General features: G+C 42.7%; 6 protein-coding genes across 6 annotated transcripts; 2 read left to right on the plus strand and 4 right to left on the minus strand.

Moving 5' to 3' along the window:
• The first annotated feature begins 2,202 nt into the window (after positions 1-2,202).
• usp8 (ubiquitin specific peptidase 8) lies at positions 2,203-12,471 on the plus strand. Its single transcript, XM_079217065.1, has 19 exons — positions 2,203-2,306; positions 2,940-3,116; positions 3,294-3,438; positions 3,542-3,627; positions 3,735-3,876; positions 4,129-4,183; positions 4,350-4,521; positions 4,749-4,911; positions 5,010-5,151; positions 5,382-5,641; positions 5,756-6,253; positions 6,842-6,916; positions 7,085-7,395; positions 7,569-7,787; positions 7,880-8,090; positions 9,203-9,439; positions 9,716-9,858; positions 10,047-10,179; positions 10,803-12,471. The coding sequence occupies exons 2-19, from the start codon at positions 3,013-3,015 to the stop codon at positions 10,959-10,961; spliced, it is 3,255 nt and encodes a 1,084-aa protein (XP_079073191.1). The 5' UTR covers positions 2,203-2,306; positions 2,940-3,012; the 3' UTR covers positions 10,962-12,471.
• Positions 12,472-22,662: 10,191 nt separating this feature from the next.
• On the minus strand, positions 22,663-32,435 carry mapk6 (mitogen-activated protein kinase 6). The gene is made up of 7 exons (XM_079217348.1): positions 31,819-32,435; positions 31,378-31,695; positions 26,357-26,501; positions 25,786-25,950; positions 25,491-25,686; positions 25,153-25,270; positions 22,663-25,040 (listed from the first exon to the last, which is right to left on the minus strand). The coding sequence occupies exons 1-7, from the start codon at positions 32,053-32,055 to the stop codon at positions 23,958-23,960; spliced, it is 2,262 nt and encodes a 753-aa protein (XP_079073474.1). The 5' UTR covers positions 32,056-32,435; the 3' UTR covers positions 22,663-23,957.
• A 23,257-nt stretch (positions 32,436-55,692) lies between these two features.
• Positions 55,693-65,368, minus strand: leo1 (LEO1 homolog, Paf1/RNA polymerase II complex component; the record flags this gene model as incomplete). The annotated part of the gene is made up of 14 exons (XM_079216396.1): positions 55,693-55,854; positions 56,122-56,219; positions 56,328-56,520; positions 57,104-57,239; positions 58,615-58,749; positions 59,044-59,138; positions 59,247-59,331; positions 60,292-60,434; positions 60,664-60,758; positions 60,918-61,022; positions 61,309-61,517; positions 61,735-62,042; positions 63,390-63,547; positions 65,311-65,368. The coding sequence occupies 14 exons, from the start codon at positions 65,366-65,368 to the stop codon at positions 55,693-55,695; spliced, it is 1,980 nt and encodes a 659-aa protein (XP_079072522.1).
• A 6,581-nt stretch (positions 65,369-71,949) lies between these two features.
• Positions 71,950-98,545, minus strand: rhpn2 (rhophilin, Rho GTPase binding protein 2). The gene is made up of 15 exons (XM_079217350.1): positions 98,464-98,545; positions 93,694-93,809; positions 89,805-89,933; positions 85,013-85,088; positions 83,780-83,857; positions 83,395-83,519; positions 82,588-82,754; positions 80,684-80,871; positions 80,344-80,500; positions 78,767-78,886; positions 78,418-78,612; positions 77,964-78,040; positions 75,996-76,139; positions 74,808-74,963; positions 71,950-74,262 (listed from the first exon to the last, which is right to left on the minus strand). The coding sequence occupies exons 1-15, from the start codon at positions 98,527-98,529 to the stop codon at positions 73,999-74,001; spliced, it is 2,058 nt and encodes a 685-aa protein (XP_079073476.1). The 5' UTR covers positions 98,530-98,545; the 3' UTR covers positions 71,950-73,998.
• Positions 98,546-112,267: 13,722 nt separating this feature from the next.
• Positions 112,268-130,840, plus strand: slc7a10a (solute carrier family 7 member 10a). Its single transcript, XM_079216528.1, has 11 exons — positions 112,268-112,392; positions 118,083-118,287; positions 119,479-119,630; positions 125,826-125,951; positions 126,646-126,799; positions 126,990-127,113; positions 127,520-127,623; positions 127,737-127,833; positions 127,975-128,124; positions 128,952-129,129; positions 129,221-130,840. The coding sequence occupies exons 1-11, from the start codon at positions 112,287-112,289 to the stop codon at positions 129,319-129,321; spliced, it is 1,497 nt and encodes a 498-aa protein (XP_079072654.1). The 5' UTR covers positions 112,268-112,286; the 3' UTR covers positions 129,322-130,840.
• Positions 130,841-135,469: 4,629 nt separating this feature from the next.
• Positions 135,470-142,928, minus strand: lrp3 (low density lipoprotein receptor-related protein 3; the record flags this gene model as incomplete). Its single annotated transcript, XM_079217498.1, has 7 exons — positions 135,470-136,318; positions 136,708-136,840; positions 137,111-137,583; positions 137,835-138,451; positions 139,084-139,289; positions 139,372-139,510; positions 142,673-142,928. 7 exons carry the CDS (start codon positions 142,926-142,928, stop codon positions 135,470-135,472), a joined length of 2,673 nt encoding a protein of 890 aa, XP_079073624.1.
• Positions 142,929-144,179: the final 1,251 nt, after the last annotated feature.

Below are 144,179 nucleotides of genomic sequence, written 5' to 3' on the forward strand. Positions count from 1 at the left end.
TGTGTGTGTGTGTGTGTGTGTGTGTGTGTGTGTGTGTGTGTGGTGCAATAGTGTGTTCTGTGATATAGAGCAGAACACACTGGGACTATTGTGCTCTTTGTGTGCTTTTACGTCTAGTCTGAATCTGATGAAAGCACCTCAACCATAATTGGGCAATTGACATCAAAGTCAAAGTGCATCCTGATGGATTATATTATTTTGCTTTAAATCAAATAAAAAAATAATAACCTTTGGCTTATATTTCAAACCAGAAGTCAGAAACAATACATATAAATAGGATTGGGCCACTTAGTTTGACTTGAGTCGGAGCATAAAAGACACACTGGCTGATAATGAGACTGCCTGTGAATGAAGGGAAAAAAACTAAGTGTGGGTTGAGAAATGTTGCTTCACAGTGACAGCAATTTTGCGAAGTTATGACACACCTTACGTTTTATACTTTTTATTGTAGCAGTATAAATCTGAGAGTAGATATTGACAAAGCAACAATTGTTCTTCCCTCATTACTGAGTTAGTGAGCAAGGCCTTTGGACGGGTTGGTGGCCAGCACTAAAGCTGCCCGGGGAAGGTGGTCGTGTGTGAGAGTTAATCGTGCATTAATGAAAAAGACACCATTGCATTCTGCTTTAAAAAATGTTTTAACACGTTGAAACAACCCAATATAAAAACTCTATTGCCGAATATGGAATGGATTGTGAAACATTTATGATATTGTTTTATTTCAGCGATATTCACAATGTGTTGCACGTGTAACACGTTACATCATTTAAGTGTTCCATAGACAGGACTAGAACTGTCCTTTTTAGGAATATCATGTATATGCGCTTGTATCTGTGCTTTGATGAAGACGAGCCCCACAGGATACATCGCTCTATGGGACTGCACTGTGGGCCAGGCGTGATCACAAAAGGCTGACCTAAAACTCCAGCCTGACTTGTCATCTTTAGCCATGCAGCAGTGCAGTGGGTATTGCTCAATGGCACGTGAGATTGGTAAAGTATATGTATGAGGTGTATGGGAGTAGAAAAAGGGAAGGAAACAGAACGTTTATTAGTTTAAGTTTAACAGAAGATCATCAGTGAGCAGGGACCGGATTCACAGGAAGATAGAACATGTACCATGCAGCCAAAGAATAAAAAAGACAACATACTAGGTTGAGCAACTTGACACTGTAAACTTTAGGGGAGAGTGTAGAGCAAAGATGACATGATAAATAATAGGACATAGCACGTTGAACATGACACATCTGACCGGTTTTGTGACAGTGTAAATATCGTCACCTTCCTAAAATAATGTCCGATGTCATTTTTTGACAAAAAGGATTTTCTTGCCTAAATCATCTCCTCGTGATTCTGGCCATCTCTGGTAAACACATCCTCAGTTGAACAGAACACGCGATTACACCCCTCTAGTATAACGGCCTATGTCAAGAGTGTGACTTAGGACAATTTATTTTGCCTAAAAAAGACAATGTAACTTAGGCAATTTTACAAGCTTTTCAAGATGCCATTTTGAAGCAAGCATTTGAGCCAGCAATTTAGTTAGCATTTTTGTCAATGAAAATCTCACTCAAACATAATATTAGTAATCATAACATAGTTTGACCGGTATTACAGTATGCCTGTTGTGCAGTGTCTAGAGGCAGCTTGTGCACCCCTATTACATTTGGTCAAGTTTTTTGTGTTTTCTGAAAAACCTGAGAAAATGACTTGGGCCATTATTTTAGGAAGCTGATTCTGACTCCGGTTACACGTTGCTCTTACATACACAATATACAATGAACAAGATAAATATTTAAAAAAAGACATTAAAGACAACAGTAGTCAAAAAAGTGCAAAGTAGTGCAGATGGAGGTGTCTGATGAATTGTTCATCAGAGTGAGGGCCCAGTGGAAAGAAGCTGTTTCTGTGTACAGTGCTCCTCTGTGTGTAGCGCCTCCCAGGACAGGAGTGTGAACAGCTTGTGTCAGAGTGTGAAGGGTCTGCAGGGATCTTTCCAGAGATGGCATGTTCACTGACAAAGACCAGGGGTATGATACAGGAAGGAAAGGGATCTTGGAGGTTTGGGAGTTTGAAGTACTGAGAAGCGACAGTACAAGAGAAAGTGGTCAGCGAGGCGGAACATTAGCTCCAGCAGGTGGCAGCACGGCAACATGAAGGATAGCAGCTGCCGCAAAACGTCAGAGAAGAAGAAGAGGAAGAAGAAGTAGAAGAAGAAGAAGAAGAAGAAGAAGAGGAGGCGGAACAAGAAATCAGGAATCAGCTGTCAAAAAAGTGGCTAAAGTGTAAGCAACGCATCAGAAAGAGGTAATTGTTTAACGAGCAGTATCTCATTAACAGCCACAACGTGTTGTTATTACGACCGGACACGTCTCTTGGCTGCTGAGTGTGACTGTAGCTGAGCTGGAGCTGCTGAAACAGACGACAACTTCAGCTAACTAGCTGACAACTGCGTGTAGCTCGCTCACTAACGTAGCTAGCTATGAAGATAACACAGCTACGTAAACATGTAGCCGGCGAGCTAACGTGTGTTTGTATTAAAGCAATGCTTGGTTTAGGATCTACGGGGAATAACGCCAATGTTGTTTCCCGTGAGCTGTTCAACAGGCATCCGGTCAAAGCTAACGTCAGCCAGACACCTATTACTTGTTGTTGTTGTCGTCAATGTTGACGTGTGTTACAGCCACAAGCCCTCTATTGTTACAGTGAGATCGATAGACAGCTGACGTTAAACGCCATTATCATCGACGTTTCAGCCAGTGTGATTAACAGAAAGTGAAACTCAATGTGTTTATTAGCTGAACTGTAATCTCGACTGATCATATTGGAAGCTAACAGCAACCAATCTCTCACGCTATTCAACACATGCATGTGGACTAGCTAGCTAGTTGGCTGTTTTTGGAGACTGTGTTTATTTATTTCCACCCACATGTTGTCCAGATATGTTGGGGTCGTGTGTCCAGCACTGACCGGTTTCCTGCCTGTGAGCTCTGACTGAAAAACGACCGCCAAGATGCCTGCAGTCTCCACCGGGGTCAAAGACCTGCACCTGTCCACGTCTCTGGGGGAACTCAATAAAAAGGCTGAAATTAAGCCAGACAAGACGAGCACCAGAAGGTAACGTTAAGTTGTTTTTGTGTACTGGTATCAACCCGGCATGGCCGACAGTAAAAACACACTGGTCTTTAAGTGAGGGCAGCGAGATGGGATAACATACCAAAAAAGGCCCCCAGTTAAGTCAAGGATATTGCAATGATGGTAATAAAACATTTTTTTTTATTTGCTGTGTTGCAGCTATGTTCAAAGTGCCTGTAAAATCTTCAAGGCGGCAGAGGAGTGTCGTCTGGACAGAGATGAGGAGAAGGCTTATGTGATGTACATGAAGTATTTAACAGTATATGACATTATCAAGAAGAGACCAGACTTCATACAGCAACCGGTATAGTTGATAATTGTAACTGTATTTGTTTTGTAGCGTCTTGCTGTGGAAATGTATTAAGAATTGGTTGTTTCTATGTAATCCCTCTATTCCGTTGTCCAAGGAGTATTTCATGACCATGCTTGGGCCAAACAGCTTTAAGAAAGCCATTGAAGAAGCCGAAAAGCTCTCTGAAAGCCTTAAACTCAGGTTAGAGAATTGTCTTAGATTGTCCCCAAGTTAATAATGTATAAGCTGTAAGGTAGCATATGGGAATTTTGTTCTATTTTACTCCGCTAATCTTTACATTTTAACAGGTATGAGGAAGTTGAGGTTCGAAAAAAACTTGAGGAGAAGGAGATACAAGAGGAGAAGAAAAGGAAGGAGGAAATAACAGAGAAAGATGGCGGTCGAAGCTCTACAAAAGGTTCATCAGCAAACAAGAAGGACAGCAAAAAGGTAGAGATGTGCTGTTATGGCATATACAAACCTATTCACATGAGTTTGACACTTGATTCCAATGGAAATGATACACTGAATTTACAGTTTTACATCAGCAGTTCATTTCATACTAGTAATAACGGCGACACTACTAGTTTAATTTACACATGTATAAATGTAATTGTAAAAGTAATACTGTGTATATAATGTTATTTAATGTCAAATCAACAATCAAATATTAACCAGGTGATTGTTGTGTCTGTATGTCAGGTGAAAGGAGAACAGAATGAAAAGAAGACTGAGCTCAAGAATGCAACCTCAAAAGGTGAGCAGAATAATACAAAGTGAACACAAAGAAGTCTGATAAACCTATGTTATCCTTTCTGAGGGGAGATCATTCTAGAAACTTGCTGACATTATGTTTAGTCTTAAACCCATGGCGTTTGGTGAGAATTTGAGTCCGTTTTTGATTGAATTACTTTATCTGGTAGCTGCAGTGCCAACTGGTGGGATTTCAGCTGAGAGGCTTTTCCACATGATGAAGGACCAGACGATAACAATAATTGTCATGGATGCCCGCAGCCACAAGGACTTTGAGGAGTCTCGCATTCAGGTCCAAGGCCAGACCTGCGTCAGTGTGCCTGAGGAGGCCATCAGCCCAGGGTGAGAAAGGGCTTTTTAGACTAGGCTTTGTACCTGATTGTTTGATCTGACTGAATGTGTAATTTGTTGTCTGGTTTTAGAGGGATAATGTTCTATTTTATTTATCTTTGTTAACTTGTTATTCTATTCCCTCTGTTTTTTATCATTAATCGTCAAACAATGAGAGAGGGGGGGGAAAGTCAAATTTCTTAAACCTGACCTCCTGAACTAATGTCATGACTTTTTAGAATCATTGTGAATCAGATTGAGGCAAAGCTGCCAGAGGTGTCCAAAGAGCATTGGAGGAGGCGAGGTTTTGTGGATTATATCGTCCTACTGGACTGGTTCAGTTCTGTCACTGACCTTAAACTTGGCACCACCTTGCAGAGCCTCAAAGATGCCCTCTACAAGGTAACTTGAGTGTGTGGTTGTGGCCATTTGTGCACATGCTTATGTGTGAATAACAACAGCAGAACTTTCCTGTGATGTATAATAATGGTTTTGCACAGTGGGACAACATCACCGTCCTGCGTAGTGTGCCGCTGGTGCTGGAGGGAGGCTACGAGAACTGGCTGTTGTTTTACCCCATGTACACAACCTACGCTCACGTTCGCCCCCCTAGACAGAATGTCATCAGCGTCACCCCTCAGTGTGAGTATTACCAGCACCATGCACGTTACCGCTTTGGCTCTTTGTATTTGTCAGGCCACATGGTTTGACCTATTGTTTGTGTTCATGCAGCTGCTTTTTAAAAGAAATTATAGCAGCAAATTGATGTAAAAATATATTGTCTTACACCGCTGGCGAAGCAGGACTCTTTTAGTATACTTTTTCTATGAAAATTACTATCTTTTTATTAACTTTCTTGATGTTTTGAACAGTGAACTTTAGCTACCCATCCCTTGAGGAACCAAAGCCTCCGACCCCACCTCCACCAGAGCCTGAGGCTACACCCAAGCCTCAGGAACCCTCAGCTCCTGTGCTGGTGAACGGGTTTCCACCAGCCGAACCCCTCACATCGGAAACATCCATGGTTACCGACAGGCTGCCAGATGCTATCGATTCAATCGTCACAGGCTCCACAAATTCTGGCCAAGACCTTAGTCTGAAGGGCCCTGCAACATCCAAGGCCTTTCCCCAGGTATTGTATCTCCCCTGATAACTATAACACTTTGTGAGAGTGCAAAAAATGAAGGACTCTAGTGTGATATACTTCACTCATGCTTTGTTTAATCCTCCTATTCTCTTGTCCCAGTTTGACCGTACCAAGAAGCCCTCTGTCCGGGTGTCGAACGATCCTAAGCCCAGCCAGAACGGGTCAGCAAAGGACTCCCTGCCGAACGGCCCACTTGTCCCTGACCGCTCAGTCAAACCATCGCTCGTCCCCAACACTTCTCTGTCTAAAGAAGAACAAAGCCAGATCCACTCTGAGGCCGTGGCAGTGATGGAGAAGGCGAAGCAAGAGCAGGAGAAACGCAACCAGGAACGTCGTGTAGAGGAAGAGAAGCGGGAGAAGGACCAGAAGGAAAAGCTAGAAAGGGAGCAAAGTGAAAAGTGGAAGAAGGAAGATGAGGAGACTGGACCTCAGGAGAAAAAGAAACTGGAAAGGCAGAAGGCAGAGGAAGAGGAAGATAAAGAGAACAAAGTGTGGGATGGGAAAGAGAGGAGGGGTAAGGATCATAACTCTGACACTCCCTCAAAGAGTATGTCTCTGGACTCTCCTGCTCCCAACCACATTGTTAATGAAATTAAGGTGAGTCCTCTTTTCTTTCAGTGTTTTTATTTTTTTTGCATTTTTGCCTTTGACATTATAGACAGACTGGACATATGGGGGGGTATGACATATAAACAAAGTCCCAAGGCAACATAAAGCACAAATGCAATCAGAAAATACATTTTAAACCATGAGACCACAAGTCCAAAGGTCCATACACTTTATAAACACAAAGCCCATCAACCAATCAGATTATTTGAAGGATTGAAAGCTTTGTTTGGCTCCTGTGAAGCCAAAGTAAAGGAAGATTAGAGCCCAGAAGACAATTCTTTCTAGAGCTAAAACATTTCATAAGTTATCTGAAACGGTGGCTCCTCACACTTCTTCTAAACTATATAGTTACCCAGACCGACATTACAAACAAAAATACATGTGCAATTAGGTCTGTAGAATAATTCCTGTAGACTCAAGTTATTGTTGGTTTATTCTCAAATGTGTTTTCTTTGAAAAGAATGTTGGTCTATTGTTTGTTTTATGGTGAACAACGCTTGTCTTCACCATGAAAGTCCCTCATAATTATTTTTGTCGAGAACCTTTGGGTGAAGATGGTGTGTGTTTATCCCACAGAGGGAGCCCCTGACCCGAGCAAGGAGTGAGGAGATGGGTCGGAGTGTGCCGGGCCTTCCAGTCGGTTGGATGAAGGTACCAGATGTTTAAATCTGAAATATGTTGAGTCATTTGGAGGAGATGGAAGTAAAAAAAAAAAAAAGGTTCAAAAAGTGTATATTTGAATTGAGAAATTATGATTTCCTAGGTCTTCCCCCTAATATTCTCTTTCTTTTGATGTTCACCCCTCCATTTTTTGGCTAGTTCCTTGACACGGTGACAGGCACCTACCGATACTACCATTCCCCAACCAACCGTGTCCACCTGTACCCTCCGGAGGTCACTGTTCCCCAGACCCCCCCCTCCACACCGCCAACAGCCAAACAGAAACCACCGCAACCAGCTGAGCCAGACACCAGCCGTGAACAAGAGCGGGAACAGTCTAAGCTGAAACGCTCCTACTCCTCCCCTGATATCAGCCAGGACTTGAGAGAGGAGGCCCAGAAAAAGGCCGCCGGGATGACGACAACGACGTCCACTGCTGCTGTCATACCCACCATCAACAGAGAGACAAAGTAAGGCACACAGATGTTTTAATGAAATTCCAGGAAGTCCAGCAACTGTGATACATGGGACATTGTCCTGCATCTAGTACCTGTTGTCATAATCTCACTCCAGTGTATCCCTTTGGACTTATTGCGCAATGTATTTCCTTCAGTCTGGTACATTGTGCTCCTTTGTCTTCCAGACCTCCTAGTAAAGTCTACTCTAAAGTGGAGATTGTACGGCCATCAGCTGCCAAAATTCGCAACCTGAATCCTTCGTTTGGAGGTCTGGGTGCATCACTGACTGGCCTTCGTAACCTGGGCAACACATGCTACATGAACTCCATCTTGCAGTGTCTGTGTAACACTCCGGCCATGGCGGAGTACTTCAACAACAATTACTACATGGAGGACATCAACAGGTCAGGGCCCGGTTAGGTGGAAATACTTCCTATGAAGAATCATGCAAAGGCAAGTATTTGACATCTCTCCCTCCGCTCTCGTCCTCTGCCAGGTACAACATACTGGGCCATAAAGGGGAGGTGGCCGAGGAGTTTGGTGTGATCATGAAGGCCCTGTGGGCTGGACTGTACAAGTGCATCAGTCCACGGGACTTCAAGATCACCATAGGAAAGATCAACGACCAGTTTGCTGGCTATGAGCAGCAAGACTCCCAGGAGCTGCTGCTGTTCCTCATGGATGGGCTGCACGAGGACCTCAACAAGGTAGCACACACACTAGTTTCATGTGGCATAAATAAAGTCTGAAATAGCTTTTGATATCTGCTATAAGAAACATTTACATCTAAACGTGCTCACCCTGAATTAAATATAGTGAATAAATAATAAGTAATGTATTCATTTTAACCATGGCTTTCTATGGCTTGTCTTTTACAACCCCTGTATGTGTTGCACATATGCCTGTTAACAATTAAATTGTAGTATTTTGTCATTTTCCTCCTTTCTGTTTTTTCACCTGGTTTTCATTTTGATGGCAAATTAGAGAGTAAGTAAATAGCTGTGTGTCCTTGGTCCTCTGCAGCAGTGTGAGTGTGGCGTGTCTGCATCTGTCTGGTCTGATGCTGTCAGAACCTCTGTGCATGTAGACCCAAGACATGCCTCATTGCCTGTATCGACCGATTTTACTTCATGTGCATTTCTAAATGGGGAAATGGCTAGGTGAATTGTTAAAGATGTGTTACACTCTCTTAAACTTTAAGACCTGATTGTTTTGTTTTTTTTTAAAGACCTTTGTCCCAGTGAAGGCCACACATGCTGTCAGAGACGGTTCTTAGAAGAACAGGCAGCTTTGAGCTACTTTGGCAACTGTCTCCACCTTGGGTTTAGTTGAAGTAATGCATCACCACAATTTAATATCTATTAGGTTTCAATTAGGTTGTGAAGGCTGATGTGCATTTCTCATGAAACACTCCATTTCATCACATCCCTTTTGTGTGATGTTCAGACCCGTCTGCCATCCGGCTGGCCCCGTCTCAGTCCACTGTATCTCCAGACCAAATGATAAATCAGTCGGTCTAATTAATAAGATATTAATTAGAAAGGGTTTACCTGCCTCTCATATCTTCCTACATATCATAATTTGAGTGATTTGGCTGAGATGCATGCTAATTAAGGTGAAAAATATTAGATGGGTGTTGAATACAGAGTTTATCATTTAGATATTTAGTCTGCAGTTCTGTTCTTCTCAACACTAACTGCAATATTGTAATCATTACCAGTATATTATGTATCTGCTATGAGTCATGAAGGTAGGTTTTGCTAACATCTTAAGCAGTAGCTGTTCTTGTTTACTGATATTTCTCCGTCTCTGGTGTCAGGCGGACAACAGGAAGCGGTACAAGGAGGAGGATAACGACCACATGGATGATCAGACGGCAGCCGACTTGGCCTGGAGCCAACACAAGCTGCTCAATGAGTCCATCATTGTTGCACTGTTCCAGGGACAGTTCAAGTCCACTGTGCAGTGTCTGACCTGCCACCGCAAGTCCCGGACATTTGAGACCTTTATGTACCTGTCGCTGCCTCTGGCCTCCACCAGCAAGTGCTCCCTGCAGGTCAGTCAGACAGTAAACATCTGTATCGAAGCGTGTCAGGAGATTTCTCTTTTTTAACAGTTTGTTTTACGCTTTAAGCTTGTCCTTTTTATTGAGGCACAAGTAAAATAATGTTCTTTTAGTCTTCACACAACATTTTCATCAGTTATGGCTGTACTATTGGCAAACGCATCAGCCGTTTTCTGACTCCATCTGGCTTATAATGTTCCTGAGTTTCTATGTATAAAAAAAAAGAAGTTACATTGTTGTACTGATTTGTTTTCTGCTTCTTGGCAGGATTGTCTGAGGCTGTTCTCCAAGGAAGAGAAGCTGACCGATAACAACAAAGTGTTCTGCAGACACTGCAAGGCCCACAGAGATTCCACCAAGAAGCTGGAGATCTGGAAAGTCCCGCCCATTGTCCTGGTGCACTTAAAACGGTCGGTAGTCATGTTTGCATTCTAAATTATGTAGACAAAGTTCTTTGTCCCTGCCAACTGAGGAACTTCTAGCTTGTTTTAGTTAGTACAACTAAATACACACTTTCACTGTTTAGGAAATAGGATGAGCATTTTCTTTCTGTTCCCACTTCGACACTCTTATTCTTTAATGGGCGTAATGTTTGCAGGTTCTCCTACGAGGGTCGATGGAAGCAGAAGCTGCAGACTTCTGTAGACTTCTCTCTCGACACTCTGGACCTGAACCAGTACGTCATTGGACCAAAACAGACACTCAAGAGATACTGCCTTTATGGAGTTTCAGTAAGTAAAAGTGAATTTGGTTATGTTATGAAGTGTATTTCCAAAATATTATATGAATAATTATGTGTTTATGTAGTTTTTCTTTGGACATATATAAACGGTAAAACTAAATGACTGGAAATGTGTTACAGAAGAGGTTAAAAGACTATAGGCTGTGAAACAAAATATAAAAACAAGAATACAAACATTAAAAGGAGGATAAGAGATACAGGCAATATTACAGAGTACACTAGAGTAATGTAGTATTATTGTATAATATTATGTAGTTTTATCTCATACATCTCCCAAAATGCTGTCAGTCCTTTGATTGGTAGAGTCCATAAATAGTTGGAAAATAAGCCAATAACTAATCAGTGTACCAATGTTTATTGTACCAAGACAAATGTACATTGGGGTTTGGTGATGCTGAGAGACGAGCAAACGGATGAAAGGTAGTCAAATAGGTAGACTGACATCCAGTCGTTACATTTGGGTTGAACGGGCCGATTAGGTCCTAACAAAAAATATGTTTTTGAGGAAGATCATCTTATCTTTAAGCTCATATTCAAAACCATAGCGAGAAACAATAAAATCATCATAATGATGTGCTAGACGAGATTAACCCGCTTCTCTCCCACGACCAGAACCACTACGGGGGTCTAGACGGTGGCCACTACACCGCCTACTGCAAGAACGCCCTCAAACAGCGGTGGTACAAGTTCGATGACCACGAGGTGAACGAGATCTCCACCTCCTCCGTCAAGTCCTCCGCAGCCTACATCCTGTTTTACTCCGCCCTGTGATGGAGCCGTCAGACAAGAAGAGAGAATACTTACCAGAGCAGCGGCGCTCAAGCCTAGAGGTTGATTTTGTTTTCCTTTTTAAAATCACAGCTCTGAGGACCTGGTGCACGTAGTTGCAGGTTAGCTAGTCGTGTGTGTGTATGTGTGTGAGAACACGCGAGTGGCGAGGAGATTCCGTCTGTGGCAGATCGGAGAAGTGTGCAGACACACAGTGCTTCAGCTACTAGAGGACCTTATACCTGTTAAAACATGCCGTCTGTTCATATTGCTGATCATCTAGTGACTTAACAGATGCTCCTTTTACTCTGACTTCTTGATGGTTGTGTTGTAGGGCTGACAGCTGGTTCAGATGCTCTTCACTCTCATTTTCTGTTGCACTCGGTGTGGATGGCCGTATCGCAGAACCGATCAGCTTCGTCGTGCCGTGTCCACACCAGAATTAACCGTTAGATGGCATGTACATACTTACCAATGCTGATGTTGCACATTCAAAATGTAAATACTGGAGGGCACAGTGTTAATCTGTTAAATGACCAAATTAGACTTCTTCTTGAAAGTAGCAGCCATCATATTATCACACATTCATACATTCATAACGACAAACTGTGTTTTAGGGGTTTAACTCTATAGCCTTCTGATGTTTAACGTGATCTTAAAGGGGTTGGAAGAAACTGTGACTTTTTGCATTCTTCGATGAGGGACTTGAGATTGTTACTTGTTTATTATATTAGCCACATTGTTGCACTTACACAATATGCAATCAATTTAAGTTGTTTAAGTAGAACACTTTGTCTCACAGCAGACATTAATAGTTGACTCGGAACGCTTCAAAAACAATACTGATGCTGAGAGCTTGTCTGTGTTGCTTGGTCCAGGCAGTGAGAGGAAAACCTTCCTGCTTCTATAAAGTTTGTTGTAGAATTTGTTCTCTGTTAAACATATGTAACTCTTTACATTATTATATTCAAAGACAAAAACTATTTAGAGGAAAAATGACTGCGATATCTTGGCTTCCTTCTCGGCTTACACCAATGCTGCTGGTTGTGAACGTTTCCAGGAGGCTGTAATTTAGATTCATGTGATATATTTTATTTCTGTGTTCAGTACTGACCCAGGAGAATATGAAGACTTGAGAAAATGATCCTATCCGCTAACACAAGGGCGCTAGCGTCAACATTTTGCTGCCTGCCTGGCCGACGAGAGCAAGCACAAAGTATACTGATGTATCTTCTGAATGGACCAGAGATCTGAGGCGACAGGATTTGACTTCCTGAGTAAAGTTTTATTGCCAAGCATGAGATCATAATCTGTTTTCTTTTTACTTGTACATGTTGCTTTTGTTTCTTAATGCTCTAAAACAACCCTTTCAGATATAACAATTATATTAACCTCAAACAACTCCATGACTATTTATTAAAACTGCTTCAAATTACTGTTTGTGTCTGAATGACTCTTTGGATAAATCAGCCAACGGATTGAAACCCTCCTGTTAACGTTGTATTCTCGTCATTCCCGAGGCTATAAGAACATCACAAAACAAACAACGGTTGAGAAGGAAAAAGGAGGTTGGGACTCAGTCCCCTCATGCATTTGGCCTGCTGGTTGGAGAGCTCAGAGTCCGTGGATCTTTGGCTTTTGAAACGGCTTGCGGCTGTAGAGCAGCACGTAGGCGTTGGCAGATTGAACAAGGCTGTCCCGGACCTCTCTGACCGCAGAGTCGTCGAAACAGTGCCAGGATCTAGTCAAGGCGTTGTGGCATAGAGCGGTGTAGTGACCCGTGTTCAGATGACCTGTGTGGTTCTAGAGAAGGAGAGATTACATGAAAATTATATAAAGACAGAACTCCATTTATCCATAATGTATTATTATGCTGTGGTTTCATTGTTCACACTGCTGTCAAATAAATCCAATCAAAACCGTCCTCACACATCTGTCTTTTAAAGCGCAACATCACTCGGTAAGCCACAAATTGGAGAGGAAAAAAAGATATGACTTGGCTGCAACTACTCATTGACATACTATCTGGAAAAATGTGGGAAATTAAAGGGGAATGATGTAGCGCATGAACTGAAAACTTCACAGAACCAATACAGTCCTGTTCTAAAATACATGAAGCCTTCACCACAAAAATAATGATAAATTGTTGACAGATTTTGGCCACATTACATAAAATCGCTTCTGCCCAGTGTAAAAAGATAAGAAAGTGGCTGACTACAGCTTCCAGATTTAAATAATCAGTAGTTGTTGTCATGCAGCCTAATCTAAATTGTAATATAAAGCCTGTAGGGTTGCTCATACAGTATCTGTTTGTGTGTTTACTGACCACAACAGCATAAAGGCGGTATGAAGAATATGAGGCTTTCTGTACTGAGCCGGATAGAAACGGGGAGAGATCGAGTCTCGAGGAGAAAACCACGTTAGTCCTCAGTTTCACCTGATTCTTCCCTTTACAGCCAAACCTGCAGAGGAGATAAAGGTGATAGAAGAAGAAGAAGATCATATTGTTTAACAGTTAATAATAACCACGGCATAGTAGCCCTTCATAATTAATCATATTAGTGCATTCTTCACTAATGTACACTGTTGATTGTGAAGGGCTGTTGCTCAATATGAATGAAGGCTCCATAACTTTAGGAATAGTCACTCGTAGATAAATCTTTCAGAATTAAAATGTTGTCAACTTAGTATTTATAGCCTTTCACTCAGCTTCCACGTGTCCATCAGATCTTTGACTCATTAGCTAGATGGTTTCTGCCCACTGAACTGCTGCTTAAATTAATAGTTTTAGTTCATCCAACTCGGGGCTCCTTCAGTTATTCTAATAAAAAGCCATGCTTGCATGAGTCTGCCATGACGCTTGTGGTGATCTCAGGTTTTCTGAAGCGTGCAACAATATTTATGAATTCATAAATAAAGAGCAAATGTAGGCTACTTGAAAGCTAAATAGAAGTTAATCACTGAAAACATGACAAACCGAAGTCTCTTGGCAGAATATTCTATGTGCAGGAAGACGAGATTCATGAACTGTTCTGGTTTTAAGGAGGCTGAACCCTGCAGGCTCTGCTTCAGTGTTTAATTTAATTATCACGTCTCAACTGCCAGTCCTACAATGACTGACAATTAAATTAAGTGGTGCCGTCAAAGCTCCAGAATGAAGTTTGAAACTGAACTTATAAACCAACATGGCAACTAGGCAAAGAACATCTGCTGATGGAGATCATGCAGACCTTTGAAGGTGAGATTATTTTAGCAGTGTAAATTTTCATTCTCATGCGAGATTCATGAATTTAACTTGTGCCCTTACAATTAAGTGTAACCTTTAAATGGTGATGTTTTGGGTCTACCCACCGTTTCAGGTGCAACATGAGGATTTCTGGAGGTTTGTCCAAACAAGTGAGGACTGCCGTTTCTCTCCTCAGCACACACACCGAGCACAGCATCTGCTCTACCCCGGTCAGGAGGGTCTGCTCGAAGAACAGAGACAGGCAATCCTGCACACAGAACAATAAGGCCAAGACCACCAATATCTAAAAGTCAACATGCAGGCAGGATGTTCGGTGCAAAGTGGCTCCTGCAGGTGTTTAAAGTACCTGAATGGAGCACTTAATGATGTCTGTTGGAATCGGGAGCGACAGCACAGTGAAGGTCTGTGTCCTGTGTGTCTGGTGGTCGCAGTGCATGCAGAGGGTCATGTAGCCGAGCTGGCCCTCAAACAAACGTGAGACGATGGTGGTGGACTCCATCGCTGGTCTCGGCTGTCTTATCGAGGGGCGCACCTGCTGCTTTGCAACCTTGGAAACAAACAGACAGAGACGGATCGACTCATTCTGTGGGTGAAGGGATTTGCCACAGAGAGCTGCGTGTCGTGTACGCGATGCTGCACCTTTTTGAGGTCGTCGTGGAGTGCGTTTAGGAGAAAGAGCAGCAACTCCTGGGCGTCTTGTTGGGAATGGTTGTTGAACTGGGGGAGTATGGAGCACATCACAGACCTGGCCTCCGCTGGGGCACAGCTGGAGCTGCTTCCCAGCCACATCTCCTCCAGCAGGCGGGCAAACATCTCGGCCACACGGCACTTCGACCTGCTTAGACAGAGGTTAAAACTGCTGGGAAGATATGACGGGCAGCAAGTGAGTCACAAAGGTAAGGGGGGAGGGGGGGTCTAACCTTCCCAGCTCTTCGCGAGTGTCCTGATGAAGGAGGTGCTCCACGAGGGGCAACGTGGAACACAAACACTGCAGCACAGCATTTAAGTAGCAGGAGTTGCCCGAGTTGTCCAGACCGCACACCCCGGCTCGGTTCCACCCGTGCAGCCGCACTGCAGAGCCGCGGCCTTGTTTCTCGCTGTCCATCACCTGACCCCGGCTGAATGTATTCGTCCTGCAAGGAACCGGAACAGAAATCAAAACCTCCTCCGTAACGCTTGTATCATAATTGGATATAATCACAATAGTTGTAGATTTAATGTATTTGCACTTTGGTCCTGAAGAAATGTGAAGGTGTCACCTTTGGGATCTGGGAAATGTTTTCTGAAAATGTTACTGACTCATAATCAATTCTTTGAAAACAATAACCAGCATATTTATTATTAATGACAATCATTTTAAGTCGCCGCCCTCATATTCAAATTGTCAACTTGCTCTGATAGACTAATAGCACCAACATTGCATCTTGCTCAACCAGGCTGAGAAAATGTCAGTCCCCCATGTTCTTTGTGGTCGATGCCCTATTGAGTCATTCTGAAATGTTCAGCTGAAGTCGCACTGAAGTGAATTCAGAAGGCTTCAGACTTCCACAGCTAGCCTGGATACAAATATAATTTTACACATCAAATGATTTCAAAAATAGAAGTTATCTCTCGCTTGCCTTTTTTTTTCAAACATGTAATTCTGTGAAGGCTATTATTAGCGTGAATACAAAAACACTATAATAAAAGAGTAGGACTAACCTTTGCATGTAAGGGCTTGTGAAAGTTGCCTCTTGGCACGAGCTGCTGTTTAGTCGCGGCAGAACAGGCACAGTGACGCTGCTGTCCACGGCCAGCTCGGAGGCCAGAGATCTGGTGAACTCTGTCAGGTGGACCTGTCTGCCGGAGCCCTGCTGCCTCTGCAGAGTGTGGAGCACAAATGTGTTGATGCAGATGACGTGCAGCGTCACCCAGAGGCCTGGGAGGAACACATCGACCACCGATCCCTTCAGGTCCGACAGAGGAAACAGAGCCGGTCCAGTCCAGCCCTGCAGGTGGGTCACGAGTTGAGAAGGGGAGTCCTCAGGTGTGTGTTGGAGCTGCTGCTGCGGCAGCAGTGCTGGAGATGAAGATGATCTTTGAACAGTTGGCGCAAAGTGAACATCCACCCCTAAGGCAGAGAAGCTGTCTGTGAGTCTGCCCTCCGTCCAAGCAGAGCGGTCCAGCTGAACCAGGTGTCTGTGGCTGCAGAAGGGTCTCAGCAGGTGTCCGACCACCTGCTCCACTACAGTTTTCCTCCTCTGCGTTTGGAGTTGCTCCGGACAGTACAGATACATGTTGCAGATGAACCCGGAGCTCGTGTCACAGAGGAGGGCAAGATGGAGAGCGCAAGGACCCTGCTGGTAGGAAAGTCTGTATTTCTTCACAGCCAGGTTGTGACCAGGTGTGTATAAGGCCTGGTAGCGCCTGGTTAGGTGGCCACAGAACGCAGAGAGGGCTTCCAACTTGTCCCCATCCTCCCGCCTGGTCAGAGGCAGGAGGTTGATCTGGAAGCTGTTTCTCTTCAGGACGCCCTGCCATCCATCCAGCTTCAGGGTCAACTCGGAGCCGAAGCTGCGGTCCTCTCCTACAGTCAGGCCGCTCTGTAGGACTACAGAGAACCAGGTTACCGCCTCGGCATACTCCTCCTCAGAGAGATCTGCGCTCTGCTCTCGGCTCTGGTTGTATGACGGACGGTTCGCCCCTGGCTTCACACCAGCGGCTCTCCTGATCAGCTCCCGGACGGCTCCTCTGTCCAGCACCTCTAGCAGGAGCTCTCTGGCTGTATGGTACACCTGGTAAGTGGGTCCAGTCTGAATCCTGGTCAGCGGCTTCACCTTTTTGGACCGGAATATATTTGGCAAACAAAAGCTGTCCCTCCGCGAGTCTGCAGGCAGCTCGTCCACGAGGTGGCACTCCTCTGACGTCCAGGTGCACTCCCTCACTGACAAAGCCTTGGCCTTCATCTTAGCCTCTCTGCTTGGTCTAAGCAATCGTCTCCAAATAGCGACGGCTTCTCTCACAGCAGAGACCTCTGATCTGAAGCCACTCTGACATGTCAAAACATAAGCCACCAAAAACGTAATTGCCGAGTGCCTGAAATTCTCCCTGTAGCCCGATTTAGTTTGATGACAAAACAAGAAGATATCCAGGACACAGAACACGGTGTCTCTCTTATCCTATAGCTGTGTGTGTGTTGATCTGCTCTCAGCTGAAACGCACACTTTGTGACACTCATGAGAATCCACTGTAGCCAAACAACTGTGTCTTGGCAACCTATAAACACAACACGTGAACCTCAGTGCATCTTTCAGGACACGGTTCTTCTCCTTGATTTCAGGGTTTGTCTCGACATTTAGCAAACCGACGAGACGTTAATAAAACCCCTGGATGTTATCAATTTGCTTTGTGGTGTAACTGTCATTATTTGAGGTTGAAACAATCTGTCATACACTTCTTTCAGATGGGACTCTGTATATTTATTTGAATATACATTTTCAAGCTTACGCAATAAATTCAGCTCATGTACAGCAGCTTCTAATGACAGACTAGCAACATCCAATAGCGAATATCTGAACGTGACAAAAGAACTGTGTGAAAACTATGTTTTATCACATATAGTTTAGAAAACAGCTGAAGTCATGAATATGTTTGATGTTGTTAAAGAAACCAGTATAATATGCATGTAAATAAGATAGTAATACAGGCCTATATTTTCAATTCGGTTTAGTAAAAAAAAGCTTTAATCCAGAAGACAAACTATTAATTTATGTGTGGATAAAGCTGAATGAACCTTTTTTTATTTAATCGCTTAATTCCTTTAATTCCCTTCCAGGGGAATGCAATCATTCCATTTAAAAGGTGCGTTGTACTTGAAACCAGTTCTGCCAACATTAGTGTGTACATGAGGGATAACTAAGGTCAAGTAGTTACTGTGTACTGTGGTTACTACATTCAAACGACAGAAGGGATCATTTGAAAGCTTCATCAGTCGACTTTAATAAATGAATAACATGAAATTGCTATTTCTTCTCGACTGTAAGGAAGAATCAAACCGTTTGATACAGAGAACAATGAGTCCAAAATGTGTCATTAGTGATAAATTCATTTTGAATGTCAGTCTGCTTTCAGGCCAAATTCCAAGTATTTTTATGAAGAGGAATACGAGTGCCATTTATACCATGTTCTTGGTGTTTTCTGGATTCAAAACTAGTCTGTGATCAGAGGAATAATTGGTAGACTAAAGATGCGCCAGGGAGTGGTTATAAGTTGTAAGCCTGCGGCATATAACATTGTATCATCAACAGAAAATGGGCATTGACGTATTGACGAGGAAGAATTATACTATTTATGTATAGTGTAAACGGCTATGGATCCAGGATAATCCCCTGTGGCAAACCGCGATGGTAAGCTGTCTTGATTGAAAACCAGTGTGAGTTCTCCGTGGACAGACTAAGTGGGCACATAATCTGTAGTCAGGTTTTGGGAGCAAGTTTTTGATCTTCAAATGAAACACACCAAAGGCATGGTTTAGTTTAAAGTCTTGATATGTTTATAGTGTACCCCCCTTACGATGTAACGCATGTAACTACTGGGTTAGTTGTGCCAAAAGTAGAGCGAGATCCGCATGTGTTGGCAGAATTGGGGAACAAGATCCAAACTGGATAACAAGAAGTCAAACAATATAAACATCACTCTATACGAGTATAAAGTCAGTGCCACGCTAGTATTGTAACAATGAAAACAATAAGTCCATGTTATATTTGTAACCATGCGATCAGTTCTGATCTATTAACAGCTCACCCTGTATGTATCGCCTACTGGTGCGACGTCACAGAAAAACCTCAGTCAATGTTTCTGGCTCTAGGAGACATTTATTTCGAAGTATAGTATGCTGGAATAGATATCACTAAATCCTACACAGTGCTCCTAATAAATGTGCCATAAATCCTCAAACACTCACAAATACAAATAGCAACTTGAGAAAAGAAAACACATTGCATCAACATAATGGAACATTTGTAGAAGCTGATACTCTGCTTGAATGTTGATGGCACGGAAATGTCTGTTGTAAGCCTTTACTTTGCCTTCTGCACAATTATAATAATTCAAACTGGTTTGTCTGTGAAATGCAAGGCACAAAAACAAGAGGCCTCTCAGCATTGTTTGGTCTGATTAGCATCAAAAGTCCTCGAAGTGTCCAAGTTCATTTCAAAACGACCCTAGTCATCTATCTTTTACCCGTAAGAGAAGTAACATTTAAGAGGATGGTATGACACCAACATACATTTCTGACCTGCACACGTATGACTACACAAGTAGATAAACAAGCAACGACAGTTTCTCTGTAGCCGTCGTTGGAGTGTTTGTTCCACTGGGGCGTCGTGACAAAGCCCTCCCATCTGTCATCGCGGGTGGAAGAATCACACAATTACCTCGAGGTTTCTTTAAGCTCTTTTGCATAAATCAAATACACTTTCAAGCTCAAAATATGCTAATCCATTAATATAAAAGGCTATCTTCTTTCCTTCAGTACACCCTTTGAGCTTTCTGCGCCTTCTAATTTAAAACCCATTCATTTACACACATAAAACATATCCACTGTTACTGGATGTGCTTTACTGTGAAGTGGCCAGTTTATGATCATGTCACCCACACAATAGAAAATACACACGAGATGATTGTATTTTATATAAGAGTCTCAAGTAATACATATGCAGGTGCTATTATGCAGTGAAACACCACTCAAATGATCTTCTGAAAACACAATTCAGGCCCTAACCTCACTTTCTCTCCTCTATCCTTCCTTCCATGTTAGCTACCCAGCTCTCTATATCTCCACCGTAATTCAAATAAGCTTTATTGGTATGGATGTTCAAGTTACATTATTGCCAAAGCTAAATTACATATTCTTGAATAACTATATTTTACACGAGAAGACAAAATAGATAACTATAACAAGCATTATTAACGCTGGAGGAGCATCTTGGAGTTTCCGGTCAACAATTTGATTTGTCTGGCAACAAACATTATATATTCATATTGAGAGGTTTAAGACCTCCTGTTTACGTGGTCACTGTGATCAGTCAATGCTGCCTGTGAACTTATCCTTTAACCTGCTATAACATATTTGGCCATTTGAGGGCAGCAGAAACAAGTCGTGAACACAACATTGACAAATCATCTCCTTTTACGTAGATACGTCAAACTTCTCAGCAAGACATTTGCATATTGGCACCTGCAGCAGACACGGAGCAACGACGTCATTCATTTGGTTTCGTGTTTCTGGCCACATGCCGAATGCAAGTCCAATTTTCTCTCTTTCAACTCTTTGTTTTGGGTTTCCACCAAGTCCTGAGGGAATTACCCATCATGTTTATGCTAAACTGTGTGTTTGGTGTTGAGCAAGAAGTAGTTTGTCGAGCTTCTTTTGCAGGAAATAGCTGTCGATGCCAAAACCGCACATTAATAATCATATAAAATGATATTGATAGGCTGGAGTATCTGTGACTTTGGCAGTAAATAAAGCTCTTAAAGTGCAAGAGCCCGAGAGGTGATGCCTATTTATAAAAGGTACTTTGTGTTCTAACTTTAGTATGCAGCTCTCTGCACAACTCTGGTCTGAATATGGACACACATTCTGACACCGAGGTGCCATGATGAGCAGCCTCAAGTTGTAGCAGATAAATGTTGGAGGCTTTGTCTCCACATGAATTCAACCTCACTGCGAGACCTTTGCCAAGCTGCTCATCGCCTCTATACGTTATTTCAGTTCCCTCCATTGCAGGAAGAAGCCCTGTAGAAGTTTGAATTGGCCTTTCCAGGAAAAGAGAATAGCAACGATGACCTTGAATTAGTAGGCAACGCCATCGGATGGGTGGCGAGTAAAGCTGCTTCTCCCAGTGTTCCCTGGATTTTATTTTTAACCCGACAGGCCCCGGGGCCACAGGGGAGACCTCAGAGGGTGAGGGATGAGTGGCAGTCGGGAGGGAAAGTGAGGCATGGAGGTGCAAGACTGAGGAGAGTTGCCGTGGCAACTTGCAGAAAGAGAGGGAGGACGCCGACGGTAATGAGGAAGCCCGTGTGATGCGATGCCAGTGTTGACATCTGAGCAGGACAGCAGACAATGTAATCAGAAGCGTCGCATCGAGAGAGCAAAAGACTGAGAAGCTGCAGGAAAGAGATGAGGCATGTTTAAGGAGGACATGTGAGGTTTTCTTTTTTTTAAAAGGTGAAAATAGCACACAACATTTTGACCTACAATTATTCTTAAGGCGTTGCTCTTGTGCCGTCACTTGGCACAAATTGGGTACCTCAGCTTGCATCAGCGTTTTCCAGCCGGGTTTAATCTCTTCTGAGGATTCTATTGTTACCAAGAGAGCCAAAAAAACAACAGAGCTGGCCTCATTTTTTCCCCAGCAGGAAGAAATGGCGCTGAAAAACCCAAGGCCAGCTGTAGCTGATTATAGAGACAACCAGCTCCAACCTTTGTACCACAGCTTTCCCCTCGTTAGTCGTTTAAGCAACCGGAGTCTGGTCAGTGAATTATTCACATGATAAACCTTTTCAACCCGTTTGGCTCATGTGGACAAAAGGTTAAATTTCCCCTTTTGAGGGACTAAAAAAAAGCACCATCTTATCTAAAGACTGCTTACATGTTGATGCACAGATAGAAATATTTAAATAGTATAGCAAAGATACAGTATAAATATATTAAAATACATAGAGTATTTGTACTTTTATACTCAAGTTTTGTTTATATACAGTTTTACTTGTTGCAGCACCTTTTACTTATACTTGAGAATGTTTACAGCTTGAAATTACCTTTTGTGCTTTAACCTTTGACTTGACCTTAACATTTACCTATTATTAAAGATGCACATTATTTATTACCCACTATACACCACAGGTTGAAGAAACAATTCATGCTTTGAGCAAATAAAGACACTAAAAGCCTTTAAAAAAATAAATAAAAGTATTCCTGGAGGTGAAAAGGATTTGTCACCATTATCTGATCCTAAAACTATCAGGGGTGACTTTAACAACGTCACCACAGCCTGCAGGAACCCAATATCGCCAAACACAACCGGATCCATCACCTCTCCCTTATAGACAGTTTAAAGTTTCTACACGTTGACAAAAGAAATGCGTCACTATTGAACAACTAGGTAATGCAGCTCGTTTCTCTGCAGTGCTTTACACCCAAGAGCAGGTGGGACTCTGTGTACCAAGTCGACAGCTCTGAAATATGGTGGACTGAGCCAGAGCTACATTTAGCTGCTGATTCAAAGCTTGTGTCCCGAGCGCTTGCAGTGTAATTTAGTCTGCCTACTTTGACATTAAAATGGAGTCAGCATTTCCTCTCCACCACCAAGGCTCTCGTGGCTGTGCGGTCAACATTAAAGTGACAAAACCACCACTTAAGTGAGTTTATGAGGTCAGAGAGTCATCCATGGCCAAAAAGACGACAAGCTAAACTCTTTGCCAGTAATTTTTATTTCGATATTTTGTAGAACAGGGGAACCAATGATTACAAAAAAAGTCCTTAAGTGTTCTACATGCTACACCTTAACCTAATTTATCATGCTTGCCTGGAAAAAGTACATAGAAATTTAACAAAAAACGTACAGTTAAAACTGACATACTTTATACTCACCATTAACTTTACTTTTGATGTACCTTTCTCTTGCCTCCATGCACGCATTTTTCTTTTAAACATTACATTTAGATAAAAAATTAAGACTTTTAGGCGCTTCTTTAAACCATAAAGCAGTTTTTCCATTAAAGACAGAACGCACCTATAAATAAAAACAAAATGAACATAAAAAAATGATATCCATTTGGATAATATTGGTGGAAAATGGAAAGCCTCAACTTTGTTTAGAACATAACAGATGAAATTGCATCCTACCATAAAAACAAAACACCTATACGCCCATATAGTGCCGAAATGAAAATGGAAGTCCGTCCAACTTATCAATCTTCAATAATCACATTGAAATAACACATTTTGATAAAATAAATATCGCACATCTGCTAGAAATAAATAATGATTACTGAAACACCTCACTATGTTAAATGCTAAAGTGAGACAGATTTCATCTACGCGACCCGGATGGTCATGTGTGTAAAGCACTAGTGCGGCTTCGAGTGTCTCTCGCGGCTGTTACCTTGAGGTAGATAACACATTTACATTAACGCCTACGATAATGGTTGCTGCTGGCATCATGTGTCAGATTTACAGTATGAAAGGGTTATTTTGGAAGCTTTCTTCAGGGAAAAATTTCATTAAGTCAAACGAAAAATTAAAAAGACATCCAATCCCCCCTTTTCCTTTGCATCCCCACCCAGGAAAGGCAATGTTAGTGTCTAGCGTCTTTCCTTATGTCACACCCTAACAGCCAAACCCGCCGTCTCTCGAGTCAGAACTCGTCTCCTACCAGCCACCTTTCTTCGAGTTACTTCTCTCCTGCTTTCCGTTCTTCTACAGTACTTAAGTGTGCAAGTGACATGCCAGTTTAGCAATGAGGACGTAGACATTAACCCATGAAGGCCTGGTGACCAAGGCTCAGAGTGATGACCAAAATGTTTTAAATATAATAAATCCAACCTCTCAAATCTTTAAAAAAAAAGAAGAAAATAATTAAAAGTAACCATAATAAAAAAGGTATGAAATGATTCAAGTTCAATAATATAAAGCATTTAAAAAAAAAAAAAAAACATAAAAACAAAACTGCCTAGATTTTGCACTGTGTCGGAGGATATATTTTTCTTTAATTAAGATGCTTGAAGATGCTGCTGTACGTTTTGTGGGCAATCTGTGGGGAGCATTTGACAGCGCAGGGGGTGAGGGACGCCTGGATGGATTTTAGAGGCAAGTCATCGGTGCTGTCAAAGCCCGGCAGAGCCAGAGAGTCCAGCTGAACGTTAAGGACAATCTCTGTGTTCCTGCCGAGGAAGCTCTCGTCCACCTCTCTCCCCTCCGAGGGCTCCGTCTCCAAGCCGGCCACAGTCTCTCCGGCCGCCTCTTCCTTCCGGCTGAACAGGCGGTCCAAGTAGCTGGTGTACGTGCTCTCCTTCTGGTCCTCTTTGCGAATGTCCCAGCATGCTTCATCTATCAAACAGCCGTTCTCCCCGACTCGCTCCCCGGAGCCGAAGCTCTCCCAGGGGTGAGTTGGCCAGGCCCCGTCCCCGCCGCTGACACCCAACCCTCCTCCGCCTAACTGGGCGAGGTTTACCAGGCACTTCTCCTCCTTCTCCTGACGTATGGACTTGGACATGGAGCCTGAGCGGGGAGCCTCCAGGTGGGAAACGGAAGAGTTGAGCTCGTTCAGGAGGCCTACCTCGTTGAGGAGGGCCGCCTCCTGACAGGGCTCTGGCTGCAGGCTCAGTTGAATGGTGCTGGCTATGAAGGAGTCGAAGTCAAAGCCTTGGTTCTGCTGGCTTGGAGGCTTCTCCGTCTGGTGTTTCTCCTGCTCGCTGTCCTTCTCCACCGGACTCTGGGTCTTCTCGGCCTCCTTCAGCGCAATCTGGGCCTTCACCAGCCCGTTCTTCTCGCACTTGCTCTTGGCCTTGCCCTTCTCCTTGCTCTGCTGCTCCTTCCAGTTGGAGAGGTCGATGATGAGCTTGGGTTCGTAGTAGTGGTTGACTTCACTGTCCCTCCAGATGAGGTTGTCCAGGTAAGAGGGTGACACAGCCTTGTAGTTACAGGTGTGGCTACACTGCAAGTCACAGTATTTGTTCTCGTGGTGGTCTTCCTGCCAGGATCGCTCTGGCTGGAACAGAGTGGAGTAGTCGAAGGACGGCTCATCCAAGAACTTCTCCCGATCTCCATCAGCATATTTACGAGGATCCACCTGGAAACAGATATCTATAGCATTAAAAACTGTATTCTTAAAGTGTATAAAGTAAGCAGAAATAAACCGAAGAGAAACGACTTGTTTTAAGAGTACGAAGATTCAAACACACCTGAACCTCCTCCTCGTCTGTCACATCAGAGAGAGCCCTTGGGTCAACCTGAACTTCATCTGGGTCGTGGGTGCTGTGCAAGTGCCAGTCCGCCTCCGACAGCTGGCTCTCATGATACCTGATAAGAGTATCAAAGAGAGACTTCAGTAACCAAGCAGTCCCTGTAATAGAGCTTTTTTTCTGGTCACGTGACCTGAATATTCATATTTTTACCACTTAGCAGAAAGCAAAGAAATCCCCCCTGAAACTGAGCTCAAAATGTCAGCCCATGGAATTTGCATTTCTGAGCTAGGTCACAGAACGCAGGTATTTGAGAGGGAATAAGAGAGCGAGCATACCTGTCCCAGGTGTGGCTGTGGCTCTGGTCCATGAGCAGGACATCATCTACTTCGTCCTCAATGTGGAAAGGGTGCAGAGAGACAGGTTCATCGAGGGGGAAGGAGTAGTCAGCCATATAGGGGTGGGCCAGGGCCTCCTCCGCAGTGAGACGATCCATGGGGTTAAAGGTCAGGATCTTCTCCAGGAAATCCAGGGCTGCAGAGAGGGAGGCCATTGAGATGATCAAGTAAGAAATGTGAATTATGAGACAAGATCCTGACCACCTCTGTGCATGAATAAGTAAGTGTTGCTCACCCTGGGGACTGATGTCAGGAAGCAGCTTGGCCAGTGGTGTGTGAGGCTTGGACATGTCATTGCGGATGAAAACGGGGATGATGCTGTGGAGCTCCTGACGGTCTTCCTCACGCAGTACGGGGATGGACTCCAGGATCAGCTGCATCTGCTCCAATTCGTGGGCTCCTGAACCACCAGGCAGACAAATATTAGGCACTTTATTTGAAGGGTTACACAACATTGCATGACTGAGAGAGTTTATTCTGGGTGAGGCTGAGCGCAGCAGATCATGAGAACAGAGGTGGTATTTGTCTTGTGTTTAGCTCAAGGCAATTTTGACAAGAACAGCCAGTCTCACAGCTCCAGCTGGATATGCAAAAGAGAGCGATAGGGATATTAAAAGCAGACCGATTTTGGGCCAATCTCTTGTCTGTTCTGAACGAAGACATTAACTAGCAGGATGAACAACTGGCTCAGACGTGTGCTCCATATTTACCTCAGTTACCCAGTCTGGTTTAAAGACTACTTGCTGGTTCGTTTGTATATGATGTGCTACAGTGAGTCAGAGACAAGAAACCAAGTCAACATTTACCTGCAAAGAGGGTTTTCCCTGTGAGCATCTCGGCAAAGATGCAGCCAGCGGCCCACATGTCGATGGCTTTGGTGTAGTTGTTAGGAGACAGCAGCAGGCGAGGAGACCTGTACCACTTGGTGACGAGACCTTCAGAGAGATGGCCCTGTGTTAAAAGGGGCAAAGCATATTTAGTGAAAATAAAAAAAATTACAAGAAAGCATCCCAAGCTCTTTTTTTTTATACAAAAACCACTGGTTCATTCACAGTTAATGAGGTTCTAAAAACTAATTTCCCTCAGTAATCAAAATAAAATGTGATTAACATAACTGTTCCCTGTGCCCCACAACACTGCTGCTAGCACGAGTCCCAGAACAAACCATGCCTGCTGGCCCATGCTAAACTTGATAACCCCTGGTGCAGTCTCCTTGGCGAACCTGCTCTGGTCACGTACGCAACACAGCATGGAGACAAAGACCCCGGAGAGAAAAGACAGATGAAAAGGGGGAGATCAGACATGTCAGCAGTCTGAGAGAGCAGGATAATCCCCCGCTGCCACTCTCCACTGACACCAATCTGCGCTCCACTCACACAAAACCTGAATACTCAGAGCAGGACACTGAACACAAAGGAAACTGACCTGTGTGCGTGCGTACACACACACACACACACACACACACACACACACACACACACACACACACACACAGGGGGATGGGAGGCGGTAAAACAACACCCTCACTGCCCTCTCTCCCCCCCACATGCAGTGGTAGTCCATGAGACCAAAATGGTCGGCCCACCACCGAGCCAGGCTTTAGTTTCTGCCCTAAGTTAGCTGCAAATACTTTACACTGGAGTGCACTACTCCTGTTTTGTTGTGCCTATAAATGACTCACCATGGCGACCGTATGTGCGACTTCTTTCTTCGGGTAACCAGCTAATCTGTATGTCAGAGTCTATTTAGCAGTGCCTTTAACAATGACGTTTATGAATAGGTAGACTGGAATTACAGGGCAACAACAAAGACTGAAACTGGCAAAGCAGTCCAGCACCAATTCTGAGGTACAGACAATACATTGTCAGTTATGTGTGAATGTAGTCAGTGGAAAAAAAATCTGCAACCAGTTGAGCAGAGCATTGCAACAGTTTTAGATTAGGTTATCTTGAAAGAGTGTTGGGTCATTGCTTTAGGACAATTCTGTGTAAAATGGACTCTGAACTAAAAAAGGAGCCGATTAGAGTTTGCCTACCAGCTGAGGGCATTAAAGTGCATTAGCTGAACACTCCAGTTCACCCTTTACTTTTACTGACCTCTCAGGGAGCCACGAACCACAACGACTGCAACACAGGAATTAGCGTGTCAGTCATCTCAATACCTCTGGCAACAGTTGGTGAATAACTGAACCGCCTGATCTAGATCAGACCAGGCTGACATTTAGTGACTCATAAAAGGCTCCCTCAGTGTTTCTGGCTGTGGTTTATCACAGCGACCTTTAGCAGGTCTGACCAGATGTCAGCAAAGGTGGTTTGTGAAGAGACAGTGAGATCACCACCAGCCCAGCCTCCAATTGCAGGGTAAAGCTGTGTTGCTTCACAGAAGTTAGTGACTGAAGCCTCACGATACATTTCCTGGCACTGAATGAATAATACAAAAAATATATATAAAATTTCACAGGAAAACCACTATAAATAGATGGCTATGTGGAGGTTCACTGCAGTCTCACCACACATTGAAATAAACAGTTTATCAATTAATTAGGTCCTTATCCACAATCTGTTCTGACTGATCACCATAATTCTTGCTACTTTTGGTTCCATGATAAAATAACTCGCGCTGCAACAACAAATCGATAAAATCGATTATCAAAAGAGTTGGCAATGAATTTTATCATCGATTCGTTGCATCGTGCGATTATTACGGCATTCAATAAGTCGCAGAGAGAAAAAAAGGCCGGAGCAGAACAACTGGCCTGCCAGCGTTTCTGAGATTGGAGTGAGACAAAGGAGAAAAGCTGAGGTCGTGATCTTCACAATAGAACATCTTTGATGTGACGTGTCGAGTCTTGGCCAATCAGCTCCAAGATGTCTCCAGCGTCTTCATTTCCCTCAAACTTGTTTTTAATGGAAGCTTGCTATCACGTTAGCTAACGTGTTTGGGTTGTGCAAAAAAATCTGCAGGATATTTCCAAGCTTGGGAAAATAAGTGAAACCACGTCTCTGAAAATCATTAAGCCAGTCAACTCCCCAGCATTTTTCCAGTTAGATCCTGTGAAGTCTGGTGCCAGGCAGGCCTGTTGCTGGCTGAAAATGTAGGTCAAATGTGTGTGTGTTCTTGCAGTTGTGGTTTTGTTGGATGTTTGTGTGAAATAAAAGACCTCTGTGAACCTTCCACCCCCCTCTTCTTATAACATTCCTGAAAATGCCCCTGTTATTATTTCTTTACAGATCTAATAAAGACATTCTGATGTAACCTGTCAAAACTAGACTGGATTTCCCCTCTAAAAACACACGTTGCCACACTGAGCAGATGTTATATCACTTAAGGAACACATTAAATGTGTTACACTATCCTGTAGTAGTAAAAAAAAAGCCTCAGTTAACCTTGTGTAAAACCATCTTGCTTGAATACAACCAATGCTAAACCTAAATGGGTGAGTGTTATATCCACAGTATTATTTTTCTCTTGTTAAAAAGGCAGCTATAACTGGGAACACACGCAGCTTCAAATAAGGCCTTGAGAAAGGCTCCCACGACAAGACAAAGGGCTGGCTGGGAAAAGGAGGGGAATCATGGTTGGAAAGTTGGATGAAGGCACGTGAATTCTTGCCATTCTTGATTCTGGGCCACCACGAGGGCTGGCCTTAAGGTTCACATAGGCAGAAACAGCCTGCTTTCTTAAAACAATGAAAAGATATCACCGAAACACAGGTACTCTTGGCAAGTTGTATACAGCATACTTAAAACAGAACCATTCATGGGAATCACGAGGAGCTACAATTTTGTATTAACCCAAATGATACAAAAAATAGAAAGGTGGGAGAAAAAGGAGGAACAAATGCCTTGTGCCTAGAGCTCTGGTACATAAATCCATACAACACTTTAGTGAAGTTCACTGGCAAAGAGCCCTTCTTTATATAGAAGCAACGTTATTCAAATAACATGCACTCGGCCAACCAGCTGCCCCGACTCACCCAGTCTACTAGAAGTAGAGGGTGGTTGTAAAAGCACATTTTCTCCCAAGTGATTCTGCCATAATGTTCGGCCAACACTGAAACCAACGCCGCCACTCCCCACTGGGCACCATAGTGTCATTTGGGGGTGATGGATTCATTTTCAAACCAGCCTCATTTTCATCTGAAACACCAGATGAACACCAATCAGGTGACTACAGGTGGAGATTTCACAGTCCCTCCCCATCATTGTTATCATAGCAGAGACAGACAAAACACAGCAACACTGTTTGAAAAACGAGAGCAGGGTCAAAGCCCATTAAAGTCAGTCTGACTACATGACTACAGCATTTGCTGTAGTCATGTAGCATCCTTGACTAAAACTGAGCAGCAGTAGTCTGACGCAGTGCTACGGCAGACAATAGTCAAACACAAGAGAGCTGACCCCAGTCAAGCAGCTTTTCAATACCCACTTGCCTGCATGTTTCGCATCAGGGAAAAAATGCCTAAATAGAGGGGAAACAGCCCACATGGCAAACCCTGCTGTAAGGGAGAAGTGCAGTAATGTTGAGTGGGTGGCTATAGTGACTTAACTGTGAGAAACTTACTTCTTCCCGTCAACCACGAGCCCTCGCCTTCCTATTGCAGAGAGAGCTACTGTCTCCACCTAAGATATGACTCATGTGAAAATAGAGAAATCGAAGCTGAAGATGTGACTAGACTACAAAAACATAGTGGTGGTGTGCTGGAAATGAGCAGTTCTGGTAAACAAGTGTGTGTAAGTTTGTCTCAGAGTGATGTAAGCTGTGTATGGGATATGAATGAGGCGGTGGCAGCCAGAGGGATCGCATCACATCACGTGAGCCCACTTTAGACCCTCCAGTGACTAATCTGAGACACGTGTGAGTATCTGACTGCCTCTGTGCTCCAAAAGAGATCCAACAGCTACAGCGAGCAAGAGAGACTTACCAACATAGATTTCTTCACGTCACACCACCATATGGCCTTTGACTTGAATTTTTATAAAAAGAGCAATACAGGATGACCCATGCAAACGCAATATACTTTACTGCTACCATTACACAACCTCACTAACTAAATGCTGGGAAGAGCATTAAAGTATGTACATCCAGGATTGGGTGTGTCAACATCTGGCTTTCTGGTTTGTCATGCACTCATTGCCCTGGTTTACGTTATGTTGGCATCTGATGAGACATGGAAAGGGTCTGTAACGCAAAGAAACATGCTCGGCTCACAGGTGGGAAAATCAAGTAACAATGCCGATACAAATATTAAATGCCGCCTGATCTGCTGCAGACTCCCGCCTTAAACAACGTTAAGCCATTAGAAGCTGGCAAAGGCTCAAGGATGAACCTGCCTGTTTTGCGCATGATGATACATTTAAATATTTGCTGTATTTTTCTCACAAAAGAACAAGGATTATAATAATCTTTGTTAAACCCCATTATCATGAACTCAATAATTTGTATATTTAGACTTGTAATGAAGCCCTTTTTCCACTTCAAACTTCCCCGAAAAGGTTCTCATGGCTGTGTTTTCCACAGCCTCACTTCTCCTGACAAAGGAAATATAGAGGCGTTACCGCAAGGAACCACATCCCGTCTTGTTTACTTCCTGCTGTGAAACTCTGTCACCTTCCGGGGGAACCACATTACTGGGCAACAGCACAAACATCATGTGTCAGAGCAACAAATCACTCATCTTTAGGAAGAAAGTGGGCAAACATTATCTATATCTGCTCTTCTTAAAGCTCTTGTCTGAACAGCATTTCAACACAGTCATCACGAAATCCCATAACATTCTCTCCACACATAAGACGGGCTGAAACAGCCATCCAGAGACTGGCCATACCTTATGAGAATAGTGGGGGTCCATGATGCGGGCCAGCCCAAAGTCCCCGATTTTCAGTACCAGGTCCTCTGTATTGACAAACAGATTGGCAGGCTTGAGGTCGCGGTGCAGCACATTGGCAGAGTGGATGTACTTAAGGCCCCTGAGGAGCTGGTACATGAAGAGCCGGGCATGATCTTCAGACAGAAGGCCCCTCTCCAGCAGCTGACACAGGTCTGTCTCCATGTACTCCTGCACAATGTAGACAGAGTTGACCTCTGTCAGGGACACCACATCCTCTGTTAACCTGCGACCGTTGGGGCCCAATGTCTCAAACACCTGGGGACCAAAAAGAAGATGTGTCCGTGTTGAAAGTCAGTTTTCAAATTGGACATAACACTTTTTCCAACCTCAGAAAACCTGATAAATTGTTTTGTTTTTAGCAAACCTTCAGCAACTTACCTTGACAATGTTGTCGTGGTCAAGGCGTCTAATAATCTTAATTTCTCGCAGGGCATGCTTCACACTCTGGGAGTCCGTCAAGATAATTTTCTTCACAGCTACACGCTTGTCACAGTCTGTGTCAACTGCTGAGAACACCAGGCCGTTCGCTCCATAGCCCAGAGGCTTCAAGTCCATGTAGCGAGAACCCAGGTCGAAGCCGTGGATATTCATCAGCGACTCAAACTTCTCTGCCATGACGACTGTTTTCGGCTTTTTCGCCAAGCTTCTGCTTTCTCTGAATGTGTGGTCTTTGGCCTTTTTCCAAGTCCAAATTTAACACCAACAGAGGAATTTATCAGACAATCCCTCCACTGCTTCAGCGGCTGAGCTAACTGACCCCTTTATCGATGACTACCGAGTCCCCCCGTCTATCTGTCACTGACAGATTTGGGGAACTAATGTGTGGTCAAACTTGTGTTCCATCTTGAGTAAATTTTAAATGTTATTTCTCCTCCAATCCTGGATGTGTAGATATCTTGTAATCAATGTAATAAGCAAATGATTATAGATTGCAATGGAATGGTCTTTAAGGCCAATTAAAAAGCACTGAGACTATAGTAAACTATAAAAGCATGTCGTTGCATCCTTACAGCGCATATACATTCAGTGTTTGACTGGTCCTGAGCAGCTTCATGTGTTTTTTTCTGTTTTTTATAATTATGTATCGTCTGTAATTCAAATGTAAGTCAAGTCACCTGATCTATAAAACTGAAATGAGTCTGGCCTTTAAGTCTTCAAAGTAATGTTTCACCCTCAATGATCAGGTGGCTCAAGCTCGCCACAGTCGCAATCAAAACTATCCTCCATTTTACTTGGGTATAACCTTAAAAAAAAAAAAGAAGAGAAAAACAGAACAAATTAAAAAGGTTAGGAGACAAACTCAATGTAGTGCCAGAATAGAAGTGTTACAAGTTACAAGTCCATAGTTTTACAATAGTAACCAAATAACGTACCATTGCGCGCGCACACACGCACACACGCAAACACACACACACACACACACAGTCAAAGCCTAACTGACTAAGTATGTCGGGGGTTTCACAAGATCAGCAGTCAAACAACAAACCGACTCATTCGCCGGCTGTAGGATAAACGTGGTGTCATTAACGGAAACTAACCCTCCCCCGCCCGTGCAGGCGCTGGCTAGTCCGGTTTTTGGGTATCGATACAATAAAGAGAGCTAACAGAGGATTAGCTCGGATAAACACCTGCGAGGGTGTTTACATATCACACATTATAAGGAGGGAAAATAACCTTTATTCTGAGCTTTGAATGTTAAAATGTTATCCACGGGGTCTGTGACTGGTTGGCGGAATAAGTCAAGAATGGAAGCGTAACGGCGAGCTGACAAGCTAGCTACCGGGAGACCTCCCGTCCACTTGGTCCTAATATACCACACAACATGTCCACCCGGTAGCACACACGTGAACCGTATTATGAAGGAGACTATGATTGCAACTAACCCTGGCCCTTTCATTAACATTTAAACGTGACGTTACAGAGATACCCGCCGATAAAGCGAACAAAGGAGTCGTTGTTGGCGGAGGCTTCTGACTACGTGGTATAGCTCTCCTCGCTCTAAGCAGCACAAAGCCGACATCGGTCAAACCACTGAAAATGACCCCAAACCGACAGTGAAATGACATCTAATGTCAGCAATAGTGACGACAACAACAGACAGATGGCAAATTACTCACAGTCCGTATTCGTAGCATTAGACTCGTTTGTTGTTTAATCAAACCCAGCCGAGGTTTGATCGAGCTCCGCTGCCGAGCTCTGCGGATCTGGAGCAATCGCCATTGAGGCTGGGCAGAGCGCTATGGAAGGCGTGACGTCACTACGCTGCCTTCAGTGACAGTCGGATATACCTCAACTACCGTGAGAATTCTTCCCTATCTTCCCTATTATTATTATTATTTTATAGTTGAAGTGATATTTTTGCTGAAATGTTAAATGATTGTTGGTCGGTGTTTTTAATTATGCAAAACTATTATTATAGAATTACAGAAAGCAAATTGCAGCGCATAGTAAGTAGCAGGTCATATTCGTGGCGGTCTTAGATACCGTAACATATCAGATATTGTTGGCTATGTCAGTAACAGATGGTCGTTTTCACATCACACGTTGAAGTTTCGAGCAGTATTTGAATGCAGCAGGAGTCATTATCAACATGTGTTTGTCTGAGATCACGTGACAGCGGCGGATTCAAAATCCAACTCAGTATGTATAGGTTTATGGATGAAATGATAACAGCATAGATGCAAATAATATTCTGCAGTAAACAAGAATGCCATAATCATCTCTGTGTAGCATATCATCATAGCACATTGAAAACAAAGTGCAGCCACTGTTGTAAAAACATATATCATATTGTGCATATAAAAGGCTTGACCCTATAGAGACAGAAGACAGAAGATGCTTGCTTGGCTGTTTACCGCTCCTTCAAATATGAACAAATGGCAAATGATAAGGGATGGGGATAAAGAACATTCTTGTGTATCTTATTTTAGAGATGAATAAATCCCAAACAGAGGTTGCACAGAAATGCTGCAGACTAGACGCTCTGACAATTGCGTGTCTGACCTGTTTCACCTTTCTGTTTTCTGTCTATTATTTCACATGCTTCCTAAATTGAGTCAAGCACCAATTCAGATAGGTCTGCGAATATATATGTAGTTTAGAAAGCAGTCCAGAAATATACTCTGGTCTTTTTCTTCCCTGCGATTTTACAGAAGTTGACGTATATAATCTTTTGAACATGTGGTGCTGTTTCCCGGAGGGATCCGCGAATTGTTTCCCCTGCTTGTTTTTGCCTTTGGCGGGTATTAACGCTGTTTTCGGATTACGGGACGTAATACATTAATGGTGTCAGTGAGAAAACATCGACGGTTCACTCACTGTGGCTTTCGGATTTAAAAAGTCCATCTGGCACCGAGAAGCGCAGGGTGTTTCTCCGTCAGTTCGTCCGCCCTCACGTCTAATCTCCACGAGGTTTACACATCCGGAGCACAACAGAGTCAAGAGATCAAGAAAGGCGCTAATTTTCTCTGTTCAGATCCCTCATTCAGACTGCGGTTGGTCTCCTATTCTAGGCGACCGCGTCTGCTCCTCTCTCACTGATGCCGCGAATGGCAGACGGTACGGATCTGGGCGTGCAGGCATGAGCATCACAGCCGCAGCATCAGCATCCGCAGGCAGACCATGTGGGAACCCATGTGCCCGAGAATGCAGATGCCTCTCACAGGCCGGGATGGGCTCTGCGATGGAGAACAGAAACCTCATGCGGACTGAGCGGGATGCGACAGACTCAGAGAGAGACTGGTTTTATACGGACTAAGAGAGACATGTTGAGAGAAGACAAGATAGACCTGTCATGGCTACTCTTTTATTTTTAGCTGATAGTGAGATCGAAGTTTATAACGATGCTTTTTTTTCGTGCATCAATCCCAAAGGCATACAAGTATATCATTACTGCAATTCAGAGCCTCATTTGGTTTGCTGATATATATATATATATATATATATATATATATATATATATATATATATATATATATTATTAAAGTATTATTTATTATATATGCCACTCTGAATTATTATTATTTATTGTTTAAAGAATGTATACATGTGAATGAAACTATACTTGAAGAAGAGTTTCTATTTTTGCATTAATTTATCGTAGGTTTACAAAGAATATTTAGTAAATCCTGCTAAAATGATACTTTATTGATTAAAGTTTTGATCCACCTCATCTTGAGAGGTCAGAGGTCAAGTTAATGCAAAATCTTTGCTCAAAGGCACTTCAGAGAAGACACTTTACATCTTCCACAAGTCAGAAACTAAGAGAGACAGTTTACATTTTCCTTGCATCAGACCATATTTCTTGCTGATATGATTCCCTCCCACTGGCCTCCGGGCCCCTGCATTGCTTCTGATTGGAGTGATATTAATCATTAAAAATCGGATTTGTTGATAAGGTGTTGACACTTGCTTCCCCGTATATAAGTGCTCTTTGCCCTACGCGGTAGATGAATGAGCAGAGGTCAGGGTAAAGCGAACAAAGTAGCTGTCTCCGTTAATCTGCCGGTGGTATGGCTTACTCCCTCACAAACAAACTCACAAACAAACTTTCACCAGCATGAGTGTGCCTATAAGCCCAACTCCTGCATAACTATCACTTTCATGTTTCACCTGCACTCTTTGATTAATATATATTTTTGCCTATCATGCAGGCAAAAATAAGAACTATCCTTAACATCACTATTGTGACACATTAATGTCTACTTGTCCTTTATTTAGTGTGAAATCTTCGTGCCACTTACCAGAGCTAACATTCTCCTGAGACGACCGAAACAACATGGCACAGGAGTTAATAGTCCAGGAGAGTTTAATATCCAACACAGCAAGTTTGACCAGAAGACAGGTGCAGAGCGCAGTCCAGTGCTTCCCTGTGTATGTGACTCTTTTGTCAGAGTTTTGTCGATGTGTTATCTTACTCCATGTGCCTCTGGTTGTGAGATGGAGCTCCATGGAGAGTTAATATAGGCCGGGCTGGAGAGGGGAGGAGACTGCTCTGTGTATGGCTTGGCCTCTCAGTGTGTCAGATCCACCACCACGAGAGTCCGTTGCCACCACCTTGCTCTGCCTCTCTTTCACTGCTACTTTCTTACTTTTCTCTCTTTCCCATCTCTCTTTTTTCAGAATCTGCTCCTAAATTTAATTTCTTCATGTTTTGGTCCAGGTTTAGCAGAAACCAAACAAATCTTTTGTGGCCCGCACTGAAATGTATGCCTCTTTCGGGGTGAGACCTTTGCAAATCCAGTTTTGGTTATTCAGGATTTTTTATCTGTCAGCTTAAATCAAAGGATTACACGCTCCTGTTGGGGTTGTGAATGTTCTGCATTTCTTCAGATTAGGAAAAGCCTCCAAAACACATTTGAATGAAACGAAAAAATACATGCTCATGCGGATTTTGGTCACGTTACGCCTCCCGTTTTGCAAAGATCAGAACCTGCGATATATGTCTGCACCATAAGGTACTTTTTTGTGTCTGCAGTTCATCCTCTGAAGCAAATTGTGTTTAATTGCTTGATGTAATGATCAGTATCAGTGGAGGGGCTTATGAAATTGTGAATCCACAAAAGTAGAGTCAGTGATGATCTCTCCTCTGCTTCACAAATCACATTTTTCTTCTCTGCACTCTCATCACATGGTGTCTGCCACTCTCTGCCTGCGAGACTAGTCCTGCTGGCAAGCACTCCATCCTTCCGTCTTGATCTGCTTGTCATATGGTTGGGTGTCTCGACAAACTGGCATGTGTGGACTGTGGAAGGAAATGTGTGTATTTGTTTGATATTTAAACCAGACTGCTGCGGGGTCTGGACCAGCTATGTGTTATCAAAATATCTGAATGGATGTGTGAGGAAATAAGGACAAAGCTGCGGGTTTGCATATGTTTTGCTTTACCTCTTATTTTTACTTCTAAGGGGATTAATCCACAATCTGTAATGCCTGCAGGATAAATCTGTATGTATGTGTAAATCTATTGTAACTAACACAAAGAAGAGCCCCTATTGGCGACGCTGCATGGACTAAGTTGATAAAGACCATTAATGAATGATTCACTGATTACCCTGAATGCGTGCAGGCAGATGCCATTGCATAACAGAATTTACAGAAGCACTATGGCCCGCTCTCTCCAACACTGGCATTCAGAATGATTAATACTGATCTCTGCTGTTTTCCTTACAGTGTCTGTCGGCTGTTGTGTAACAGGCTGTCTCACAGGGCCTGAAGCCAAGGTGCAGAACGGATCGAGAGCGGGCATGAGTTCTTGCACCCAGGATGACTTCAGTGGCCATTTGACCCTCACAGGAGCTGTGTTATCCACACACACACCCACTGCTCATGTCAGATACCACGCAACTCAGGCATTTCACAGCGTTGTGAAAGAGGCCTACACAGAGAAAGCGTTTGGGAGACATTCCCCACTGTGATTGTGTCTCCAGTGCAGGGGGCAAGGTTTACATAATGCCATCCTTTTGTGGTTTGGTGATGGGTGATAAGTAAACGTTAAATGCTCAGATAGTCAACTGCTTTTGCCCTACTCATGTATGATTGCTTCATTTTAAAACCCCTCGCCGTACCCATTAACTCAGAGAAAACGGGCTGTCCCATTTCACTGTTTTCAGTTCAGGATTTTTCTCTCTTCCTACATCAGCACTGAGAATGTCCGTGGACGTGGTTAAGTAACGCACAATAGTGCCTCCATCACTAGCCTGGGATTGACACTTTTTTTCTCTTTCCAGGGTGACATTAAGGTTGAAGGCTTTGTCTCAGATCTGAGATTAGGCCAGCAGCTACAGATAAGAGGCTCATCAATGGAACAGAGTAATGCAAAGAATATTTTACAACAGCAACAGTTTTTTTTTCTTCCGAATCATCTCTGGGCAGGATCATGTTAATAAAGCCTCTTCATTTGGCAAACAAGTAGGTCAGAAGTAAATGTTTTTGCATTAAAGGCATATTTTGAAGAACAAGAACAATCCGATTATTATTATCTGATTGTGTCAGATCTTGACTTTCTGACCCGTTTTATTAGCATTCCTGAATATTCCTTTTCGCACTTAAGGAAACAGAGACTCAGTGAATCTGGCATGGACATTGTGGGTATTGTGTGTTGGATGTGATTGAATCTGTTTGTATGGGGTCAGAGATAAAACTGGGTGTTTGGTGGTGATGTAAGAGGATCAGAAGCTTTGGAATCTGGAGGTTTCTTAACAGGACTAACACGAAAACCTTTCACCTGTAGGTGCTCATGTGTTTAAAACTACGCAACCGGTTCCGATAAACAAAAATGTTATTAAAGTCCCCTCCCCTCACTCCTAGACCGTGACATTTTAGTTTTTTTCTCTTGATGACATAGGCCGTAATTAATCTGGTGTAAATTTAGATGTAGCCCAGAGAGGCTTGCCAACAGACATTTAGACAACTGCAGGTATAATATTGTGCCTCTAACTCACTATTCCTTCAAGGCAGCAAACTGTTATGCATTGTGGCAAAAAACTTCCATACATGCTATCATCTCCAGAACAGGTATTACCAAGACAGAAGAGCAACCGTTTTTGTTTTGAGCAGGAGTTTGAAAATGATTGAAATAAAACCTGTAAGCAACCTACAATCCTGAGACATTTTTACGGTCCCGGGTAAGTCACTTGTCAAACGTCTGATGACTCACTTGAGTGGAAATTTTTTCTTTTTTTGGCAGTAAAACCATAAAGATTAAAAAACAAGGTCAAAGTCAGAAGCTGCCTGTGACTTCTTTTAAAGTAGTGATGGAAATTCTGGAGAAGCTTAATGCCTGAAAGAGACCATAAAGCTCTGATAGCTACACAGAGAACACACTGTCCAAAGCATTACGAGAGAGAGAGAGAAAGAGAAAGAGAGAGAGAGAGAAAGAGAGAGAAAGAGAGAGAAAGAGAGAGAGAGAGAGAGAGAAGAGAGAGAGAGAGAGAGAAAGAGAGAGAGAGAGAGAGAGAGAGAGAGAGAGAGAGAGAGAGAGAGAGAGAGAGAGAGAGAGAGAGAGAGAGAGAGAGAGAGAGAGAGAGAGAGAGAGAGAGAGAGAGAGAGAGAGAGAGAGAGAGAGAGAGAGAGAGAGAGAGATAACAGCAGCTATTTAAAATGCTGTGTATAATGTCTACTATCGAGATGTGTGGTTATATGACTGCAGTACCTCTCTTCTTACTGTTTACAAGGTCGTATTACTCATAATATTTGGGTTTCAAATAAGATCAAGGATCTGTGTCATCATTGTCAGCGCTCTGCTGTCTGAACATATTTCATAACTTTTACTGTTGTCTCTGTTCTGTGCATACTCCTGCGTTGATGATCTACATGTGTGCTGTGTCAGTGAATGGTATATGTTTGTGAAATAGAGAACATCTGTGTAGGCCTGAGTTTATATATATATTCAAGTCGAGGTCATGACGCCGTTCCCATCTTGATTTTCCACAATTGCATAACATTCCTGTTATCTCTCTTCCCAGACAAATTTCCATTTGACTTCTCGCAGCTCTCTCTCGGGTACCCAACAGCTGCAGGATCAAGCCTCTCATCTCACGTCGGGGCACGCCAGCGGTACGTATAGGATTGATTGGCCTCTTCTCTCAGACTGTGTGTCACAGGCGCTGAACAGCAGCACTCTCCATTAATCACAACTGAACCTGAAACTCACACAGAAATGCTCAGCGTGTTGGCCTCCATCCCCCTTCAGTTTCCCTTCAGCTAAACTCAGGATGACCACACGGTGGATGGTGCATTGATGTGTAGCAACAATGGGCTCTTGTATGGCAACTGCTAGCCAACGGCGTTAAGGTTACCAGCATGGGTTTCAGGCCCATCTTTTAAATGTATCAGTCGTTAGTGAAAAGTGCTGCAGCTGCCTCCTTGGCCTCCCTGTATTAGCTCTGTGTTCCTGGATCGATGCAGCACTAGAGCGGGCAAAAGCACACAATGTTCAGCAGGGTGGCAGGTCTAATGGGGAGACTGCCTGGCCAATCTGGGCCTGACCTAGCCAAGCTGTCACTGTGATTTGCCCACTCCTGCATACACATTATGGGATTCGCTACACATCTCTGGGCTGACATCACCGGCCACCTGCCGCAAAAACGGAGAGGAATCTTATCAGAGACAAATCCTTCAAAGTTATGCCAGAAAGTCAATATGGCTTCCTCTCGAGTGACCATATAACATGTCTTTTAAAATGGAATTTTTCCAGTCACACGACAAACAGGTCTGTGACGGACTATTGATCGGCCTGTGTAAAGCATCAATCATTAACCTGTGCTACTATGGCATGGTGTGATAGGACTGGAAGTGGAAAAACACATTGCTGTTGTTGCAGGTTGGCTGCACTGCATCCGCCCTGACACTGAACTCGGGTTTGTTTTGCAACAACATGTAATCCTGTACCACGGAACGCTACAGCCCTCGGACCAACTGAGGAGTGTGTTCATTGGGTAATCTGGAGACGTGTGTGTGTGTGTGTGTATGTGTGAGTGAGTGTGCTTATGTGCGTATGTGTTTTTCCAGCTGCACTAGATGCTCCACAGTACACCCTAGTGTGGGTTGATGAAGTCGGGGCAGATTTTTTATAGGTGGATGGGTCACTGCAGTTCAGTTCATCTCTGCTCCTCCGCCCTGCTGTGGAATATTTTGCATAATACAAAAAAAAAGTAAGTAAGAAATGCAAATGAGGTGGGACTCGGGTTCTCCTTTGCATCTGTTGGAACGCTTCTTTGCAGTCTGCCTCTTGTCGTGAAAGATTGAGGCGGAGCAGAGTTCACCCAAAAATCTCATTTAAAAATGCATCACAATTTAGGATAGAGGGATTGTCTCATACTCCAATCGTTACATAAGATGACAGAGCGTCTAAAACTGCTCATCCCACTACATCCCACTGAACGAGTTTTCTTTCTGTCTAAATAAACACGCCTCCTGTGATGTCACAGCCTAAATGCTCCAGTGACGATGACATCAATCGATACACTGGGTTTGCGACGAGTGTGTGCGGTGTGTGTTCGCATGGACACGCATGTTATAATTATAGTTGGTCATGAATATGAGCGCGTGCTTTCAGATAAATCCAATTCCACAGACAGGTTAAGGCAAACAAGCCAGGAATGATTTTTGTTTATTTACTGTACTCCTCTGTTAAATCCCCACTCAGACATGATAGGAATGTCATGAAAGATCTCATCTAAATGAGAAATTAAAATATTGTATTTTAATTAAAGGATTTATCTTTTTGATTACACCTACATAAATTGCTTTATGCGCATCTGCAGTAGTGCTCAGCTGAGGTTGTTTCACTAAGAAGAACAAAAGGAGATACCATTGTCCATTCCATGGGGAAAGCCCAAAAAATCTGACTACGACCTCACTCACACATGTTTGTTTAATCTATATCAATTTGTGATTGTATATGGAGTTTTGTGCCAGAGTATCTCTTGAACTGACACAGTGACTTTTTGGATTTCTGTCCTCACCGTTGGCTCACCAGACAACCAGAGAATACAGGTTTTCTCATTGTGCTGATAAAAAACATCCGACTGGCATTTTGTTTCCATCAAAGCGGATATTTGCAGTTGCAAATTAGTATTACATCAACTTAATTTTTAGGGTAAATAAAAACGTGGTGCAACATTAATTCCTATGACAAAATAAAGACACTTGATTAGCGAATCAGAATCCAACCAGGGAAGATAAGAGTGAAATCAATGGCTGGTTTTGTTTAATGGCATAACTGGTCTCAGTCATGCATGAGCAGCTGAACTCTGTGCTCCTTTTCAGACTACAGAGGAGAGCGGAGCAAATGTTGGCTGTGGAGTGGCAGCTGAGTTTCATGCAGACAGCACAAACAGACGCACAGGATGAAGTTTTGAGATGCAGTGTTTCATCATAAGGCCAGTGAGGATCTCTGTCTCTCTATGTGTCTTATCTCTCATTTCTCTCTTTGTGTCTGAGATTGTTGATGTTTCAGGATAATAAAGTACTTGTCTTATCTAAATTTCCAGGTGCCTCCAGCACCGTCAAACCCGGCAGAAGGAGATCATATGCTCTCTTTATATTAGTATGCTATCAAATGTGAAGGCTGCGCAAACTCACTCTATTTTGCTCATTTTCTGGGTGAGGTTGGCAGGCCTATTGCTTCCGTGTATGCTCTGTTCTGACAGACTGTGCGTGAGCAAATGTTACCTTGCAGTAATTCCTTTTGTGAAAAAAGAGAACATCAATGGCCTAGACAGGCCTAATGGATACACTTTTACACAGAATATGCAAATCTGTGCTTCACAAAGACATCGATGCTAATTAGGAGGGCACTCTACTTAATATTTGTCGCTGTCCATTGAATTAAAGTATGACGTGGCATATTGTGAAAAGAGGAAAGGGCCTCCAAAACGTCTGTAGCCCCAGGGCCTCAAGAAATATAAAGGCGCAACAGCCTGCTGGGTGTGTGTAAAGGCAAATGTTAGTTGACCCATTCCCCTGTGTATGGTGGTGACGCGTTAACGTACTATACTCAACTGTAAAACACAAATACAGACCAAGCAATGTGTCAACATGGATCAACATGCATCAATGTGTTGTCTCAAGCATATTGTGTGTTATGTAATGAGGGCCCAAGGGCCCAACAGATGAAACAGTAAGAGACAACAGAGACTGAAGTGAGCACAGAGGGTCCAAGGGCTACTGTTTTCTTCTTCTTCCATTTCTTCTGTGTTGCAGACACACAGAGTCCTCCCTCCAGGCTGGCCTGTGTGTATTGATTTGCTTTCTGCTGTGGGGCTTTGGGCTTTACAGGTAGACACACTGGGAGTGAGTTAGTGAATGTGACCTACTTACTAATAAGGAAACACAAAGTGTGCATCAGTGGTCTAACATCTGCTGCTATAAACCCCGTCAGGTCTGTGTGTGCAACCAAGCAGAGCATCTCCCACATGTTACTCACATATAGAGAAACAGGATGCACTCATGACAGCACAGCAGGCCTATGCATTATCTACATGTACCTCCCCAAACACAACACAAAAGCTCACAAGACCATCATGTGTCCACACTGCCTTTAATGCAATATAGACCAACCTGTCGTGATGTCCTGAAGATGTACTGAATGCCTCAGAAGTTACATAATGAAAGAGCATCCAAACAGAACGCCCTGCACAGCCTCTCATTGTCTTGAGGCAAAATGTCTAAGTATCCATGCATTCATGCTGTGCTGGTTTAGGTCTTTTAAAGTGTAGTGAAAAAAGAAACACAACCTCTCAAACTATCATATGTGGCTTATGTACTGTAAATGCTATACGCTTGTGGGACGCTGTTGATCGGGACGAGTTTATGGAGCTCAAAGTGAGTGGCTTTGGCCGTCGCCATCTTGGCAGCGACGACACAGCCTCACTCCTAATCTAAAAATGATTGTTAATGGAGCTGAAGCAGGCTCAGGTAACGCAGCAGAAAAGACAGCTAGCGACCTTATACCTGTCAATCAAAGCAGCCAAGCCCTCAATTAGGCCTAACTTCAAGCCTCAATGTATTAAAAAAAGGGTGAGTTAAATAAAAATTCACCACCTGTACAGTTGTCTTGAACGAGGTTATTAGCTGTAGAAAGCCAAACCGTTTTTTGGACCAGGCTGTAAACATGTTTATGTCTGCTGTAAAATCAGGCATTAGGGTCTATGGGGATTGACTCGGTTTTGGAGCCAGCTTCAAGTGGCCACGTTAGCGTCATTTATCAGCACCGGAGGTTATGGCTAACTTAAAAATAGAAGAAGAACATATTGGACCGTTGTTGTCGAAAAAAACAGAATTTCAACTTTGCATGTTTCCTTTATCTCTGACATGTTGTGGTCATTTTAGGATTACATAAAGTAAACAAATGAAATATTTGGCCTTTAAAGGAGGTTTATTTGAGAACAGAAAACTTTGTAAAACAAGACATATTTTTATTATACAATATATTGCACGGTAATACAAGTATTTTCTAAGAATGGTCAACTTGTTTGACCATTCACCACAAAGAGGGTTTCTGTCTTTAGTTATGAGGTTAACCTTTTTTCACCTGAACAATTTCTGTTTTATTGGTACAACATCATATCTGATGCCTTATGTAATCTCGTCAAATTGAGTGAAACAACAGAAGTGCCAACAGCTAGAGTGCCTTTGAGCAAGGCCAATTCCCAAATGTGCACGTCTGATATTCTGCACGAGGAGCTTGCAGCTATACAAGTGTCCTGACATTGATATAAATGAGACACACGCACCGATAAATATACAGCCCACACTGTTTTTGCACCGTGTTTTTCTCATTGCCTGATTCAACCTCATCCTCTCCCCATTTCATTTCCTCCAGGGTAAACCTTTCATGCATATTTAGCTGTCAGCTGTTTAGCTTTCTACAGTTCGGTTTGGATCTTGTTCAAGTTTAAAGAAGTTGTCATAGTTTTAGAAACAAAAAAATGCAATCTTTTTTTTACTGTCTCCACACTTTATTCTAAAACAACTGGCAAAGGTTTTAAAGTATGAAATTAACCACTGAACGTGGTACGATTTAATTGACGATACATTGTTGCAGTTTGCGAATTAAAATCAATGCACATTACACAAATTAATAATTCTGAGTGGATTCATTTCAGACAAAGAAGGACCACACACAATAGTTTACATAATCGTCACTGTCCTGGGAAAATCATGTATCTCCAAATTTGGTGATTTTTCATGTTTTTGATAAACTCACGGATTAGGTTCTTCTTCATGAATTTAAAAAACATAATCTTTCTTTAAATGATTTGAAAAAAGTTATTGCTGTTTCTCTTATCTAATGAAAGGTTAACCATTTGGAGAGATGTGGTTGTCACGGGACAGAGATGAAAAGATGCAACACATGTTCACACCTAACACACATGTTCACTTTGTGTCCAACAGTCACTGTTCTTTGAATGTGGTAAACTATATATTTTCAGTGGAGACCCGCTGTTATCCTCTCAGCTTTATCAGGACAACAATACAACAACGAGACAAGTGTGACAGTGGCAGTGAAATATAGAGTAAATCTGTGAGAATCATTTCCCTCTCTCCTCTGAATGTATATGTTCCCACGAATGCTGATACAGCACACACTTTCAGCACTTCTCTCCCACAGCTTTGTGCCCCATGCAGCTCCTATATAGTCTACTACAGCACTGCTTTACTAGCAGACTCAATGCTTGAGAACCTTTAGCCTACATACCATAAGAACTGGCCCTTATTCCGGGAAATAAAGCGTAGCAGAATTACAGACCGACTGTCGGACCGACAGACACAAAAGAGATCCAGAAAGTGAGATAGTGAAACAGATAAGATGAAAGACAGGCTTAGGGAAACTAATGAGGGGTTTTCATGGGAGAGGAGCCAGGGAAACATACAGTGGCCAACAAGAATTCGGCCTATCTGAATAATCTGGTAACAGGGCCAAGGAAAGGAAGTGTTGGGTTCGGAGTTTTGTGATTTGCAAACTCAGGGTGACATGGCACGGTCTGCATGCACTATACAGCAAATAGAAAACAATAATACAACACAAATATTTCCAGGAGGTGACCGAGGAAACGATTCGTCACGCAGTGATGCAGATAATTGATGGAAGAAGAAAAGCAAAATAAAAACTCTATGGGGCGTAGATGAAGCACAACCACCTATATGAAGCCGCCTATTTTAACAGCTTTGTGTCATACTGCCGTCATAGATGAGAGAGGTGAGGTTGCAAGGTGACCTCATCATGAATGATCATTACATTACATCATTACAGGGGATTCAAAGTAATTATCACATTTAATTGATAAGAATTTAGGATAGGAATATAAAAGCATTATGCTTTTACCTATACCTTTTCAGATTTTCTGTTTTGTATAGATTGTGGCTTCACTTATTGTATTGTCATGATTGACTGAATAAAAAACAAATACACATTAAAGAAGCAGTGAATGTAAGAGACATGAGACCATATAGAAGCAGATTGCAGCATATTGAGTGAACAATCCTGCTCCTGAAATGATCCTGCTCCAAGCTCCTCATACTGAAAGAATGAAGGTGACATATAAATGATTGTGCAGTGAGTGAGGTGGAGGCGCTAGGTTCAGTTCAGTGGGTTTAGTTTAGACCGACTGAGGAGGTCGTCTCTGGTGAGGAATCCGAGTCCTCAACAGAATGTGCTGCTCCCCTTCAGGCCTGTCGTGGGGATTCCTCACTAAAACAGACTGAGCCTCTCCCAGCATGCAATAGGGCCTGCTGACATGTGTTAATTTAGTCAGTCAGTAACTCAGAGGTGGGGTTTGCGCTCTATTACAGTGCCGCAGCAGGACACATTCCATTACAAGTAAAAGCACTGCATTCAACACGAGTGCATGCAGATTTTTAAAGTGCCGACAGTTACAACTATGACGTTATGAGCTGTAACCGCCGTATGAGTGCAGTGCAGAGCGATGGCCAACGAGTGGGGCGCCTTCACGTGCACATGCATGCACTAAATATAAGCACAGCCGACCCGGCTATGTATATGAAGCAAGGAGAAACTGTGATTACAACACACAACGAGGAAGTGGGACCTCCTCCTCTGCTCAGGTAGACAGTACTCCACTATGTCTTTAATAGTTGTTTGCTCTCTGAATGTCGTAGATTGCTCCTTTAAATAAGTAACGTCTTAAGACATTAGAAATAATTAAATGTGGATGCAGATACAAGATAATTGGTATGCGAAGCTATCAGATAACTGTAGTGGAGTGATAAGTAGATTTCTAGTAACGAGCGAAAGAAAAGAAGGAAGTCTTCTGAAATAGAAATATACAAAGCAAGCCTGTTTAGCTTTGGCCTAAAGAAATATTCAGTCTATACTAATCTATCTGAACACATTCATTTTTAACATTTACTGGAATTGAAACCTTTTCTATGTCAATACATTTGTCTCAAATTGTATCTGTCATATTCCCATTGTTAAACTTGGAAACTGTGATCTTGTTTGTTGGCTGTCTTTGTTTGTAGTTGGGATTTTTCCAAAAATGTCTGTTGATTCCCACATTAGGTTAATCTTTTATGGTTTATGGCATTCCCTCTAATGTGAACTTTTTGAAGCAGCATTTATAAAGGAGATGCAACTACTTCTAAGTTAAAGTCTTTACTCGTGACGTGTTGACAAGACTTTGTCTCATGCTACTTTGAATATCTAAGTGAATTTCTCCTTCCCTCCTTTCCTTATGTGCCACATACATTTTGTTCCCAGTGCAATGTCTCTACTGCAGTGTGTGTGTGTGTGTGTGTGTGTGTGTGTGTGTGTGTGTGTGTGTGTGTGTGTGTGTGTGTGTGTGTGTGTAATATGCTTGCTAATATGATGTTGAAAGAGAAAATCCCTCCACAAAGGTATGTAACCTCACAGATCAATCCTCTTAACTGAGCTTTAGCTTTACCAGAGGTTGCCCTCACAGGTCAGCTGCCTGTCGTTATGGAACAAACTGGGGTTCAATGTTGCCTGTTGCTATCAATACAGGTATAATGTTAACGTAAAGGAACAGACATTATAAAGCATGCAGTGTTACACATTTGTTTGAGTGGATCCCAATGCTAGGAGAAATCGAACAGATTCTTTGCTTCAGACCACGTCAGAATGACACAGAATGAAACAGCAATGTGATGACGTTGGTCCATTTATATAACAGATTCATTCACTTCCAACAGGAAATGTGAACTGAAACAACTTTTTTTGTTCTCCCCAAATTGTATTCAAGTCTTGGACGAGTTTGATCGACTCTTTCATCCAACTACTTTCCTCTGTGTCTTCACTCATCTGCCATGTTACAGGTAGGGAGTCTGACTGCAGGCTAGCCCTAAGGCTGGATCATTGTCCCCCTCACTCAGGTATGAAATGTGTGTCTGTGTGTGCTTTTGGCCTCCCTCTAATGGATGGGCGTTCTCATTCAGCTGATGCTCTATTTGTGGAAGTATCCATGGTGATAATGATTTGCAGTCATGGGAAAGAGGCGGATGGACAAGTGGATGGGTCTATTTGGCACACATGGGTGAGATCTCTGCTCTCCCAGACAGTTTATTTACCCATTCAAACAGGAGTTGGGCGGGGAGAGTGGGTTAAACAGTGATAAGGGCCAGAGGATAACGACGGGGGGAAAAGTTCCAGAAAATCACCGAAAATTAAGGAAGGAAAGAAGGAAATGAGAAGCACAGCGATGATGAGACCAAAGGGCTGCTGACACAGAGCTCTGGTCTAGGGGGCAATTCTTATTTGCAATGAGACACATCGCATGCCCCCTTATATGACGAAAGCTTCTGCCTCCTGCTTTCCTTGCGGTTCTGCAGTATAGCCCATTACACATCCAGCAGCCTGCTGCAGTAATGATGCAGTTTGCGAAACAAGAGCAGTAAAGAAAGCAGTACCTACGCACCAGAGACACACAGCAAACAAAATGTAAAGGGTGTTTCTCTATGAAGAGAAAGTGTGGACTGTACTATTGATTGTGCACTGCAGCAGCAGACATAAAGGGACTCCTGAAAGTGAGAGAGGGAGGGAGAAGAAGGGACACGGTGGGAAAACAAAAAGATTAACTAAACTTAAATGAGTGGAAGGCGTACACACATACACATACACACATTTAAAATCATAACCATATTTTATATTGCCCTCTCAGGTGGGGGGGGCCTGTTTTGAGCAAGGAAAAGGTGTTAGCTTCAGCACAAACCTGCTCCTCTCGCTCTCTGCAGCAGCAGCACTCTCCACTGCAGGGTGATTTCGTAACCGCAGTCCAGAGAAGATAAAGAGAACAGAGACCAAACCAGACCATCAATCATCAACCGATCAAAGCAGACGTTGAAATGAAAGAGTCCCAAAGGGGATACAAGTGTTATCTCACTGCTGTCGCGTGACCAGAGACGAAGAAATAAAACGTCACTGTTTGCTCTGATGCTTTAGAGTTGCACTTTTGTTCTGGACGGTTTAGGACATTGTGCCAATGTTGATTCAAATGTTGCATCGAATTGAAGCCGTCAAATAAAATGCTAACAACGTCCTGCCTTGTTTGCGTTACGCACTGCTGAACTGGGTGACTATTTTGGACGTCTTCACATTTATCTTTTTCTCTGACATCAAGGGCTCTAACAGTTATGAACTCTGATGAGCACCAGTTCAGATTGATCAACCTTTCTGTTTCCCAGATCAGGCAGCAAAGTGAAGCTGGTTTCCAGGCATCCAGGAATCAATTTACCGATTACTCAAGCAAAGTCTGTGCAAATGCAAAGGTAGTACATTCGTCGTCCATTATCCTGCTCTGACTGCCTGGGAGGTGAGACCGGGGTGTAGACGACAGAGAATTAAGATGTAAAAGACAGACAGACAGACAGACAGACAGACAGAGCTTGCTTGGCTTGGTGCTGTCAGGCCGGTTAGATAACTGAAGGGCAGAAGGAGGGTGTAATGTACTGTGAGTCGCACCGGGCTCTGAAATACCACAGGCCCGGGGAGACTGGGCGAGCTCTCGGCCAACACCTCACCTCAGCACCTATCTCCCGTCCTCCGCTCTCTGCCACAAGATTCTTCTCTTCTCATTTCATAACCTCGTGGTTTTTCCCCATTCTCTCTGTGTCTGTGACATACATCCTATGGCTGGTGTGTATCCTCCGCTTTAACCCCGCTGACCTGACGATGGCAAGCTGATGCAGAGTGTTGGTAGTGTCCATATGTTTACCTTTCAGAGCCTGCAAGGCTACTTTTTTGCCTTCGGCACCCATCCAACTGGTTCCAGATAGTGACTCTATTATAATGCATGCTGTTCGCTGTTATACAACTTCATTGTGGAGACCCCAAATACATTTTCCAAAGATACCAATTATGTACGGCTAATATTTGGAAAACTGTGCATACAATTATGCATATCCAAAACACCTATAACATTTCTATTTCATTGAATAGGGCAGCCATAATAAGGCCCTTTTTGACCTCCTACACTTCAGATGAATGCTGAAGATATGATATGTCAACATGACTGACCCATTTGGGGCCCGTTTAAGCCACACCTGATGCCCCGTGATATCCTCCATGTCAAGCTGTTGACACAAGGTGCATGCATAACCCCTGGGTCTCCACGTCTACTATGTGTGAACTCACACGTCCCATGTTAACCATTTCTCACCGAGCAACCAGTTATGGAGGACGTATCCAGATCTGATTCCATTATTATATAAGACATTATTAGATTGATACAATTGATTTATTTTACTGTATACAAAGTTGAATTCAGTCCAGTGGTACCCAACCTAGGGGTCTGGGCCCCTCCAGTTTGTCACAAGATACATCGAATGAGGTAAAAGATGAAAACAAGTTCTGATACACAAATTAGAATTTATATTTTGGATAAGGCCTAAAGCTGTTATTTAAATGAAGCCATCTGAAAGGAAGTGCAAACAACAACGTCAATAAACTGCTTCTCTTGTAAAGCCAAAAAGGTTTGGAGTTTAATCTTTAACAGTGTATTTCACAAGCTGAAGCAAAGACCAAACCTTTTAAAAGGACACCAAGCCTGTTATTACCATCCTCTACTTACACATAGTGGACACAGTGTGACCGACCAAAACTGTGTTTCTCCTTTATGCCTTGAAATAGAAGGAAATCAGACGGGTAGATAGGCAGATGCTGTCAATAACAATGCAGTTATTATTGGTGCATTCGCGGGACAAACACTTTCTGTTTAATGAGGTAGACGAGCGGCTCTGGCTCTGGAGAAGCTGTGCCACAGAGGGTCACCTTGTTTGTTTAGTTCTTTTGTCTGTTTTTTTGGAAACGCTTGTGTATAATCTGTGTGCAGAGCAGCTCACAGCTGAAGGTAACCCGTTGTTTACAGATTAGGCTTGTTCTTATGGCAGAACAAGCTGACCCAAATTGTTAAGGTCAGGAGGAGAAAAAAGAAGAAAAAACCCATCATACTGAATTGTTAGTCATGTTAGGTGGATGTGCGTGTGAATAACGCACACCTGCTTGTGCTTAAGGGAAAATGTTCCTGCTAACGCCCTCGCTGCAGCCTTGGGGCCAGTGTCATGTGAGTGTTGGAAGATCCTGTGGAGAGAGTAGAGTATTGTGTTTCTATTTTATTTATTAGTCTTTTATATAAGCAGCAGCAGGGGGCAGGGACACACGGAGACAAGGGTAAAGGGCACCGAGCTATGAAATACAGTCAGGGTACACAGAGTTAGACTGGTAGAATTAAAGTGAACTAAAGAGATTTAACAAACGGTAAAAAATGAGTCCGTGAAATTAAATTGGAGCTATACATAAGAAACTGAAGAAAAAACACGATATTGTACATTTAATGCAAAAAGATTGTAATTCCTTTTTTCCAGCAAAGGGAAGAGAAAAAAAACGTAAAGGTTGCACTGTTTGTATCTCTTGATAAATGTTTTAGGGTTACGAATGTGTTCATCTGACTATCTAATAAAGCTGCACAATAACCTTCCAATCAGACAGTAATCATTTTCAGTTAACACCACTCCCTCTCTGAAGAGGGCCTGCAGGCACTAACACTTGCTCCATTTGTATCGTATCGCATTTTAATAAGAGCAACACAGGAGAAAAGAATATTGCTCTATTGAGAAAAAAATATAGTACAAAATACCTAACATGCATTATACACAAGAGAAGGTAGAAGACCATTTTTGAGTTTAATAAACCCCATTAATGAACAAATTGCATGTGGCGTGGCTGGGAGGTACAAAACATTAGTAAAGTTTGATGTTCTGATTCAATAAATGTCATTAGCATCAAACTTTGACTCACAAAGCAATGTTATAGATATGTATATATGTATGTAAAGCAATGTTATAGATATGTATATATGTATGTAAAGCAATGTTATAGATATGGATATATGTATGTAAAGCAATGTTATAGATATGTATATATGTATGTAAAGCAATGTTATAGATATATATATATGTATGTAAAGCAATGTTATAGATATGTATATATAGCAATGTTATAGATATGATGAATCCCAGAATTGAAACCAATGAGTCAAGGACAGAATATATTATATGGTTTCCTGAGGATCTATAATCAAAACAGGTGTACACGCGTAGTATCTGGATGCACAAGGGCTTCAGTGCAGGCAAACAAAGAGGAGGCTGCGACTGTTTACTTCCACCAGCACCTGGCCCAAAACTGACCCGCCGCTCGTCTCCCCTCGGGCCTAATTGGCAGAACACTGTGGCCAAGTTACCCCTGAACGACACCAGAGTCTATCCGTGTGTGTGTGTGTGTGTGTGTGTGTGTGTGTGTGTGTGTGTGTTCTGGAGTTCAGGTTCAGGCTGGACGGTGGGAAAACGGGGTATCTGGGAGAAAGAAAGGATACAGAGAGAAGGAACGAGATGAAGTGGGCGGAGAAAACAACAAAAAAGAGGGTGAAATGCTGCAGCCCTCCCCTCTGCCTCCTCCCCCGTCAGTCAGTGCTGACTGTGTGGAGCAGTGCCTCCCCCTCTCCTCTCCTCTCCTCCTGTCCCCTCCCTTTCCCACTCCTTACTGTGTGGAATTGGGTTTACATAACCCACTGCAGTCTGCGATAACGCAGCACACCACCACTGACGACTCCTTCTCTTTCAAGGCAACAAAGACACACAACATTTGCATAAACATTCACAGCATGTGTTGTATATAGCTTAGCATGCTCTATGCTTCTGCTCACTGCGGTGGGCCGCACAAACTTACACGTGCAAGCATGTGGGCACACACACACAGACCTAAAAGATAACTCTGCATGGTACAACTCGGCCTCAGCTTTAGTCGCACAGCAACCTCATTCCAGACAAGCGGCTTCATTGTGACTTTTCAGGGAACTGGTCTCTGATTCCACACACTCAGAAAATACCAAAGGCCCTTTTAAACAACGCTGTCCTGACAGAACCTCTACTATCTACCACAGTATTCAAGGAGTCTCTGATACTTCCCCCTGCACTAACAGTAGTCTGTGGCCACGGCAATGCAGTGTCTGTGCGGCACAGAGAGGTCATTGTCAGGAGAGAGAATGCAGCCAATTTATGTAACTCTTACTTAATCACTGAGTGCTTCTTCTTTTTTTACCAGTGTTATATTCTGGGTAGCTTTGTCTAGCTCTGTTTGGACAAGGCTGGGGGAGAGGTCAGATACAAAGGTTGTTATCTATCTCAGGGATCCCAGTTAAATGCTCCGTGTGTGTGTGTGTGTGTGTGTGTGTGTGTGTGTGTGTGTGTGTGTGTGTGTGTGTGTGTGTGTGTGTGTTCTCTACATTCCCCTCTTACTCTGTGGCTCAAAAGGGATCAAGTCACAATACCTCACCCGATCTCACTTGATTCTAACAACTGGAGCACTGACGCACCTAAACATTCCTCCAATTTCTACTTTTAAATATTTGACAATCATATAACTCAGTATGTTTTGTATTAATTTTTGATGCAGGTTTTGTTTGAAAAACAAAAAGGCCACAATGACAGCATTTACTTTTTAAATATGTTTGAAATATAATGTTATAATGCAACGTAAATAATAAATAAATAAACTCAAAAGGTGTCTCCGCCAGGTGTGTCTGCAACGACCACTGCTGTATTGTGCGAATGAATACAACCCAGGATTGTCCCACCCTTCGTCTGAACACCAATGAGCTGTGAGGCGCCGTAAAGCACACAAACAAGCGGATGTCTGCAGGCCAGCGATCTGGCCGGTCTGTGCAGGTCTGTGATGCTGTTTTTTTTGGTATTACAGGTGGGGGGTGATGCTGGGTTTTAAAAATATATAAAAATTAAAAAAATTATATATATTTTTTTTTTAAATATATAATCCTTTATTAAATCACACAGTGGGGAAATTATTCTCTGCATTTTACCCATCCTTAGTAATTAAGGAGCAGTGTGCTGCTGTGAAGCTCTGGGGCTTCAGTGCTCAAGGACTTCAACATGAAACTATGGGGAGAACAAGAATGAACCGCTATCTTGTGGTTTCAGGACGACCACTCTCCCCATGAACATGATAACTTTACATAGTACAAAAGTACAAAGTACACGGACATAAAAAAAATAAAAAATACATGGAGAAATGCCTGTACTTTCATGGAAATGTTTACGTTACGCCGTTAACAGGTTACGCTGCGCATGCGCGACTCGACGGTTCTTGGCGTTTTGCTAAAAGCCTCCGTGAGATCTGTGAGGTCTTTTCTGCTGTTGCGTCTCTCAAAACAGAATATAGATCTAAGCTCAACATTGAAGACATTGAATTGAGAGCGGCCGTATCAAATCTACAAGCCTGTTTTAAAAAAATTGTAGAGGAAAGCAGCTCACTGCAGCCACTAATACTGATACAACGTGATGGCTCACATATCTGCACTCATTCTGTTTTGCACAGGTTGAACGTTATTGTTATTATCTTGAAAATATATTCAGTGCAAAACAGGTTATTTGTAGCACCAATATGTATTTCCTTTGCCAAATATTAGTTATTTTTTGCACAGATAGAACTTTATTTGCAATGTTCTAACAAAGTGCTTGCACATGTTATTAGTTTTTGTCTGATGGAGCGATCTGGTTTACTAGAAAGGGATTGCAATTTTCTTTATTCTATTATTTGAAAAAGCACGGATGGAGGAGTCATTTTGTTACAATTTTGTTGGGCCGGTGGGGCCCGAAAATGTTTCTTCCTTCAAAGTGGGGTGTGACAGAAAAAGTTTTAGAACCACTGAGCTAAACCAAGGTCGGTTTTGGTTTTTGCATTTCACATTTGGATTTAATGTCATAGATCAATATATTTACCCGTCAATGAGATTTGTCCCACGAACAACCGTCTCCAGTTCTTTCCCCAAGGGCACATTCTCATCCACGAGAACTGCAAAGCTTAACTGGCACACTGGTTTAATTATGCGAGTAAAAAGGCAGTTGCTGTTACGCTATTTACCCAATTTATTCTCAAATCAACGTACAGCACTTTGTTTTTGTTAGACGAAGCAGTACGTTTCATGGACCCTCAACAGCGTGATATGAATCATAACACTGATAAAGATTTAAAAAAAAGGGCCTTGGAAAACTTTCATTACATAAGACAACCATTCCTTTATTCCTCACCTTTTTCTGTACACAAACATAAACAAAAAAAACAAAAACACAATCACACTCACCCACACTCAGGTCTTAAGAAAATATACAAAAAAAAGATATGGCTGTTTATATGCCATGTGGGCTGAGCACTGTTAATACAGTTGAATGTAAAAAAAAAAAAAGAAGAAAAAAAGTGAATTATTCATCATCCTCTTCCTCCTCCTCTGCCTCTACTTCCTCCTCCTCCTCCTCTTCCTCCTCCTCCTCCTCCTCTTCATCACTGATGACATATTTCTTGGCCTTCTTGGTGGATACTTCCTCGTCGTCCTCTGCCTTTCTCTTGCCTGATCCCTCGCCCTCCTGCACAGAACAGGACAGATGACGCTCAGATGCTGACAGCAGCAGACATTGTGTTCAGCTTCTCAGTTTGTCACGTTACATTTGCATTTTGTTCTCCGGCAGTGCTGTCAGTGCGGAATTAAGTGCATGCTCATTAAAAAGGACTAGTATTTCTTGTCCTGTTCAGTTCACATGAACAAGGTTACGAGGTGCCTTTTCCTTTTTTTAAGCTTCTCAAGGAACTGCGTCACGCTGCCCCCTGTCTTTTCAACAGGATACTACACCCACCTCATCGCTGTCTAGCTTCTTGGCCTTCATCAGCCTCTGGGCCTTGTCGTCATCAGAGCCTTCATCACTGTCGGATGAGTAGATCCTCGCTCGCTCCTCTGGATTGGGTCGAGAGGGGGACAAAAATAAAAGGAGGATGTTCATTAGAACTCAGTGACTTCATGAGAAACAATAGAAAGAGAATGTGACCGTCTCTCTGTCCTCACCCCTCAGGCCTCCTCCTCCCTTGTATTTGCTCTTGATGGCTGCCAGGCTGATGGCTTCCTCGCCCTCCTCCTCGTCATCATAGCGGTCAGGCTCCAGGTAACTGCTGCTCAGGCCTCTCTGGTGCTGCTTCTCCCTCATCCTCCTCTGCTGGGACTCTCTGCGGATGGAAGCTCGCAGCCGCTCCTCCTCTTTCTGCCAAGAGACACGCCGTGGGAATGACTTGAAGCACTGGCTTTCAGTGTGACATTGTGTTTCTAGCGGGTAATCTGAGAGCATAATTCATGTGATAAGGAATGCACTGTGTGGTCCTTCCATTTCTATGATGGTTGTGGATTTAAGATGTAATTCTGGCACGTGAGAACACTCGGTACCAAAGTTGTGTTTTTAAGGTTAAAACAACCGCAGCAGCCCAGCACGTGTACAGTGAGGCTGCCCCAGTTGAGCGCTGAGCACAGTGAAACTATATATGATGCAATCAGCAGTACTTGTTATGGTCGACAGTAGATACATAACCAGCCCGCCCCTTCAGATTTGCTGAGACCATTTCCATTTCAGTGACCACAGAGTAACCCCATTATGCAAACACGTCAGGTTATGGCTTTATAATCCTGCAAATTTCCCTGCTGTGTGAATAATAAAGTATTATCTTATCTTATGTATCTGTGCATGATGCCCGTCAACAACTGGCCTCATGCCTCGGTCACCGAGGCAACAGAATCCTTCTCAAACAGGAAAGAGGGACGGCGAGCAGAGCGGCACAGAGGGAGAGAGCTACCTTGATCATTTCATTGCGATGCGACTCGGGATCTCGTCCCGCCATGGGAAGGATCCTGATCTTCTGCGTCTTGGAGCAGCGGTCAGCCAGAGACAAGGTCATCTTCCTGTGGGTGGCGCTGTCCGTGGAGTGGGGCCTATAAATACATAGGAAAGACAATGCCGGATTTAAGATGTATATTTCCCAGTGCTTAAAAAAAGAAGGGTGAAATTAGGGTAGTTCTTTGATATTTACCTTTTTTTTTTTTTTTTTTTGCTTTACATTTTGAAGAAAAGCTTATTCCAACCATAAGAGCAATACTTTTGCAATGCAAACTGGCAAAAGTATTGCTTTTATGGCCACTGGAGGAGCTATGGAGCAATGCTTTTTTGAGAGGGCCTTCTATCTTGTGCAAGTGCATGCATACAGGCCATGAGACGGATATTCCACTGATTGACAACTGGTGGTAGTTAATGCGCCAACTGCTACTTCCAGCACCTCTTTGCATCATACAGCTTGAAACTGGCAGCAGACCTGTTTTACACGCCGTCTAAAAAACAATACATCCTCCAATTCACCGTTGTTTATGACACTGCCCATTTGATATCTTGGTATCACAGTGGTTTCAGTGGCATCAGCACTATTTTCTGCCTGCATAGATGTGACTGACATGTAATGCTGCCTCCGCTTCGTCATTTCTAATAAAATGGCTCAATTCTACTCAACAAAAAAATGACTAAAACCCTAAATAATCAGCTCTTTTGTCACATTAGATTTATTTTTGCAACATGATTGTCAACTGTTGTTTAGTTGAACCTACAACTAACTCACTGCTAACACCTGCTCCGAGGCCACTGGAAGCCAATTGAAAGCACGAACATGTTGCAGTGATACTTTTTGCTTGAAGATCAATGTGTCCGTCATTGGCATATTGAGCCTCATTAATTAACTAGCTGTTACATTAAAAAAAAGAAACAGCCTACACTGTGTATCAACCCTGCATGAATGTGTTTGTTCTATCAATTTGCGATGTTGCCTCTTAAAAAGGAAAACGCTGTGTCCTAACAATTTGTACCCTCAGCAGCTTCAGCTCTAATCAAAATCAAAACCATGCTCTGACGATATTACACAACCAGAACAAATGGTAATGTCCTGTCTGGCAGCGTGGAAGGCTGTTGCGCATTAAAGCCGCTTTGGCCAGTGTCCGACTTGTCCCGTGTGGTGTGAGGAGACAGAACATCCAGGTGGACTTGGGGGCCGCTAAGAGGCTTACACACTTCTTATTGGGAGAAACCTGCGGCGCTTTCACGAGGTGATCCAGGACTTACAGCATCGAGTACATATCTGAACGAAACAAGGCCGCTATTGTTGTTGTTGTTTGGAATATTTAGTGCATGTAGGGATGTCAGGGAGCCAGACAGAGGGGAAGTATCCTCAGCAACCAGCTTTTGCCTCAAGCAAAAGACATGCGTCTCTGTGTGAGACTCTCGTCTTATATAATAGCAGCAGCAACAATGGCATGTCACGGTTACCTGAATGTGAGTTTGGTTTTGAACACAGCCTGTCCCTGCAGTCCAGTGCCCTGTCGGATGAACAGGTGGTTGTGGTCTCCCTGGAGAGGAGCTTTGTAAACATCAAACACTTCATTCCCCAGGTGGAGGGACATGCTGTGGCAAGAAAAAGAAAAGGGCATTTAGTTAGATATATACTTTATTCATCCCCAAGGGGAAATTAGTTTGTCACAGTAGCAAGACACCAAAATAACAGGAATGAAATATGCTCAGTATATACAACAAAACAGCAGAGTGTATTCATTTGGGAAACTAAACAATAATAAAAAAAGTGCAAAAATGCAAAGTATATGTAGTGTATGAATTAAAAAACCACAGAAAGTAGAGTGCCACGTCCCAAACAGTGCAGTAACCCCCACACACACACATCCAAATCGACATAATACACACCTGCCATCAGACCATTTGACAATGCGTGCATTGCTCTCCCGTGATTCGTTTCCATCCTCGTCTCTCTTGGCTCGCCAGCGAATGGTATTCTCAACCTGCGAGAGACAAAGAGTAAACTCTGGATTTACTCTGGATCACTCTCGATAACAGCATCAGTCCACACAGACAACAACACATATACACACAGGACGTGGACTACACACCTTCAGCTTGAGCCTGGTCCGCCCCTCTTCATCCAGCATCTCTTCATCCTCAAATTCATCCTCATAGTACTGAGGATCAAAGGGCCTGTAAAAGGTTGCACAAAATCTAAATGAGTATACCTTTAAAGGATATTTGATGCTCATCCAGACCTAAAAGAGTTTGCTGAACACTCCAAAATAACCTTTCCATATCAGTTTTCCTTCTTCTTTATCTTTTCCCTTCATTTTAGAAGGACGTTGGAGCTCATCAAGTACAATATGTGCTCACATCTCAGCTGCTCCTTTATTTCACAAACTGCAGATTCTTACTATTTATAACATTAATATTTCTTTAACTTGCATTTTCATGTATAAGATACTTTTAGGTGAAGGAAATATTCCTGATCATTTCAAAACCTTCTTCAAAGTCAATTCTCAGATTCATTCTCACTCAACTCGTCAATCTTCACATCTTCATCCTCCGAAATTACTGATTAGCAGAGGTCAATTCTCTATTAGATTTAGGGGAACCAAGTTATGGAATAACTTGTCCCACCTCACAAAGAAATGCCCATCTATAAAAAAATTCAAAAATTGCCTAAAAGAAACTCTAATTGCTGTTTTGTAAGAGTTGGTTATGCATTGGTGTTTTTTTCTTATATATTTTTTTTCTCTTTCTTGTTTTAGCTGTTATATCTACATTTTTAGTGACCATTGCTTAGAAATTGCCACAGAGGTTTAATCCAAAATCCCTGAACAAACACAAGCCATGCTGACTTTCACGCTCACTCACACATACACGCGCGCACACACACACAGACTTGACATGATTACATTATTTTTCTTTCTCTTCTTTCTTCCTTTTGTAGTCTTTCTTATGCATATTTCAATTTATGTTTGTAATTTTGTAAAATTTTAAATATTATACAGGTGGAGGCTTCAAATAAGCCCAGTTGGCTTTTTGTCTCTTCCTGCACTGTGATATTCATTTTCTGTTTTATTGTTTGAATTGTGCAAAAAAAAAAAAATATTTAAATAAAAAAATTGACAATGCCGTGGTTCTGACCTGGGCTCCACAGACAAGAAGTTGGGCAGCTTGACAAAATAAAGGTCAGATCCCAAATCTGTGCTGACTTTTGGGATCTCTACTTCAATACGAGTATCGGCTGAAGGCTCCTCTTCTGGGTGATCCATCCCGTCCTCTGTATCCTGCATGCAAGAGAGGGAGAGAACAGTTCAAAAAGCACTGTATGATTCAATGACCCATGATAATAGGATCAGCTCAGAGAGGCTTAGCAAGAGGCTCTGAGAATAAGAGATTTGGGAACTTTTATGATTAAAGATTTAATAAAAAAAATAAAAAAAGGTTTGGGCAGAATTAAAGAGGCTTGGTCGTCAGTGGAAGACAGAGCCAGAGAACAGGAGGACACACACATACCAGGGGCTGTCCCGGGGTCGGAGGCTTCTCTGCATCGCTGTCTGAAGAGATGTCGTCAGCCTCTCCAAACAGATCGTCTGCTGCTGTCTTCTTTACTGTGAACGGTACGGAAGGAGGACTACTTTAAAGTACATAAGAGCGGTCTGCTGCAACTAATAAAATTAACACTTCAATTGTAGATACTACTGTGAACCAACGAGGTTAGGTTTGCATAAAAAAAGAAGAAGTAAGTCTTTGCTCAAACCGTTTCTTACCTTTCTTTGTTCCGACATCGCTGTCTGAATCTGAATCGTATGCAGCTTTCGCTTTGGTTTTCTGTCTGAGGAAATCATCTTCACTATCACTGCCCTTGGCTGACTCTGAAAGATAAAATCAGAACAGGTGGTGAAGCAGTGTAATTTCCATATGACAGTGTGGCAGGACACACAAACACTTCTTACTTAAATGAAACAGCATCAAAAAAATTAATCTCCTATTAATCTCAAAGTGCTGAGATTAACCTCAGACCTCAGGATTACATTTGCACATATGGCCCTAATCCTCTCCCACAAAATCCAATGTGTCAGGATTATCGCGGACGGCCGGCTTCTGATCCAGTTCACGGCCAATATTCCCTCCACCTTTGACCCCAGGCCCTCGGAATACCTGGCTTCCTTTTCCTCGACACCTCGTCATCAGAGTTCTCCCTTTCTTCTTCAGAGTAATGGCGTTTCTCTTCCTCATCCTCCGACTGGTCGCTCTTAGCTCCTCCCTCCCACTTCTCATTGTCGGACTGGTTCTCCCTGCCAGAGGCTTCTCCATCGGATTGGGGGGTGCCCGGCCTCGACTGCGGAGTCCCAGGAGCACTGTGCACGCTGGATTCAAACAAACACATTGGAAGAAGTAGAAAAGAAAGAAATTAAAATCTGGCCAACAAAGGAAAGTGCCCCATTATAATGTTACAGGTTAGAAAATGTGTTTTATGTCTAAGAAATGTCAGCTGGGCACTGCAGTTTTACAAAACTGGGGTGAATAGTGTATTTGTTGGGGTCCGCTCTGGCATTGAGGAACCTCCAGAGTGTGTCGGCGCACCTTCTGTCCGAACGGACACTGCGACTCTCGGAGCGGGGGCTCCTTTCTCCAGACATCCCGCTACCGGCCGGACTCCCTGCCGGGCTCCCTGCATCCGACCGGTGGCCCCCGTCCTCTTCGTCTTCGTCCTCATGCCGATGGCCGCGCTCTGAGCCGCTGTGCTGCTCCGCTTCGGACTGATTATTGTCCCCCTGGTCTGAGTGCATGCTGGCGTCCGACTGGTTCCCCGACCTTTCTGACTGGTTGTCGTTGTCGCTGCCGCTGCGTTGACTGTGTTGCTCGTCTTCACTGTCGTCTCCAAACAGCTCCTATCAGGGAGAAGGAAAGGAGAGCAAGTTTGTGAGAGAGGCGTAAAACCAACGGGCCTCACGAGAGAACCACTCCAAACGAACGGTTTCATTCTTCAGTCGTATGTACGAGTTATTTAGTTGAACCTGCGACATTCAACCAGTTTTCGCGTATTGGGAATTTTATCTTCACAGAATTTTCGCCGCAGGAGGCATGCGCAGATATTATGCTGTTATCGAAGCCTAAGTTTTCATTAATGGATTGTATATTTCATTATTTTAAAGCAATTTTTAGTTTTAAAACAGTTCATAAATTACACCTCATAGTTATGTTGACATTGACCTGTTTGACTCTGCAATTTGAATTGCAGAGGCTGATATAATTCTAACTCTATACGCGTAGTCCAATCACCATCTTAGGTGAAAATTGAAATTCAAATTGGCTTTGGATGCTATTGTACAACATCAAAATGAACATCTCAAACTGCAAAACGACTTCAATTATTTGACCCTCTCCCGTTGTGGTTATAGATCGCCTTGCTGTGAACCATTACTTCTTCAGTTCAGGGACAGTACAACACTCGGGTGACGCGGCATTAACTGCACTCGTTATTGTTTCCCCATTCTTTGGCTTTTTTGGCTGCTGATTCTGGTAAAAACTATAGACTCTCCAATACAAGTCTACAAAAGCAGGACTTCAATATAGGTCAGACGGGCATGATATGGTATTATTCTAGCGTTAATTATGCTAATTTACAATTAACTTGAACACTCGCTCATTTACGCACAGGTGGCATTCATCCCGTTTACGTCGGCCATTTACAATTATCTGTAGATGCCGTCTGCTAAATCTGACGCGATATACTTGATACACGAACCCACAGTGAGGAAAACAAAGTACCAGACAGTTAAATTCACATAAAAGCGGAGTTGTTTGCGGCGTATGACCAATCACAAACATGGACACGCAAATGTAATGATAACAAAGTAACGCAACTCTGACATGTCACAATGTAACACACGGCTCAAGAAGCAGACGCGGATAAGTGAATATATACAGATTTAGCCTTATTGTGGTTATATAAATGTTATTTATACCGCTGGATTGATGCTAGACTGCTAGAAAGAAGTGAACCCTGAAGCTACCTCGCCAACCGCAAATCCTGCTTTGTAGTAAAAAATAAATAATAAAGGTAGGGTTAACATGCTTCTATGGAAAGAACACAGCTGTTACTGGTTGAAAACATTCACAAACTAACTTTCAACTTGGGAATGTATTTTTTTCAATCTATCAGAGTACACAAGCACTTTTTTGGGGTGGATAAAAAAAAAAAAAGAGTGTCATCAGTCAAACACAGGCACACACACCTTATTGATACTGGGTTTTCCCGCCTCCTGGCCTTCCTCTTCATCATCATCATCATCATCATTCCGTTCCCTCCCACTGTCACTGCCGCTCCCAGAGGCGTTGCTTGCAGATCGGGGTCTCTCCTGCTCCGAGTCTGAACCGGATCCAGAACCAGACTCTAAAACAATAAAGCAGACGTTTTTTCTTCTGGCACATAGTTCATCCGTTTACAGTGAGTTGATAGGTCTACATCAATATCTATGTCGATGATTATTCTTAACACACTGCATGACACGCTCTACATGGATGGATCATGAGGATATCGGTCACCTTCTCTCCTGTAATGCAACAATAACATCTCACATACGGTTCTGTGGGCGTACATGAAGCAGGATTTAAATGAGTTGCTGGAGGTTGTTCAGGTTTTATTTAATTTATTCACTGCATTACATAGACAACGCCACTGCAAAGTACAACCTCAATAGTAAACACACAGTTCAATTAATACATATCAAACAGAATTTAATGCTGACCTGTTGTATTGCAACTTTACATTTAAAAACATAAAAAATGAAATGTACGAGAAAGTGTTGTTGCAATGTCCCCCAACCTGCAATAATGTATAGTGCATACAGTAGTGCTTATAGATATAGTGCATATATATATAAATATATATATATATGTATAGTGCATATAGATACGTATAGTGCATATTGAATACGTATATAGTGCAAATAGTAGTGCATATTGAATACGTATAGTGCATATAGATATCTATAGTGCATATAGATACGTATAGTGCATATAGATATGTATAGTGCATATAGTAGTGCATATATAATACGTATAGTGCATATAGTAGTGCATATTAAATATGTATAGTGCATATAGATACGTATAGTGCATAGATATATATAGTGCATATAGTAGTGCATATTGAATATATATAGTGCATATATAATACATATAGTTCATATATAATACATATAGTTTATATAGTAGTGCATATATAATACGTATAGTGCATATAGTAGTGCATATAGATACTTATAGTGCATATAGATATGTATAGTGCATATAGAATACGTATAGTGCATATAGTAGTACATATTGAATATGTATAGTGCAGATAGTAGTGCATATAGATACGTATAGTGCATATAGATACGTATAGTGCATAGAGTAGAGCATATTGAATATGTATAGTGCAGATAGTAGTGCATATAGATACGTATAGTGCATATAAATACGTATAGTGCATATAGTAGAGCATATTGAATATGTATAGTGCAGATAGTAGTGCATATAGAATAGTATAGTGCATATAGTAGTGCATATTGAATATGTATAGTGCAGATAGAAGTGCATATAGATACGTATAGTGCATATAGTAGTGCATATTGAATATGTATAGTGCAGATAGTAGTGCATATAGATACGTATAGTGCATATACATATATTTAACACCTGAACTACGTTAAGGCTCAGTAATATTCCGGTGTCACGTGCGTCAGCTCACGTTCATGATGTTTGACTGCGCATTTGAGCGGTGGCTTCATTTGAAAGAGTCGAGCCGAACAGCACCGTGAACGCTCCACGTTTGTCTACCGAGACGTTGCTCATGTTGTGACCGAGGTCGGTCGGCGGAGCTCCGCTAACGACGCTCGTTGACTCGTTAAAACGCGGCTAGCTCGTTAAGGAAAAACAAACAAACACGAAGAGCGTTTACCGGATACTCGTGTCTCTGTTTATAACGAAGCTAGCTTTTATACAGTTATTAATGCATATCTAATGATACATATCAGTGTAACGTTCAGGTTCCACTTTTTTTTACAACCGTTGTTGCGGCAAAGCTAGTTTCTAATTATCTAAAAACAAACTGGATGCCGCAAATAACTTCATCCGCAACTAAGACGTTCAACGGCGGAGAGACGTCGTTACCTCGCTGGTCATTGTCGCTGTCTCCATCACTCCCGAACAGTTCATCCATGTCCGCCATTTCTTCCGTACTGTAGTAAAAAATGTGACCTACCGGAAACGATCGCCGAGGCTTTGCGGGAAGGTTTTGTTTCCGAGTTCACGATGAGGCGGACATGTTGGTGTAGTGCGCGTGCATGGCCACGAGGCGGAAGCACACACCACGGGGACGTCGGGGCTCGTGGATGTAATAACCGTTTAGTTCATCACAAACTTTGAACGTCACAAACTTTATAGAGATAGATGGATTTCACTTACAGGAAGAGTCACCTGTATCTGCTGTGTGCCTTCACATAACTTGATATATTCTGTGATGCAGTCCATCGTGCTGTTGATGTCCTGCATCACAGAATATATTAAGAATATATTCATTTACAGCATACTTTAAATTGAATGTGTCCACTAAAATGTAGGCAATTCATTTTCAAAGCATACCTCACAAGTTCGTCTTCCATCCAATTCACTTTGTCTGGTCAATAAAGCTCCAAAAACAACTACTACTACTAAATCTACACTAAAAGAATGATTCAAACTTCAAACAAATATCGCCATATTTATCTCCATTCATTGATAGAATTCAGGGTTTTCCAAGTCATAATATCCATCTCTCCGTCTAGTTTCTACCAGTGGTGGACTTAGACTTATTTTTCAGTCAGCATTGCGTATACCCACTTCTCAATCACCGCTGGTGCCTGGTGCGCATTACTTAGTAGTGCATGGGTCACTCACAGGCGGTCCGGGTCCGGACCCAGTCGCCGTTGTCTGTGGACCCTGGACCGAAATCCAATTATTATTTCCGAATTATTAACTGTTGATGGATCGCTTCTATTTCACCGGCGCAGCTTTTCCTGCCTTTGCGGCTCTCGTTCAGCGGTCCAGGAAAAACACGCCTTGTAAATCCTCTCACACACTCGACCAATCACATGTGTGTATTTCGTTAAGCCCCGCCCTCGACTCTTGTGCCATATTCACACACATGGAGCGACAGGAGAGATATCAGATAGTTGAAAAAAGTACGTGAATCAGAGAAGTTATTTCACTTGGCGCTCCAAAAAGAGAAATGTGGGCCGCTTAACCAGAGCCTTTAACCAAGAATGGAGAGACTGTTATATGTTTATTATTCCCAAAATCAGTTCAAGAGCAGTACGACTCATGTTCAGCGATATTAAAATCAGCGATGTGAAGCGCCACTACGAGACAAAGTACACGGACCGACTCGCATCCGAAATTAAGGCACAGAAAAATAAACCTAAAAGCCCAATATGATCAGAACCTTAACACATGAATTAATATGATCACAGAACCCTAATACATGAACTAACTGACCAACAATAATGTTTACAGAGGAGAAATGAGCTGAAACAAGTGGTTTAATAACCAGGTAAAGGCCCTGCACACACATTTCTCTTTTTAGATGACAAGAATATAATATCTTGGCTCTTTTGATTGACATCATTTGACGCCAGAATAAACTGAATTTGAAGCTGCATGACAATTCAGTTAAATTAATATTTCTAAAATTAACGACTTTATTTTATTTATTGAATTAATTTATATAGTCTGTATGTATTATTAGATAATGTATTTTTTATAATTATTCCAGTTAAATGGGAAATCTGTAATAATAAACATTATAGATGTTAATTAATTTAACTTTATTGAATTTGACAGTCATTTGTTGACACTATTCAGACGTTAAAACTGTTGGCTACTTCCATACATATAGCGCAAAATCATATAGCACAAATGTGACATTATTGTGATGTTCCAGACCTTTGCTTGAGGAAATTCTCTCGAACTGGACCTTGCTGAATTTGAGTTACAGAATACCCCTGTAGTAGTGGCTCAATGTTATTTCATAGGATGGTGAAGGCACGAGTCATGACCCGCCCTACTCTGCCTCTAATTGACTAGTACTCGCCTGCGCTGATTAGATTGGTTAGGTTTTTAGCGCGATTGGAAAGAACTGATGATCAGCCAATCAGAGACAGAGTAGGGGCGGGTCTTAATAAGCAAAAAATGTTTTGCCTATAGACAAATTTGTTAATTTACTTTGAATTATTACCCTTTAGAAAAACGTAATGAACCGGTAAGATGAAGCGAGCCATTCAAACAACAATTTCTTTTTACAATTGCAAATGCTTGCGAAACTAGACGACAGGGAAGGAGATGAAGACGTCAACAACGGTGGGTCTCGCTTCTATATTATAAGATTTTGTTTTCGGTTTATAGTTTTTAAAATGTAGAATTATTAAGTTTAGTATTTTCTGATTCTAGTGGTGCTAGTTAGCTAGTTAGCTATGATAGCAAACACAGCCATGGCAATGAACACAGCACACCTTAATGAGACAGAAAGACATTTGGAAAATACATCAATTATTGGCTGCGATCCATATTAATTACTTTGAACTTTATTTTGTCCCTTAAAATATGCTAAGCGTCTGCCCCAACTTTCTTTTCCCGACATTTACATTTATCTTGTACACAAAATCCATATTCATACAACATAGATAGCCTGAAGGCTTTTCAAGAGCACAGCTAGGTACTATACAATCTAAAGAACATTAGCAACTAGCTAACGTTAGCTAACATAACTTTATAAGATCATTGTGTGTTTGGTGACGTGACACAGCTAACTGCTTAATTGTAACGTTAGCTATGGCAACTGAAGTTAACTAATGTTTTGGATTGTCAGCATTTTCCTGTCAAAGGGAGATTAAAGAAAATTAGCTAGGTAGCACTAGCTAGATAAATTGAGGTAAAATGTAGCTAGTGCTAACTTATAGGAGACTGCACAATCTGAGGGTAGATGTTGGCTGCCAGTGGTCCCTTCGAATTGAAGCCAGCCATTTATTCCGCCGATCTACCAATTTTAGGATGAATAAAATCTTATATCTGGGCTACTTTGGCGACTGTTTTTACAGCCAACAGCACATACAGTATCAAGGGCATTTTGACCTTGTGCGACGCACAGCCAGATTCTGGCACAAATATGGCGGCACTTAAGCATAGGGGCGTCATGTGGAATCCATGAATTTGGGTAAATTATAAAAACGGGTACTTTTATTTTATAAAAGTTTTCAAGTGCTTCTTCCTCACGAAAGGAAATCTTATTCTGTTGTTTACTTAGCACCTGGTTGAAGAGGGCACAAGGTTTGTCTGTGTTTTGGTCTAATTTGTGTGCAACATTGAGTCACGTTATAACACCTTTTCTTAGAAGAGTTTTCACACTTTGTATTGACACAGCCACTAAAATCAAAAAAAGCGGATTAACAGGGTGACAACTTTACACTTTTGAATAGGCTGTGGTCATTGTTACCCTTTATAGCTTATAATTAAATTACTTTTGTTGTTCTTCCTTTAGACATCAATAATGACTGGCCTGACCCGTGGACTGTCAAACAAAAAGAGGATTTTAAATCCAAGAACCCCTGATTGGGATCAAAAACTGGGTAAGTTTAGGTATATTGTTAGTTTGGGTAGCTTCTGAAACAGTGGACACACATTAATATTGTGTGTGTGTGTGTGTGTGTGTACTTGTATGTATATGGGAGAAATGGACCATACGCGCACATACAGCTGTGGATACAGTAGTTACATTGTTTGTTTATGCTTCACAGGATGTCTGGTCTGTAGCTGTAACGGTTAGAAGGACTAGGACCCAGAAGCACGACTCACGAGACAGAGGTAGCAAACTCAGAATCCTTTACTTCACACAACAACACTGGAGCGCTTGGTTCCAAAACACAAGACAATCTGGCAGGGGACAAGTGCAAGTTAGGGGACCTAAGTAGTGAAGACTAATGAGGGAATGTGCTACAGGTGAGACGGGGATGGGCCAGTTGCATGGACTGAGGGCTGACGAGGAGAGAGTGACTGAAGGGGGCGTGAAGCAGGATCCGTGACAGAAGCAGTGTGAACTCCATTGGGATCAACAAGGAGCAAGGTGTATCATTCTCAAGAGAATGGATGAACTTTGAAATTCAAGTGTCTTCTCAGGGAAGTAGAGAAACAAGTCTGTCAGTCTTGAGAAATAAGGTCAGGAAACATGCTTTGTCCAAGGCACACACTCAAGCTGTGAAGGTGGCAGAACAACAGAAAGAAGCGACCATTGAGAATGCAGTGGAGGTTATGACTGAGTCCTACATGAAGGAAACCGAAGCTGTGTTCCGAACAGCCTACCATCAATTCAAGAAGAAAGACCTGAGTTCATATTCCCTAGCTTTCGTACTGTTCGTGCTGTTTGGACATCACTGGGAGGTCTGTTCTGATGAGATGAGGTCCACCAAAGAGAAACAAATGTACAGAGGTTTATTATATCGTGTTCAAAGTCCTGAATTTTTTCTGTGACCTTGGGCTCATGTATGACACTCTCCATGAACATTCTATAACTCTCCTCAGAGCAGAGCATCTGCTGAAACGCTCAATCAGAGTGATACAGTCATTCAGAGAGAGTCCAGGTGAAAAATACTGTGAAGCTTTAGAAGCAAAAGAGACTGGGGAGTATCGCTCTATAACCCTGGTAGGAAATGCAAAGCTGAAGTCAATCAATCCAGGCCAGTTCTTACAAAGCCTTGTGAACAATCTTGGGCAACGCTTGTCTTTTGAAGATGAGGTCATCAAGGACTTCAGCATCCTTGATCAGAGTAAATGGCCATCAAACCCCAGCATTCGCCATGGTGAAGAACAAGTTAAGCGACTGCAAGCGATTTAACTTGTGCACAGACCAAGCACTGAATGGGATGCGAGACCTACTGGAAGAGCCCAATAGTGAGCCCAAGGACCTAAAACCACTCATGAACTGTATGAAAACATTCCCTGTCAGCATAGCAGAGTGTGAGAGGAACTTTAGCCTTATGAACAATATAAGCTCAGACAAGAGGGCTGTCCTACTGATCTCAAACATATCAAACTTGATGATGATTAATATCAATGGCCCCCCTACTTCCATGTTTGATCCTCAAAAGTATACGAGGACCTGGTTGAAGAGACACCGTGCTGCCTCGTCTATGCCTTCAAGGCAATGCGGTGTGAAAACCCCTGCAGAAAGCAAGTCTGTCTGGAATGTACTGTAATATGAGCACTTATTTAGAAATCCAGCACTGGGTTGAGAGTCACTGTGGTTTTCATGGATATGTTGTAAAATGTATATATTTGTGTTCATTGTTAACTAGATATTGTTGTTTTGTAACACATCGTCTTTAATATATTGTTGAATTATTTGAATGATGATATTCAATATTTGTGGTGATATTTGTATATACCTCAAGAGGTATGCTAAAATAGTGTTCAGCTGTTGAAAACCTTTTTTTTTTCAGTTTTAGGACTTTGCACTTTTGAGTTTATCTAATTGGTTTTGATGTGTGGAAGATGATGATTTGTGTTTTTAATTTAAAGTGAAACATGAACAAGGATGCATGGTCTAATTCAGTTTTGAAGTCATTTATTTAAATAAATGTTAAAACTGTGTTTGCCTCATGAATATATGTTATACTCATGCATAACACCACCTGTGTAGGACCAGTAATATCTGCTCCAGGTGAAGTAATGTTAGTTTTATAATAGTACACACTCTATGTTTTGTAAATTAGCTGTTTCAAGAGACAGTTTACAAAAGAAACTACTGGTCTATATGGACAACTTGCAAGGCGAGAGAATAGTTGTCCAATGTTGTGTGGAGGGAGTAAGGATAAGGAATAGTTCACTCAAATTGCATAATTGTGTAGTTGTCTCTTACCAGTCTGTGGGTCAGTATTGGGTCAGTAATTTCATAATCCTTATTTCCTGAGGTCAAGCAGCAAGAATCATGTGGCAATGTGTAAATAATACTAGGTTAATCATTTTTGGGTAAACTAAATAGAGTATGTCACTTTTATAAAACAGGGTGTTTATCCTTTGCTGTATGGGCTGCTTAAAAAAAATTGCAAAATTAAGAGTATACCTACTTCTCCAGGGACCACTACACCACTGGTTTCTACCCACCCACTTTGCAGTCACCCTGACTGTAATTATATACTTTTAAAACGTACAGTATATTTTCAATCCTCTCTTGAAAATAAATCTCCTGAAAATTAGTTTTATTAAGTGCTGACATTTGCCTCTTAAGAACGGTGCAAGTGTAAATCTTATAACCAAAAGTCAACAGATTTTATTCCTGCAATATATATTTTTCCTGTGAAAACAAATCTTAATACAGGAGAGATTTTGACTTTTGGGGAACTCATTATCAAAGTTCAAAGATCTGAGAATAAACAATAAGCTCAATGCTTGTTTGCCAAATGCCCTACCACACACAAAACACACAGATACGTGCCAAGCTATTGCCCAAAGATCATGAATGTATGGGTGATTACAGTGCTGATGAGTAACACTTAATCACATGGTGTTTTTCTTCTGTTTCCATGCAGGCAGATTAGGATGTCATGTGACCTCAGGCCAGACCCATCGGTTACAAACTTCAGTGTGTGTTGGCACACAAGGATTGTGTTCAAACTTCATTCCAGTCATTCTCAACCGTCTGGGTAGTTTCAATCACTGATACACAGAACCACAAATATAGGAATATATATTAAATAAAAAATCCAGGAAATTAGTTTTGTCCCCTTCTTTTATTGAGATTTGAGTTTATACATATGACACAAAGACTTACAGACAAATCATTCACATCACAGTTGCTATGCAGTACAAAGATCAGGGAGAGAAGCAAAGGCAACCTGAAACCTTTAGAAGAACAGGTACCATAACCCTCTGCATAGACCAAGGCATTTAGGATCCGTATGCTCGTGAAATCCTCTGTAAGCATTTATTAATATCAATCAATTACTGCACTTTGTTACACACTTATTGTGACATTTTCCTTCATGACTAAGCATAAATGGCACTTAAGACACCACATTAGGTAAACAGAGACAGTAAAGAGTGTTACATCTCAGTGTTACGGTTTAAAAACATTTACATTTTAAAATATCTTTCCATCGACAAAATGTACCATTATATATATATATATATATTTCACCAAAGGATTAAGCAAGGCTAGTAAAATACATTCCTCCAAGAGACCAACCAAGAAATCCAACGTGCAAAAATTCACAACTTGACCATTCACAAACTAATTTTGAAACCTACAACAGGCAGGTATATTATATATATATAAAATATTTTTTGTGTGTATTTTTTTATTACATAAATAATTTGATTATCAAATGTGCATAATAATCTACTTTGTAGATAAAGAGATAGTCCAACACTGCAAAGTGTCAGTAAAATGTGGGATGTGACTCGGTTTACGACAGGAAGAGGCAAATAGCAGAAACCTGACTGTGGGCTTTGATCAAAGTCACTGTTGGGTGACCGGATGTTCAGGTACGATGCAGGAATGCCATCGGCCCACCCACATTATTCCCTTCTGGAGATAAAATAATCATTTAACTACATCAAGATTCACATTAACACTGACACGCAGCTCGTGGTCTTCTTACAAATGGACCAACTGCCAGACGGCAGCAGCACTGATCAAAGAGGGCCAGAACCGGGTAAGAGGAGTCGGGATGGGAAGTGGCACATCCCGGCACATTGCGGATGTGGAGGCATTTTGGTCTGTGGTACATTAAGCACACCTAAAATACCAATTATTCCATTTACATTGTTTACCATGGCACTCAGCAGAAGCAATAATCCTCAAAGGCTGTATCGCAAATGCAAAAGTGACAATAATACAAGGTACTGTATGTGTCTGATTTAGTTTTTTTTTTTAGCAGCTTATAGAACTTTGCATTCATTAACTCTCCCTGGACAAAAAACAACTGCACGGCACACTTTGTTTCTCCCTTTAAATCACTGCCGTAACATTCTGCATCAAGGTTCAAATATCTACATATCAGTTTAGAAAATGTATGTATTTCAAACCCCAAAACCGATCGGTCTCCACTGATGTCAACAAATATTGTGTCAATGACCTAATCCTTCACATATACCGCATGGAACACGCACTCTATTGAGGACACACAGAGAACATAACTGCACAGTGCCCAGCTACGTCAGTACATAATGGAACTAACAAGGGACAGATTAAGCCACATTTAAATTACCCCCTTGCCGCCAAGTTGGAACCGACGCTGGGTGTGTTTGTACAACCTTGTTTTTGTGCCCCTCAATTCCTCTGGAGCGCTCTTTCAAGAAAACATACTGAGATGACAGTGTAACTTAGCTGCCTGTCTCAGTGCTGTGTGTGAATGTATGTGTGTATTTATATAAAGACCGGAATGATAACTGGCATGGTTTTCCCACAGTGCAGTTGTACTGTGCTGTACGCATACTGGCGAGGAACAGAATGCTTTCCCACTAAATTGGTGTGCAGCCCAGTTTACTTCAGTTACGGAACTGTGCTAGGATGGCGACCATGTACCAACAAAGGCCCCTAAGTTACAGTATTTGGCACAACCACGTTCCGAGGTAGCTGGCACAAATGTCATCATTGCACTGGTGACATGCTACATGGATTACTGCTCAGTATTCCAGTGGAAACACTGAAGGGAACTGGTACAGCATCATAGCAGGTTCAGTATGGGTACAACACAGCACTGGATACAGCCATACTGGGCCTAATATGCATACTGCACGATGCTTGCAGACTGTAAAACGTCTGCCGCCAGCTCAGTAGAGGGCACTCTCGTTGTAGGAGCTGGAGCTGGGGAACGAGGGACAGGGCTTATTCCAGGGAAGGGAACCAGAGTGGTCCGCTGTGGGGAGGCTGAGGGTGCTGGCGCTCTTCAGCCGGTTCTTCAGACCGAAGCTGAGGAAGGATGACTTCTTGGTGACTTTGTGGGACTTGAGGTTCTTGCCGTCGTCGTCGTAGGCCAGACAGATCATGGAGTAGGTCTTAGGCAGGTTTCCGCAGAAGGTGGCACTCTTGGTTGGCTGGACAGAGAGATTGACAGTGAAATAATTAGCCACTGTTTGTTTAATCAGAGAGTTGCTCTGGACCCTAGATGGCCTCGATCAATGTTTGGGGCCAATAGGTTAGCAATTCAAGTTGGTAATTTTCTCACTCTTTTAACACAGATGTCATTGTATACCCAACATAACTTTCTAACAACAATAGGGGGGCATTTTGATAAACATAGCTTTTACTTTTCACCCTGTGCATGTCCCACTGAGAATGAGCCTCCGACTAAATGATTTGAGCTCAACCACTGGCTCATGAACCATTGCCTTTTACTCTGGTCGGATTATTGCACAACTCACACAGATGAACTCTGTTTGATGCACAACAATATCCAGAGATTTTCTCATGTGAAGTTGTATAGGATATTTCCCTTCACAACACTACCTCAAAGGAGAAATCGGATAATCTAACTGCTGTTTCGTCAGCTGATACAAAGACCAATTTTGCTGTCAATCAAGGAAACCAGATAGATGACATTTTTTCGCAGCCGACAGGAAGGGAAAAGGTCATGGCATACCATTGGAGGGTTGCTGTCCATAATGCTGACAACCTGGATGTCAATCTCCTCCTCGTTCACATCCTTCAGCAGCCGCATCACCTCGCTCACGCTCATCCATTTGCAATCTATGTCGCCCACGGCAACAATGTAGTCACCCTCTTTCAGACCATCGGCCTGGAAAAGACACAAGGAAGAACTAGAGTCAGAGAAGAGGAACAGGAGTCAGAGAAGAGGAACAGGAAGAGAGGAAGAACAGGAGGCAGATTAGAGGAACAGGAAGAGAGGAAGAACAGGAGTCAGAAAAGAGGAACAGGAGTCAGTGAGGAGGATCAGGAGTCAGAGAGGAGGAACAGGAAGAGAGAAAAACAGGAGTCAGATAAGAGGAACAGGAAGAGAGGAAGAACAGGAGTCAGAGAGGAGTAACAGAAGTCAGAGAAGAGGAACAGGAAAAACCGTAGTCAGAGAAGAGGAACAGGAAGAGAGGAAGAACAGGAGTCAGAAGAGGAACAGGAAGAACAGGAGTCAGAAAAGAGGAACAGGAGTCAGAGAGGAATGTGTGTGTGTGTGTGTGTGTGTGACCAGAAATCTGTCTCATACATGAGCTCAGCTATTTCTGTCTGATAACTTGATCTGTGGTCACCAGAGGTAGATTTGGAGAATCAGTAAAAAGTTTGGCCTAGCTTGGCTGATGTAATACTACTAATCTGATTCTCTGCATAGCCTGCAGGGCCCAATTAAGAGTCGTCTCTTTGTCAGCACCTCTCAATGAGCTGTCAGACTGAAAAGGATTGCGGAGAGTAAATACTCTCTGAATCGTAATTAAATTAGTAGCCACAGTGACTGTAGGAGGGAGGGAGCGCCTCTAAACATTCTTGAAAGGTAAATCCTGGTTAGGTTTCTGAGAATTACGTTATTTAATCCAAAGTTCTCTGAGCAAATAAGAATCATTTGAACTTGTTTGATATTCAGGGCGCAAGCAGGAATTTCCAAGCGGCTAGTTCCCCACCTCAGGCAGGGAGTTAATATTGAGCAACCAAGGCATTGACAGTACTTCAGGTCAGTACAGACTGTGCTTAAAACAACATAGTTTATTTGCAAGCTTATTTTAATATCGTACAGACGTTAATTGAAACCAAATGCTGGCTGCAAACTAGGTGATCGATCTTCCCGTGTTCATCCAAAGGTAAATAATACAGGTCGACTTACAGCAGCTGGGCAAAGGTGGTCCAACGAAACCACCTGGACTGGAGATTCTCCTTTCAGGGTGAAGCCCAGGTCTCTGTCTTCTGGGAGTTTTATAGTCCGTGGGGCTGTCCACCGCTGCTTGGCTGAGAAGACCGACAGAGGGCCCTGAACGGAGACAGTGTGGGGATGCTGCAGTCAATACGGCGAATAATAATCAAAAATAATAATATATTATGATAGTATGTTTACTTTCTTTCTTTACTTTTTGAATAAATAAATGAACCTATCAATGTAGGGTTTTATATCTGGTCACGACATGTTTCTCCCAAATATGCTGCACATACAGCAGCATCACATATTTAAATGATCCATCTCTCTTACATCAGCCCTTTTTATCCCCAGACTTGTACTCTCACCGGTCACATTTCCTTTTGAAAAGGCATGCAAGGTGTCCTTTTTAAACGAGTGATGCATATGAAAAACTTTCTCAACATGCTGAACAGGTTACTTCTGTCTACTTGGTAGTATCTTCCATATTGTATCGTTATTATTTTGTCTTGACACATACATTAAAATATAAACCTCTTTGAAAACCTCGCAAGGGAGATTTCTGTCTCTATTACCGTATATCAGGCCTTTATTAGACGATTGAGCCATTTCTCATGGTTGCCCATTGGGCCAAATACACAAATAAATAAATACACAAATAAATAAATACACAAATAAATAAATAAATACACAAATATATATATATATATATATATATATATATATATATACACACACACACACACACACATATATATACATATATATATTTCTGCTGTATTATGGGTCACTGCAGTGTTTGATGCAATGCATCCAAACCAAAACCAATGTTGTTGCTTATCATTGACATATCACAAACATAGAAATCCCCTCAAGCATTCAATTTCTGTGCTTTTTTAAACGTCATATGAAGAGTGGAATAATGTAGACAACCTAACATTTGAAGGGTTTAGAGTGTGTTAATGGAGACATATTTGTCCTCTAAAGAAACAGCACACAAGTGTCAACCGTAGTTTGAAAGCAATCATTTTCATAAAAGGACGTTATAGATGAATCATTTAAAACTGTCACCAGTTACTTTCCCATTGATCATTTCTACATCTGTTATAATTGAAGACAAACATGTCCTGCTATTTAGTAGCTAGCTCCTAATAATACACTTCTTATCTAATGGGAACATCTCTCCTCCACAATAAATCCTATATAACAACAAGATGATCCTGCTCCGTTAATTCTATCTCCGTGTTGATTGTACGAAGAGATTGTGCTGGATTTGGGTTTTCAATTTCATTTTCTCCGTGGATCCAAAAGGATTTGGGCCTCGTTGCCAAGACTGTTATGAAATCCAACCTTGCTCTTCATTAGGGTGGATTTTACAAAAGGAACCGCGGAGGTGCTTATTCACAGTGACTCCTCACATCTGTTGTCTGGCACGTCCTCTCTCCCCATTGACCTCCTTACCAATCATTTGCATCCTTGTCTTTTTTATTTTTTAGTAGTAGTATTGATTGTAAACTGTGCGAGATGAAAGAAAGGACTCGCAATTGAACTCCTCTTTTAGAGGACACAAACAGAAGATTGCAGTTATAGTGACAGAATGCCAGTGCCCCTCTTGTATCCACCCCTATGACAATATAAAACAAGGGCCCCTCTGTCCATGATTAGTGTTAGTTTTGCATTTGTTGCTATGGATGAATGTCCAGGAAGGCTTTGGAAACAAGATCAGACTTTGGATTGTCTCCTGCTCAAATGTGCCAAAGCTTCCAGGAGATTCACCCTTGGTTGGTTGTATTCATAAATGACATACTCTGGGTGATAAGTACACTTCCAACATTTAAAACACAAATCCAGAGCCATTTCATGTCACTTGATGAATAAACCAACCATGATGTACAAGAAAAAACAGCAATGTGAGTGGAAGATTATTAGTAACCCACATACCAGCCTCTGGAAGAAGTCTATGACTTTCACCTTTGTGGTTCCAGGAACCTCCATCTCTGCTTTGTGCTCTGTTTTAGCTATGGAGAGAAAGGAAGAAAAAAAACAAACACTGCTGTTATTCTACACTGTTTACTGTCTCATAACCACATTTCAACTGGCGCCATGTTGAGATAGGAGGACAGGGAGTTAGCAGTGTAAACATGACATCACCTCTACCTGACAGAAGTGTCCCTTATCACCGCTGATTGCAGCAGGTGTGGAACAAAACCGACTGTGTGGTTAAACCAACCGTTTCCTGAGAGACAAACCTCACAAATGAACACACCGGTCCTGTTTGTTGTGGTGACACTGAGGTGACTGGTTAGTTTCTATGTCAACCACAGGAAAAATAGCGGTCACCTAAGAGACAAAAAAAATAAACAGTTCCAATTCTCCTCGTTTAAAAAACACTCACAGATGATGTCCGGAGCCTCTGTGTAGTCAGTGAACTCCTCCTCGTCTTCATTTTCGCTGCACTTGTTGAGCGAGCGCTGGAGACTGGCTCTCAAGATGTCCTCCAGGACCTCCAGCTTGTTCAAGTGATGGCACAAACTATAGATCCTTAGAGCCTCCTCGTGACCCAGGATGGCCCGACGAATGTGCGCTTTACCTAGGAGGGAGAATTGGCCATAGGGTGGATGAGGAGAAGAGGAAAATGGAGAGGAGGAGAGAATAAAGAGGAAAGAAGAGGGTCAGAGGTGAACGGGGGAATGTCAGTTCTGGTGTAATCAGCGGTCTACTGTGCTCTAAGTGCTCGTTCTTACCGATGCGTTCACGTTCATCTCTCTTTTTCAGGATGTCAAGAGGAGAGCGTCCCTCAGGGAGGCGATCGTAGACCTGTGACAACGTCTTCTCTTGCTGGTCCTCATCGTCACTGAGACCCACTGAACGCACAGACAGAACCAATGTTAGCATTGACAGAAAAAACTGAACGTTATATCCAACCAAGATCGGGGTCAATGCTGAAAACAAATGGGCAACGATGTGATGCCATGATTGCTTTGCGTTTGCGGTTGATCTGTTCACTGCAGCAATCTTCACTCTGTCCTGCTTCTGGACCGAGTCCCGTCTCGAGCGGTCCTGTGGTTAATTGCTCTATTCTCCTCGTACGCGCAGGAATCTGTTAATGAGCTGCCAAACTCAAAGCCGCTTCGCTCCGTTGTTCCTCCATTCAGCCCAGCCCCATTCATTGCACTCGCTAAAACTATGACGGTCCACGCTAAACTTCATGTAATCTGCTGTATTTTGTTTCATTTGGAGTTCAGTTTAATCGCTCCTAAAGTGCATTTTTAAAGGTGTAGTAAGAAAGTGAAGTTATATAAAATAATGGCAAAAATAATGGCAAGCCATCAAGAACTAAGGCAGTATGACACTAAATTTGCAACAGCAATGCCGGAGGGGTTTTATTCCCTTACAAAACATCCTTCACCTCGTCTCTCGCTCAGAGGCTGGCTCTCCCTCAGCCACTTGATTATACACAGCATTACGAGGCTACATAACTGTAATCCTCCAGCAGTCGACAGGACATCCACTCAATTTTAACTCACTCCAACCATCTCTCTTTTTCCCCTCATTCTCCCTCTCTGCCCATCCTGAGTTCCTGGAAACTTGGCCTCCTTTCACTGTGTGTGTGTGTGTGTGTGTGTGTGTGTGTGTGTGTGTGTGTGTGTGTGTGTGTGTGTGTGTGTGTGTGTGTGTGTGTGTGTGTGTGTGTGTGTGTGTGTGTGTGTCTCTAAATAGACGTTGTGTAATAGCATTGTGGCTGGCTGTGGTTCAGCCCAGCCATCTGACATGACCAACCCAGTGGCCCATAGAGCACTTTAAGAGAAGGATCAGGTTTTCCTGGGTGTTAAAAAGTCTTATTACACCAATCTCAGAATTATTTTACACTTTAGCAGCCGACAGCCCGCCTAATACCATAGAACCGGTAAAATTCAAACTTGTACGGTGGATGTGCAGACAGGTTGTTTATGACTAGAGTGGATACAACTTTGTGGACCTCCACCTGTGTTGTTGTCAAACGAGAAGAGGGACAACATTTGATTCGTCCCGACTTTGCCACTAGCTATGGGATTATTAAACAACTTTGTGTTCCAGTATGTCTGTGAAGAGCACGACTGACTAAATATCTCTGCATTGCAAAAACAGAATCATGCTAAGACAGTAGTGCTTCTCATCAGAAATAACAATAGTTTGCATGTTTCTGAAATATAGAATTACTAACAAATAATTGATGAACATAATCTTTTTTTTTTTCAATTCTTCAATTTTGTATTCAAAATTCTGAATTCAGTTCAACCTTCTCTGTCATCTTTTTACACGTGAAATCTGTTTTTCTTACACAGGTGGTCCAGGAGCGCTGAGGCTACAAAGAAGTGTGCCATGGAGCGGTAGTGGTTGGTTTTGACTTGCGACATGGTGGACCAGAAGAACGGGACATTGTCTTTGATTGGCGTCTGGATCATAGACTGGTGGACTTGGTCGTAGATTTCTGAGACCTGGCAGGAAAGGAAGAGTACAGTTACCGAGAGGACATACAAAGCACTGAAAAGAAGGGAGAAATTCAATTGTGGTGACATTATTACTATACATGCAGTTTGCCTACAGTGTATCCCCAAGCGAATGAAACAACACACTGCCTCAATGATGTGAAGGCTTTGTGTGCCTTTGCTGCCTTTTACCTTTGCAGCCTCCTGGGCCATTTTCATGAGGGAATGGAATTGGTTTCGGATACCAGGCAGCGCGGTCTTCTCAAACAGGCACTCCTGAGCCTGAGCAAGCATCATCCGGATCAACATACTGAGCATGGCTGGGCTCATGTCGTAGCTGGGAGTGTGGGTGAATGTCTCCTTCAGTTGGTTCAGGATTCCTGGGGGAGAACGGGAGGTCAGCACAGCTCGAAACAAAACTATTCGTTTTCATTTTCTGTACCTAGACCTTCCCAGCTTGCCTGGCGATCTGAACTAAAGATCAGTGTTTAAAAAAAAAAAAAAAAAAAAAAACACACAAAAATAATTAATTAATTAATTAATTAATTACTGTGCAGACTAAGAATGTCCAATTTTTGGTGTTGATTTTAAGACCCTTTCCTCTTCATTATCTCCATAGTGAAGTCACTAAATCACAAAAGGCCCTGTCATGTAATCCCAGCAGAATATGTCATTTACAACCAACACCGTAATAAAAAATTCCGATTGTTTTTGTGCATTCTGCCTCGCTCTTTATTCCGAAACGTAGCCACTCAATATCCAACGAGCTACTCTAAAAGTGGTAGTTGGTACTACTGTACCGATAGTATTGTTAAGGGTTTGAGTAATAGTGAATATTCATGGGAAAGGCTCAAATAGTTTATTTCGGAGAGGAATATAGTTTGCTTGTCCACAAAATGACTTCAGTCTGCTGGTCCATGAACCGTAATTACTGACACACTGTTTTATACAGAGGTTTTAAAAGGTTCCAACAGAGAATTAAGTGATCCAGTTTGTCAGAGCATCTAACTTCTTCCTTTCCTCGGGCATGCTGCTGTTACTACAGTATCCAGTGCTAGCTAGTGGCCTCAACGTCTGTGTGCGTCTTTAAAGTTGAGCCAAGACACAAACCTTCCTAAATTAGTTTTTCATGTTTGATGGAAACAACAAGACCATCTGCATTCCAACTGACAACGCCTCCCCTCTTATTTTACAGATTAATAACCTCGCAGCAGAGAGATGTAGACAACTTAATAACAGAGCACTGACTCGCTAGTCCTTGTCTAAGATTCTTGTTGGCTCGCTCCTCCAGTCCTCTAAGGCTCTTTCGTGTCCCTGGCTAAAGGGCACTGCAGCGGCCCTTCTACAGATAGCATCCCTGCATATCACCTCCCAGCTTAGTTTATTGCTGGCCCTGCACACTAGTGACAATGCCACCATAACAAGATAATTGTTTTACTTGTAGAAGCCTAAATTATAGTCATCAAAGCAGCATCACCAAAGCCATGGCCCGTTCAGAGCTGTAATTATACTGCAACACTCCTCAGACTGCCAAGTTATAATTCTATCAAGACTTGTCCGAGCTTCCTGAAACCTCAGAGGTTGGGAAACCAGTTCATATGATGGGTGCTCCTCTGGAACTCAGCCACATGACAAGAAGGCATTTATTCTTCATCATGCAGCAGAAGTCGGAGGGCGGAGGCTGGCACATATTCTGAAAATATGCCTGTGTTCATTCCAGTGCACTTTTCTGAACAGTGTGTGCTTCTTTTAATGGGAAGGTCATTAGGAAATGTCTGCAAAGGGAGAGGATCATTTACACAGGGCTATTTTCGGGCCATAGTAATGAGCTGATTTTAATATTAAATGTTTCAAAGAACAAAACATTTAATGTGTTAACGGTTTCAGCTTCATTGTTTCGGAACTATTCTCCTGTATTTCGTTTTCTTCCTCTCTTCTTAGAATGGGAGCGTTTCAGGAGCTTAGTTTCTCTCATTATTTCCCTCGTTTGAACTACTGAAACCAGATATCCCATGGGATCACAGATAAGCCTGGTCTTAAAGAAATAAAGAAAAGAATGTTGTTTAAACTAGTTCATGACTCCGATCTCTTCCCACCTGCACTTTTCTGAAAGGAAGAGATGGCCTGCTCCAGGCCGGCTATCGTCTGTCGGTCACTACGGGTACCGATCTGAGAGTAGAGGGCGGCCATGTTGAAGAGGATGCTGGCCTTCTCCAGGGACAGGTTCTGTTGGCACACCGGCACTCCTGTGAAGGAGTCGTACCTGAAGGAAAGAGGGCAAAAGTTGTCACTATATATTTAAATATTCCCTGTAGGGTAAATACAGCGGGAATAAAAGCCTCTATGCCACAATGTGTTGTGAAAACTCTACATCACACTTAAAAGTGTGTGAGGGTTTAAGCCTTTGAGCCAATTTAGCATGAAGTCAGTCAGGGTCAGATGCTAAAACTGCGGGGGGAAAAAAATCATAAAATATGTACTTCATTCAGACTTTCACTTTTGAGTTTAAAATAATTCTACAGTTGGGGTTTTGTCATTATTTGTTGACAATGTCTGCTCATGAAGACAGGTGCAAAATGTCTCTCCTATGAGACAAAGCACAGCCTGGCGTCTTCTGGTAGAGATATACCAGTTGATCCATGGATTTAAGGATGTAAAATGCCTTTGGTGTTTAAGCTCAAAGGCTTTGGAAAACCCTGGTGTAGGGGCTCAAGGCAGCTAGATTAAAGAGCAGGACAGCTTTCTTCATAATATTATTTGCTTAATCTCTGTTTTATCACTTCTCCCATAACCTCAGCTGTTGCCTCTCCGTTTAGGGTTCGGAAGTGAAGGTACTGTTGATGGTATTTGTTTTGTAAACCAGTATCCTATGAAAAATGTCATTAGCAATTATTGGTGTGTACCAAGTGAAGAAGATGCCAGCCTGCCGGTTTGGGGAGAAGAATCGGCTCTCCATCAGAGGGAGATGGCTGGAGTATTTCGCCAGCAGTTCCACCCCGGCCTCGTCTCGACTGGGCGTCCTGCAAGCCTAGGAACACGGAAGTAAAGAGATCTGATACAGTCTGCACTGATGGAAAACTTCTTGAAGTTAAGACGCACAGCTCTGTTGTTGGTTAAAAGGATCAGTCCACCCAAATTATGCACAAAACATTTTTTTTTCACTTAGTCTTTTACTATTATTCTAATTATTATATTATGGAGTCCACTAGAGTTAAAGAAAAAAGGCACGCATCAGAAAAACGATTATCACGACATATAACGTCGGGTCAGACTTTGTGTGCACACTACCTGTCGCAGGTCCATCAGGTCAGCAATCTCATTTTCAAAACTGTCCCCATCTTCACTGTAGTGCTCCAAGATGAAGTCCTGTCAGAAACGACAACAACAAAAACAATTCAACATCTCAATACAACATTTTCCTGGCTCGTAGTTGGGAAGTGCTCTCGTGCTTAACCCTGTGACCTTTTCGGTTGCAGGGCGGCCACGCTCACAGCTAATCCACTCCGCCACATCATTCTTATCGGCACACAGAAGTCACGTCCAACTGTGCAGCGCCAAGTGGAGCCAGTGAGCGCTGTTATTCTGTCAGAGGCAGCCAGGCATTTAGACTAAGGTCGGCGAGATTACAGTCAATGAGTAGAGCAGCATTAACATGCTCATAAAGTTTCACGGTTCTTGGCCACAAACCAGAACCCTATAAAAGTTTCATCAGGATATTTACGTAAAGAGCCTCCCCATGTCGGGACATACCTACATGATTGCTCTAATAGCACTCCCAATAACCACTGAGCCACTTTGGTGAACAAGACAAAATGCTTTCTGGTCGGATGATATACTGTTCCTGAACAAATACATAGAAGACATAATGTAGTACCTGGAGAGCAGGGTGCAGACAATGTGACCCAAATACGTCATGAAAGGAGACTTAGTGTTGTCAATACAGGCTCAGTTCCTTGACAATCAGACTGCCAATGTGGTTCATATTTGTTGCATGTTAATTATCAGTATTTATAAGCCTTTATGTGCATATTTCTGTCCTGTTACTATTGGTTAGTTTCATATTAGGAAAGTCTGTGTTGATGCTGTCAGGATCTTTGAGAATGTTCTCCGTGAAATATATTAAAAAAAAGGCAGTTTGGGTTATTTGATGATGACGTATATGCATATACATGCAGGTGAGAACCAATCCTTGAAGCTCTTTGGAGCTCAGTAAATTGTTGTTTACATCAAAGTGCTATTTTAGCATGAAACATACTAAAAACAATACCGGAGGCAAATTCTTTGTATGTGGAATCATACCTGGCCAATAAAGCCGATTATGATTAGAATAGAAACACAGTTTAACAACATCACATTATTATGTATCTCTTTGCTCCAAAATGTCCCCAAAGCTATATATTTTTTCTTTAAAATGTTGAAGTCAGAATGCCGGCATCACATCAAATGGAAAATTCTGATTGTTGAGTATTCATACACATTTTAAATAACAAAAGGGCGATGCTGTATGTGTTGTTTCTGTACCTTGAATAAAGTGGAGTAATCAATGTCTTTTGTCTCCTTCAGACCCAGAGCAATGAGGGGGATGTTGGCAGTTTCCCTGTGAGCAAAACAGAAAGATATCTTGATCAGTAATCACATATGCTCAAAATAATATGCATAAAAGGAATCAGTCTTGATGTGTGCAACCAGGACAATAACACAATACAGCAGGACTTTGCATACAAAAAAGGACAATGCATTGCTTATCTTAATGTGATTTGTGTATGCACGGACAAACAGCCAAGCACTGATGCATTAATAGGTTAATGCTGAACAAAAGCGGGCTCCAAGGTGTGGTGCAAGATATCAAGCAACAAGAAACTCCCTTTGCCGACAGACCCAGCCTCGTTAGGGATATCAAGGCAATAACACGGACAGATCATAACATGTGTAATATGTACAGTGCCAGGATCACACCAGCGACATCTCTGGTACTTGAGAAAGTTTACATTTTGATCAAATCTTTAGTGTAGCTTCATAGAGGGGGAGTCAGGATTAGACAGATGGTGCTGTAAGTACACACACTGTAGGAGTTAGGATTTAAAAGGTGAATGGGGCCCCCACGTCTCCTCGTGTTGTAAAGCCTCACATCGCTCTGTTGATAAATCATTCTGGAGCTGCAGCCCTGCTTCAGTAACGCTAAAGAGCAGGCTCTTTACCTTCTATTATTTTTACCGACCAAAAAGTAAATAGAGGCTGCCATAAAACAGCGGGTTTTCCATCTGATCTCAGCTGTAGCTATAATGGTTCGGAGGGGGGAATGTATAAACCTGGAGGTCCTTGCTGCTGACAGATGGATAGCAGATTCAGCTTGTTATCAGAGCTGAGGAAATACAAACTGACAGATACCTGTGCCATTGAGTTGAAAAACAACTTTCTGGAAGCAGGAGAGTGAGGTGTTACTAAATAAATGTTCCTTAAATAAAAACAAGTTTGGGTTACTTCTGGTTTTGCTGGGCATTTTATTATTTAAACTTCCAACGAGGGCAGCAGCAGCCCAAACTTCAGCTCCAAAATGAACAAATCTCCGTGGTGTTGTGAAACCGAACCCTCTTTGAAATTGTGACTCTTTCCATCAAAAGGATCAGAGACTTGGTGCAGCCTTTTCACTGCATGCAAGACGTCAAATCCACCGGGTTTGGGGAAAAACAACACCTCACACTCATTCGTCACTTGACGATAAGGCCGCATTCCTCTGGCATACTGTCTCCGTGAATCACAGAAAACCTCATTCATCAGCAACAGGCTGTAGTGTAATCCATTAGTACTCGTAGATGAGATCGCTCTGGTCTTTTCTCTGGTTTGGCAGAGGGGAGAGGCGTGGGGGGAGGGAGGGGTATCTGTTCTGCAGGGAATCTGAAATGTTGAAAGCCTCTCAGAGGCTCACTCCCCTTCCTCTCACTCACACACACACACACACACACACACACACACACACACACACACACACACACACACACACACACCTTCCACTTATCGTGTAAGTGTCAGTGTGCATGACATGGAACAGACGACCTTGGAAACAGCAATAAGGCGGAGCTCTGGTTTTAGCTACGGCCCCTAAACCCTTTACCAAACACCAAAACGCTGCATCTAGAGTTGTTCCGTGTTGGTGCACAGGAGACCGATGCGATTCTGGCTTCTTGGCCTCTTCGACTCCCAGAGTTTAGTGGTGGCTTGAGGAAGTCCGCCACATGGCGAGTGTGCTTCAAAGGGAAAAGTTGCACAGTTGCACAGAGAAGTACGCTTATTTGTTTCCTTGCCCGTGGTACCATGAAAACTTCGTCTCATGTCTGCCAATTAAATGGGAAAGGAGAGCAAGGAGACAGGGTTGGCTTGAAGAGCATGAAGACTGTGAAACTAGTCTGGCTCTCTCCAAAGGTGTGAAGAAAATCCACCCATCAGAACCTCTAAACTCTCTATATCTCGGTTGTTTAATACATAACTGACAAGTTATGGTTTGCCACAAATACATGTTTTTTTTTACAGTTGATTTATTCACTGAAGTCTTATTTATTAAAGATGTATTACTGTACTCATGGTTGAATGCAACTTTATTGTAAGTCGCTTTGGATAAAAGCGACAGCTAAATTAAATGTAATGATTAACCTGATAAGAAGCAAAACATAAATATAAATTGTGATCATACCTAACCATTTCCCCTCCTATCTATTATTATTAAAAGTACAGTCAGAGGTTGAAAAGCTCATCCCTCTCACATAATAGATAAACGTAAATCACTAAGTTCAGCTTGTTGTCCAGGTCAAGAACATTTCACAGAGGAACTGAACAAACATTTACTCTGTCACAACCCCTCCCCCAGCACAAGTAACATGTTGGTCGGAATATCACACACAAATGTGTATAGTAAGCATGTTGTTCAGCGAAGTGTTAATAGATAAGCGGCTATGATACGATTGTCAAGATACAGTGAGCGAGTAGACATTATTATTCTCACGGGGCGGTTGAAGTGGGGTCACCAGCGCCACGTACAGCAAACACTGCACCGGTCATATATATGTGCTTTCTGTTATGCATTACCTCATGCTAGAACCAGCTCAATCTGGTCTGAGTGAGATGTAACCTCAGAGAGGGGCCATCCAGAGGACGCTGTGCTGGTGGGTATGGCCTCGAAAAAAGCCAGGAGAGGGTTTTTTGTTTCCGTGCTTCAGACCGAGGTTGTATTTCAGGCTGAGAGGAGGAGGGGAACTCTCCATTGTGCCTGTGCAACGTTATTCCACTGAGACACCTGCTCAGACTTTCTCAACATATCCAATACTCCTGTGCGCATGCTACCCGCCCGTCTGTATAGTAGGGCCTTTTATAGATCTGATGGTGCACATGTTTTCATCTTCTTTTAAAAAAACAATGGTGCACAGCTGATGGTTGTTTCCCAGCATGCCTATTGTTTATGGATGGAGCAGGTGCTTCTCTAAGAGCCTGACAATGAGGCTGGTGAGAGGCTGAATGTTCCCACACTCAAGTCCGTCTGAGCCCATGTGACAGAGGACTCTGTTGTGATTTGTTGTCATGGGCAACATGGCATCCTCTACAGAAGTGTGTTGTGGTTTGTGTACAAAGGCTAATGAATATATGCATCATACATGTATGTTTATGGTGTGTGGATCACACATGCTTGAGGTATACTTGCATTTTGGTATTTCCTGTGTGAATGGGTAGTGCAGGTGTAGTGTTAATAGCATGTCTAAAGTGCATTTGCTCATTTGTGTGTGCTGGTACGTGTGTGTGTGTGCGCGCACACACACACACACACACACACACACATCTGGGCAGATGGTTCATGGAGGTCTCAAGTGTTCAGAATTTCCTTTTCAAACATTGAATAAATTACTAACGTCATCGACAGAATGTGAAGAGGTCACAGCGTTGACTTGATGTCTGAGACGTCTGTATTGTGTTGCAGCAATATCTACTGAAAATCATATACCTCACTGAGTAGCCTCAGCCTGTCCCGTCATGCAATACCACCTGTACCTCAGGAGGCGATGGCGAGTCACTCTCGTGTCCAGTCTGCCACCAGTCCAGAGAACAAAGAACTTAGCTGCCCATGAGGGCTTGTAAATAATACGTCTGTGTGTGTTTTGATAGTTTTGTCTATCAAGTGGTAGAAACGAGGAAGGACTTGCACAGCCCCCGGTTACTGGCACAAACACACAAGCAGTAGGTCAAATAATTGCGTATTCTTGCCCTGCTGTTGGTCAGCAGTCAATCTTTTTTTATATATATATATATATATATATATATATATATATATATATATATATATATATATATATATATATATATATACATATATATATATATATATATATATATATATATATATATATATATATATATATATATATATATATATATATATATATAAAAAACTTTTGACTGTATAGCGTGTATCCTCATGACATACTGCATTTTCATCCACAGCCCACGAACTTGGCTCGTCTTTGAATAAATAAAAAACACCAGAAGCTATCACTGTCACACACGCCCATAAACCTTCTATGATCAGACCGAATGAGAGAAGCTTTGAATCAGATGCTTGTCTCAGTTTCCTTGTCGCTTTGTGCATTGTATCACAGAAACCAGCCGGTCTGGTTCGGCAACAACAAACTCATGCACTTTGTCCTCGTGTTGGTTAAGCATGCCTCGCTCTTCCGCCATACACCAATTTTCTCTGCTCATCTGTCATCGAGTGTCTTTCATGTGGAAGGGTTCATGACTTAACCACAGAGTACCGGAGCCAGATCAGTCTCTTCTTGGCTGCAAGTCAACACTGTTATTCTTCTTCTGTATGAATAATAGTCTGGGATTCAGATCTCCAGATTATTTGCATTTTGAGAGTACTCTGACATGTCCTCACCTCTTTGAAAATTAGAATCCGATTTTTTTGTCAATATTAAGGTTTCATATTGTTGGGTCAATGGTGTCCTTATGTAAAGAGAGCGCCGGGGTCCAGGTCACTTGTGTCAACACTGGAAAGCTCTGTGCGCGCATTTTAGCAAGCACTCTATTTAATAGCCTCATCCCAGGCAGTTAGCACGAAAGTACATATATCATTAATCTAAGTATTGACATGATATTTCCTGAGGATGCATTGCTACTGGCGAAACAAAACCGCATGTAATTTTCATTGGCTTTGTCAATTTTCAAACCAACAGCGCAAAATAGCTGTGTGGCAAACGAACAAACAAACCCACAAAATGGAAGTGGAATCATTAGTGCTAAAAGAGGGAGCCGTAGTACTTGGACTTACTGGGTGTTCTGGTAGACCTCCACTGAGCTGTTCAGTCCCTCCAGCTCTCCCATCAGCAGCTGCAGGTTGGAGTTAACGTAGCTCAATTCCAACAGAACCATCTCTTTCACCTTGTTGTTGGACGTAGCCCTGCACACGGGAGAGATTTGGAGAGGAACAAAAAAAATATGAAAAGACACGACATGTTTGAAATAAAAATAAAATAAACATCAGCCTTGTTATTATCCACTCTGATGAAGCCAAACGTTCCCGCAGCTGAGTATTAAAACAAGCATGCCCCACCCACCCCCCACCATTCTGGACCACAAACGTGCGTCATTTACTCTCCAGCACACAGCGGCTTTACCAAGATCTATGAATCACACTTGCAATCCCTGTGTAGCCCAAATGAGACGTGATTGCAGAGCGTGGAGAGGTTGGTGGTAGAGGTCCACCACATTTCAATGTCATTTGTTGTACATTCATGGAAACAAAAGGTTCATTATGTATGTACACTACACACATGGGTGACTACTGTACGTTATTTGTGTTGAGGTGGGCAAAGATTAGCACATTACACTGAGTGTGTGTGTGTGTGAGGCCTCACTGTACAGCAGAGATAATGTTGTAATGATATGCGTGTGTGTGTGTGTTAGCATACAAAAACAAAGTGGTTGGATCCTTTGTAATTTATTGCAATTAACATGCATCTATCGTGATACAAAGTCTCACACACAAAAGTGGTCTCACCTTATCTGTGTTTTGCAGTGAATATAACACATTCTCTGTCAGTCGTAACTAATGCACCCCCCAAACTCGTTCTAGAGATGTTTCACAGTCTGCCTGGTCTCTCCCTCTCTCTCTCTCTCTCTCTCTCCTGCTTAGCATCCCTTCCTTTTGGCCTGCTAAAGGGTTTCTAAAGCAGGTCCGGCCTGGGGAAGCCATCAGGGTGGATGTGCTGTGGTTTGGGCAGAATAGATGCCAGCCCGCCCGCCCAGAGGCTGTTATTAATATCTAATTTAATATCTAATATCATCCAGCAGAGCGTGGGAACGAGCCTGTAAACCAGCAAGTGTGGTTTCACTGAAATCCACACATGAAGTTCCGTTTACTCATCACGAGGAGGTATTGTAAAGTCTTCTGTGACTCTGAGGGAGATTTCGAAAGTTTGAAAAACAGCTAAACCATGAACTCTCAAACCCAGACAACAATGATGACATCATCAAGGTTACCTTGGCCTTGGTTTGAGATGTTACATCTTTAACAGAATCCATGCTTTACACACTGGAGATGTGGGATCCAAGTGAAGACTCGATTGAGTTGCACTATGGGAAATGTAGAATCTATTGTTTTTGAAGCTCGGCCCATTCTCTGGACTAAAAGTGAGGATATCTTGGCCTCTGCAGCTTCGATTTTTAGGCATTTATCATTTTTTGCCATTTATGTATGGCATAGATGTCTGAGTGGATTTTTTGTTTTTGCAGTTTTGTCTTTTCTGTATCCCTGTCAGTCTTTTTCTCTCTTCTATCATCGCGGTTCAGAGCAGTGAGTTTAAGAGAAGAGAACTGGTCTGACTAGAATGACTCCACCTGTTGCTGATAGAGAGAGGAATGCAGAACAAAAGGAAAGAAAAAGGGGGGAAAATAAGATTGATGGCAGCGAATGAGAAAACACACACACACGCACACGCACACGCACACACACACACACACACGCGCACACGCACACGCACACACACACGCACACGCGGACACACGGATTTTGATTCTTCAAAAAGTCATAATGACTCCAACTAATTAATAGGATATTTTTTATTCTGCTTTTTTGTAATAAAAAGAATCTTTTCTGTTCTGGAATGGTTTGTTTATCGATGCAAATGTGGTTTTGACATTACAAATGTGTTTTTTCTTCCCTTTATTGCACTTTGTTTATCGTTAAATGTTTATTGTTAAATGTCATGCACCTCCCGCCAGGACAAATTCCCTGTATGGCAATAAATGGTTCTGATTCTGACAAGCCACGTGAATGGTCCAAATAGGTAGGATCGCCATGGCAACCCTGTTATCTACACACAGATGGAAGATCACAGGTACAGTCAAGACTGTATAAGACCAAAAATAAATCTGCTTAGAGCATACCTGAAACTTAAAAAAAATCCAAGCGCTGCAGCTGGGCTAGGCACACACACACACACACACACACACACACACACACACACACACACACACACACACACACACACACACACACACACACACACACACACACACACACACACACACACACACACACACACACACACACGAAGCAGTAGAGGAATGTGGAGGGCTCTGAGGCCGACAGTAGGCTGAGACAGACCTAACACACACACACACATACACGCGCACACACTATCCTCCCTCACCAGACTTATCTTAACACAAACGGAAAGAGAGTTGATCCAAGAATCCCAGTGGGGAAGTGAGGCTCCACTGCGTCAACAAAAAGGTGCACCGCTGTACCTTTTTGTCTCCTCAGAGGACACCACAGGACACTTGTATATTAATAGCAGGCCCTTACAGTTCACCAACCTTTGCTGTGGGGAACATTGTCCTTTTGCCAAAGGCCACACAGAACAGAAGGTGGACACGGTAACAGAAAGAACTGTATATCTTAATGCAATCCAATACAGTGCGCCTGCAATAATAAACACTACTTTTATGAAGCTTATAATATTCCATTTCTGTTGATACTTTGTCAAAGAGCATTGATTCAACTCTCGACATGTTTTTCCCTGTCGATTATCTAGAATGACCTAAAATGTCTGATAAGATGACTTATCACTCTAGATTTTTTTCTATCTCCTAATTTTGTCAGACCAGGCATCACCAGCTATTGAAGCCAGTAGAACAGGTTCGGGTGGTTTCACATTTAAAACAAGTTTCAGGGAAACACAGACCCAGATTGGATGTAGAAGATATAGAAAATGCACTCTTCTTCTCTATTGTATCATTTTACAATAGAAAAGTAAATTCTCAAAATCCAGAAATTGACTCCTCAAATATGATGGCCTTACACAAGTACTACAAAAATAATTATCCAATGATTAGCCAAAATATCAGTCAAGAAACTAAAGCCTCCGTCTGCAGTTTACACCAAGCACTGACCTTTTCTGGAGATAAAACACTTTAAACGAGACTAATTACAGGGCAAGTAAAAAATAAATTTAAAAAAAGGTATTTCTGAAGTCACCTATGTTCTACAGCCTGCAGCCTTTGCCATGAAGGCCACAGAAGAGAATAACAAACGTAAAAGAGGGTGTGTTGAACTCTTGTGCACACAGCACAGCTGGTCAAGTGCAACGGACGGCCCTTAAACATACAGTGAAAATCCTGTAAACATGCAGCACTTCTGGAGTGCTGGAGCAGAGCTTCAGCCTGGCTTGAAGCTTTCTTTACAGTAAATATGTCAGAAAGTAAACTTTCATTTTGTTTTACAAGTGATCCCATGATACTTTTCTGAGGTTTCTTCACAAACCACATATGACAAGAGCTATGTGTTTCCTGCTCCACTTCAACACTATGCCTAATAGTTTCTGTGTTGTCCTAAGTCTCACCAGGAATTCATGACAACGATGACAGAATAATGAAGGAGATGAAGCCAATATGTCTCAACATCAGCAGACCAGCTGGAGTTTACTAGAGGTCACATGTAGCACATAACAGACAGGTGAATGACACACAGATGAGTGGCAAGGGCACAGCGAGCAGAGAGATAAACTTATAACAGCTGGATTTCCCCTCATGCAACAAACGCATAACTGTGCGTCCAAACCATCCGGCACGTTTCACTTGCGCAAATCGCATTGCAGGGAATTATCACATTAAGCGGACACGATTGGAGAGTATGCATGCGTGCGTTTAGTTCTTACTTCAGCAGGTTCTCAGCTCCAGCCCTCATCCTCATCTGTTTGATGATCTGCTGGTTCAGAGTGGCTCGCTGATTCTGCAGTTTGCTTCGTCCGGTCTGGGCAAACGGGTTACAACCCTGAGAAAAGGAGATGCAGGAAAAAACATGTCAGCAGAAGATTATATCTTGTGTTATAAATGAGAGGAAACAAATAATATTTGCATCAAGGAAAAACGTGCATGCCGCAAATAGGTTGGGACGATTTCCCAAATAGTTTTTTCGCACGAATGCAATTGTAAAATAGATCCTCAATTTCCTTCAAGTTGTTCAAAATCTGTTTTATTACAACCTATATCTCTTTACATCAGGTCAGTAAATCTGAACATACCATGATACCAGTCGGGGACAAAATTGACACAGGTTCACAGGTTTGTTCTTAAACCTTTCACCCAGAAACAAGATATTATTATTCGTTGAAATTACTAAATTGCTAGACCACGTTGCTCTGATGGCAACATTTTTGTACATTTGGCTTTAAGATTCCTTTTTGTGATATGTTTACCTTTTCTTTATACCCTGAAGTAACGGTAAAAAATTCACCTGAATTGGCTGTGGAAGGAGCTGCACCTTGTCAGCTCAAACACATGCTCTCACTCTCTGTGAACTGTGTGTACTTGTCGCAACCACAAGTGTCCCAGCCTCACAAAGTCAACAGGCTATCACTCATCCACGTGCAGATAAACAGGCCTTAGACATTCATACTGACTGACTCACTCACAGCACAACAGAGGTGTGGTCTGTTACTGTTATTCAGATTGGAGGTGAAAAAAAAGGAGCAGGATGCTCAAAAACCAGTCAGCTTAGTAAAACCTGTTAGTTTACTGTCCTCAACTTGGGACACATTTACATTGCGTTCATTTATAAGTCTGAAATCAGCAGCAGAATGAGCTTCAGTTTCTACACGAGGAGAAAAAGGTAAAGAGTCAGACGGCTCAGCACTCAAACAACATATGACAGATACTCATGTTCGATCCCTGGTCTGCCCATAGTTCGCATGTCAAAGTGTCCTTGAGCAAGACACTGAACCCCTAGTTGCTCCCCGGGTGCTTCTCAGCAGCCCACTGCTCCTAAATTGCTATGGATGGTTTAATGCAGAGAGCAAATGTCATGTATGTATGTAAAAATGTATGTAATATGACGACGTAATAAAGTTTAAAAATAAAAAAAATAAGACGAAGCCAAAGAGAGAACTCTAAGTGTCATTTTATGTTCATTACGTAAGCCAGTTCACATTTTGTTATGTACACATCAGCAACAGGAAGGCGGGTGCATTGACCCATGCTCAGCATGGCGGACAACAGCCTGGCTCTAACTTCCAATTCACATTTTAAGTTACGATGACGTTTCATACTGTTTTATACTGCTCTGAGAGGTTGTTTTTAATTATTCAAATCAGTCAGTGTCGTTGTGTTTTTTGCCCTTGTATCACCTGTCACATCTTTTACATTTACATCTGAGTCATGTTGCTGACACGCTCCTCCAAAGGGACGTCCTGTAAGATGAGTAAGCAGCGACGGTGTCCTTCCCAAATACCAATTCCAACACGTCAGGTCAGATGGGTCACCTTTGACACCCCATGTTCACTCTACAACCACTGCACTGTCGTCACCTGGGTGTTCCTGTACAAACACTGTACTGACCAGACAATGTAATGATTAACCATTTACACAAATGAGCACGTCCTTAATTAACAGCAGGGCGAGGCCGTGTGTGTGGACTTAAGTGTGCTGTCACATCAGTCAGTACACCAAAGCTGCGGCGTACATATTTGAGTGAAAGAACAAGGGAGTGGTTGATAGTTACCATAGTAGTATGTTCTGTTTCCATTTTGAATATGTCGCACATTACGAAACGTCAACCCATGCTGGCATTCCAAAGTGATGACCCTGATCCTGACGGAGCAATGCGACTCTGGTCAGCTGATTAGTGACCATTACATCATGTCTCATCATCAAGAAGTACGGTCCATAAAACCGATACACCTCGACTTCTGGTCAGCTTAGAGACGTTCTGACTTTTGTGTTGTGAATCATCTTGAACATTGCTTTACAGTGCCAACTTGATGATCTCCACCTTATCTGTCTGCCTAAATGCTTGAAGAAAAGTCATACAGCTGAACATTAAATCAAGTGACACATGGAAGTGGGCCCTTAGCTCTGGCTCTGCTACTGCCTTACCTAACCCACTGGACCACTCAGGGAGTTGAACTCCCTCCTTCTCAGTGGCAAACTCAAACAGTGCAGCCTTTCTCTAGGCGCTCACAAAATACTTAAATACAGCAAAACACAAAGACATTGCTGTCATATCCGTCAAACAGCCAATCGTTGAAAAGAAAGTGTAGAGTATTATGGGACAGATGGTCAGGTGGACTTACAATTACAGAATGCGCTCGGTATCTCAATATTCACGCCCCCTCATGGTGACGTGAACGTCGAGCTGAATTCATGCGTGTTCCCCAATTGACAGAATCTACTCCAATTACTGAGGGGGCGCTTTGACAGACCGCTCAAAAGGGGGCGTGCTTCATTCAATCCGGAGAAGGATTCAGTGAAGTACAGTGAAAGACAGTATTCGATCATCATTTGTCTTTTTTCCAATACAAACCCTACTGAGGGGATATACATGTGTTTCCAAGCTGAGGGAGCTTGTCTGGTTTCTCAACCAGGACACATGTTGTCAATTTGTGTCTGTGGTCTGGCTGAAGGACGGCCTCGGGCCAGCTGCTACGTCAATGCTCTCGTTGGCCGAGGAGAACGAGGAAGAAGAATCGTGCTGATTCGGCTCTTTTGGTCTGCCATCTTTCCATCCAGCAGCCGTGCAGTCGGAGCTCAGCCAAGTGTTGAGGTGAAACCGTGGACGGCTGGGACGGCAGCCCTGAACCCCGACAGCTCCCCGGAGTGTCGGTTGAACCCAGCGAGGCCATGTAAATCATTACACTCATTTTCACCCAAGAGAAGGAAGGGTGCACAGAAAAATGGAGGAGCAGGTCGTCTTGGCTCTACTTGGTTACATTTTCATCAAAAAGTTTCCAAATCGCAAAACCCTTTAACATGACATAATGAGAACGCAGAACTCATTGCGTTGTAGTTTCCTGCTAATGTGCAAGAACCTTTTCTTTTCTTTCTTTTTTACTGAGAAGGGTTTCTGCAATGAGTGCAAAGACTCAAGAGTGTTCAACACTTGGGAACACAGAGGACAAAGGAAATGAAGAGAGGGATGGAGGAAGTAGAATGAGGCAGGCTCCACAACGAGTGTTACGGTAATAAAGGAAACAGTTTGTGATTGTGGAATTAGGCTCTAGGCGCTCCCATCATTTCTAATGGCACAGCCAGACCCAGACTCCAACTGACTTTTTTTTTTGTGCAGCACAGAGCATAAATCCAGACTGCGTTCAGAAGGGGATTCGGGGGGACTCAAAAGACACAAAGGGACTTGTTCAGATGCCCATCCAAACAAGCTCATCTATGAAAACACTTTGCCGCATTGCAGACCGGGAACTCGGTAAAAAAACAAACATTAGATAATCATTCAACTACTGCCAAGAGCTTTTCTCATAGCCTCAAACTAGACAAACTCACAGCTCGCGACAATGTTACAGTCGCAGCTCCATGAAACCTCAAACTGGTTGGAGAGGTTTCCCTGCCGGTTCCGAAGCAGTACATGTTAATTACTATGTAATGAGCTCAGCAGCATACATATTTACATGATGAAAAGATGTCAACTTCAACACCGCCGGGGAAAATATTTCTCTTCTCTGATCTATCAAGTCTAGTCTGTTTAGTTTACTTGGCACTAACACGCACATTTCAATCATTTAGCTGATGCGGTTATCCACAAAAGCTGTGAGATACAGTTAATCAATACATTTAAATTAAAAAAAAGGTCAAAGGTCAAGGCTTTAGTGGCCTTACAATGTTCCCTTAAACACAGATGCCAATGTTTGTTTACCAGGCGTCTCATCAAAGTGTTGGAGGAATCCCTCTCTCTCTCACACACACACACGCACACACACACACACACACACCTTCCTGTTAAACGCGAATCACCATCACACCTCTGACAACCAGCAGGGAACTGATGCTCTCAATTATGGGATGTTTGGTCACTGACCTCACAGTCTCTGCCACTATCAGTAACTGCAGGAGATGCAGCTCTATTCTTGGAGTGAAACACGCGCGCGCGCGCGCACACACACACACACACACACACACACACACACACACACACACACACACACACACACACACACACCTGAAGCTGACAGTGCTGTTGGTGACGCATCAGCAGCTTCAGTATTTGTTGTGCTACATTTTAGACCATACGGTTTCTAAAAATTAAACTTTTCTCCATGTGGGGATGTATATACACCTTTGAATAGTTGTATGATTTATTGTATCCGAGCCAATAGCGAAACGTGTTTTTCCTGTGGCCCGTGAACGCCCCTCAGGTCATGACACAGTGAGCATGGGAAGATAACCAACGTCCTGTGGCCCGACAGCGTTAACGACAGGTTACGTTAGTTAACGGGTTCAAATGAAGCTGTATCCGCTTCGTTACACGTCTTTTGTAACGCTAGAAATGAACCGAGACAGTTACTGAAAATACTAAACATGTAAAAGCTCCAGCCAAGCCGTAAACACTAAGCTAACAGCGGCTACAGCCACCTACCCACTTTCAACTGTACAACACGTAGTGCGCGTAACGTTACGTGCCGACGAGAAGCACAACTCACCTTTCTGAAATAAGTGCTGTCTCCTCCGCCTTCCTTGATGCCGTTTGGTAAAAGAGTGTCCGTCATCCTGAGGGCTCGGACTCTGAGACTCTCAGAGGGGAAACAAGTGAATTAAAAGTGTTTAAAACCAGAGCGCTCCGTTCAACAGGTGGGTATCCTCTCTGCTCCAACTGGGTGTCTGCGCTCGCTCCTCTCCGACAGACGCTTTTCCAGCAGAAACCACAAACTCCGCCCCAAACGCGGGTAAAACAAAAAGGGGGACGTCTGTGAGACTGGGTGGTGCCCTGAAACCAAAGAGAAAAATACATCACCTGTTTGTTTCAGGGTTGCTCTACCCATTTATTGTTCACGTATATACAAATGTCATATAGTCTACATTTCTACCTCCATTTTGCACCATTTGTTGCGCCGGCTGGACCTAATAATAGATAGTAAATCACTGGTGTGCTGAAATATCTTGGTTAAACCTACTGGTTAAAGTGTATTTACATTTTGTATTACCTGTTTTTTTAAATATTGAAACTATGTGGAAAGTGAAAAACAAGAGACCAGAGACAAGTCCCGTCCATACTGAGATGATATCCTAATTTAGCCTACAGAATATGAATTGTTATAGTTTATCTAAACAAGAATCCCCAAAATGTCCTCAAAGTTGTATGTAGGGCAGAGCGGGGTCGGATGGGTCACTTTTGTATCGACACCAAATAACCTTCCTTGACTCACAGACTAAATGAACAGCAATGGAAATATATTATTCATTTTGTTAAATGTACAAGGTCATTTTACCAAAATGATTACATCATAACATTTAAATGTACTTACTTGTCAGTCTTAATTTGAAGCCATATATTTACAATGTCGCTTGTAACATTTGTAAAAAAATCTATATTTTCATAAATTACTTCAGTGAAGAGCAAGTGCCTTTCCTTTGCAGACACATACACTGACAAGACTCCTACGTGTGTGGAGGAAGACAGATGGTCTGAAAGGTGCTGCCATTAACAGACAGATCGATGCAAACACTTTTAAAAAAGGAATAAAAAACTGCTTTGAATTGCTTGCCTGGCAATGGCAGTGAGAGGATCTGTGGGTGACGTGAGCTTTACCCACACACTAGCTTTGAAGGAGCAGTGTGTGGGATCTAGCGGCATCTAGTGGTGAGATTGCAGATTGCAGCCATCTCAATACCCCTCCCCTCACCCTTCCTCTTCCAAACTTGTTGGGGAACTAAAGCACAACGATTCTGAATTAAAGGTGACTAAACACTAATAATAATGATAATAATAGTACAAAAAACATAGTTATGAATATTATATTAAATTTCTGCCAATAAACCCTGCCCTAAATTCCACACACTGTCATCGTCAGTGGCTCCTTTAAAGGTATGACGACAATCCATTATGTCGTGGTGTGTTTAGCTCATCAGTATGTCTGTGTCACACAAGAGGAGCCGTCTGCTCGTGTTAGGCTGGTTTTGCCAGTTATGAAGCATGTTAATTAAGGTGGTAATCAGGAAAGGAGTATTGATAACAACTACACAAAGTTGAAGCCAGAGCAATGAGGTGTTGCTGCTGCTGCTGCTGCTGCTGCTGCTGCTGCTGTAGTAAACTAGGCCAATGCTGTCTCTGTCTGGGAGCTTTCTTCATCCTAAAGCCAGACAAAAGCTAATAGCAGGGAATTTTCTTTTTTTATTCCTCGCCTCATTTAACATGTGTGGCTGAATGGTTTTCTTTCCATTTGAATGTTAAAGCACATTCTGTGGCTTTTTCACTTGGGCTTGTCAAGAACGCAAAGTTCATATTGAAAGGAATGCTGGATAAGCAGTTCATTAAATAACTCATATCAGTTTGCAAATATACCACAGAATAAAGTAAAGCACCGTGTCAGCACAAAGCAAACGAGGTGAATGATCACACATTTTTAAAAGGTCATGGGAGACATTCACATTTGTTCAATTACCAGTTCACATTCCAATACAGAGAACAATGCTTCACAGAAGAAGATAAGACTGGAGATGTAAGTTTAAATTGTAGCTGACCATTTTACTCTTCTGAGGTGTTACGCCTCTCCACAGTACTGAGCTAGAATTATGTCACAACCCTGTGCAAACTGGTTAAGCTGGTTAGGTTGGTGACCAGCTCAAGAAAGTCAAGTAAGTCCTTCAGTTTCGATCAGACAGAGAGCAAGTTTGCATCAGGCATAACTGTTTGTTCATCAGCAGACAGAAAAAAAGACCATCAACACAAAATGTGTTGCTTTTTCTGTTCAATTAAAATGCACACTGACATAATGGTCTGATAAATTGTACATGTAGTGACAAAGCAATCACTGGTATCACTGCTTACTTCTGACGTCACTACAGAGGACTTTGGTGACACAAAACTATTGGAAAATGGAGTTGAAAGAGTGCACAGGGCGTCTGTATCCGTGATTGGAGGTAAATATTTATGTGGCTGGAAGATATCCAGCCACATAAAGAGAGCACAATTGCTAATTACACTGTGGAGTAGTTCTGATACAACTGGATAAACGTAAAATGAACGTTTGAATTGTGAGGCTGTTACATCATTAATGTTGTACTAAACAACATGGACCCCTAGGTGGCGGTAGAGGTCAATATTTAAGCATTGACATTGTCACCTAATTCTTCCATCCTTTTTTTTTTTTAATCACTGGATGATCTGATTTCCTCCTTTAGTTTTCTGTTTGTTTTCTTTAAACGATTCAACCAAATTACACGACACTGTCACCAGCACACAGTTACGACTTGTTTGATTTGTATGGTGTTTGTATTGAATGAGGTTTTCTCACTAAAAGAAGTCCAAGCTCTCTTTAAATATGAGTTAAATTAGTTTTTTGCAAAAAAAAATTAACAGAAACAAAGAAACTGACCCATTTCCGCTTAGATGTACCAGTCAGACGGGTAACATGACCCTGAAACTGCCACACTTACATAAAATGATTGACAATGTTATTCATACGTGTTTCAAATGTTGGTCAAGTCTGTCTGAGAAAGATCTATTCTAATCCTTCCCACGTCACCTTGAGGCATTTCTCGCGGCAAATATATATCTCATCTAATCAGGAAAAACATGTTTCACTAATAATGATGGCTTCCTTAAATTCAAAGCTCTGTCACGGGGTAAACCCATGGCCTGTAAAGTAAGATGCACACACACACTACATAGCTGTGTTGTTCTAGCAAGATTTCACATCTTTATTTTTATTGTGGGTCCTCATGTAACAAAACACACTAAGTGTGTTTTTAAATTAGACAAAAGGACAAGTATTGAACATACCCATGCATTTGTATGGGTTTAGTAAGAAAGACAAACGGCTTGTAACCGGTTTCTCTGCTGTAATAGAGAGGCGCTGTCCTCACTACGGAACAACAGATTACTTTGATTTACTTGTCCTATTCAATGTGAGTCGACATTAAAGTTGTGAGAGTGTATGCTCACCCACGTGACCACAGAAGCCAAGCTCCCGCTGACATTCCACATAAGTTCATGAAGGCATAGCATGTCGACGTCTGCCCTTACTTAAGCTGCTTATGTGACTTAACCCAGCAGGCCCGGCTAGTTACGGCTACAAACCCGTAGTTTCTCTACAATCACAGAACATGGCTTGTAGGTGAAAAACTGAACATGTTTTCTATTTACAACCTATTTCACAGTGAATATGTGCGGTCCACACTCTTCATCCACACTATCTTGAACTAGTTGGTTAGAGCAGTGGTTCTCAAATGGGGTTACGTGTACACCTGGAGGTACGTGACATAAAAAAAAAATCTATACTAAAAATGTGCATCCATTCAAAAGAATCCTTTAAAAATAGTTATTTAATACTCTGATGTCTTGAGGTCGGGATCGAGAGGTGAGGCGTGGGTGCACAGATCAAGATGACAAGCAGTGTTTTTTTTAACTCAAAGTTATGTATTCAGATTCTTCTTAACAAAAGGTGAACTCAACTCCAACAAAAAGTTGTTTCACAAAACAAACATAAGTACTTCAGTTTACTGCTGGTTCATTGCCTTTAACGTAATATCAAAAACTCTCTTCTCCTCCACTCCTGTCCTTTGTCTCTCCCTCGTTGAGAACCACTCAAGGGTTTTGTGATGAGGAGAATCTTGAACTGAATCCAGTTCAAGATTCTCCTCATCACCTACAAGGCCCTTCACAACCTCGCCCCTCCATTCCTCTCTAAGCTCCTGTACCGACACGCTCCCACCCACACCCTCAGATCCGCAGACGCCAACCTCCTTCCTTTACCATGTAAAGTGCCTATGTACCTTTTAAAGCACTATACAAATAAAATGTATTATTATTATTATTATTATTGCGTGTCCTGAGTATCTGTTTTCTCCCTGGAAAAATAAAATTGTGTATGAAAGGATATTACTTTGGATGAATACTTGAAAAGAGTTGTTCATGCAAACAGATACAATGAAAAGGTACAATGCAAAGGTACTGAACACGGATGCCAATGCTCAGCTACCATCATTCCAAAAGTCTATCCGGCGGCCCTCGGGGACCCATTTTAGCAACATATGGAGGTCCCGGCCCGTTAAAGACTGCGGTGAACTGAGGGAGCTCTGACTTTCCGCTCATTTCTCTTCTCCTCACAACGAAGCACAAAGCCGATTGCAAGTGAACTGCTTCCCGGCTGGCTTTCTCAAGGCAGAGGGGGCACAGCCGTTCAACCCCTGGCCCAACAGGAAGTGCTGTGGGGTTGCTATGCAGCTCTGCTTGCCAGCCGCAAGAACTCTGGGTTCCCTGTTAACAAATGATGTGCAATGCGGCCAGTATAGCAAACCATTTGAGCAGCCACTCCAGAAGCTCTACAGCAAGAATAGATCAAGGGCGGGATGAGAGAGAGAGCGATAGTTTATCCTTGGCTGAAAACTGGTGTTGAGTTCATGGCCTCTTCTCCTTCCTTCCTTTCTCTTTTGTTCCCTCTTTCCTCAGTCCTCCTTTTTTGCTTCCCTTCACCGCTCACTCTATACCCTACCCTCCTTTCGTCTCTCCTGCCTTTCCTCCCTTGGCGGCTCTCTCCTTGCTTCCTTTCCTCCCTTGCAAACACCTATTACCTTTTGATCGTTTGCTCCTTCTCTTCATTGCCGCTTCTTAAACTTAATACATTTTAATCAGCATGTCTACCCGCTGCAATCCCACACTGTGATGTGGAATTATAGCTCCTGATTATTATTATATTTTATATCCTGGAATTACACATTTGTGCCCTGAAATGAATAGTGTGAAGTTATTGTAGAGGAGTAGAGGTATCCGCTGCATAATAAAGTGCACATTATAATACAATAGAACATTGTCAGGGTGGACCATTGTTAATCTAAACGAACAAGTTGGAAACCTAAGCAGTTAGGTGTGTTTTGCTCCCGTCATGTTTATTTTCTGTGGTCTTGATTTTCACTGCAATAAGTCCTGCACCTCTATGGAAACAACATAACTATGGCTAAAAAGTATAGAGAGAACTAACATATTTCTTTTGTGCAGTATAACACAATTACAATGCCATACATTATTTATTTTTTTAAATAGTTGAAATTCTTTGATATGTTATTTTACAGAAATTGTCAAACAATGGAATCTATATATACAACTTTTTTCCAAGTTGCCACAAGTGTTAGCAATGTCGGGGGGAAAAGGAGGATCTGCACATTTTTACAACCTCTACTTACAACCACTCCTCTCCTCTCCTCTTCTCTTCTCTCCTCTCCTCTCCTCTCCTCTCCTCTCCTCTCCTCTCCTCTATGCTCTGGTTCAGCAGCCTGCAGTTCAGTCCAAGATTCGCGCAATTTATGTCACGTGACTGCTGGTCTCAGGGGAGTCAATCACAGCTTAGTTGCTTCTGAGGAGAGCAGAATGTTTGGTTCAGGATCTGGTTATTTTAAACAGTTTATTTGAAATGAGTTTTTATCTGAAACATGTAGAATAAAATGTTCTTGGTGAAATATTATATGAAATGTTCAAGGACCGTCGGAAAACATGTTTTTTTCCATCCTGCTGGTGCGTTTGGGGATTCAGCGGATTCATATAGTTGTAGTGCTTTGAGCTAAATTTTAATGTCGACATGCCAACATGTGAGCCTTTCATATTGCTTACGACTTCATTCATCAACCGTTGGAACATTGCAGGTGCATTTCGCAATCCAGCCTAGTTGGAGTGATGACATCTGTAATTTTGACACAACTAACCTGCCAATAAAAGCCTTTCAAGAAATCAAATTTGCGGATGAGCTTGTTGGGTCATATTACCAGACCTTGAATGAGAAGTCCCATGCAATCAATATTCAGGTGCTCAATTGGCTGGCTAGACACAGACAAAGTTTCCCACAAAAGCTTAATACCTGAAATCGCAGTAAATGACGGATGGGTGGACATAATGCACTAAATGTGACTATTTCTTGGCTGCATTTAGACTCGTCTTTAAAATACGAGCCTTCTCAGCCCATTATGTAGACTTTGTAGGATGCAGCCTCTTAACTGAGACACAAGTTGTGTGGGTTGTCGTCACAAATCTCTTTTTTTCTGAGTCCAGAGGAAGCTTCTTATCACCACCACACAAGTCCTTAAGCTCATCCTCCACTGCACACTCTAAAACCCACCTCTTCTTGCTCCTCTTTCCCTTCCATTATTTATTCTACTCTTCCTTCTGTCCTCTCAAGACTCCTCCTCCATTCTCCTCCCCTGTATGCTCCTCTTCCTCCTTCTGCACTGGGATGCTGTGATGTATTTGTTTACAGCACAACTCCTCCCCTGATGCCACTACAGTATTTTGGCTATTTCCCCCTCCATCTCCTCCTCTTTCTCGTCCCCTCCCGGCGTCACACTGAAGCCAGTGTTTTCGGCTTGCCTTCCTGTCGCCAACAAAGCATCTCCTCTCTTTGTTGGGGCCTCCTTTTGGAGAGGGAGGCCGCGTTCCAAGCTAATTGTGCATTCGTTAGCATTCGCCTGCCGCAACTTAACAAATTAACTCCTTAAACTGTATATGAAGTGGTGTGTTTTTTTCTCTTCTGGTTAATGCAACACTTTCAGCAATATTAAATTGCCAATCAATTTTTATTTTGAAGAAACAAGCTCAAAGAAAGATCTAAGAGACAGATCTTGAGTAGCTTGCTCAAGAGAGAAGTGAAGGATGTGCATTTACATTCCCTACCAGGTTCTACTGTCTGTGGTGTTAAGTCAAAAAAGCAAGCTTTCAGTTAGTATATGGAAAACTGGTCAGAGTGTTTAGCATCTCAGCTTGCTGAGGCTGATGGGCATGTCATTAGTTTTGTAGGTATTTGGTCACAAACATAAGTATTGGACAAAACTAACATGTTGATTTGTGGAAACTAGATTGCCAACGTTTTTACAATTAACTCAGCTGGGAACATGATTATGTGTTCCCAATCCGGTGGCAATATATGATGGTGAGACATTTCACTAAAAACCACAAACGTGAACCTCATGGAGTTGCTACAGAGGAGAAGTCAGGAGTCGCCAAAGTCATAGGACCCGTAAACCTATGAATGGTTGTACCAAAGTTTGTGCCCGTCTATCAGGTGAGAGATATTTCACCGGATAAGTGAAAACATTTTCCACCAATCATTTTCCTCTCTGCTGTATCACCTCAAAAGTCTCTACAATCTGTTACTTTTTCTTCTCTACCATTTCTTATTTCATGTATTTATCCATCTGATCTCTACAACCCATCCTCTGAAATTGTTTTGTCAACGCAGTGGTCGCCAACCCGTCGATTGCGGCTTTCCTTGTCGCTCTCCAAATAATAAATTCAGAAACACATTGGACAGAATGATTAAAATCATGTCAAAGCGGAAAGCGAACTGTTTTCTACTCAACGAAGTTAGCGAAAAGATCCACGTGAAACAACATCCGTTTTTCATGTCGACAAATCGTATACTAGCATATATGGAAATGAGATTAAATTAATTATATTCACATTAAGTAAAACATGTGACCTTCAACTAGCGAGTAAAAGAGAAAATACAACTCAATTGTGGGTGAAGTGTATTTATTATTTGATTTGAGGGTTAATGAAAGATAATTAATTTAATTATATCTGACTGATATGTATGTGTTCAGGACATTTCTGACCACATCCAAATAAATAAAAAAATATCTTAACTTTAGCAATTCAGATATTTTACAAAGTAAAAACTGAACTGATTTTGTATCTTTCAAATAGATCATTTCTAACATTTTGCTAAAATCATGCTTGAATTCAAACAGTTCATAAATATAACAGTTAATATTGAATATTGAATATTTATTCATCCAGCCTGCTCATTGCAAATGTGCTTTTTCTTGTTCATATTGTGTGCGGTTAACAAATAATTTCCTTTTTATGTGGCACTGAAATTAAGTAATTTAGTGTATTCTTGATCACATCAAATTGAAAGCTGGAACAAATTGTTTGATTTCCTTTAATTACAATTAGGCCAAATAAAAAGCCTCAAGTTTTGACAGTCTGGACAGTCTTTCTCTCTCAATGCCTCAATAGGTAGATCTTGCCTGTCACCGAGGCAAAGATCAGGGATCTTGGGCTTTAAAAGATTGGTGACCACTGTTTTAGACCGAGTTTTGCTGTGTGACCGGCTCCTGCTGCGATCCCGATCCCTATCCCTGTCCCTGTCTCTATCCCTCTCGGTCGCGGACGTGATCCTTGCTCTGCGGCTGCGACTACGACTGTAACTGTGACCTCTCCTGCGATTGTAGCGATCACGGTACGAGTCCCTCGTCACTAGATGGTCACTGACATGAATGGTGCTCCATATTGTTTGGTCCCGTAAAGTGCACATGTGATGGAACAACAGTACTCTTTAAATCACTCCCTCTTCATTACCTCATCTTTTTTCGGCTCATCCTTCTCAACTTTGATCAGAGAGGATGGTTGATCTGGCGGCGGGAGGTAGTTTTTGTTGTTAATGGCTTCAAACAGCTTATCCACAAATGGCTGGGTTTCTGAAAGAAGACAATAGTGCAAATAAAGAGTATTTATGAATCCACAAATAAAAAGTAACACACCTGTCAAATGAAAAAAGGGCTTGCCGAGTTCAACTTTCCATGAAGCAGAGGAATTAAATACCTTTCTGGAGAAATACATCCAACTGGTCTATACATAGGGCTTTAAGTTCCTTCTCAGTTTTGTCTTTCTTCACAAAGCAACAACATACTTAGCAAGGGCAGAGGGGTCTGCGTCACAGCTGGAAATGTCAGAGAAAAAAGTGCATAAGAAAAACAAACTCATACTGAACTAGAGGGGCTAAAGCTGAGTGGAGGAATCAGCTGAGTTGCTAATAGCTAACGCTACTTACATGGGCTCGAGGGTTTCAGACAGCCATGTTTTCAAGGCATCAATGTTGTTAATGATCATTTTAGATCCAGCCGAACGCCAGCTGGGGTTGACACTGCTTATCTGTTTGATAGGACAGCCGACATCAGCTGGGGAAACGAACCACTTGAGGGTGAGTCTTTTGTTTCATCCAACCAACTAAACCTGAAGGTTGTAAATGTTTCTTCTCCGTTTAACTTAATGGAGTACACACGCTAAATTGCTACTTTATCCCCTCTCACTAGCTAACATAGCTAACACACTCTTACTTTACTTCCGCTAGTATTCTCGTCTGCAAAATATTGCGAAAGGACCTCGCAGTACCAGACACAATTGTGTCTAATGAAATTATTTGAATGGCATATCATTCAAGATGATTAAACAGTTCTTATGGAAACTGGGGGGAGTGGCATGTCTTGTATTTTTTGATTGTACCACTGGGAGTCGCGAGAGTAAGAAATGTTCAAATCTTACACATCAATGCAATTGTTGACTTTACCAGAACACCTATCCTGTTTATGCCTGCAAAGGAGGCCGAAAGAAAATGTCACATTTTGCGCGAGAGTCTTGTGACTGTCCATGCCATGAACTGACAGAAAGTCTGGGTCTCAAGGGGTTTAGTTGGTTGAAAACAGCATTTTGCGTGTTTTAAACGTTTAGTCAGTGGGCTAATAGTTTTAACTCATTAACTAATTTCGACCCATTTCGCCACAAACTAGTTCAATGCAGAGTGGGACCACTACTTTGTGAGAGATGTTTAGCCTCAGGACACAAACACCATCCCGTATCGACCCTTTGCAGTCTTCCCATTTTCCGCCGCACTGCACTACTTTCTTAAAGCGTTTACAGCTGACAACAGCGTCCCAGCCGACACTGTTAAGCTCTGTCAGCACTTTCAGTGCTGTTAGCACCGATAGCATAGGGCTAATCTGCCTCCAAATTGAGAGCCGCGTGGAGGCTATATGCTCTAAATATCTGATTGAGCAACTATTCCTCAGATATGAGATTAACAAGATGATCTTCAAGGTGATCTCATTAAAAGTTACCCAATGTATATGTTTGATAATTGAATCGCTCTGAATTGCACAAAGAGAAAAATGCCTGCATTCAAGCTGTTACTTCCTGTTTTTTATTTTTATTTTGTACTAAATGATCTATAAAAGAACAAGCTTTCACTGTAGTCTTGTTGCTGTCCTGGGGATGTATCTCTCCCCCTTTAAAAAGAGACAGTGTGTACCATTTAGGGAGAATAATTGGCGGAAATTAAATTAAATATTCATAACTATGTTTTCATTTATGTAAATGACCTAAAACTAGGAATTGGTATGTTTTTGTTAGCTTAGAAAAAGACACACCTGTGCTGAGTTTCTTCAACTACACGCACACACACACACACATGCGTTACTCGAGTTCAGTGCAATACAATATTCCAGAGTAAAAAGCCTTAATACTTTAATAATACATCTGATCAACAAGCATGAACATGTAAACAAAAGCGAAGTGTAATTGGCTCTGTCCACAGTTACTCATCCAACACTGTATGTTGACACAAGCACAACTTGATGATGGCGAATTACAAACAAGCTGAAACAAGCTGCCTGTAGTTTACTGGTTAAACTTCTCTGCTGGCAAAGCAGCCAGAAGGACAGAATGAATGCAATACTATCTGATGTCTGTGTTCTTCATTATCATTAAAAAACTTCACGAAAGAATATTCATTATTTATTGAAATTTTAGATTTGTTTCCATTGAGATATGTATGACTGTATTGAGTGCCTTTGTTATTGTAAACATTATTTTTTCTCTCTGGAAACAACATTTAGTTCGACTTCTGATCCTGTTTTGAATTGATCTGTTTTTAAAATGCTCTATATGTTTTTAAAAGCAATTATGTAGTCATGAAAAAGAACCGCGTGTTGATAAAAATAGGTCCTTGTAGTAAAAAAAAAACCTAAACATACCGTTCTCTGACTGAAGGCCAGACTCACACACTTGGAAAAGGGAGGGGTGAGTGGAGGGTCAAGTTGTCGCTTGCAATCTGCAACCTCACAGCCAGATGCCACTAAATCTCACACACTGTTCCTTTAAGAGTATTCTCCAGTAAGTGTTGCTTTGGTGCAGCCTTTTCCTGAGATACCAGGATGAACTCTATTCCTTTGAGTTTTTATTTTCATATTCTGTATATATGTTGCACAGATTACATATATAAATTGCTTTTATTGGCTTTTGTTGCAGTTGCAGTGGCGTGGTGAGTGTGGCTGTCGTCTCTTGTCTCACCGCTGTACGTGGTGAAACACCATGCACAGTAGATGACAGCCAAATAAAAGCAAGATATTCTCACACTGAGCTGTAATGAAACGAGCATGATTTAAATGAACATCATGCTGTGTTTAAGAAGACTTGAAACTACCGTTGGGGCCATAAACTCATGTTTACAACTATTACTAAGGGAATAAATTAAGTGAGAAGTAGATTAATTTTCTCATATACTTTTAAGAGTCACCCCCTGATGGCCATTAGAAAGAATTAGAAAGAGCACTGCCGGATTGGCTTCACTTTTAACCGTAGGTTGCCGCCTGCTCAACACACAGGATATACAATGCAGGTGCAGACAATTAACCATTACAGCAAAATAGCACAAAAATACACAGCTCTGAAAGTCCTATTCATGTTGATAAACTGAGAGGATAAATAATCAGCATCGGGATGGTTTCTTTCTTGTGACATCTTCAAAGGGATCACCCCTGGGCTGCACACAAAGTAATGTGCTGTGAATACCATCCAAATTTGATCGGGAATAGAATAGGACTCCAGGTAGTGGTTCATTAATTACTTACTCATCACATTTAAACTTTGACAACACACACGCACAAAAACTGTCTTTCTTTTACCATACACTTATTTTTAAGCAGTTAAAAACTAATATATCGTTTTCTACGCAGACTTGTCAGGAGAAACGCAGTTAATTTACAGTAAGCGTGCCCAGTCGGCCAGTGTGCACACCACCAGGCAACTGGTTAATTTGTCTTATATACATCTGTATTTTCCTAATGCCTAATGCATGTGGTCATGAGACTCCATCTATTCATGAATAAATAACAGAGGTGTCGACAGTCTTGTTTTAACAGGTAGGTTTACAGGGCGTGATGGACAAATAAGCGCTCACACCCAACTCTGAAATCTGATTGGACATGGTGAGTGAAAAGCCCTGTGTGGCTGCAGGGCCCTAAACCTAGAGCTACGTCTTCTTTAAAGCTTTTACGTAAACAACATTTTGACTGGCCGTGGGAAAAGCAGGTTTTACTAATTTGCCCCAACAAGTCCCAACAAGTACCGGTGTGACGACAAGCCGGCATGAACAGCACCAAGACCCAGAAACTGAAGCAGCAGAGTTACCGTCATTAATTGCATTATTTACACCTGCGCGTGTCCTACTGTACAAATGACATGTGTGGATTAAAACAACAAAAAAATGTATTTGGTTGTTAGCAGCCAAGTTAGTGCAATATTTTCTTTGTTTGAAATGTTATGTCCACAATCCTGAACTGACTGAGAATTATTTATGCTTCCCTTTTGAAGGATATACATCCGGTATTGAAACAGTTTTATAGTTCTGCATTTTATTTGGCTTTGATTGGATCCATCACTTGTTAGCAAGATGATGACATTGTGAAAATTGTTACACATCAACATGCCAGTATTGTCATTGTGAGCATGCTGGCATGCTGATGTTGCCATTTATCCATGCATCGCTGTGTTAACATGCCTCACAGAGCAGTTGTGTGTAAGCATAGTCCTGTTTTCTTTCTATTCAATTCCTACAACTAATAGAAATATGTGTTTCTATATCATCACACGCCTGCCAGTGTAATGTGTTGTCATTGGCGTGCTTTCTCACATACAAGAGCATCTGAATCTTGTCGTCTGGGCATTCTGATTGAAAGCAGTGTGTAGAAAATACTGTTGTGTTGACCCCCTTCCACTTGAAAAGAATGAGAAGAGGCTCAAATTACAGTCCAGAGGGAACTTGTCTGAATCCTGTCTGGCTAACACTGAATCAAGTCCAAGGAGGGACAACCTGTCCTTTTCTGTAAAGTTGGGGAATTTTTTTTTTGCTTTTGCAAAAAGGACACCTGTCTTTTTTGCATATTTAAAAGGTTTGGGCGTTTTGGACGTCCAAAAGGCAGAAAAAAAGTGCCTGTTTTCATTTATCTTATTTGAAGTATATAGCTTCCCTATACAGCTTGACTACCTATTTATTCATTTATAATCATGTGTTTTATAATCTCGTAATCCCACTTTTACCTTTAGAATACCTGAGACTTGGTGAATTCAGTGACGAGTAGTGCGCATGCGCGTGTATCATCAGTAGTAAATTATAAGGGCAGCCCGGGGAGCGGAGCTTGGTTCAGTCTACAGTATCTGGACCGGACCGAGGCGGGCAGGAAGCTCACTTGCAAGGCGGAGGAGATGGGGGACAAAGAGAAAAAGAAGAAGGATAAAAAGTCCTCCAAGAGCGACAGAGTCACTCTGAAAAAAGAAATTGGACTTTTGAGCGCTTGCGCTATTATCATCGGTGAGTGTGTGTCAGTTTTTGTCTTAAATGTTCGTGGAGAACAGATCGATACGGTGAATTCGGCTCTAAGGAGAAACGTGCGGAATAACTACCGTGACGTGACCGGTGTGCAGCCGTTGCTTTGGTGTGAAAGTTACAATATGGCACACAATAGGGTACGGTCACAGAGTGGGGTCCGTTGTTCCCGAACTACTGTAAGTACATTGTAGGGAAAGGAATTCGCCCCTAACATTCAGACACGGCGTTGCAGTCTGACTTTGGCACAAACCGCCTAAATACGCACAGGAAGAGTCGCTTTTACGCGCGGATGGCCCGCCTCTGATGTCTCGGTCCACTTGGGTTTTGAGGGGAAACTGTTGCATCAGTCGTGATGATCTCAATATGGACATGCCTACGTGGCCGTACCTCCCCGTGTTGCACTTGAAAGGCATGCAGACAAAGCACATCCTCCATATATATATATATATATATATATATATATATATATATATATATATATATATATATATATATATATATATATATATATATATATATATATATATACACATGGTTCTGTGGAACAGTTGAGCATGACACTGCCTGGGGGTTGTGGGTTCCACGGCCACGATAGAGGGTCGCTAGGGTAAAGCAAGGCATCAGTGTTGTTCCTTGGAATCATCCTTGTATCACCCGCTCGTAGCCTTGTGCAAATGCGCTCGTGCTTCAGCACAGCACATTTGCATTAGAAAAACTGCCTCTATAGAGAGTGTAGTTCTGTATTAAAAACGGTTTCCTAAATTCTGATAGAGGCTGCAGAATAGTGATATAGTGTTACAGTTAAACGGCCCCACCTGCAGCAGTAAACTCAACAGGTTATATGCAGTATGTGCTGTGATCATGTGACAGTAATACAGAGGGTTCCCAAACACCAACTAATAATCAGAGCCCAGCCACTACATTTATGGAGGCATGGGGAGGACGCGGCAATTGACTTAATGGCATGACATGAATGTTGTCATGAGGTCATGGAGTTATTTTTGTGCGAGACATTCTGTTCTTTTTATTAATTTATTAGAGATGAGTACACTCTCACTCACTTTTGTTGTATTGTACACTACAGATTGATATCTTGCATGTTTTAGAGTATGGAGGCTGTACATTCTAGCTGGTCACTCAAAAATATATATCTATAGGGTTCACTTATTGTCAGATTAATATATGAAACAAGAGCATGCAGGACGAAAGGACCGGACTGAATGATTGTGACACGTCTGTACAGAATTCAGACGGCTGGATGAATGGGAGAGTGAAGCTACATGTCGAGGAGGATAATGAGGAATGTGCCAGGGGAAACTTACAGTACTGCCATGACTTCCATAACTCCGTCTGTATGGCTGCTCTCCAAATGATAAGGTCCTCCTCCACGAGTAGGCGGCCCACTCCAAGTTAAAGGGATGACCAAGATGACTGAAAGTTGAAGGCAGACGTTGAATTAATCCAAGCCCGTTGGCCGGTGAATTCCACAGTATTTTTTTCTTTTCTTTCTACAATGTGTATTACTACCCATGCCTGCTCACAGATCCTCAGGTTTGATATGTGGAGATAAATATGAAAATAGAAAGGTATTTTGTTGTGCAGCCTGACACAAACCTCAGAAAGTCATAAATAGAGAACAACTGATAACAAAACAGACTGATATCTCGGAGAAAGGAGGAATAAATAGCAATGTGACATTCAAAAAGCTTGACAAAGGAAGTGTCCAGTGTAGCACTTTCAGTGTAGTGTTATCATTTTAATAGCTTATCTTCATAAACAAGGTCACATCTATTGTGCTTTGATAGAGGCTGATTCAGTGCCAGTTAAGGCTTATTCTTGACCCTGCCGTGTTTTTTTCTTCATTTGGCAAGTAGTCGCTGTACAAATCCTTTGCTTAACGTTCAAAGTACACTCAAATGGCTGACTATGCTTTAGAGAAGTTATTCCCAAAGCCTGTTTAATTATTATTTTATATATATATATCTTCCATAGTTTCCAACACTTTTGAGCCACATGACAGAGCCTGGATGTTCATTTATTCATATTACTGTAGCTAACATTGAATCTAATATGACAGGCTTGTGTAATATCTGTTAGTTTTTTTTACTGATGAGAGAAAAACAAGCTGCTAACTCCGCCTTATTGGTGGTCTCTCTCTGGGTCCACATAGTGACTGGGACCCCCCCAGACCTCCAAGACCTTTACCCGGACTTGGTGGTCTCTCTCTGGGTCCAGCTATATGACTGGACCCCCCATGAGACCCAGACCCTTACCCGGACTTGGTGGACCATGTCTGGGTAGGTCTGAGTCCATGAGACCCCCCTGCACAACGTTTAGCTTATGAGACAGTTTAAAAAGAGTGACATGTGACCTGTGAACTCTGCCTAAAGGCATTTATTTGAAATAAAAAGTATTAAACATGTGAATATGTTTCAACTACACGTGCATTTATACGTATATTCCTTCGAAATGGGTGGTTTTCCTCTTTATGATAATAAAAGGTGATGCAGAAATAGCAGTAAAAATGTTCAGGAACGTACATAGTCGCTGTCATTTGAAGACGACCCATATAGGGAATCGGGTCGACAGAGAAGAAGTTTGGGAAACACTGCAGTACTTCAGTGAGCTTCGATGGTTACGGACTTGGTCTACTTTAACGTTGCTATAGTGTGAAATGAGTGCTCAAATCATTCAGGTTGATACTAACCAGTTGCCAAGTCTTTTCTGTGGCACAGATGGAGTGAGCCCTGCGTGCAGCTATTACACACATACAACTTGAGTCATGCTACTACCCACCAGATCCAGCCTACTCACATATTGACCACCCTGCTTTAGTAAGTGGGACTAGCTGCTACCTCTCTGTGTGCAACTATACCGCTGCTGCTTACGTTTAGGGGCAGGACCAAATGTATCAAATTACTCACCTTTCACTAGTCCCACCTCCACTCCAGAATGCACCTCATCCTGTTTTTGCCTCAGGAGATTGTCTATTATTGTCACTTCCACTCCCTGTGTGTGTAAACACTGATTGGACATGTCCATGGAGGAAACAAACTGCACTTGTATTTTTCCCTATGCGAGTTATGGGTAAGAGCGTGGTCGTGTGTTTCTTTACTCGTGGTCACAATTTTAATCAAAATGGTGATTGATCTGAGCAGTAAATTTGAGACGATTTCCCAGCTACAGTGGAGGGAGGCTGAGAAGGTCAGTAGGACTGTGATTCATGCTCTCAGCCGCGATGCCAAACTTTATGACATAACAAACACAACGTAGGCGTTATGCAACTGCTCTGCATCTCACCACGGCCTCCACAATCAAATGTGACAGTGATAAATGCACTGTTCGGACCTCCTCTCTCCCTCTGCATCATTAGGGAGCATTCAGTGCTGCTCCAGCGGGGGAAGCTGCGATGGCGTGCCTCACTGGGTTCTAAACAGCGAAAAATGTTTACAGTGGACAGAGTCATATTTTTTTCTTTTCTTCGAAGAGCACTTTTGTCCCCTGAAGTTCTCCAAAGAGGAGAAAAACATGGACGCAAACCATGTTTTGTTTGGACAGCTGCTGTTTGGTTACTTTTCTGTTAGTTTTTCTTTTGTCTTTTTCTTTTTGTAGGGGTGATGACATATGAGTGCCAGGCTGGATTTGAACTCATGACATGGTTACTTATTAGTATGAGCCTTGGCCAACTGAGCCTCTGTTTATCTCTGTTTGGGGGGACAGCTGAGCCAGGAGCCTCAATGAGCCATGAGTCCACTACAACCAGTTAATCCAACCCATGTTGGATTAACTGGTTCATCAGACTATGGTGGTGCTTTTACATGCCTTTACTATACTATGTATTACAGTATTACTATTAACTATAGCCCTTTTCCATTTAGGTTTGCAAAGGCCCTGGTATTGTGCACGCTGGCTCACTGGAATGACCATGACACACTAAATAGAATGGGACTATAATTCATTGTTCACTATGTTTTATCAATTATACAAATCACCAGGCAGCTAATTAAGGCTCCAGTGTTTTTTCCACCTAAATTGGCGGCTTTTTAATACATTTAGCAAGAACAAATGAGTGACTTGTGATAATTTCTTCTACTATTACCATTTCTAGTGTGATTGACATAGACGAAATAGTTCAGCAGCTGAACTTCAGTAAACTCTGCAACTACACGCAATGACCGATTTCTGATGATCATCAAAAGATTCATTTCAGCTTGGTACGGTGCAACTAGGCTGAAACTTTTAGTAAAGTAAAGTAAAGACTTACGTTAAATGTAAAATTATCACAACAAAAATTTATAGTTACTCTATTTGGGGTTTTGTACAATTATACTGTAACAATCTGAAAAGGGTCTGCCCTGCTATTTCATTTTTTTGAACTATGAGAAAGTCAAAACTCTGTGTTTTCTCTCTATTATTTATTTATTTTGATTGTTTACATTCAGTTTTTCAATTCAGTGTAACGGCCCGATAACCCAACGACCCAAAAGCACGACTCAGGAAGACAGAGGTAAAGAATATAATTCCTTTACTCAACAGGTAACTACAGGTAACACACAGGGAATGCTGGAGAGCTAGGTTCAAAAACACAAGACAATCTGGCAGGGGACAAGTGCAAGTGAGGGGACCTAAGTAGTGAAGAATAATGAGGGAATGTGCTACAGGTGAGACGGGGATGGGCCAGTTGCAAGGAATGAGGGCTGACGAGGAGGGAGTGACTGATGAAGGGTGCGTGAAGCAGGATCTGAAATGACAGGACAGTTAGTACACAGACAGGCAGACAGGATGAAAATAACTAATAGAGAAAAGTGTGGCGCTGAACCGTGACATTCAGTTTATTTTATAGAGCCCAAAATCACAAATTACTAATTTGCCCTGGAGGGCTTTACAATCCCTCTGAATATTCAATACAGCAATATCACAGGTAACGCTGCTGTGTGGTTCCGCATCTGACAACAATGACACAAATCAACTGCCAGCAGAAAAACTGAACTTCTACCTTCTCTACCCTTCAACCGATCGAAAAGGTCAATGGAGGAAAACTATTCAATAAATGGCCAAATTGCCTTGTGCACTCTCCCTGGCAGCCTAAATGAAATATAAAAAATAAACAACACCAACTTTATGCATTATAGTAGCACAATGAGGACTGGGAGACACATGTGACCCTTGACTCTGTTAACACCAGATAAAAAAAAAGTTTCACAGATTCTTCCAGTCCACCACAAGACAGACATAATGTTAATGACAGGTGTTCTTTTGAGATTGCAAGTCATAATGTTGAAACAATTTATTTAAATTGTGGGGATGGGGATTTTTTCTTTGTCCAAGCCGTTTTTCTTTACAGCCTTTGCATTTATTGGTGCCTTAAACATTTTTATTTAATAGATTGACGTTACCGCAGAGGCCCAGGTTTCAACTCCAACCTGCGGCCCTTTGCGACATGTCATCCCCTCTCTCTCACCCTTGCCTTTCGACCACTATCACTATCCCATCAAAGCTGAAAGTAGAAATAGAAAAAGAAAAGAAAAGAAAAAAGATCAAAACATATTGCCTTGTGTGTAATAAAAAATTTTCTGCAGAAGTTTATGCTCTCTGACTACTTTCTAGTTACATATTAGTATTATTCATAGGGAAGTGAAAATAACCCTCTTAATCTTTGTTTTTCTCCAAAGGTAACATTATTGGCTCTGGGATATTCATCTCACCTAAAGGCGTGTTGGAGCATGCAGGCTCCGTGGGACTGTCGCTCATCGTCTGGGTTTGTGGAGGGGGGATCTGTGCTCTCGGGTCCATGTGCTACGCTGAACTTGGTGTCACCATCCCAAAATCTGGAGGAGACTATTCATATGTGACAGAAATCTTTGGCGGGCTAGTGGGGTAAGTACTGTGGTTCTGTCCAGTTATACTTTGTTTATCTGCTCCAGGAGGATCATGCGATTGGTCACATGTATTAGTGCTTCCGTGAGCGAGTGTGCACCTCTGTGTCTGTCCACAGCTAATCTCATATTCTACAGCAGAAAACATAATATTTTGGGTGGCCAGTTTTGGCAGCAGCATGCTCAGGACCTCTCGTTGTTGCGGTGACTGCTATTGACAGCCTAGTGACTCCTTACTCACCAGTCTAAACCGGTAGGGGCCGCTTGTGGTAACAACAGCTGGGTCCATCCCTGACCCCCTCAACCACAGTGGAGGGCTAACAGTTTGCAGTGTGTTTGGCTAACAGCTAACGGAACTACAAGTTCACACACTGCGGTACCTAGCCATACCTCAGCCAATGCTAAGCGGTCAGATAACTTGGATAATTTCATTTTGATTTTGGTAAGATTGTATGAAATGTCTTGTACGAAGACTTTGAGGCAATTGCTTGCATAGGGTCGCCGCTTGTTTTTGAGTTTGAATGAAGTTTGTTTTACGACGCATAACAGCCCATTGGTGTTTAGACAATCGTGGGTTGTATTCATCCAATCACACAATACTGCACTGGTCGTTGCAGACACACCTGGCAAAATGCTGTATGCTCCTTAGAGCAAATTTCTAGTTAATACTCTGCCTCAACTGCAACTGCAGGTCAACATCTTTGACAAGTTTCATGTCAAGAGGGTTAGATTGCAGCAATTGTACTCACTTGGTAGGGATTATACTTAGCAGTCTGTACACAAGAGGCCTGCTTGCCTGGGACAAATCAGCCCTGGAGGTCTTGTGACTTTCATTTGATCATGTGACATGTCAGCTGATCACAGAGCAGCACTGTAAGACTGAGGTCAAACGTGCACTGTGAATGCCTGTGGACGCACTAGTTTAGTCCTGTATGGCTCATTCATTTGCACGTGCACAAAAGTTCAAAGAAAATAAAAGAACAAGAAATAATTTTATAAAAGTATTAAAGTCGCAGTAAGATGAGCCATACTGTATTCTGGTTTCAGCAACAATCTGCCATGTAGTGTTTTTTTCTCCTCATGTATGCATATATGAAAAATTTCCGTATGGAAATCTGAAACCGCACAGCCCTACCCCACAGTGTTACTCTCACACACGAAATCCTGTGTATTTTGTCTCTTCATCCCGTAGCTTCCTGTTGTTATGGAGTGCCGTCCTCATCATGTATCCAACCACACTAGCTGTCATCGCGCTCACCTTCTCCAATTACGTCTTGCAGCCGGCCTTCCAGGACTGCCTTCCACCGTACATCGCCACCAGACTCCTCGCCACCATCTGTATCTGTGAGTCACAAACATAAAAAACACCCTGAAAGTCCTGATGTGTCGTAGTTATGATGCATGAATTCTTCAGTTTAGTCTATTTTTGGTTATTTGCCATGAAGTTTCCAAACTGTACATCCCAGAGATCATCTGCCGATCAGTGCAGGTCTTTCGCCTCACTCACTATAAACCATATGCAACAATTACACGTTCAATTCTTTAGAACACACTTACGTTTCATATTAATAAGCCTTGCACATCTTTATATTTGTGAACTGTGTCATTGCAATAGAACCTTGAAGCTGGGAATGTCTGACCTTAAGGAATGCAACATTAAAACAGAAAATGTACTAAGCTTTCATTAAGTGGGTGAAGTAAGATCGCTATTGTGTAACATCTGTGACAGGGAGAGGCACAAGGACAAGGTCAGAGATTTTTAACACACTGATCTAAACAAAGATTACTGAGGCTCTAATGATTTTGAGCATTGAATGATGGTAAAAGTGCTGGAGAAACAAATGAGAGAAAGAGCAAAGCAGAACAGGTCCCTGTTCAGACAAATTGTTTAGACAAGTCGTCCATCCAGCAGGATAAACTGAGCACCCAGAGTCCAACGTGTTGGGAGTGAGCGGCTAACTGGCAGGTAGAAGCTCTATAAATGTAAAGCGAGGGAAAAACCACAAAACTTCAAAGGCTAAAACAATCTTAAACCAAATCCAGCTACTTTCATCTCATGCCTTGAAGATATTATGATACTGTGATAGCTCACAGTGTACTGACGGCTGTCATTTGATGATCCCCTCTGAAACGCTGTGATCTATTTCCAGCCTTTATACTCACTAGTTCCTTGAAATATATTTCAGCGGCGAAAGCAGGCTGCGCATGTATCTGGTAGACAGGCCAGCCAGTTTGGTCTTGTCTGAACTGGAGCGTGTGCATGTGCCTGAGGTTAGCATTTACAGAGCACGCTGGTTGACCGCCACTATTTTTGGCGACAGAATGTTACAACCGCTGCCTAGTTAGGCCAGGGGCCCACTTTGTGTGGGGTGTTGTTCTCCTCAGAGTGGGACACGTTTGTGTGTGTGTGTGTCTGTATCAGTGTCAGACTATATAATGGTGCCAGCCTTTGTGGATGCCGCTAATGAGAGGGTGTGTCTACGCTATTGTGCATTGTGTCCCTGTGGCTACCGTGACGCTCCTGTCACAGAGCACCATGGAAACAGGAAATGGGCAGGACACCTTGCACATCGATGATGGGGATTCCCATTGGCCAGCTGACATTCCGGTTGGATGTTTGATGTTCCTATTGGCTGCTTGGTACCGCCTCCGTCCTCCTCTCTGTACCGCAGCATCACACTTCAGTCCTTCAGTGAGATTGGATCTGTGATCAGCAGCTATATCAGCTTTGATCAGTGTGAGTCAAACTTTATCAGCGGGGAAAATGTCCAAAAAATGTCCGCTTCGACATAACTGATGGAGATTCAGATTTTGGATGATAGAAAAAGTGAAGGTGTACAGTAATTTTTTTCAGTATAGCTCCATCATCTTCAAACACCAACATGTCACTCCTCTAAAAACTGGTGGTGTAAATAAACTTTTAGTTAGTTATCACCACCTACAGCCTTTATTGAGAAAAGAAGATTCAATTCAATTCAGTTTATTTTGTATAGCCCAGAATCACAAATTACAAATTTGCCTCGGAGGGCTTTACAATCTGTACACATACGACATCCCTATCCCAGGACTGCACATCCCTCTCCCCGGATGGACAGAAACAACAGATGTCATGTGTACAGAAAGAACAACGTAACAGAGTTACAGCACATTCAATGAATATGACAGAAGTTATTCATATGAGTAGTAGGCATGGACCACGATCCAGATAACCGCGATCCATGTCAGCAGAAGGAGATAGAGAGGGGCATCAGCAGGGCCGCCATGGCAGGAGGTAGGGCCCAGGAGGCAGAAGGGAGGAGGGAGGGGGAAGGCCGAGGACGCAGGAGGCAGGGCCCAGGAGGCAGTGCCCAGGAGGCAGTGGCCAGGAGGCAGGACCGGCTCCAGACACAGCCACTATGCATGGAATTTTGAGAGGCGAGAAAGCAGAAAGACTCCGGGGAAGAAGTAGAGTTAGTAATGTGCATTGAAGTGACCTGAATTCATCCTGAAGGAGAGAGAGAAGAACTCAGTGTATCCTAAGATGTCCCAAAGCAGTGTAAGCCTATAGCAGAACTTCTGAAAATTGGAGGGAAAATCTCTCTGACGTCAAATGACGAGGGAATCACAGGACGGAGTTGCCTGACTCTCCCTCTGAACACATGTGTACAGAGTGCCTATATAGAGTGCCTATAGAGTGGGCAATACAAAACAAATAAACTAAAACAGTTAAAGGACGAGTCCTAATCAAAGATTCTTTTCACCCTCTGGCATACACACATACCACATAGAGTGAGTCACTCGTGAATGCACTTAAACCAAACATAAATTGAACCCCAGAAGCAAAAACCTGTCTGGTCGCTCACAACTTGCCAAAAAGGGAGGGGGGATTACATGTTGTTCTGCAATGCTGAGTCTTATTGAGGCCCCTGTCATGGCCACTGAACTTTTCTTTGAGACAGGTCCAGTTGTGGGTTGGTAGTGTTCTTCTAATAATAGGAGTACTATACAGCCCACAGCAGCACAGTCATGCGATCAGTACTCCCATTTCAGGAGATTTACCCTGTAACGGTACTTTATTCTGTCAAACATGGATCGCTTCAACTAGATATAAAATCACCAATCTGCATGAAGTACCAGTAATAAACAATAGAATGCCATTCATTTATGTAACTTCATACCCAACAATCACTCAGAATGTGATAAATGTTTTTCTTTTGAAAGCATTAGGGATACACAGCCTGATTCTCACGTAGTCTTACTTGAGGAGAAACAGGACTGTTGTCCATTCCAGTGCGGCAGGGAGCCATTTTAGTCACTACTTGTGTGCCACATCAGTGGGGTGGTGCAGCAGTGGTAGGGAAGGAGGAGTAGTCGTATTGTTGTGTAGCGGTTTAATCTTGCCCACTAGGTTTGATGGATGACTTTGACATATTCCACAAAACAACACGAAGAAATGAAGCCATTATTCTACTGAAAATTCAAACTTCCATTTTATTTAGCATAAGAATTCTTGTTCTGTGAAGTCGCAGGGGCGTTTGACCACAAATGTTTATCAGTTCAATATTGAGTGAAAGTGGACGTTTGAGCCAAAATGTAAAGAAGTTCCCTCGAGGCGTTCTCGAGATATCGCGTTCACAAGAATGGGTCGTATGATGTCGAATGAGGTCACAGTAACCTTGACCTTTGACCCCCACATTCTAATCGATTCATCCTTGAGTTCAGGTGGTAGTTTGCACCAAAGTTGAAGAAATTCCCTCAAGGTGTTCCTAACAAATGACAAATAGATCAAATAAAATGTGTAGACATAATGCGCTTCGACCTTCGATGTATCCACAACTGAACGGCCTCTGACTATTTTCAGCCCTCCATACAGTCAGAACGATACAACTATAGGCACAGCGACCAGTGCACAGTTCACATGCAAAGGTTAAAAATAGACATCATGCTTAAGTTACTTTTTAATGTGGTTGAGTGACTTCACTGTAATGTTTGCAGTAGACTTCCACAGCTTCCCTGGCCATGCTGGACTTGTTATATTGGAGTTAATCCGTCCAAGTTTGTATTTGTTTATCATCTTCAAGATGATTTGCATCTTCAAGATAGCTTCATGGAAATGTAAGTGATTTAGGTGATAGCATACATGTTAAACTCATGTGCGGGCCCATCTATCTGTAACATCTGTAACTAGCCTTATTGGCTAGGTCTCTGTGAAGTCGACCTCTGTGTAATCTCAGCTTCTCCTTGCTTTGTAGACACAGCCGGGCAGTCCACACAAGCCTTTAGTGCACGTTTGTGTGTACGAGTGTGCCCCCCCCCACTCTCATCTCGTTTACAGATGATAACTCCATCCCGACCCACCGCGTCGCCGCAACACCCGCCCCTTTTCAAGGGAAAAGATTGGCCAGGCGCCGTGCTTGCCGAGGTACCGGTAACCGGCTTTGTTCGGGTCCTACGCCATGACCAGTCGTCTATCCTGACCCATCAAAATGCTCCCAATCCCGTATCTCGCACCGTTAAGTCTGAATGGGAATTAAATAAAGACAAATTAACAGTGATGGCTGGGTACAGCCTTCCTTTTATTTGCCCTTACACTTCATCACTGACTGTACGGTGTCAGTTGTCAGCATGTCGTTGACCCAGACTCAATCCTGTCGATTTACTGGTGTCAGTTACCTTGTGGTGGACAGACAGGACTGTGGGGTTATTGCCACTTCAGTGACTCCTGTGACCAGTTCCTGGACCACGAGAAGGAGTTCCTGAGGTCAAGGCCCCCTGAAAAATCTTTCACGAAGTTGGGTTTTAGAATTCATTAAGAGTAAAAGCAGTAATTAGTTTAGTATTCCAGTGCTGAGGCAGCCTTCAATGGGAGCTGTGATGGCAGGACACAGATTTACCTGCGTTGTTGCATTCAAAGCCTGCTGGCACCTCCTTCCTGTCAGGGTTAACATAGAGGGAAGTAGGAGAGGGGGGCTTCACAGGAACACAGGAACGGAAATGCATGCAACACCCCTAGGGTGACTGACTATAAAACACCGCGGTGTTGTAGGGTAGAGAAAGCTCTGCCCGGTGCTACGATACCTCCTGCCAAATATTCACACGTGTGTGTGTGTGTGTGTGTGTGTGCGTGCGTGTGTGTGTGTGCGTGTGTGCGTGTGCGTGCCCGCTCGCTCCAGCGGAAGCAGTTTCTTCAGATTTCTGTGGTGGGAGGGAATCCTTGCCCCGGTGATGGATGACATGGTCGATAACACCCTCCACCCATATATGCACACACACACACACACACACACACACACACACACACACACACACACACACATATGGGCCACTTTAAAATCAGGATCTGGTTTGATACTTTTAAATCCTTAAGGTGGTTGTAGAATTGTTCAGATTGAATGAATGCTAAATTTAGAAAGCCATGTGTTTGGATAATGTTGCACAGCCCGGAAGCGGAAAACAGTCTGGAAGACTGAGCTGACGTGAGAAGAATCCCCTCCACACAGTATTTAATGGTTAATGTGCCGATTTCCTTTGTGTACAATAAAATGATAATCAAAAGACAAATGTATCACAGAATTCTTAAGAAGACAGAGCATTATGAATGTAGTATCTGTCATTGCTTGTTTAACCTTGTCCGTGCTCTACACTTATGTTAAAGCCACAGTATTTCATTTAGACCTCATCCATGTAATAAAGAAATGTCCATTTTATTTCTGTAACGAGCTGCATGTCTGAAAGGGGTGTATAACGTCCCAGCATCATAAAGCATGCAGCATATACACGCAGCATACATGAAGTGAAGCCTGTGAGTCAGTGCAGGCAGTTCCTCTCGGGTCCGTGGCCACGCTCTCACGGCAACACATACCTCACATGCCAAACCCCACCTAGCACAGCACTGAGCTGAGCTGGATGTAATTACTGCTGTGCATATTGAACGTCTACAAAATAGTCTATTCCATGTGAGCTGGCTAACCAAATTACAGTAATAGTACATTGTTTTTCAGACGTAAATGTCACCACCTTAAAGTTGAAAAATAAAATAAAAACTCCACAAAAGTCTCTCTGTTTCTTTCTTACTCTGTTACTCTGTGCTGGGGCCCGATTCACATCTTGCTGTACTGAGTTTACCTCTCACTTAAGCCTAAGGGCTTTTTAAGGGCTACTGGAGAACCACTTGCTCTTGCTTGTATTGGATCACTATAAACACACACACGCACACACACACACGCACACACACATTGTGCAATTAGGAAACGGGATGTAGGAAGTGTTTAATTCCATAGTCTTCTGTCTGTTTTGGCAGGAAAGATGTGTTCTTTCTTTGTGCTGACGAGAGAGGAAAGTTATGTGTTGTGCAAAAAAACGTACAGACCTTAAAGAGTTCAACATAAATATGAAAGAGGCAGCAGAATACATGTAGTCCACCAATCCAGCTGTGCTATTAGTGAAGGTTCTTTATTTAGTGGAGGCAGTACTCATGCAGGACTGTGTGTGTGTGTGTGTGTGTGTGTGTGTGTGTGTGTGTGTGTGTGTGTGTGTGTGTGTGTGTGTGTGCGTCCACAGTATTCCTGACCTGGGTGAACTGCTCCAGTGTGCGCTGGGCGACGAGGATCCAGGATGTTTTCACTGTTGCAAAACTCCTCGCTCTGGTACTCATCATCGTGGTAGGACTCGTCCAGATCTGTCGAGGTAAACACACACATACACACGTTCTGGTGAGATTCACTCCTTTAACATGATTTCTGTGATTTGATCACTGATTGTATTTTAATTATCTCCATTAGCAACATTTTTGAAATAACAAATATTGAAAAGCAAAGAAACAATATGTAAAAGAGCAGAGACTATTACATATACCACCTACATGTTCAGCAACAGAACAGGATAATGACAAAGTTCTGCATTACCATAATGCAGTAGAACTCACTGAGACAGAAGCAAAATATTGAGTTTTATAGTGTTTTGTGTAATTTGGGTGCAGGATGCATTTGAAAACAGTTGAGAGATAAATGTAGATGTCATGTTTAAAAATGATAACTTTGTTGAAAAACCTTTAAACACCTCTACGTGGAACAATGAACCAACTGTATTTTGGTTTGTGTTTGTTTCTAATGAGGTCATTTGGGAGGAAAACACCTGCCAGACTAAATTCTGCCACAGCAGATCGTGTTGACACGGCTGACCCCTGGTGGACATAAATAGACAAAACATGTCAAGGGAAAAAAAAAGTGTTATAGTTATAAGAAATAATATGGTGACCAACAAATAAAAAAAAAGTGTTGCATTGTTTCAGAAAATATTATGGAGTAAGGCTTTATAGGTGATGTCAAATGGGATCTTTTCACAGTTTCGTCCACACGTCCTTTCTTCTCAACTTCTCCAGGTCACTATGACGCCCTCCGGCCCAGTGTGGCCTTTGAGTTCAGTCAGGACCCCTCAGTGGGGCAGATAGCGCTGGCCTTCCTACAGGCCTCCTTCGCCTACAGCGGCTGGAACTTCCTCAACTACGTCACAGAAGAGGTCGTGGAGCCACGCAAGTACGCCACACACACATGCACAGTATAGTGTTAGTCTAAATTGTAACACTTTGCAGTGGAACATGACAATGTCAGTCCCTCAGTTCAGGGCTATACTATATCATTATATTGAATTCAGTCTTGTTAAAGCTCCGTGAAACAACACCAACTTCCGAATTATCGCCATTACATTATCATTATTGTTTATCAGGAACCTGCCCCGTGCCATCTACATTTCCATCCCACTGGTGACTCTCGTCTACACTTTGACCAACATCGCCTACTTCTCCTCCATGACCCCGGAGGAGCTGCTGGCCTCCAACGCTGTGGCAGTGGTGAGTGAATGCATGTGTCATACCGGAGCTCATAGCAGTTTACATACCGTTTGAACAAGCGTCTCAGTTGTCTGCAGACTGGACGTCTGCTGAAGCTGAGAATCGCAGCACGAGGCAGACCTCAACCAACCAATCAGTTAGTCAATAGGATTACAGTTTAGTTTTTTTTCAGTATGTGACTACTTTCTTTTGACTGACTTGAATTACAAGCGATGTCCTTGGATATTAAAATGATAAAGCTATCATTCTTTAAAAAAATCATTATTAAAAAAAAAAAAACTCAAGAGACTACAAAGCCACAGTTTGGTAATGGACTTTACTGTCAGGGACTGAATCACTGAATCACTCAGTCAATTATTCAATTCAAAGTCAATAATTGGACCCATCAGATATTGTGTTGTTCCAGACATTCGGGGAAAAGCTGCTGGGGATGTTTTCCTGGGTGATGCCGATCTCCGTAGCGCTGTCCACCTTCGGAGGAATCAACGGATACCTGTTCACCTCCTCCAGGTAGAACACGCACTCCTTGCTTTGCTGCTCACGGCATGCCGAACCTACATTCATAAATGCCCCTTTATGAATGTACACACACACATAGGCATAACGTGTCTGTCTGTCTGTAGATTGTGTTTCTCGGGAGCCAGAGAGGGTCACTTGCCTCATCTGCTGGCTATGATCCACCTAAAGAACTGCACCCCTATCCCCGCCCTGCTGGTCTGCGTGAGTGCCGCGCTCACAGTGTTGCCTACTTTGTCTCGCTTCACTCACACAAACTGTTTGTTTTTTATTGATATGGAACTAACTTTTTTTTTATTCGTTGAATATGTATTTGACCTTTGACCGTACCTTCACCTCCCACAGTGTATGGCCACCATAGTCATCCTGTGCATCGGAGAGACACACAACCTGATCAACTACGTGTCCTTTATCAACTATTTGTCCTATGGCGTAACCATTGCTGGCCTCCTCTACCTCCGCAAGAAAAAACCCAACCTGGTCCGACCCATCAAGGTACAGAAAGATCACAGACTCGCTGCAGGAACTACATTTGACTTGGGTTATTTCATCACATGGCCTTGCTGAAGAAATAACAGAATGGTATAACTATCATGTCATGGCCAAGAATTGCTCCCCGTTGCTGTGCCTGCGGTGTATAGAGCAAACATGTAAGTCGCTTCGGATAAAAGCGTCAGCTAAATGAAATGTAATGTGATGTAATCATAGCTCTCGGTTTACAAATCAACCCTATCATTTGTAATTTTGAATACATATATATATGTTTTCTTTGCAAAAATCCAAAGCCAAGAGTACAGCTTGACAGCAATATAAGATACATTGTATAGCTACATAGTGAGATAAAAATAAGCCTCTTAGGAATTGTTATTAACAACAAATGGGGTCACATAAACACTCTTCCTATATCTTCCGAATTCGCAGACAATTCAGATACTGTACACACAGGACTGTGCAGCTTGGACCATTTACTGAATTGACTGTTTCTTACTGGAGGAAAAAAAAACCACAATACTGTAACGTCTTGTGAGTTTTACACGGTGCTTTGCTGCGTTGGAAGCAAATACCTCAGGACTTTTCCTTCTAGTTTGTCATTTAAGGTTGGCCATGCACATGTATCGTATTTTGCATAGAGAATACATGCACTGATTTTATTTGTGAAAATATTAAACATATATCCAATTGTCAATAATACTGTGAACATGTTTGTATTAATAGTGTTATCCAAGCTCTATACTTGGATATAGGTTTGTTTCAAATGTAAAAAAAAAAAAACTCTATAGTGGCAAGATATAAAAGTACAAATATATTTTTGTCTTGTGCAGGTAAGCATGTTGATCCCCATCACCTACTTGATATTCTGGGCTGTGCTGCTGGGCTTCAGTCTGTACTCTGAACCGGTGGTTTGTGGCTTGGGAATGGTCATCATGCTGACTGGAGTCCCTGTATACTTTTTGGGTGTTCATTGGAAGGACAAACCCAAATGTGTCTACCGGATAGTCGGTGAGTTGGGCTGTGATATTTGAATATTCATAGATATGTCAGCAGTGAGTCCCTGATAATAACACTCCCCCCGTTGTCCTTTGTGTTGCAGAACGAGTCACATACATTGGCCAGAAGGTGTGTTATGTGGTGTTTCCTCAGGAAGACCTTTCAGAGACTGAACCCCTCACTGCCTCTAAAGCCACTGACTGAGCAATACAGTCAACCAGGAATCCTCTTCTTACATCAACACCTGGTCTTCCTTTTTTTTTCTTTTCGTTACAATGTTTTAACATTGGTCGGCTTGTGGATGGTGAAGAGAAGGTTTCTGTCAATGTTCTTGTACAGGTGCAGCCTGAAAGGGGCCATGATGAAGCTCCAGTATAAAAGAAGTGGAGACACACTTTGACGCACATTGGACAGTTGCATTTTAAACCCTAAAGCTCCAAAATATGTTTTTACTTGCTGGTTGATGCTGTTCCTCGTCAGTATACCGAGAGACCTTTATCTCATCTTCTCCCTTCTACTCACTCAAAGAAGTCTGTCCTCTTCTGCTTCACTGCCAATTGTTGCTTCTTTTATGACTTTAACTAAAGCCCTTGAGCTAATGTGCCTTATGAAACGTATGTGTTGGTATAGTTGACTGGTTTGTGCGGGTATTTGGATTGTGAAATATCTTTTTTAGAGGTACATATGCAAGCAGTTTCTGCACTTAGCAATACTTCTCTATTACTGATGCTACCTTCAGCTCTGTTTCACTAATTATTCACATGATGTTTAATGTTTGTCAACTGTGGATGAATATTTTTTTTGTATCTCTGCCTGGCCACTCTTTTTACTTTACTTTGTTTTCTCCTCTTCTTTATTTTACACTATAATAACTAAATTCTCCTGAGAGCTACTGTGGGTGCCCTCATGTTATTATTAGAGATTACCGATGGCGGATGGCGGGAGGTTTGTGGCCGTCAGCTGGACAAATGGCTCTCGGAAAGGAATAAGTTGCATCGTTACGGCGCGTGTCGACGGGCTGTTCTGCTTTGGAAATGTTCTCATCTTTAGGAAAGCCACTGTGAACTCTCTCAGGGTGCTTGACCCACCAGGATAGTTCTTTCATTTTTAGATTTCTCCCCTGACGTTACGATGCAGCGCTTGCCATTTAACATGGTGTCTGTGGGGAAGTGGGAGCAGTTGCCTGCTCCCACTTCCCCACAGACACATCATCGCTGAAATGACCCCACTGACTTTTTATAGATCAGCTATCTTGCTATGGTACTATTGACATAAGATAGTTGAATTGACCTTGAGGACTTGGCAGTTATCGACTTATTATGCCCCAGCTGAAACACTAATTTGCCCCCAAATTATTATGGTAAGAGTATTGTCCTTGGAGTTGTGGTACCGCTACCCTAACACAATATGCTAATGTATTGGTGTTTACATGCATTTAAGTAACCTCTTATAGCACTTGTCTTTCAGCTGTTTACGTTGTGCATACAACAGAGCACATGAAGGTTTTTTTTTGTTTTTTTTAAACACGATGTGAACCAGCAGGTTGAAACTTGAATAGAACATTCGGCCCTTTTCCAGGCCAGCAGATGCCGGGAATTTTCCCGCTGCATCAAATCCACCAAGAGACTTCAGACAGTAACGTCTGTCTGCCATGTCCAGGCGCTGTTAGCTCAGTTGAGATCTGTAAATACTGTGTAAAGAATAAAATAAACTGTTACAAATGCGCCGGGGGACTCCTTCAAAGATCACATTCCTCAGACATGTTGTTTAACATTTACATACTGTACAATTGTTGGGTGCGCCTCTGTGGTTTGTAAGAATAACAATGTAATTACTTATTAAATTGAGCAACTTCTAAGATGCATCTTTTTTTAAATATATAAAACAAGCAGGTGCTGTGTCCTCAATAGCTTCCCCTGACTTTACATCAAGCGCCGTCATCAGGTAAAAAAAATGGTCGACTATAATATGATGTTGACTGGCTAACAGACTAATATTGTGAATACATAGTGTAAATAAATGGCCTGCCATAAACAGTATTATTGTTATTATGGTGGTGGTCGGTCGGTCGTACCGGCAGTGTTATTTGGTCAAAAAGAAAAAAATGTTGCATCTATTTCATACTGAAATAATTCAGTAAATGATAAAGAGCTTGATGTTTATTAATTGCAGGCACAGGAAAACAATGACTGATCAGCAAAAGGCTGTATATAGGGTTTGGATCAGCAACCCCCACAACATCATGATGGCATTTCTCTTTCAGCACAAAATATACAAATATAGTTATTAAAATAAGAGGAACGCTTTCATACAAACACAGAATACACAATGACTTCAGCCTTTGACCGGGAAGAAGCTAAAAACACAAACAGCAGGGAGAGGGCATGTCATTATCAGACAACCTGGTTCAGTAGTACTTTGCCTGGATCCAGCGTATTTACCTGTGTGTTAACTCATTAAAAAGTACAGTGATTGGGATTATTGGAAAAGGTTCGATATTATATATTATGGTGATTAAAGGCAACAGAGGAAAAAAATATATTTCTAAGATCCAGCAATTTATCACAACTTTAATAAACCGGTTGAAATTTGTTACTACACCAGTCTCTATGATTGGCCGGCTGCAGTCTGAAGCAATGAATGTCGCCTTTTATAGATTACCATTTAAAAAACAGGTAAATACACCGGAGCGATAGAAAAACAAATCGTCCCTCACTCCTCTGCCATAATAATCCCAGAGTTTCCTGACGCAGTAGTGCACTCGAACTCCAGAGCGGTCGGTTGTACCAATCACGTGTCATATCGTAAAGCTGTATGCAGACACACAAATCTAATCTCTTCAAACATGTAAACCACAACTCTGGACCATGAAACTGTCCATGATATTTACAACAGCAAGGAAAAAGGCTGCTTCTTTTTTGAACACATCACAAAGCAAGTAAGGACATACATTCTGCAGATGTGTAATTCACTTTAAGTTAAATGAGGAAAGACAGACTTTGACCTTAAATAACAAGGTGCAATGGGGGAAAACAGAGCAACATATGTAAAGCTAGGAATGAGTAAACAGATTTGAAATGGAATAACAGCAGATCATTAAGCAGGAATTACTTGTGGAGACATCTCTAATGGCACATGACATGTAGCAGCCATTCATGACAAAACTTCTATAAGAAGAAAACGCATGAGGGTAGCATGAAGCCTTCAGCTCACTTCAACGGAAACCAGCAGGAGAGACTCTGCAGCTTCAAACCAGCAGTGGGACTCTACTCGCACGTATCTGACTTTTTTCTGATCAGTCGACATCCTGCGGTTGATGTTGGACGGAAACAGAGGACGGCCACGCTTCCAATTATGTTTTTCTTAATGCCGTTATTTCGAGATCACAAGTTAATTAGTTTTGCTATCTCAAGAACAACAAGCTCTGGTATCTTGAGGTAATGAGATAATCAAACAGTTATCACGAGGAAACAAATTACTTATCATGTCAATCGGGGACATGGGGTTTGTGCCGAAACTCTGGCAACTCATTTGAGCTGAAATTGCCCAGATTGTGTTTTTCTGTTAAGACATAACATTCAGATCAGTCCTCGTCTCCTACGGGTGACTTATTCTGGGTCAACATACATGGGCTATCCTTTGGCACAGTATAAAACTTGCAGTATTTAACCCACAGACGTGATTTAGCCCTGGTTAGCCTGAGGCGGAGCTGTCCAGGCATCCATGGTGCTGATGAGGCTACTGTTCACATGCAGCAGCTTGTGTTCCTTTCCCTCCACACCAGACTACGCTGACGTTTTTTTTTTGTTACTTCAAGATATCTGCCTTTTAGTTTCCCAGAAAATCTGAGAAAAAATGAACCCATCATCACAAGAAAACCAACTTTGTTCCCTCGAGATCACGAAATAAAAAACTTGTGAAATACATGCAAGCTTGGCTGTTCTTGGCTTTTTCCGCGGTTTCAAGACAAATGTAAGTGATACATTCTTTAGAGGTAATTAGTAAACGGTTACTAGGGTCACCTCAGAGAGATATGCTTTACAAAAAAACATCAGAAACACAGGCAATCAGGTTCAATCAAGTTCACTGTTAGTCAAGGCAGAGAGAGAAATATAAAGTAGGACTAGTACAGTAGTCTCCACTGAAGACTCAAAAATAGAGGCCTTTGTTTGAACTTTTTAAAATCCCACAGAATAGATGTAAATTTCCAGTAGAATAAACCAGCGGTCGGGGCACTGCAGCGACCCGTCAGTCAGCAGTACTGCAGAGGTACTTCTGGGACGAAGAGGACCCGACAAACAATCCATATTCTGAAGTGAAGCCTCTCTTCCCGACACTTTCGACCTAGACAATCATATAAAATCTTCACTTTGCACCGAATGGAAATCAGAGCGGACACAGACGCAGTCAAGTTCATTCCAGTGAGGGGAGGATTCCTCGGTTTGGGTTTGACTTGAAGACGAGGGGCTGAGCAGAGTTACAGGCAAAATACTTGGACTCACTACCTCACTGTTTCCAGCCAAGTTTGGCTTTTAAATCCGATGAGATAGATATATATATCTCTCTATCTCAAGTTAAAAATGCAGAATTTAAAAATCGATTTGATACACCATCTCTGAAAAATAATAAAAAGGTTTGTTTAAAAGGGATGCATCACTCAAATAGCCTTGGACGCACGTTGATCAAATGCTGACAAAGGTTTGGCATGAATGACTCGCTGAATGATTCAGTGACTCTGCACTGTTAAAGGAATAGTTTGACATTTTTGGGGAATACCTTCTTTTTTTTGCCCTTTGAGTAAGAGTTAGTTGAGATACCAATCTCCCGTATACTTCAAAATAAGGCTTCAGTCCGCAGCCCGTTAGCTTAGCTTAACACAAAGACTGTAAACAGGTGGACACAGGTAGCCTGGATCTGTCTGAAGGCAGCGAATGAGCGAGGCTAGCAGTTTTCCCATGTTTCCAGTCTTTGTGCTAAGCTAGGCTAAGCGGCTGCTGGGTGCAGCCCTATTCTACAGACAGATATGAGAGTAGTAAAGTATTTCCATCTTTCTCTCAACCAGAGAGCAAATAGGTGTATTTCCCAAAATGTCAAACTTTTGTGGTTCAAAGTTGTGTTTAAAAGGTAGGTCTGGTGTTGTTTATACGTTCTCTTATTGTCAACAAGGCCCATGAAAAGACCCAAACCAACAACGTATTGACCTTACTAACGAGTATTGTCTGGACTGGCTTGGTAGCCGCATAGCGACAACGTCTGCCACACAACCGCAACGTCCCGGTTCGATTTCAGCCTTTGTTGCATGTCATACCCCTCTCTCCCCAAATATCATCTTAAGTATTGTCTCTGTAAAGTCTGATATGTCTTCTTCCTCTGTGTCACAGAGCTCCATTCTTGTCCAAAAACGGATAAAAAGACCTCAACGAGCCGCATCGTTTTACTGGGTTGACGGGTTACCTCATTACCACGACTACACACACCGGGGTTGAGTTAGACTCAGACCCACAAATACTCACAAGAGCACCAAATGTGTGTTAGTCCTTGGCTGAAAATAGACTCAAACAAATGCACTATTAAGTCCTTTTGAGTCGTTTCGGGAAATTATTTAGCTTTTTAAAACATAAAGCATATAAATCGGGCTGCTGAAGGCGGGAAGCATTGCGAGGTGTATGTACTCATCGTGGTTTGGGCCTGATCCTATGGTTCTTTGACAAGAACATAAATATAAAATATCACCAGCTTTATCTTTAATGCGACAGCCAACCACCTTCTAGAAATGTCATTCAATAATAATAATAATAATAATAATAATAATAATAATAACACCACCTCATTCAATAAAACTAGAGGACGTTTTAATCGGGTAAATTCCTATGAGATCACTTAGCAGGCTTTTATGGTTCACAGTATATAGCGGTGCATAATGGCTCTGGGTAACAACACAAAGGCTGCTTTGGCGTTTTAAGAACACGTTGCCAATAGTGTATTGGTACTAGGGGCCAGAATTGAGTTTGATTTTCTGGGACAGGCTCATGATGGGTTTACGTTCAAACAGGCTTGTTTGCATTTAATTGCGGGACTCAACGTTAGGCTGCAGATTTACAATTCACTGCATTACACAGACCATAAGCACTACCGACGCTGGTTTTATTCTTCTTAGCAAAACACTGCATATGCAGATCTTTACGCACTCAAACGGGCGTGAGCTCATTATATATTCTACTGCACTTGCTCCATGTGGTGGGCTCAGGCATGGGTCTCACCTCCGGACCTGGTGGGGGACACACTTCAAGGACACTTTAGCAGAGCAAATATTGCAGACACCGGGTCTCAACAGAGTATCTCCTTAAACTCTTCAGCATGGCGTTGTCTCCCTCCCTGAATCTCCGCCCTCGTCACTGAGGGTCCCGCTGAACCTGGAGAGCCTCCTCTTGCCATCACTCCTCCTCTCGTCCCTGCTTCTTATTTCCCTGCTCGGCACTTCCACGCTGAAGTGGCTGTTGCTGTCCTCTGCTTTGGAGGGCTCAAAAGGTGAAGTCACCTCTATCCCCTGGGAGTGCGATAGGGTTGTGGGTGTCTGGGAGCAGCTGGGAAACACAGGGGGTGAGATGGGGGACAGCGGCCCCAAGGGGGAGTAGCGTCTCAAGGAAACACCTTTTAGGTTCACAGCGAGCTCCAGGACCAGTTTCCGAGATGCCCTGGTGGGGCATAGGGGTACAGAGGCTTCCTGGGGAGTGCGAGGGGGTCCGTTACGATCTGAACAGCCGGGGGTGGGGGGCTCAGACGGTGTCGCCCTGCTGTGTTCCCTGCTGACAGGCGACAGCGCCCCCTCCTCTGGGCTGTCCACCGACTGCGAGGAGAGCGGTGATGCGGGGCTCTCTGGCGTGCAGGAGTGCAGGTCCATGGTGGCTGAGCAGCAGGAGCCCACCGCATCAACCTCATCCCCGAGCCCAGCTCCGCACCTGGCCCTTCCCTGGGGCCCCTGCACCCCCACAGTTCGGTAGCTGTGGAGCCCCAGTGCGATCTGCGCGGGTCCGGGGGAGTCCAGCAGGGGGGCGTGGCCTCTGGTTCGCCCCGGACCAGAGAACAGGCGACTCCACAGATGCCCGAGGCGGCGGCGAGAGGACGAGGAGGTGGAGCGCCGCGTCGAGTGACGTCTGATCTGCCTGCGCATCGCCAGCCGCAGGTTCTGTAAAACGGAGGCCTGGAGGAGAGGAAGGGCAGAGAAACTATAATTCTCTCAAGATATAATATGATCGTGAACAATCTTTAGATGTGCTGGTAAGCGGATCTTGTTTCCAAATTATCCAGTGTTCATGCTAAGCTACGCTAAATGGCTCCTGGCTGTAGCTTCATATTTTCCATAAAGATAAATACAGAAACACATTTTACAATAGCTTTTGCCTCAATGCACACAGACAGGAATGTTAGTGATTGCTGAAACAAAGAGATCGTGACTGCTGTTGTCTATGTCGGGACTGCACTACAGCTGCTGGTTGCCAAAATTGCAAAAAGAATAGTCACACACACCAGTACACTCAACAATTCAGGGAAATGGGGTCCGCAGTGAATCCCTGTGTGTGAATGCGCTACCTGAGTGGGGTTGTACAGGGGGAAATCGTCCACCGGAGGGATGAGACCCTGGGCGATCAACTGACCATACGAAGGGGGGGCCTCCCTCTGGACAAACTCTGCCTCCATGCGAGTCATCTGAGTCTCAAACGCTCTGCAATGGAGAGAGGGAGAGGGAGAAGAGGAAGAAAGAGAGCAGAACAGAAGAAAGGAGAAAGTATTGAAGCGACGAAGACAGAGAGTGAGCGAGTTTAAGGTGATGAGGAAAACAACCTGGGAAACTTTGTTAGAAGTTTGTGGCACCTGCTCCATTACCCGCAATAATATGCTATAGCAGACTGTGTGACAATATGCTTTAGGACCCGTGTAGAGAAAGTACACAAAGTAGTGTAAGAAATGGACTGAGGTGCCGTGTCAGACTCACCTGTACTCTCTGTTCCTGAGGGAGTGGAGTTTGAGGGCACAGCCGAGGGCAATGACCAGCAGGAGACTGCAGACCAGACTGCCGATCAGGGCGGCCGTGATCACTTTCCTGGGCACCGCTGCCAAGCAGTCCCTCTCGTCGCTCCCGTCCAAGCAGTCCTCCTGGCCGTCGCAGCGCCACGTCTCAAAAATGCACAGGTTCGTCCCGCAGTGGAAGTTTCCAGGTTGGCAGTCGTAGCAGTTCTTCTCGTCCGAGCCATCCGGGCACCTCTTCTGGTTGTTGCAGCGCTCGGAGGCCGGGTAGCAGACGCCGGCGCCGCCCTCGCAGGGGAACTCCCCGTCGGGGCACGCCGGGCAGGCCTCCTCGTCGCGGCCGGACGGGCAGTGCCAGTAGCCGTCGCAGCGCTGGCGCTCGGTGTAGCAGCCCTGATCACTGCCACAGGGACGCTCGCCAGGAAAACAGTAACCTTTGACCTGGGAGGGCAGGGGAGAAAATGTGTCACTCTCTCGACACAAAGAAGACAAGTGCTTGATTGATTGTGTTCTAACAGCTACACACACTTCTTTCAAACGCACAGATAAGAAATGGTGAAAGGAAGCCAAAAGAAGATGTTTGAAACATATAGGAAGGCTTAAAGAAGGAGGTTTAAACTATACATTGTGAGGAGATGGAGATGATGAATGGTTTCAGTGAAAGATGTTTTCCCCTCTCCAGTTCGCACTACCTGGTATGTGGCGTTGAAGCCATGCCCAGGGCTGTGAGGCTGGGCCATGTACAAAACATTCATCTGACCCCGACTGGACTCGAGCAGCGCCGGCCGCCTGTTGTTATGATACGACAGCACCTGTAAGAGTTGCTCTGCCCGCTGCAGCAGGCCATCGTAGACGTGCAGCGAGTCCCCGGGCCCCAGCTGCAGTTCCAGCTGCAGCACGATGGGCTTGGGGTCCTGGGTGTCCAGCGACCACGAGCACCTCAGCTGCGCCACGGCGCTCCTGTTGGCCCGGAAGAAATCCGGGGACGCAAAGGAGCCGTAGAAGTTGCCCAGGCGCTTGCCACAGGCGGTGTCGGGGCAGCCCAGCTCGTCGGTGCCGTCAGCACAGTCCCGGGCTCCGTTGCAGCGCAGGGCGGCGGGCAGGCAGCGGGTGGACTGGGCCTCGGTGCACGCGAGGGAGCCGAGGGGGCAGAGGCCGGGCCGCGCCTCGGTGGGAGGGGGCGAGCAGCTGCGTTCGTCCGTGGCATCGCCGCACTCATCCTGACCGTTGCACTTCCAGGAGCGAGGAAGACACTTCCCGTTCCCACACAGGAATTCATCCGACTGACAGCTGCTCTGACCCAGGTGACCTGCAGAGAGAAAACGTCGACAGATTGAAACACCAGCTATTAACGCTCTGCAGATCCTCACATATACACACATAGTTTGCACACGTAAATGCACTTCATTATCACTAGCTAATGGGTTTAGTTTACTCCCCACTTGTTCATGTTAACACTCTCTCTCTGAGTCTCAGGCCTCACTTGTAATCTGCAGGGTGGCAGAGAAAGCCACTATTATTTATGAAAACACGTGGAACCGAGAGAGCATACATGTTTCATCATTTTTATATAGTCAAGCAAAAAAGTGTATATGATAATAGAGTGTGTCCTACAGATAGAGTATGGGTGGGATAGGCTTATATTATTGCTTGCCCCAGGGCCACAGCATGGACACGCTCATATTAGCCCAAAACTGACGCACATATTGTCAGATTCAGACCAGAAAGTTGAGCAAGCGACCTCAGTAGAGCCAACACTGTCGAGTGACAATGTTTCTGTGCAACATAACAGCAATAAAATGACTGCTATGATGAGGCACAGGAACTGAGAGGGTATTGCAATTCAGTCCGCGCAATAAAGGACAATGTAGAAATGAAAATATGGCATTTTAAGACGATCCCCTTCTTTCTATTTGAAATCAAACTGTTGGCCCAGTTTACCTCTGATGTAGGAGAGACGAAAGCCCTGGGCCTGCCCGGAGCTGTTGGCCCGAGAGTGGAAATAGAGCCAAACACGCCCCCTGGTGGAGATGAAGGGCGGCGGCAGCATGGAGCCACACAGCCTGGACTCCCCGTTCCTCGTGGGCGTCAGCAGGAGCCAGTCTCCCAAACAACTCCCCGACTCCGCCAGGTCAAAGTTACGGAAGCTAGAGCAGAGGATTGGGGGACATCAGGCGCTCGCTCCACGACAAATGTCATGTGCAGACTTGTATGCGTGAGGGACTCTACCTGATGGTAATGACCTCTCCCTGACCTCCCTGGATGTGCCAGCTGCAGTTGACTCCGGGGGGGTAGTTTAAAGGCCACGAGGGGCTGTAGATCACACCCCTCCGCTCTGAGTGGACCTCCACTCGCTCACTGCAGCCTGCTGGGTGGCAAAGATACGGAGGAGGATGGGAACACACACACACACACACACACACACACACACACACATTGATGAGGCCAGGTTCTACAAGCCTTTTGTGGATAACGTAAACAGATGGGCGCTGTAGATTTGGCTAATGTTACTCAAACAAGAGTAAATAGTGTGTTAGTTGGGGGGGACTATTCTCAGCCGCGATCAATATGCGCTGTATCAGGCTTCGTGGCAGCTACACAGCTTTTGGTCTTTTCAAGAGATTTGTTGAACAGCAGACTCTGAATTCATATTGTGTCTTTAAACCGGTGACCTTTCACTCACGGCACCACAAGGCCTCCTGATACATCTTGGCTCCTTCAGAGGGAAGCTACCCTATCACAAGAGAGATACAGTCTATTCTTTTATTCATGATGAACTCAGGATTCTGCACGCTTAGCGGGATCCACCGTGCTACTGCAAGAACACGCACACACACACGCACACGCACACGCACACACGTTCCTTCTTTTCAACTCATGACTTTAGCAGGAACACTAACCCTTTTATCACATTGCGGCTGCATTCTACTAAAAAGCATACCATTTTATTTGATTCTCCCCATTTGTCTCGGATCAAAGACGTAAAAAACATTCCCTCAAAAAGACAAATGACCTTAGTGCCTCGGTGGGGCTCTCTGTGCTGATCACATGGGGCCTAAAACAGAAGCGGCAGCAGCAACCAAACCGGCAGCCAAGGCGACAGCTCGCCCGCTGCCATCGCGCCACCGCTCCGGGGAACAAGGTGAGGTGGCCCAGAAGGAGCACTGTGACTCAGACTCTCTGCACGCAACGAGTCCTCTTTGTTCCGTGATGAGTAAAAAGGCGTTTTTAAAAAACAGGGCGTCTCGATGTCAGAGGAGAGTGATGCTATAACGAGGGGAAATCGTGACGTCAACGTCGAATCAATGGGAAGGATTTCATTCTTTTTTTTTATTGGCTCATTACTGCTTAATGCCACGCGTGCAGGAGGAAGCTGTCTAGCAAGCTTTTTAATTAACCAGAACCACAGAGACAGAACATTAGCTTTAACGATGATTATCCAATGTTGAGTGTGCCCAGTTCTGCTGAGTGTGTGTGTGTGTGTTTGTTTCAGGATTTATTGATGAATAAGTTAAGTCAGCGGATGGAAACATAGAGGGGTGAGGTCATTAAGAGCTCAGTGATGGATATCCACTACCCAAACACGCACGCACGCATGCACACGCACACGCACACGCACACACCAAGCAGTCTGCAAAGTAGAGCTGAACAAAGTTGCTGCCTGATGAGTTTTTTTCCCCATTTATTTATTTATTATTACTACAGCAGATGTTTAACATTTCCTTTTCTATGATGAACAATAAATGTAATGAGCATTCTGTAGGAGTGCTTCTGCAGTTTCCTTCTGCTTTCAAATTCAAAAGTTGCCCGGAAATACATGTCCTGTCCTGTTCATGTGCAGCATCAGAGGCCAAAATAGCCTTTAAAGTGGGCCGGGCTACTGTATTTAGTTTTGCATACATTTGCTGCTGGTCCGTCAACTGTGTTTAAATCAGATCACAGCAGCAGTTACTGCACACAAAAAAGAAAGAGCAGTTTCTCGACTCACAGTAGCCTCAAAGGACCAGCATGCTCTGCAGCTACGCGAGACCGCAGCGGTTGAGTTTGTTCATCAACAAAGCCCGGGACACTGACGGACTCTGACTCTCACATCCCCATGCAGGACAATTTCAAACACCCTTGCACATCTTTTCTTTTCTTAAAATACACTTGCCACTGATATGTTGTGATATGCACATGTTTATAGTTTTTATTATATTTTTATCGTTTTATTCTATGTTTATTGTTCGGCCTATTTCACGAAGTCAAATTCCTTGTATGTGCAACGTACTTGGCCAATACATATTTTGGATTCTGGTTCTGTTTGGAGCTTTTCTCTGAACCGAAGACTCCTGGCTCTTATGTAACGTGTTTATTCTTCTGGTATGTTCAGCCTGAACCCTAATGCAATAAACTCAGCTGCCAACCAGTTCATTAAGTAAATCACAACAACAGACTCATGATACTGAAGTATTCGGACCTTTCACTGAAGTAAAAATACTAATACAGCACCAAAAGAAAATCCATTACGAGGTAAATTACAGGAGTATATCAGATAAATGTACATCAAATATAAAAAGCAAAAGCACTCACTATGCAGAAAATGTGAGCAACATATTGTACTAAATTACTTTGAAATGAATTTGAAAAGTACTGTACCAGAACCTCAACGTAGTACAAGTAGTGTACATTGAGTGAGTACCTAGTTACGGTCCACCACTGATAACCACAGAGCATCTGAGAGACGAACAGCTGGATTCAGTTTAGTGTTTTTATAAATAAAATAAATTATACTAAGAGATACTGGCTTCACTAACATAAACATAAGGTGTTCTGCTTCCTCTGCAATAAATCTTCACAACTGGAAGAATACTGTGTGTGTGGTGAGAGAGAGAGAGAGAGAGAGAGAGAGAGAGAGAGAGAGAGAGAGAGAGTCTCTGTGTGTGTGAAAAGGTGCTAAAACAAGTACTAACACGTTGGGGTGGTGTGTGTGACATCTTCTCTCAAGCCCACCCCCTTCCTCCCTACCTACCTACCCCCATCCCACCGGCATCCTTCCTCCTTCATGTTCATGCCAAATAAAGTACAGGATATGATAACAGGAGGGAGGGGGGTGTCTGCAGAGAAGCAGTGATGTAATGCTGATAGCAGCATCTCATCTGTGAAAGAGCGCGTCCATGTTTCCACGTCGTTTACCCACCACAGATCAATACCCCCCCGGGCACAACAATAAAAACACCGACAGTCTTCATCTATCGCAGCACTTTGGCGGAGTGACACAATAAACCCTCTCCCGTGCGGGTGTGGACGTCAGCTTTGCAGCGTGCTGCTCTGCTGGGACGCATCAGTGATGTAACGTTGGTGATGTTGGACGCTTTTTGTAAAGCGCGAGACCTTTAATGGCGATAGGAACCACCAAAACAAATACTAAACCTACTCGCTGACTTTCCATTTGAGCCATTTGAATGTCTGGCACATAAACGTGTGTGTGTGTGTGTGTGCGTGTATGTTCCCATTCAAGCAGCAGCGGAGACGCATTGTTGTTCCTCACCTGCGCCGAGCAGAGCGCAGCGGATCCACAGCAGCCCGAGCAGCAGCTCCGTGGGTCCCACGGTCCGGCGGGGACTCGCTGCCATCATGTCGGACACACTTTCCGCGCTTTGCTCGACATCTGTGTCCTCCACCAGCGAGGCTCCCGCATCTGCGTTCAGCTCAGACGCACCGAAAGCTGCGCCGCACTGTGAAAAGGCATTGTGTCCTTTGCAGCGGCAGCCAAAGACGTCAAGCGCGGCGGCGAACGGCGCCATTTCCTGTTGGACGCCTTCAAAATAAAAGGCACATTTCATCGTCAACGGAGCCTTTTTTAGAGAAATCATTCAAACATTTACAACTAAGATTAGATTTTGAGGAGCTACGTACTTGTTGGAATCGGTGTAGTTTATGAGGGCAAAAAACAGTGTGTACAAAGGTTACTTTCAATACATGATTGTAAATATGATTTGAGATGTTTGTAAATGTACTGTACAAAAAGCTAAAAAGGGGATTAAAAGATGTATTTTTATTGTAGTTGAGTTAAATTATGGAACAACGCTAAAATTAATGTAAGAGTGGTCAAGAGTGGTTTTCAAAAGGATTATTCATAAAAAAGATTGAGGGTTGGAAGTGTAATCCTCAGAATGGAATGTATGTATATTTACTTTTTCATTCTTTCTTTTCTTTCTTTCGAATTAATTATCTGATTGAATTGATCATAATAATTTAGGATAGGAATATATAAACATTTTTCCTTATACCTATACCTTTTCAGTCTTTCTGTTTGGTATATTATATAGAATAATATTGTATTGTAATGATTGACTGAATAAAACACACACAAAAACAAAATGTAATCCACTGACTGACTAAATTACATTACGACCCGCTTGGCACATCTGCATGGACATCATCTGGAAAATCAATAGCAATAAAACTAAGATATAGCATCACAAAGGCAAAACGTCACTGTGTGTGTAAGTGTATACAAATAAAAGGTGAAGGCGAGGAAATCAGAATCCGTTTATTTGCCAGGAATGTTTACACAAATGAGGAATTGTTCTAATAGAGGAAGGTATTGTTTCAGCAGGTCTTATTTTGAAGGGATAATCTAACTTCCGCTCTAATGGTGGGCCCTCTGTCTTCAGCTTGCCGCATCCAATAGCACAAAGTGGTCCTCATTATTCTTTGTTTATATGTGTTCTTCCCTCGTCATTCCCGGCGGAATATAACACACAGTTGGATAGAAACTGTAGACATCGTCCTGAAGTACAGGTTTCACCACAGACGGCGTTTGCTTGTGGAAATTAAGAGGGCATCTAAAATACGGTCGCTTCATGATTTTCTTCACCCAATCCCTCCATTGTAGTTTGACGAATTCTTGGTTCAGGAGGCGGTCTCACTGCCACCTCCATGCGGTCAGATGGGTGTACTGCAAACCCCTTTGGCAAATTTCATATATACATCATTTACTTTCAATTTCGGTGTTTTCAAACAAGCTACAGAGTGTTTCTCAAGAAAAATAA

Source organism: Taurulus bubalis (assembly GCF_910589615.1).
Source record: "Taurulus bubalis genome assembly, chromosome: 4".
NCBI lineage: Eukaryota > Metazoa > Chordata > Actinopteri > Perciformes > Cottidae > Taurulus > Taurulus bubalis.

Excerpts from the sequence above, each read along its gene's own strand:
- slc7a10a (XM_079216528.1), top strand. The coding sequence starts at position 112,287 with ATGGGGGACAAAGAGAAAAAGAAGAAGGATAAAAAGTCCTCCAAGAGC. Across the intron at positions 127,834-127,974 it reads TCCCCGCCCTGCTGGTCTGC|TGTATGGCCACCATAGTCAT; the intron begins GTGAGTGCCGCG and ends CACCTCCCACAG. Across the intron at positions 129,130-129,220 it reads ATGTGTCTACCGGATAGTCG|AACGAGTCACATACATTGGC; the intron begins GTGAGTTGGGCT and ends TTTGTGTTGCAG.
- rhpn2 (XM_079217350.1), bottom strand. The coding sequence starts at position 98,529 with ATGACGGACACTCTTTTACCAAACGGCATCAAGGAAGGCGGAGGAGAC. Across the intron at positions 78,613-78,766 it reads AGATGAACGTGAACGCATCG|GTAAAGCGCACATTCGTCGG; the intron begins GTAAGAACGAGC and ends TCTCCCTCCTAG. Across the intron at positions 74,964-75,995 it reads ACCACCTTTGCCCAGCTGCT|GCCGATGGTCTGAAAGAGGG; the intron begins GTAAGTCGACCT and ends TGTCTTTTCCAG.
- mapk6 (XM_079217348.1), bottom strand. The coding sequence starts at position 32,055 with ATGGCAGAGAAGTTTGAGTCGCTGATGAATATCCACGGCTTCGACCTG. Across the intron at positions 25,271-25,490 it reads CACAGCCACACCTGGGACAG|GTATCATGAGAGCCAGCTGT; the intron begins GTATGCTCGCTC and ends TACTCTTATCAG. Across the intron at positions 25,041-25,152 it reads CAGACGAGGAGGAGGTTCAG|GTGGATCCTCGTAAATATGC; the intron begins GTGTGTTTGAAT and ends ATCTGTTTCCAG.
- usp8 (XM_079217065.1), top strand. The coding sequence starts at position 3,013 with ATGCCTGCAGTCTCCACCGGGGTCAAAGACCTGCACCTGTCCACGTCT. Across the intron at positions 3,117-3,293 it reads GACAAGACGAGCACCAGAAG|CTATGTTCAAAGTGCCTGTA; the intron begins GTAACGTTAAGT and ends GCTGTGTTGCAG. Across the intron at positions 9,859-10,046 it reads GTCCTGGTGCACTTAAAACG|GTTCTCCTACGAGGGTCGAT; the intron begins GTCGGTAGTCAT and ends TAATGTTTGCAG.